This window comes from Caretta caretta, chromosome 4, assembly GCF_965140235.1.
Source record: "Caretta caretta isolate rCarCar2 chromosome 4, rCarCar1.hap1, whole genome shotgun sequence".
Taxonomy (NCBI): Eukaryota; Metazoa; Chordata; order Testudines; family Cheloniidae; genus Caretta; species Caretta caretta.
The window spans coordinates 124,622,290-124,766,468 of NC_134209.1; the positions used below are offsets into that span (position 1 = coordinate 124,622,290).

Below are 144,179 nucleotides of genomic sequence, written 5' to 3' on the forward strand. Positions count from 1 at the left end.
GCTATTACCAGCAGGAGACCGGGGGGAGGGGCTGGGGGGGGAACCTTTTGTAGTGATAATCAAGGTGGGCCATTTCCAGCAGTTGACAAGAACGAGTGAGGAACAGTGGGAGGAGGGGGGAAATGACACATCCACTCCCAGTCTTTATTCAAGCCTCAGTTAATTGTATCCAGTTTGCAAATTAATTCCAATTCAGCAGTCTCTCCTTGGAGTCTGTTTTTGAAGTTTTTTTGTTGAAGAATTGCCACTTTTAGGTCTGTAATCGAGTGACCAAAGAGATTGAAGTGTTCTCCGACTGGTTTTTGAATGTTATAATTCTTGATGTCTGATTTGTGTCCATTGATCCTTTTACGTAGAGACTGTCCAGTTTGGCCAATGTACATGGCAGAGGGGCATTGCTGGCACATGATGGCATATATCACATTGGTAGATGTGCAGGTGAACGAGCCTCTGATAGTGTGGCTGATGTGATTAGGCCCTATGATGGTGTCCCCTGAATAGATATGTGGACACAGTTGGCAATGGGCTCTGTTGCAAGGATAGGTTCCTGGGTTAGTGGTTCTGTTGTGTGGTGTGTGGTTGCTGGTGAGTATTTGCTTCAGGTTGGGGGGCTGTCTGTAAGCAAGGACTGGCCTGTCTCCCAAGATCTGTGAGAGTGATGGGTCATCCTTCAGGATAGGTTGTAGATTCTTGATGATGCGTTGGAGAGGTTTTAGTTGGGGGCTGAAGGTGATGGCTAGTGGCGTTCTGTTATTTTCTTTGTTGGGCCTGTCCTGTAGTAGGTAACTTCTGGGTACTCTTCTGGCTCTGTCAATCTGTTTCTTCACTTCCGCAAGGTGGGTATTGTAGTTGTAAGAATGCTTGTTAGAGATCTTGTAGGTGCTAGTCTCTGTCTGAGGGGTTGGAGCAAATGCGGTAGTTAGTCTCTAAGGTGCCACAAGTCCTCCTTTTCTTTTTGCGGATACAGACTAACACAGCTGCTACTCTGAAACCTGTCATTATGCAAGGCACTGCATTCAGCTGTATGGAGTGGAAATCTGTCAACTTCATGAAAAAACTCGTACAGATACAGACAGACATCATCTTCCTTTCCAAATGCAAATGGATGGACATAATACCAAAAGGACTGAAGGTAAAAAATCCATTACAATCTACATACCACACAGACTATGCTGTCAGCTTGTGCCACACACTCTCAAAGAAACCACCTGATCAACATCATCTACAGCAAACAGGGAAAGATTAAGAATGAGCTCTCAAAACTGGATACTCTCATAAAAAAACCTTCCACAGAAACTTCCTCGTGACTGGACTTTACAAAAACTAGACAAGCCATTTAGAACACACACTTTGCTTCTCTACAAAAGAAAAAGGACACTAAACTATCTAAACTACTACATGCTACAAGGGGCCACAACAGTGGTTCCCTTAACCCACCCAGCAATATTGTCAATCTATCCAACTATACTCTTAGCCCAGCAGAAGAATCTGTCCTATCTCGGGGCCTCTCCTTCTGCCCCTCCACCCTCACGAACATGATACAGTTCTGTGGTGACCTAGAATCCTATTTTCGACGTCTCCGACTAAAGGAATATTTCCAACACACCTCTGAACAACATACTAACCCACAGAGACCTTCCTACCAACACTACAAAAAGAAGGATTCCGGGTAGACTCCTCCTGAAGGTCAAAACAACAGACTGGACTTCTACATAGAGTGCTTCCGCCGACATGCATGGGCTGAAATTGTGGAAAAGCAGCATCACTTGTCCCATAACCTCAGCCATGCAGAACACAATGCCATCCACAGCCTCAGAAACAACTCTGGTATCATAATCAAAAAGGTTGACAAAGGAGGTGCTGTCGTCATCATGAATAGGTCGAAGTATGAACAAGAGGCTGCTAGGCAGCTCTCCAACACCACTTTCTACAAGCCATTACCTTCTGATCCCACTGAGGGTTACCAAAAGAAACTACAGCATTTGCTCAAGAAACTTCCTGAAAAAGCACAAGAACAAATCCACACAGACACACCCCTGGAACTCCGACCAGGGGTATTCTATCTGCTACCCAAGATCCATAAATCTGGAAATCCTGGGCGCCCCATCATCTCAGGCATTGGCACCCTGACAGCAGGATTGTCTGGCTATGTAGACTCCCTCCTCAGGCTCTATGCTACCAGCATTCCCAGCTACCTTCGAGACACCACTGACTTCCTGAGGAAACTACAATCCATTGGTGATCTTCCTGAAAACACCATCCTAGCCTCTATGGATGTAGAAGCCCTCTACACCAACATTCCACACAAAGATGGACTACAAGCCGTCAGAAACAGTATCCCCAATAATGTCATGGCAAACCTGGTGGCTGAACTTTGTGACTTTGTCCTCACCCATAACTATTTCACATTTGGGGACAATGTATACCTTCAAATCAGCGGCACTGCTATGGGTACCCACATGGCCCCACAGTATGCCAACATTTTTACGGCTGACTTAGAACAACACTTCCTCAGCTCTCGTCCCCGAATGCCCCTACTCTACTTGAGCTACACTGATGACATCTTCATCATCTGGACCCATGGAAAAGAAGCCCTTGAGGAATTCCACCATGATTCAACAATTTCCATCCCACCATCAACCTCAGCCTGGACCAGTCCACACAAGAGATCCACTTCCTGGACACTACGGTGCTAATAAGCGATGGTCACATAAACACCACCCTATACCGGAAACCTACTGACCGCTATGTCTACCTACATGCCTCCAGCTTTCATCCAGACCACACCGCACAATCCATTGTCTACAGCCAAGCTCTATGATACAGCCGCATTCACTCCAATGCCTCAGACAGAGACAAACATCTACAAGATCTCTATCAAGTGTTCTTACAACTAAAATACCCACCTTCCGGACATGAAGAAACAGATTGACAGAGCCAGAAGAGTACCCAGAAGTTACCTACTACAGGACAGGCCCAACAAAGAAAATAACAGAACGCCACTAGCCATCACCTTCAGCCCCCAACTAAAACCTCTCCAACGCATCATCAAGAATCTACAACCTATCCTGAAGGACGACCCATCACTCTCACAGATCTTGGGAGACAGGCCAGTCCTTGCTTACAGACAGCCCCCCAACCTGAAGCAAATACTCACCAGCAACCACACACCACACAACAGAACCACTAACCCAGGAACCTATCCTTGCAACAGAGCCCATTGCCAACTGTGTCCACATATCTATTCAGGGGACACCATCATAGGGTCTAATCACATCAGCCACACTATCAGAGGCTCGTTCACCTGCACATCTACCAATGTGATATATGCCATCATGTGCCAGCAATGCCCCTCTGCCATGTACATTGGCCAAACTGGACAGTCTCTACGTAAAAGGATCAATGGACACAAATCAGACATCAAGAATTATAACATTCAAAAACCAGTCGGAGAACACTTCAATCTCTTTGGTCACTCGATTACAGACCTAAAAGTGGCAATTCTTCAACAAAAAAACTTCAAAAACAGACTCCAAGGAGAGACTGCTGAATTGGAATTAATTTGCAAACTGGATACAATTAATTGAGGCTTGAATAAAGACTGGGAGTGGATGTGTCATTTCCCCCCTCCTCCCACTGTTCCTCAGACGTTCTTGTCAACTGCTGGAAATGGCCCATCTTGATTATCACTATAAAAGGTTCCCCCTCCACCTCCGCTCTCCTGCTGGTAATAGCTCACCTTACCTGATCACTCTCATTACAGTGTGTATGGTAACACCCATTGTTTCATGTTCTCTGTGTATATAAATCTTGCCACTGTATTTTCCACTGAATGCATCCGATGAAGTGAGCTGTAGCTCACGAAAGCTTATGCTCAAATAAATTGGTTAGTCTCTAAGGTGCCACAAGTACTCCTTTTCTTTTTGCGGATACAGACTAACATGGCTGTTACTCTGAAACTCATCCAGCCTTGATTCCTTCTCCACTTCTATACTGCAAATGCACAGCTTCCCTAACCCTCAAATTCCATCTCCATGGCACCTTATTCTCAGACGCCCTCCTCACCCAAGTCCAAATACGCAAACACTCCTGCACACCTTACTCTAAGAAGCAGAAGAGAAATGTTGCTAGAAAGCTGCTTCCCTGCCTTCTAGTACTGCCAACTCCCACAATTTTATTGAGTCTTGCAACATTTGTTTTTCCATGAAATCCCAGCTCCTGGAGTCATGCAATTACATGCAACACTGCTTCTGCTTTAAAAAGAGTTTAAAGTCTTCATCATTGCAGAGAAAAGCTTGAAAGTGTGAATGCCAGTAGGCAAATAAATGAACAGGAACAAAGATAAATTTAAAATCCTGTTTCAGGGGCCTGACTCAGGATGTTGGAATGGGTGGGGCTGGTACTTCCATGCACGAGCCATTCTCCTCAAAACAAAAAAACAAAAACATTCTGCACTCTATACCCCCTGCAGCTGGAATGAATTTATGATCCTGGATTGCTTCCACTCTGCCCCCTATGTCACTTCCTGTTCAGAAAGCAATATGACTCTGACATCACCTGGAGCCTATTTAACCTACTCGCTGCTTTACAAATGAAGAGGTTTTTATTTTGTTTCTGCCTCATATCTTTACCCCACTCTGTTAACCCCTTCCTAAAAAGTAATTCCTCAAGAAAGCAAGTTTGTAGGCATAGCAAGCAAAAACAAACCACCATCACCACCACAACTTTGGTAAGTTAAATGCCATGTATAGGGGGCTAGCATCATACTGACATTGATGATATGCCCTTCCTTCTCACCCACCACTTGTCACTACAGAGGTGACTCACACTGGAGCTTTCTTAGCTGCCAACTGTGTATGGAGAATGCAGTAAAGCTGGTCAAGAAGTGACCAGAAATGGTTTTCCAAAAAAAAAAAAACAAGCACAAAAGGTAGAGGAAAGAGAGAGGGAAGAAAAGAGAGGAAGTCAGAAAAATTGAAACAAATGTTCAGCTTGTTTATGGAAAAAAAAACCCAAAAAGTTTCCATGAATAATTGCAAAATGTTTTTAACTTCAAGTTTTCAGAAAATGTACTTAGTAGCCCTAGAGCACAGCAATTCTACCCAATTCTTCCCGGAGTATAACAATCTCTGTTGGAAGAGTGATGGCATACTGAGAACATGGACATTCAAGAAGTCTGCCTTGATTCATGCCCCACCCCTTGCCAGCTTTAGTGGGCTGCACTAAGTGTAAATCAAAGCAGAGTTTGGCCCATAACTTCTGCTTTAGGCTGAGTGTGTCCTACTTAAGTAGCATTTCACTTTGCCAGTATTTAATAAAGAATGTGGATATAAGAAGAGTCTTCATTTTGTGTATCAATTCCTTTGCTTTCATGTACCCTAGCAGCACTATTTTATGTCATCCTTAAGATTTCATTTATGCAAGAATGAAATTTAATGGCAGAACATGTAGGATGGGGTCCACAAAGGGGCTTAGCAATGCTGAGCATCACAGGACCCAACCTTCAGGCACCTAGGGAAGGAAGAAAAAGAAATCACACAAACACTGGGAACCACAAAGTTGAAGCCTTTGATGAGTTAAGCGTGCAAATTACACCAGGTACAAACAACAGGTTCTTTACTCCAGCGGTTACATAAAGATTCTTGTTCAGGATGAGATTGGTAAATACACAATCTTTTAAAATATGGTCTTCCATTTTAGCTACGGCAAAGAAAGGACAGTTTGTATTTTCCCCAATGGTGGCAACATTTTGCATGTATATATGCATTTATTTATTTAGTACAGACAAATAATTGAAATAGTCAAAAAATATAATAAAGCAGGACAGATATAGCATTATGCGTACTTACAATCTCATGGAGTCAATCAGAAATAAAGATGGAAAGAAAAGTATATGGAGGGTGCCCTATGCAGGTTTGATGGTACTAAAACTTCCACCATTTGTCATCTGTAGTGTCCCAAATAGGAGTTGGATTTACACCCTATTTTATACTTCATATCTCCTTTTCCTGAACACCCACACATCTGGTAATCATATTCAGATTGTTTTCCAGCCTTCAAGCCATGTATGGTAGTCCAGGAAACCATAGTTACGATTTCTTATAGGACTGAGTTAGACGCTCCACACACAACATCAGCAGGTGTGGGAGGCAGCCACCTTATAACTTTTAGCCCAGTGGTCAGAGCACTCACCAGGATGTGGAAAACCCAGGTAAAATTCCTCCATCCCTGATAGAGTGGGAGAAAGAATAATGAAAGAGTACAGAGACTGAACCTTAGGGGCTTCAACAGGAGAGACTGAGGGAGCTGCATATCTGACTATCCCATAGCCCAGTGGTTAGAGGATTCTCTTGAGAGGTAGAAGACCCTGTTCAAATCCTTCTCCCCCTCTGGCAGAGTGGGGAGTTGAGCTTGGGTCTCCCACCTCTCAAGTGAGTGCTCTAACCACTGGGCTAAAAGTATAAGGTAGGCACCACCAGTACCTTCTCTAGCTGGATTTTGAATGGGACCAGCTTGCGTAGGCAGTCTTTGAACCTGCCTCCTGGATTGGCCTCCACGTGTGACTTAGTGGCTGAATGCCTGTCTTTCCCTGGTTTGTGACTCATTCTAGGCTTAGGTAGGATATAAGCATCTGGACACCAAGAGGGAGAGAGCAGTGCACAAGCTCAGAGGCAGAAGCTTAAGTGCCCAGGAAACTTTTACCTTGAAGGCTTAGATGCCAAGTAAGTTTAGGTGCCTCTAGAATTCGGTGGGAGATTTGTGAAATGTAGTAGAGCCAAATCTGGGATTTAAGTACCTTCATGGATCCCAACCATAATCTGTGCTCTCTCTGAAGAACAAGCTTCCACTAGGTTTTTACCACCCCTTTTCCCCCACACATACAAATAGTAAAAAACAACATGTACGTTCCCCCATCTAAAAGACTTGCTTTCTGTTTTGAAGAATCTAAAACAAAGGAAGAAATCTAAAATAATGTCTACGAGAGAGAGCGGGGACTCCCTGGAACAGTCTGCATCTGAAGTGAAACAAAGCGATGGCACCTGCCACCTGCTTCTACAGCAGGCTGATTACTATGTTTATGAAGAGGTATACACTGGATTTGTCAATGATGTACACCCAACTCCCTTCAACTCCATTGACAAACCCAGCCACATTACACAGAACTCTTTTTGGTTAGAAATACAATGATTTTAAGAAACTTTATGGGTCGAAGTCAGTTATTTTAGTTAGGGCAACACTTTATTTTATTTTACTCCCTGATGCAAAAGACACCTTCTGACTGGGGCACCAGGAATGCTAAAAAAAGTAAGCTTGGTTGTGCCACTTATTCACTTTTTGAGCATGGGAAAGTTAAACATCTATACAATGGGAGGTCTAGTTCCATCTGCAATGGTGATGAACATCAAAGTACTAGAAGGTGCAAAGAAGAGAGTCTTTAAAGAAAAAAAATCCTAGTCTCTAAGCAACGCTTTCACTAAGCAAATCTTTAAAACATGGTCTTTCATTTTAAATATGGCAAAGAAAGGACAGTTTGTTTTCCCCAATGGTGGCAATATTTTGCATGTATACATGTGGATGGAGAGGTGATGTTGAATTTACCTAGTTCAAATGTGACCAAAATACTTGCCAATATTAAATTTTCTAGCTTTAGCCAGTTAATCCTCCCAGCGAAATGGCCAAAATTAGTTACTGGAGATAAAAAAAACCTGAATATTTTTGAGAGAGACATTTAAAACAAAGCTTTTTGACTAGCCACTTTGAAGTACTCTAGTGTGTAGCCTCCATCAAACTAGAGTGTTCGTGACAAGGGTTGCTCTGCTTAATTTCAGTGTGAGAACCAGGATCTCTCAGTAATTTTAGTTTTGGTCTAGGAATCACTTTAAAAGTGCTTGAAAAGTATTAGAAGTGTCAGCACTGAGGCCCTTACATGCTGGCTGGAATAAAAGCTTTCCTTTCACTGCTCTGAAACCTGTTGTCCAGTCACCACTTTGATTTGTGCCAAGTAACAGCTTGCCAAAGGTTTGCTTTTGAGAAACACTTAGGAAAGCCAGTCTCTCACTGACTCAAATTGCATTTGTCTTTCCTATGAAAAAAAGTAATTATCCAAACTTCACCTTTCACGTAGGACCTATTTGACAGTGCCAGGCAACGGGGAAAAAATAAAGATACCGTACTTAAACCAATAAAGGCACCAGTAAGAACTTGGGTAGGGAGATGGTAAGAAACAGAGTCTTGAGGCCAGGAAGTGTGTTTCAAGCATGATTTATTAAACAATTAAAAACTTGCTTTTTCCTTTATCCAGGAATGAACATACAATCCCCAGATTTTGGGCATCTCCCAGGGAGCTTCACCTATCAAGGCAGCCACAACACTGTGGGACCTTTGGAGAGTCGGGGTTTTGAGTCTTGAGCCATCTGATCATACCCACATAATCAAAAGCAGTCTCTACCTAAACTACTTTCAGGTTTCTTTAATGCCTTTAATGCCAGCTGACGCACCACATACGCTGTAATAATAAAGCACACACACAAGGACGTTTAGAAATGCCTAACAGCAGGAAAAAGGGTGGACTAGAGTCTGTTTCCTGCATGACAAAGGCCTCTGCTGGAAAGGACCTTAAACATAGGCAGGGGAGCAAAGGGTTGTGTTTCAAATTAAATAAGGACTTTTCTTCTAGGATGAGCCTCCATAAAGAGAAGCAAGTTTACTGCCAGAGGAAAAAGTAAATGTGAAGTGATTGCATATTCATTCAGCAAGTTAACTGGACACTGAAGGACTACACATGCTGCTAGGCCACAGAGAATTATGCCCACAAAGTAACCCCAGCAGAACCACTGCTAAGATGGATGGTGCCAGGTACAGATATTCTGCCACACAGACTGGAAGGTAAATTTGGGATGATTTCTCTGAGACAGTTTTTGGTTTGTGTGACCAGTCATAGCTCCATTAGAGATAGAACAGTTTATACCAGCCAAAGATCTGCCCCTCTATCTCCAACAGACTTTATCCCTACTCTGGGTTCTAAATTATTCCTGACATGACATCTCCCTAGCACTCAAAGTAATTCTGAAGAGCACATTGTCTTTGGTTTTTTGAATGGATCAAATTGCAGCATTTTTTTTAGGTATATTCCCCACAGGGAATCTGAGTCCCTTGTCCGTTTCCACTTCAGCCCCATACTTCACCTTGCCTAGTCCCAGGGCTTAAATTCTCAGAGATTATTTTCTGGAGCTCCCATACCCCCACCAATCACGGTTCTGGGCTTCAGCTGTGATGAAAAGCTGTGAAATACTTCAGGTAATTATGAGTCATATCACTGGATATACACACTACAGTACAGACTCTAGTGTAAAGTACATGCCATAGTGCAAATGTATATACATAGTATATACTTATGAAGTCACAGCAATTGATATATAGACAGCAGTGCACCATTACAAACGGAGAACCTGAGACTGATTTCAATGGAACTCGAACTAGTGTTCAGTTTCTTTCCAGGAATCTCCTATTTCCAGCATTGCATCTTTCTTTCTCTCATAGATAAAGATGTCTGGTTGGCCCCAGATGACTGATAAGCCACGTTCAGACTGTCTTTAGGAGTAAGCTTCTACAGCAGGTGTCAAGGTTCCTCCCCCACTCTGAACTCTAGGGTACAGATGTGGGGACCTGCATGAAAAAAACCCCTAAGCTTATCTTTACCAGCTTAGGTCAAAACTTCCCCAAGGTACAAAATATTACACCCGTTATCCTTGGAATGGCCGCTACCACCACCAAACTAATACTGGTTACTGGGGAAGAGCTGTTTGGACGCGTCTTTCCCCCCAAAATACTTCCCAAAACCTTGCACCCCACTTCCTGGACAAGGTTTGGTAAAAAGCCTCACCAATTTGCCTAGGTGACTACAGACCCAGACCCTTGGATCTTAAGAACAATGAACAATCCTCCCAACACTTGCACCCCCCCTCTCCTGGGAAATGTTGGATAAAAAGCCTCACCAATTTGCATAGGTGACCACAGACCAAAACCCTTGGATCTGAGAACAATGAAAAAGCATTCAGTTTTTTACAAGAAGACTTTTAATAAAAAATAGAAGTAAATAGAAATAAAGAAATCCCCCCTGTAAAATCAGGATGGTAGATATCTTACAGGGTAATTAGATTCCAAAACATAGAGAACCCCTCTAGGCAAAACCTTAAGTTACAAAAAAGATACACAGACAGAAATAGTTATTCTATTCAGCACAATGCTTTTCTCAGCCATTTAAAGAAATCATAATCTAACACATACCTAGCTAGATTACTTACTAAAAGTTCTAAGCCTCCATTCCTGTTCTGTCCCTGGCCAAGACGACTACAGACAGACACAGACCCTTTGTTCCTCTCCCTCCTCCCAGCTTTTGAAAGTATCTTGTCTCCTCATTGGTCATTTTGGTCAGGTGCCAGCGAGGTTACCTTTAGCTTCTTAACCCTTTACAGGTGAGAGGAGCTTTCCCCTGGCCAGGAGGGATTTCAAAGGGGTTTACCCTTCCCTTTATATTTATGACAGCAGGTTTCAGAGTAACAGCCGTGTTAGTCTGTATTCGCAAAAAGAAAAGGAGTACTAGTGGCACCTTAGAGACTAACCAATTTATTTGAGCATGAGCTTTCGTGAGCTACATCCGATGAAGTGAGCTGTAGCTCACGAAAGCTCATGCTCAAATAAATTGGTTAGTCTCTAAGGTGCCACAAGTACTCCTTTCCTTCTACAGCAGTAGACTACTGTGTTTGATAAAACAGATTTGACAAGCATGGAACACTTAGCAAGTTACAAGCAGTGTGGGATAGTGTATAATTCATGGCACAGTCTCACATTCAGCTGTTGAAATAATTAGAGTATGGACGGTTGGTTGCAGTAGTTTCAGATCACTGAGCGCAACTGATCCTTGATTGCTCTTAAATTCCTAAATTCCATTAACAGATTCTTGTGGTCAAACCTCTAGTTTTCTTCATAGTATGTCCATTGGAATACGCCACAAATACTTCAGGTTGGACAAACGTAGCATAATCTTGTGTTTGAATGGTCTACCATTCTGCATTGTTCTTGGTTTTTGCAATCTAACCCATGGAATGGCAGTGTTTTGTCTTCAATGGCCTATCTAAGGAACTGCCCTAAGTTTCCTCTTCTTGTATTAATAATCATGGTAACAATTCATAGTCTTGAGGAAGATTGAGATTTTGCCTTTGTAGTTGCAAAGAGAGCTCAAAAGGGGCAGATCCACAGCTGGTGTGTCATAGCTCTGTGGTGAGATGAAATTTGCACCAGCTGAAAAATCTATTCCTAATTCACAACTCCCAAATTGCAATCAAAGCATCAGTAGTCAATTCTAAGTCAATTTACAAACTGTGACAGATTGCAACTGCATGCGGTATCTTCTGGCACCATGCTGTATTACATTTATGAATGTTCTATGTATCATTGTGGGCTAGGAATTGTATTCAGCTCCATGAGGGCAGGGCTACCACAGCTCCTCCAGGAACTAAAATGGGGAGAGGGGGTGATTACTGCAGACCCTGAGATAGTAAACAGTTCCAGAGAAGTATCACCCCTGGGATGGTTTGCATACACTGGTTCGAAGAGGTACCAGAGGTCCAAAACAAAACAAAGTTGGAAAAGACTGAGGGCCTTTCGTTTTTGATTAAAAACAGCCATGACCTTTATAATCCTTGAATAAATGTTCTCAGCTTATGAAGGCTGGCTGGTCACTGTCATAGTCCTTGGAGAGAAACTAAGGAGTAGGGGGCTGGACGTCCGTCAGGCCTGCTTGTGATAATCACAGTAAAGAAGAGGGGGATGCAGCCTAAAACTCAGAGTCAGAAGGGAGTGGGACTGGGCGTCTGCACAGAGAAAGAACAGCTAGAGCCTGAGACTCGAGAGAGTGTTCCTTGAGGAAAATCGTGGAGGGGGATTAAGGGTGCAGTTACCCCAAATTTATGACAGAGAATCCTCTCCCCAATCCCAGTTATACTACCGTAGTTAAAGGATCAGATGCTATCATGAAGTGTTGCTAGCCAACAGCATAGTTCTTGTGCAGCACTTTCACAGCCCATAGGCTAGCAGCAGCTAGCTGAGTTGCACATGTTTTGACAAGTGGTGAAGGTCAAGTTTCAGTGCCATCCCTTATATTTTGTACAGATTTTTGATCCACTATACATGCTGTGAAGTTTGTCAACAAAAATTTGGAAGTGGGTTACCCGCATTACCTTTCACAGTTTTACCAATCACTAATTCTAACCAGGGATTCAGGCACTGCACTATAGTAGGGTATTTTCTCATCAAAATCACAGCCACATCTGTATTTTTTTAAATTAAGGAAGACCCTTATAAACAACAGGACATCGAGTTCTTAGTTAGTAAATCACCCAGTATTTCCTAGCATGGTATTGATGCAGACAACTGTTTTCATAGCACTATTAGAGCTTCCTGATATGAGGTCTGAAATGAAGTCTGGCTACTGCAGTTCCATACAGATCAAACACAGAACTTTTATCGTAGATGCTTTCTAGCGAATGCCAAACAGATTCTTTCAAACTGATGCCCTTCACTTTCACCCTCAGATATTATAGCTTGTATAGCAGAAAGTGTTGGTACATTTATATAGTCTAACTGAACCATCCTTCCCCTCCCCACCTATTCAGCTGCTGCAAAAAACACATCCAAACAGAAAATCTGAAAGCCTGACAAGTTTAGTCTGGAATTTAAAGGTATTTAGGCACCTAAAGATGTAGGCAGGCACCTAATGGGATTTTCAAGCACACCTAAGCACCTCTAAAAATCTGGCTCCTTGTGTACAGTTCTAGATAGCCTAAGACTGGTTATGTCATGAAGGGAAACTAGAACCAAGATTTGACTGCTTGGATTTTTTGGCCTGCTTCAACATCTTCGGTGGCAGCCCTGTGACTGCCCTTTTAATGATTGTTGCTGCTGCAGCAAAGGGAAGTTTCCAACTTTTGTAGCCGACCAGGATCTCTATTCATTACATCCCACATTTTGTGTAGCTGTACAATTATACTCAGGTCCCTTTTCACTCACTTTGAGCTAGACATTCTTTATATTTTTATAAGCACATATCTAAGCTTACGTTCATCCTTCCCTTTGCTGGCTAGGATAGGAGCCCCAGCCAAGGGAGAACAATAGCCCCACCACCACCCCCAGTCTCCTGGCCAAGTCTACCATTTTCTTCTAGAACCACCATTTTACATAGTTCAGCATGAACTGCTCATTAAAACTATTCTAGTTCACTTTCCCTCCAACTAATTTTTCTACTACATTTAATTTTGTTTTCAATTTGAATTTCCTCCTGGATCATCCTTCTCTTTTTGCTTCAGAAGTACACTCCTTTTTCTGATTCTACATCTCTTAACACCTCAACTAAGTGCCTTTGCTCCACTGGTTCAGGCCAATACAATTTGATTGCCTAATGTGAACAAGGCCCACTGAGATTTCAGACAAGTTAACCTGTTTTAACCTGACCCATTCCATTCTAATACATATTAAAACCACTTTTAATTTGTATTGCTACTATCTTAGGTTATAAAAGTTAGAATTTTAGAAGTCCAATATAATATTTTGTTGGTTTTAAGATTAGACTAATCACTTCCATTTTCTTCTATAGTCTCATTTGCTTGCTTTACATTACATTAGCAAGATGCTGCAATGCTTCCTTTCCAAGCACAGCACAGAAGCAGAATGCTTTTAAAAATAAAGTTTAAGAATTTTCTGGAAACATTTATTTTATGCTGTTTTACAGCTATCTGGCAATTTGCATGGAGCTTTACAGGGCTGGCCTTACCATGAGGCGAACTGAGGTGGCCGCCTCAGGTGCCAGACTGTGGGTGGGTGGGGGGGACACCCCTAGGATCCAGAGTGTAGAAAATTGTGTCTGCTGCTGGTGCATATGTCTTCTTTCTGCTCTAGATGCACAGAGATGGTGGAGTGCTGTGCTGGAGAAAGGAGGGCACAAGAGACATAACAGGCAGGCAGGAGAAAAGGTAAGAGGGAATAACAGAAAGCAGCAGGAGCTGCAGGGAGAGAGGAGGAGCCTCTTATGGACCTCTCTAGCACCCCCAGAAGCCTGGACTGATTAACACCAGCTTCTCAGGGAGCTTCCTGTTTCCTGCTGCTTCCCCGAACTCACTTGAGGGGAATAGGCAGTCAACTGAAGTAGTAGGAGCCAGTTAAGCCCTTAAGACGCTGATATCTTTCCTTGCTCAGGCTCTGCTACCAGCCTGCTTATTTGTCCCCTTCAACTGAGTGTTGAGAGCCACTATAGCTGGCACAGAACAGCAGTCATGAGTGAGTAACCCTTCTGCCCGTCAGAGTTGGCAGCAACAAGGGCCGGGTTCAATATCTAGGGGATTCATTCCAATAACACAATGCAAACCGGCTCGAGCTCGAGCCCCCACCCAGTGACCTGGGACAAATATATACCACCCCTGCTGGGCGCCTACAAAAGGCAATACTTCCCCTCTCGCAAGCACAGAGTCTGAGTGTAGCAAAAAGCCTTTTAATAACAGAGAGAAACAATGTGGCATTATGTTGGGGAAACACCACCAACAGGATTCGTAACACAACCCATGAGCAAAAAACCCACCCCAAGCAAATTGGGGCATGCCCTTTCCCTTTGGTTCTTGAGTCCAGCAACCCCAAGCCACCCAAAGTCCCAAAAGTCCAATGACCCAAAAGTCTCTGTCCCTGGTCAGGGCAGCCCCAGAGTTCGAAAGTTTATCTGCAGAGCTTTACCTCCCAACCTGGGTGGAGATTGGGGGGAGGGGTGGGGGAGAGAGGTAAGGGGTACCTCACATGATCTGAAGCTGACCGCCCCACAGCTCCATAGGCCTTCGCTCCACCAGCCGCCCCACTAACTGCTTCGCTCGGCATCCCACAAACTGCTCCACCAGCCGGTCCATGAACTGCTCCGCTCCACGTCCCACAAGCAGCTCCTGCCATCCTATGAACTGCTCCACCAGCCTGTCCACAAGGCACTCCAGCTGTCCCACAAACTGCTCCCCCACTTCAGGCTCCCCCACTACTTAACACAAGGCTCAGTAATTTCAGCTCTTAGTCAGTTCAGCTCTTTGGTGAATTCAGCTTTTAGTAGGGGAGCCTCAGTGCTGGTGCACCATTAGCCCAAAGTGAGCTCAGTAGCCTGTAACGAGACTCCTAATAGAATCAAAATTAGCTCTGATATTCCACAGTGGAGAGAGGAGGAAGTGCAATTAGCATATAAGGCCCTCACCCAGGGGCCCATGCCACCAAGTATTAATACTTGCCCCCAGCCTCTCTCAATTCACAGAGTTTTGGAACCCATGACCCTTGCCTAGCGAGTGCTACTTAGTTGATGGCGAGTCCCTCCATCATAACAAAAGGCCAAGTACAGTTCCAAGCACAGTTCCCATAACCAGGGTAATAACAATTTATTCTTCCTGCCCCAATAACAGAGACACTGGGGATCCCACAGCAGCCAAAGTGACCATTTGGGCAGCTATGGCCTCATTCTAGGCAGGGTGGGTGTGCCTATGCAAATGAGATCGGCCCCTAAAGTTCCTGACACTGCTTACAAGTGAAAGAAGAAAAAGCCCCTCTGGGGCAGCATTCAGAAAAAGAAAGCAAGCAAAGGAAGCTTTTCTATCGAAGCAGGAAGGAGCTCTCCTGAGATACATAGACACAAATGTTCACGGTGAGCCTTCTGGCCCCAGTGAGGATGTGAGTGGTGAGGAGATGCCTGATCTTCCAGTTAGTCAGAATGCAGGTGACCTGGCAGCTACTGAAGCATCCATATCTCCATCTCAAATGGATGTAACCATGCACATTCCTGAAGAAAAGTGTAGATCAGAGAAGAGTGTGGTGGAGGCACAAGAAACAGCTGTTGCCTAGTTTAGTTCCTTAAGTCTAGATGATCCAGGACTATGCACCCCCTTGAGCAGTAGCCTGAGGGACTTCCTTGTATTGCACGAGCCATAGCAAGTGAAAAACTTCATGTTCCCCAAAGAGAATGAAAATAGAAGTTTCCATCCAACACATTACTGGCATGAAATCCCCAATGGTGACAAAGTGGAGAGACCATAGCTTATGTACTCAAAAACCCAGAATGCTGTATACTGTTTCTGTTGCAAACTCTTTCAGTCTAATGTTCCAGCCACATTGGGTTCTACAGAAACAAAGGACTAGAAAAACCTGGCTAGAAATCTGGCATGCCATGAGAAGGCAGCAAATCACCAGAGAGCATTCCATAGGTGGAAAGAGCTTGAGATGAGACTAAGGTTAAAGGGCACCATAGATGATCAGCATCAAGAGAAGATTGCATCAGAGTCTCTTTACTGGCAAAATGTTCTGAAAAGGCTCATTGCCATTGTGAGAATGCTTGCGACCCAAAACCTAGCACTGTGTGGCACTTCCGATCAGCTGTATGTGCCAAACAATGGAAACTTCCTTAAAATTGTTGAGCTGATGGCTGAATTTGATGCTGTACTCCAGAAGCATCTAAGAAGAGTCACCACCCAAGAAATGTATGCACACCACTACCTTGGAAAAACAATTCAAAATGGGATCATACAGTTACTGGCAACAAAAGTCAAACAGAAGATTGTGGCAGATCTGAAGTCAGCAAAATTACTCTGTTATTCTGGACTGCACACCTGACATCAGCCATATGGAACAAATGACTTTAAATGGTGCATTTTGCAACAGAACCTAGTGAAAATGTCCCTGCAACGGTGACTGTCAGAGCATTTTCTAGAATTTATTGACATTGATAATACTACAGGAGCTGGTATGACAAATGTGCTTCTTAAAAAGCTGGAAGATACGGGAATTGCAATAGCTGACATGAGAGGTCAGGGCTATAATAATGGAGCAGAGAGGAATGCAGACACTGATCCGAGAGTTAAACCCTCAAGTTTTTTTTGTCCCATGCAGTTCTTGTTCATTGAACTTGGTGGTCAGTGATGCAGCATCAGCTTCTAGTGAGGCTGATGAATTTTGTAATGTATTTTTCTCTGCATATTGATGGCAAATTTTGAAGCAACATCTGGGAACATCCTCTCTGACACAAACCACTGAGTGCCACACAATGGGAAAGTTGAGTGGAGGCGATAAAGCCTATCAAACACCAAATTGGGAAGATAGCATTATCCTCCATAATGGCAACTATAACTTCAAATTTCTGTGTGGCTTAGTGTTGTGGCATGACATACTTTTTGAAATAAATGTTGTAAGCAAGAGACTCCAAGGTGCTGACCTTGATATGTCTGGAGCAATGGAACAACTGGACAAAGCAAAGTCATACCTACAGTCTTACCGATCAGATGAGGGATTTCAAAACGTTCTGAAGAGTGCACAGAAGTTGGCAGAGGAACTTCACACTGAAGCTATTTTCTCACCCATTCAAGAATACAAGAGTCACCAAAGAAGACGACATTTTGATTACGAGGCATGGGATGATACCATAAGAGACCCCAAACAACAATTCAAAGTTGAATTCTTTAACCAGGTGCTAGATTGTGCAATACAGTCAGTTGAAGAACGTTTCATGCAGCTCAAGGAACACAGCAGTATATTTGGAATGTTGTATGATATTCCAAAACTCCTCACTATACCTGAAGAAGACCTACACCAGCAATGCAGGGAACTAGAGACAGTGTTGACATATGATGACATGTGCGATATTGATGCGAGTGATTTAGGTGATGAACTGAAAGCCCTTTCAAGATACATTTCAGCAGGATCAACTCCAAAGGCTGTTCTGGAATATATGTGCACAAATAAGATGACCACCCTCAGCTTTTGTTGCTCTGTGCATACTTCTAACATTTCCTGTAACAGTTGCCAGTGGAGAATGCAGCTTCTCCAAGCTGAAGTTAATAAAAACACATCTACGCTCCACAGTGACACAGGAGAGGCTGGTTGGCCTTGCAACCATCACAGTAGAGCATGAGCTGGCTCAGACTATGGACCTTCAGCAGGAAGCAGTTCAAATCTTTGCAACCAAGAAGGCACAGAAAGCACCACTTTGATTATTCAAACAGATAAAAATGCCAGTGTTTACTATGCAGACAAGAAAAGTTACTTTCAAACACCTGAACAGCAAATGTAAGTGTTACTTAAAATTTTTGAACAAGGCATTTTAAGTTGTTAGTTCTCCTTTCTTGGGGTAGGTAGCAGAGCAATACCATGAGAGGAGTAGAACAGGAAGAAGGTAGAATTGAGATCTTTCAAAGTTTTGGCCCAAGTGAGGGGGCATGGGGGCATCATTTGAGCTCCCCACCTCAATTGCCAAAATGTTGTGGGCCAGCCCTGAGCTTGTACTTCAGTTAGAGCCAGCTGAACAGTAATGAGGCAGCAGGTCCTCAAGTAAGTCCCAAAAGTTTAGAGAGCTATTTTAAGGGTTAAGAAGAGGGCTACAACCTGATTCTGTTTCATCATAGTTACATTTATTTGATAAGATTAGAATATCAGAAGCCTGCAAGAGTATTAGTGGGTCCATTAAGTACCAGGGCATAGGGGCTGATTCTATGGGTGCTCTGGGGCTCAAGCACCCACAGAAAAAAAAATAGTGGGTGTGCAGCACTCATCAGCCACAGCTATTCAGAGGTGCCACAGATCAGCTGTTTGGCAGCTGGGGGAGGCACTTGCGGGAGGGTGGAGAGCTGGGGGCTTTAAGGGGAGGGGTTGGAACGAGGGTGGGAAGAAGCAGAGTGAGAGTGGGGCCTCAGGGCAGGACAGGGGTGGAGGACACCCCGGGAGGAAACAAAAGCCAGTGTGTATGTACCAGGGAGTAAAGAGAGCAATCAGGGAAAATAAGGACATTGCAAAGAAGCAAAACGGATTTTCTTTCCTTCACCTCAGAGGAAGCCAGAAATAACTACAACAGACCTAATCTTTTCAGGTAAGAAGATGAGACATTGTTAGAGACTGCGGTGTCAGAAGTGGTGTTGGAACAAATTCACACATTAAACATCAATAAGTCACAGGACGGGATATGTTCATCCTAGAGCTCTGATAGAACTTAAATGAAATGACTGAACTAACAAACAAATAAAAAAGGCAGTCTATGAAGTCAGCTAATACACTAGGGGCTTTTAGGGTAGCAAGTGTTGTGCAGTAGGGCCTAGGCTGACCAAGACTGAACATAGCCTGGAATTACACACCCACTATTTCAAAGGAGAGACAGCAGAAATATTTAGAAATATGATGAAAGCAATTAGAGGTAACAAAGAGACTTCCATATGGGGAAAGAAAGGGAGAGAGAGAAGAGGTTGGGACTCCAGTTTAGGGAAGAAATAAGGGAGGAGAGACATGACAAATAAATTATACATAAAAAGACTAGATCCAACCCTCCTCTTTATTCTCTTAGGATAGAAGAACAGAGGGGCATTCAATGACATTGAAAGGAAACATATGTAAAACTAAGTGCACTGTGATATTAAATACTCAATTAGTACTCAGAACTAATTGTCACAAGATCACTGAAGCAAAAAGCTTAGCAGGATTTTTTTTTTTTTTTTTAGAGACACAAATGGATAGAAAACATCTAGTTATATTTGTTAGGATAAATATTTAAGTGAGAGGAAAGCCCTTATGCTTCAGAGTACAAGCTAATACAACTCAATGGGGTCAGGAGAAAATTTAGCAGCAGGTAATGCCACAATTGTCTATTTCAGGGGTTCTTTCTGAAGCTACTGGGAACCAGAGTATAAGACTAAGTGATTCAGTGGCCAGATCCAGCACAACAATTCCTGATTTCCAGATCTAGGGACACGAGTACCAGTGTATGTAGGTAACAAGCTTTAACTCATGGTGTGATCTGTGAGGGAATGACAGTGACCCATGAGCCTACGGGGAAAGAGTAGCCATTGGGAGCCTGGTTCAGGTGGTGTGATTGTAGCCCCCACTATGCATGTGAAGGTGAGACCCCAGCTGGTGCTGCTCCCTCTAATTGACCCCCCACTCCTCATTTGGTGGTGGGAGCTACCTTTCCCACCCATTCCCACTGCTGCCAAGTTTTGTTCAGGTCCATGTGCAAGCTTTCTCCCATCCCTCCTGTAGCCAGCCACAACAGGGAGGCAATAATAAAAAAGGGAGGGTGGAGGGTTACCATGCTCTGCCCCTGAGATCTGACATAGCCCCTCCCATCACATCAGTTATTACCCTCTGTCGTCTGTCATGCACACCCCATTCCCTTTTGGGATGGGGCTCAAGTTGTTACAGGCCCACAGTCAAGTCTGTGCAACCCGGCTAGGTCTTGGAGTGACATGGCCTTACAGCCAAAGTCAATCTACTCACCCTCTCTGTCAGGGCAGGGTGATCCAACAATCAGAGTCCCTATCGCAATCCTCCCAATCAGGGCTGTGCAGCCTGCTGGCCACAGCCAGGAGAGCTGGTGAGGCAGGCCACCACCCCAGGGTGGGCAGCTGCGAGGATAGGGGGACCCAGGCCCTCCCTCTCCACCAGGTCCCAACCTAGGGCCTTGGTGGTGGCAGGGTTGCCCTTCAACAGCTCAGCCAGGATCCAGCCAAAACACACCAAGCTAGTGTCCGGTTCTCCAACTGACTCCCTGGGTTACTTTCTACCTGCTTCTCTGCAGCTTGTGGACTCATGGTTCCCCTAGCCCCTTCTCCCTCTGTGGCATCCAGAACCTGTGGATCATGGGTCACTGCTGTCTGGCAGTCCTTCAGCAGGTGCCTGCAACACACCACCTTCCTCTCCAGCAGTCAGCCCAGACTCCCTCTTGTGCCACTCCCTCTTATACTGGTGCTTCACTTCGAGTATGCCCTGTAGGTGTGTGGGCATGGCTTCCTCAGCCCACAATGAGGACCTAAGCCCTGCAGTCCCAGTGTGGGGTATGCATGCCCTGTCACACACTCCCTGAGCAGCCAGCAGCAGCTTCCCACTCCTGCTGCAATAGGTCAAGATTTCTGTCCAGCCCCAACTTCTGCAATCATGGAACTCAACCCAGGAGTTTCTAGTCCTCATGGTCACAGAGAAAAGTTTGAGAGGGAAGCATGCAGACTCCAAGATTCTAGAGTGAGCCCTGCCTCCTGCCAGAATCCCCAGCCACCCCCAAGCAGTAGGTAACCTCCCATACCCCGCACCCACCCCACACACACATGTTTATTAGTCTTGTGCTGGGGTTAGGGGGTGTAAAGTTACTAACTTCTACCAGTAACTAATTATGATGGTAGCAGTTACTGATTGATGTTATTGACATGAACTGTGACTGTATAGACCATTGTTGCAACCACTATTATATATTTGCAGCAAATATTGTACAAAGGTTGTTGTGTCAGGTGTTATGATTTGCTGGTTATGAGTATGCTATCTTTATGTGCGTATCATTTTGTAGTTGACGTTATGAATATTGGTTATGTACTTGTATCTCAATGTGTTTTGATTCTAAGTAGCCGCAGTGAAGCATTTGGTCAGCTTCTTGAGAAAGGACTATTCTCAGTAAGTGCCCAATCAAGAAACACTTAACTGACAATGAACTTTGGGAGACGCCAATCCACATCTGAGCTTTCCTGGAATGTTCAAACTAACAGGTAAACAATGGTGTCGGCCTGCAAACTGAGTCATGCATAGACATGTGACTTGCCTATGGGACTCCAAACTCCATCTTGCTGCTGTGATTTTCCACAGTAAGAACAAAGGGGTATCCTTCTACAGGGCAGAGACTATAAAAGGCCCTGGAAACCATACCATTTTGTCTTCAATCCTGCTTCTGACCTCTGTAGGAACCTTGCTGCAAACTGAAGCTCTGAACAAAGGACTGAATGACCCATCCCAGCTGTGAATGAACTCCAGAGACTTGATTGGAACCTGTAGTTTATTCCATCACTGCTACAAGCCTGAACCAAGAACTTTGCCATTACTGTATGGAATTGATGAGAGTTAGAATTGGTTAAATGGAATCTATATTGCTTTCTTTTTATGAATAAACCTTTAGATTTTAGATTCTAAAGGATTGGCAACTGTGTGATTTGTGGGTAAGATCTAACATATATTGACCTGGGTCTGTGGCTTGGTCCTTTTGGATTGGAAGAACCTTTTCTTTTACTGGGGTATTGGTTTTCGTAACCAGTCATCCCCATAATGAATGGCACTGGTAGTGATACTGGGAAACTGGGGTGTCTAAGAGAATTGCTTGTGTGACCTATGGTCACCCAGTGGGGTGAGACTGAAGTCATCTCTGTTTGGCTGGGTTGGTGTGCCTCAGAGGTGGAGAACCACCAGCCTGGGGCTGTGGCTGCCTTACGCTAAACAATTTGTCCTCAATTGACACTCTCAGTTGTGTCCTGCCAAAGGCAGCATTGTTACAATGGCATAGTTGGCAGGATCCACAGAATCAGGTCAGTTAAACTTTGGATCAGAACCTCCCACTATCCACGTTTGAATTTTGGTATTGAGAGTTTTGTTGGTTAAAGATCCGTGACCATGAGCCAGAAAGCATCAGCAGAAGCAATGAAACTGCAAGCCCTGAGAGGCAGCCTGCAATATGAACATAATCAAAAACTGGAAGAAATGCAAATGAGAGAGAAGCAAGTCTTGGCCCAGTTGGAAAAAGAAGCTGCTGAAAGAGAGAAAGAAACCAAAGAAAGAATGGCTGAATTGGAAAGAGAAGCTGCTGAAAGACTGAAGGAGACTGATGAGGGGGGGAGGAAAGGGCTCGTAGAAGGCAAATGGAACGACTGGGTGCAGAGGAGAGGCTTGCCAGACTTAAACTCCAAGTCAAAAAAGCAATGGAAGAACTGCAGAAACTGTATCATCTTGAAACTCCAGTTTATAACTATGTTGGTATGTTGTATTACTCTGAGCAGTTTTCTGTGTTTGACCCATTATGCTATGACCAGGTGAAGGGGACTCTAACCTGGTGGGAAATAGCTGTTTGTCTGTGCAAGAAAGCAGTTTGTCTGTGAATGAAGTGTCTGAATGTCTGTCTAATGTCTCAGAAGTGAATCTGGAATTAGATCAAGCACAGAAAGAACTCATTGGTCAGGAAAATCTTTCGCAGGAGCAGATTAAAATGGATGGTCAGGTTAAAGCCCTAGCTGAGGAAGAAAAGAGTAGATTTTTGATGGGAGAGGAGGACAAGGAAATTTTGGAGGCGCCTAGGCAGCCTTGTGAGCTGATGGCTTTGTCTAGTCAGCAGTTTGGGAAGGCAAGGATAGTGGAAGATGAGTACCCTATACCTTACTTGTTACCTGTGTGGAGAATTGTGACAGTGAAGGAAATGTGCCTGTGTCTGTTAGGGGTAATGACTTGCCCATGGCGGGAGCTACCCCAGTCTTTAAGAAGTTGTCTGTGAACAGCCCTGTGTGCTGGGACAAGGAAAATGAGATCCCAAACTGTGTGTCTATAAAAAGGGAAGGTTTCTCCAGCTCTTCTTTGTCTGTGGAGCAGATAAAAGGTGCCTTTCAGCCTGTGGGGGCTGAGGGTAATGCAGTTGTCTCAGAGTTGGTTCTGGATTCAACTAAAGCCCTGGAAGGGAATGGTCCTAAGTTTATGTATACTAGGAAGAATGTCACTGTAACTAGGTTGCATCCAGTTAGTGTCCTAGCAAAATCCCAGAGACCAGACAATTCTGGAGATTGTATTTTGCCTATTGCTAATATGTGGCTGGAAAAGGGTGTAGCAACTCTGTCTAATCAGGGTGATATCCCAGCTAGGGAACAAGGAGAGCATAAAAGTGATTTGATTATGTTACCTACTGTAAACAAAGGGCGCTGATCCTTGCGTCACTGTAAACTTCATTACTGGAATCTGTATTGCATAATGGGGCTTTGTGACCTTGCATATACATGATGTAGAGGGAGACTGATATTGAGGGAATTTGTCAGACTTATTCATGTGTGCTGGAGCGTCAGTTTGGAAACTTGTAACAAGGAGGAAATAATTCCTACCTATTGAGCCTAGTTGCAGGTTGCCAGTGACTGTAAGGAAAGTTGCAGAGGGAAAGAAAGTACCTCTAACCTTTGGTCTAGTGAGTCTATGAGCTTGCCTGAAAGGAGATTGTGTAAAAATCGTCCTGTTGGGACAGAAATGATTCAGAATGTAAGTGAGACCCAGAAAGAGTCTACTTTTGCTCAGAAAAGTGTTCCTTTAGAGAGAGCCCTGGGTGAAGAGGGTAAGGGCAGAATTTCTGTGAGGGGTGAATTGTTGCTTCGAGAAGCTCCTAGGCTAGGAAAAGAAATCCTCATGGTAATCTGTGCAAGCAATTTGCTGCAACTAAAGGGTATGGAAGTGATTTAATCAAGGAAGTTTCAGTTCCTAACAACCAGAAATTTTCTGTTGTGAATGGATCCACTGACTTTCCTTTAGAAAGATCCAGTGTGGATAGCTTTGAAAATGTCTTGGATGAAGTAAAAGCTGTTAAGAAAGTTGAACAGCCATATAACCAAATAGCTGTGTGTGACCAGTTTGTTTGGAAGACAAGGTTGTTGAGAAAGAAATGTCTCCATGCTAATTCTTTGAGTGAGCAGTCTGTGCTTCAGGGTCCGAGAACAGATTTGGCTACTGGTGTTGCAGAGCAGAACAGCTGTGCAGTTAATCACTTGAGAATGCATGGGAGGGCAAGTATACTCTCAGCTCTAGACACATTGAATATGACTTGTAGTCTCTCAGTGGACTTAATATCCAATTCCATGTGGAAGCTGAGGTTAGTAATGGAAGAACCACAGAACTTTAAGTCTAACTTGCTGGTAAAAATGAATGGTATCTCTTTAAGACAGAGTCCAGCCTTGGAATTGGTAGCAATGAAGGGTCTAAAAACTAGTAAACAGGCTCCTGTCTGTGTTAATGCAAACTACATGGCTAATAGGGAGAAGAAAGACTTAGTCTCTAAAGTGCCACAAGTACTCCTTTTCTTTTTGCGGATACAGACTACCACGGCTGCTACTCTGAAACTTGCTAATAGCTGTTAGCAAAGAGAGCACACCCAATCAGCCAGTGGATTCTGTTAAGCAAGAGAAATCAGGGTTTAGTCCTACAGGACAAGGAGAAAAAAAGAGAACTTAATTTTGCAAAGGGAACCCTAAAATGCCGAAACACCAATGGTATTGAGCCAAAGGTGTGGCATGACAAAAATTATTGTAAATGGACACTTGCAATTGGTTTGCTGTTATTGCTCATGGTAATTTTTGTAACTAATGCATTGCTAATACCAAGAATTATAAAAATATACAATGTGCCTAATCTTTTGGAAAATCCCTTGAACATGTTAAGAGTCATACACAAGAACACACTTTATGTTAAAAGGCTTTGTAATGCTGATGTTGCACAGTTAGTGCCTGTAAACAGTCTTGGAACTTTTCACAGGAGAAAAGACATTCCAGACCTAATGTGCTGTATGAAAAGGGAAACGGAGGCACACTACCATATTGCTTTCATCGCTAAATGCCAAGATTCCTATACTATAGACAACATTAATATCTACTAGTCTTGATATTAATTGCATTCCAAACATTTGCCAGAGCCTGTATGGATAAAGTATTCTTTAGCTCTTGGCAAGATCACATGAGACATACAGGAACCATGCTGCAAGAGAAGTTCCAACCCACTATTGTTCTAACCAAGTTTTGCCTTGAGTTTGTAAAGAGATTCAGTCATGTTATTGAACATAACTTTGATAAACCATTTCTGTTCTACACTGGTACGGCTTCTAACCCAATACTAATGTAGAAAGACAGAACCAAGGATGGGGAGCTCTTGGGATGCAGTCAATGATGTTTGTCTCATCCCTTGCTGCATCAATTTTGCGTTGGGGGTTTGACGTTATTGACATGAACGGTGACCGTATAGATCATTGTTGCAACCACTGTTATATATTTTCAGCAAATATTGTACAAAGGTTGTTGTGTGAGATGTCTATGAAAAGGTTATGATTTGCTGGTTATGATTATGCTATCTTTATGTGTGTATCATAACTGAAGTAATGAATATTGATTATGTACTTTTATCTCAACGTGTTTTGATTCTAAGTAGCCGCAGTGAAGCATTTGGTCAGCTTCTTGAGAAAGGACTATTCTCAGTAAGTGCCAAAACACTTAACTGACAATGAACTTTGGGAGACGCCAATCCACATCTGAGCTTTCCTGGGAATGTTCAAACTAACGTGTAAACAATGGCGTCGGCCTGCAAACTGAGTCATGCATGGACCTGTGACTTGCCCATGTGACTCCAAACTCCATCTTGCTGCTGTGATTTTCCACAGTAAGAACAAAGGCATATCCTTCCACAGGGCAGAGACTATAAAAGGCCCTGGAAACCCTGTCATTTTGTCTTCAGTCCTGCTTCTGACCTCTGTAGGAACCTTGATGCAAACTGAAGCTCTGAACAAAGGACTGAATGACCCATCCCAACAGTGGATGTAAACCTTTAGATTCTAAAGGATTGGCAACAATGTGATTTGTGGGTAAGATCTGACTTATATATTGGTCTGGGGTTAGTCCTTTTGGATTGGGAGAACCTTTTTTTTTTTTTTACTGGGGTATTGGTTTTCATAACCAGTCATCCCCATAACGAATGGCACTGGTGATGATACTGGGAAACTGGAGTGTCTAAGGGAATTGCTTGTGTGACTTATGGTCACCCAGTGGAGTGAGACCAAAGTCATCTCTGTTTGGCTGGATTGGTGTGCCTTAGAGGTGGAGAACCACCAGCCTGGGGCTGTGACTGCCCTGCTCTAAGCAATTTGTCGTCAGCTGACACTCTCAGTTGTGTCCTGCCAAAGGCAGCATCATTACAGTGACATGTAGGTGTTTTTGCCGCCCTGTCACAATTTGCTGCTTCTGCCTCTCCTATCCTCTGGTTCAGGAGTAGCAAATTTGTCACAGATGGGGGTATGCTTGTCACAATGTACTCCTCTCCCATCTCCTGATCCAGGTGGCAGCAAGTTATGATGGTTGAGTGTGCCCCATCACAGTTTCCTGCCATTGTAAAATCTCTATTTTAAATCTGGACACAAATAACAAAATATGTCTTTGTAATTTGGAAAAGCGTTCTTATGACATTCTGGGGTGCAATCCAGACCAACGAGGTGCTGTGTCACCCCTGCCCTGCAACCTGAAATGCCCCACAATGCCTTGCTGCTGTAGCTCCCAACCTAAGCTCCTCGCAAACAGCATGCAGCTTACACCCTGAGTGTCTGTGTATCATCACAGCAACTCTGACCCCAGCAGTCTGTTAACAAACACCAGCCACATTCTGGCTTCCAGCAGCCTCTTAAACACCAGCCACACTTCCAGTCCCAGATTTTCCCCAAAAAAACATGTGTTCTTCACTATCCAGCCATTTTAGGTCTGTGGCCTCTGTAAATTTGCTACTTTATAATGGAGTTATCCCACAGTCCAGTTTAACCACAACACTAGGTTAGTTTTGATTTTAAACTACAAAGAGAGATTTTAAGTGAATACAACCCTAAGGCATTAAAGTCAGAAATGGTTTCAAGAGAAACAAAGATAAAACGCTTCCTACTGCTAAAACTTAAACTACATTTAGCTCAAGGTGAAGTCCCTTACCACATTCCCAGTAACCCTGCTGACTAAATGCTCAGGCCACAATCTGCTCCAAAAGTCCAATGGTTGTTTCTTTTGTCTTCTTAGGTGAAAGAGAGAGAGATGCATAGGGAAAGAAAACTTGGGTTGTTTTTGCCCCTCACTTTTATAGTTGTCACCTTTTGAAATGTATTTTCCTGAGGGATACCCCTAAATAAAATTCATTCCCACTGTGAAGATGGAGACAAGAATTCTCATGATGAAAGAGGTTCCATGCTGGGTTTGTCTACGTTACAAGTTATGTCAGAATACCTTATGTTGCTTAGGGGTGTTGTCAAGGTTCCTTCCCCACTTTGAACTTTAGGGTACAGATGTGGGGACCTGCATGAAAGACCCCCTAAGCTTATTCTTACCAGCTTAAGTTAAAACTTCCCCAAGATACAAACTTTGCTTTGTCCTTGAACCCTATGCTGCCACCACCAAGCGTGTTAAACAAAGAACAGGGAAAGAGCCCACTTGGAGACATCTTCCCCCAAAATATTCCCCCAAGCCCTACACCCCCTTTCCTGGGGAAGGCTTGATAAAAATCCTCACCAGATTGTACAGGTGAACACAGACCCAAACCCTTGAATCTTAAGAACAATGAAAAAAATCAGGTTCTTAAAAGAAGAATTTTAATTAAAGAAAAAAAGGTAAAAGAATCACCTCTGTAAAATCAGGGTGGTAAATGCCTTACAGGGTAATCAGATTCAGAACACAGAGAATCCCTCTAGGCAAAACCTTAAGTTACAAAAAGCAGAATATACATTCCATTCAGCACAGCTATTTTACCAGCCATTAAACAAAAGAAATCTAATGCATTTCTAGCTAGATTGCTTACTAACTTTTTACAGGAGTTCTGAGCTGCATTCCTGATCTGTTCCTGGCAAAAGCATCACACAGACAGACAGACCCTTTGTCCCCTGCCCACCCCTTCCAGCTTTGAAAGTATCTTGTTTCCTCATTGGTCATTTTGGTCAGGTGCCAGTGAAGTTATCTTAGCTTCTTAACCCTTTACAGGTGAAAGGGTTTTGCCTCTGGCCAGGAGGGATTTTATAGCACTGTATACAGGAAGGTGGTTACCCTTCCCTTTATTTTTATGACAGGTGTAAATAAGCCACCCCCTTGACCAACATAATTTACGCTGACCTAAGCACTGGTGTGGACAGCACTCTGGTGGAGGAGGTTTTATTATACCAATGGGAGAGCTCTCTCATTGGCATAGTGCAGGGGTGGCCAAACTGCAGCTCATGAGCCACATGTGGCTCTTTTACAGTTAAAGTGTGGCTTGTGGAGCCCACCACACACACACACCCCAATTCTCTGTCTACCAAACTTGGGTGGGAGCTCAGGGCTTCTGCCCTGCAACAGGGTGATGAGGCTACAGGCTTCTACCAGAGACAATTGGTGCCTGCTGGGGGGGACGGGACAATTTAAAGGTTCAGAACTGCTTGGGTCAAGCCCCACCTCTTACCCTCAATGGCCTCTCCCTGCAGCTCCCTGTTTTAGCTCTGCAAGGAGAGGCAGTAGCAAAAGCAACAGCTCATCCTGCAGCTCTTAGCTGTATGCTGCTGCCTCTCCCCACAGCCGCAGCTCCCAGCTTGCCAGGCCTGGCAGCACCATGTGACCGAGCAGGGCCAGCAAACCCTGGCAAAAGTCTGGGGTGGGGGCACCTGACCCCATGTACTTCCCCCCATGTGTCACCTCTGGGAGGAGGGTCTAGGGGCTGCCAGGGTACAGGGATGAAGCCCCAAGTCCCAGCAGGTGTGCCCCTGCTCTCAAACTTTTGAAGATTGTCATATGTGGCTCAGACAGTCAGTAAATTTGGCCATCCCTGGCATAGAGCATCTTCACCAAATGCGCTACTGCAGTGCAGCTGCATGAGTGCAGCTGGGCCTCCATAGCACTTCCAGTGTAGATTAGCCCACTGTTGTTTGCTAAAATGCAGCTCAATCTGTTCCTACCCACCTTCCTTGCCAAAGAATGGCCACTGGACAGGTGATTGCCCATTAACTTTGATGACATCGGGCTAGAGACACCAGCTTGTCCTTTGTCTTTGAAAAACTGGTTTACCCAGACTTCTCTGATAAATACATTTCAGATCTAATTTTGGCTTATGTTCATAACTTTACATATAATGTTGCTACACACATTTCACCATGATAATATTGACCAGCTGTAGCATTCATGCAAGGTTCATGCACTTGGCAACATTCAGGGCACACCCGGAGTGTTGTGTAGGAGCAGTGCACACACGGCTCCTCTCAAGGGCATGAACCTTGGAATCTCGCCCAGATGACATGAACCGTGGGAAGCCTCCCAGGACTGGGCTCAAGGCCCAAGAGCAAGGAATGCGGTAGATAGAAACTGGTAAATAAGAATATTATACAAAGCCAGTGTATTCCTTTTATCTGTTGGAGTATGTAATGCGCGGGGGGAGAGAAAGAATAAAGGAGAGGGTGGAAAGCTGACAGGAGACCAGCCCGTTGGCAGACCAGCCTGCTTGCTTGCTTAAAGCTTTGTGCTGTCTTGTATTTGAACCGCAACAACTGGCGCCCAAACGTGGGGCCCTCAACACTCACCTCGCCCGGCAAGGGTTTCAGATGCATCACTCATCTGCTTCATGGATCCCGGTGAGTATTTTTCGTTGTGGTAAGTATGGGAAGCTCCCTCTCTGCTTTGCAAGTGCAACACCGCAATGAGCTACAGTATTTGCTGCGTAAGGCTCAGCATGATTGCCCCACTCGAGAACTCACTCTCCTGCTACAGGAGGTGAGTGCTCAATGCCCGTGGTACCCTGAAGCCGGAACCCTTAAGCTAGCGGACTGGGAGCGGTTGGGCCAGACATTGCACAAAGAGCCTCGGGCGCCCGTGCAGGCTCTACATGCCTGGCACCTCTGCCGCGACGCGATACAGCGTGTCGCCTCGGAAAGGCCCTCCCTTGCGCCAATAGAGAGGCTGGTGATCTTGCCACTCCCGTCCACTCCTGCAGCCATCCCCCCTCCTGGCGATGCGACACAGCGTGTCGCCTCGGAAAGACCCTCTCCCGTGCCAATAGAGGGGCTGCCGATCTCTCCACCCCTGTCCACTCCTGCAGCCATCCCTCCCCCTGCTTCGCCCCCAGCGCCTCAATTACCACTGCCTCCCCCTGTCTTCCCCACCGGAGCCGGTGTGTGATCACCATCCCCCCGTGGGGCCCCATGCTCCGGGGCCCCCTGGGGGGTTGCCGCGTCTGCTCAGGGGCTTTCGCTGGTGCAACGAATGGTTCACGCAGCGAGGACTCGCCCAGATCTTACAGCAGAGGAATTAGCTGATCTGGTCTCAGTTTGCCTGGTGACCTGGCAGGATGATGGCCAGGGCAACCAGCTTGCAAACTGGGTCAGTTTGCCTTACTCGGTGATCAGAGACGTAAAGAAAGCGATTCGCGAGTTCAGCCTGACTAGCACGTATGTATGTGGTCTCATTGAAGGGCTAGGTACTGGGTACACCCTGGTCCCGGAAGACTGGAAAGCGCTGTTGCGCATGATGCTGACGTCCAGTCAGTATGTTATTTGGCTTAGTGAGTATCGGCAGATGGTGGAACACCAAGCCCAAGTATATAGAGAGCAAGGTGTCATTTATGAGCACTTGGCAGGGGAGGGCCAGTTTGCTACCGTTCAGAAGCAGTCTCAACTCCCTCAGGCCGTCTTCCCCATTATTTCCGCCTGCGCCCAGCATGCTTTCCGGAAGGTCCCGGATTCAGGCATGCCTACCAAAAGCTTTGTCAGTATCTGTCAGGGTGCATCAGAATCCTTTATGGATTTTACTAACAGATTGCAGGAGGCTATCCTCCGACAGGTGGATAACCCTGCGGCAGCTCAGGAGATTCTGTTAAAAATGGCGGTTGAAAATGCGAACGAGGATTGCCGCCGTGCTCTCCAGGCGGCACAAGCCGCTGGCGTTCTAGAGCTGTTGGACATGCTGCGGGTGTGCCAAAACATCGGCACACAAGCACATAAAGCTGGGGTTCTGGCCTCCGCCCTGCGGAAAAGCAGGAAGGAGGGGAAGCGTTGTTATCGCTGTGGTAAGGAGGGTCACTTTCAGCGGGAGTGCTGCTCATCGACAGCGCCCGCCCGCCCCTCAAAGAAGTGCCCCAAGTGTCGGAAGGGCTATCACTGGGCTCATCAGTGTCGTAGCGGGTCGGGAAACTGCACGACGGGTCCCCCCCGAACCCAGGACCAAACAGGGGTGTTCCCCACTCAGACACGTGTTCCTTTGCCTTACAATCCATAGACTCCATGAGGACGACGACTGCCGGAAGTGCAGGGCTTGATTTGATTATGCAGGAGGACGCTGATTTTCAGTTGCCGGGGGAGGTTTGCGCCATACCTACACAGGTGACGGGACCTCTCCCTGCCGGATTTGTGGGTCTGGTTCTCCCTTGCTCACACGCTGGGAAACAGGGTTTTTTTGTTATCCCAGGGGTCACTGATGCCGATTACACCGGCGTTAAGGTTCAGGTGTGGACCCATCTTCCGCAGTCGCTCCCGCGTGGACGGGCAATTGCACAATTGATTTTAGTCCCCTATCAGGTGCCAGCTGCAGAGGATCGAGCCCGGGGTGGAGGCTGCTTTGGATCGACACTGTCTCAGTCGCCACCTCAGGACACGTCCTCTTCACTTGTTGCTCTAACAATGTCGCTCCGCCCCTTGAAACCTCAGTTAACACTTCTTTTAAATAATTTTCCTTTTACAGGGCTGGTGGACACTGGAGCTGACGTTACGGTGATTCGTGATCAGGACTGGCCGGTCAGTTGGCCAACAGTTCCTTCTAAAGAGTTGTGGGGGATCGGGGGTAGCAAACCCGGGTGCCAAAGTTTGTCTTGGGTCACGATCTCTAAACCAGGAGGCCGTGCCCTTGCTACAATCCGCCCTTTTGTGCTCCCTGTCCACCTCAATATTTGGGGCCGTGACTTACTTGTAAAGCTGGACACCACCCTCGATATTAATATATAATGGCCCAAAACCCTCCCCCACCCACCTTGCCCTCCACATTACCATTGGTTTGGCAATCCTTAGAGCCCGTATGGATTGACCAGTGGCCCCTCCCCCTAGAAAAGCTGAAAGCGCTTCATTCGCTTGTGCAACAACATTTGCATGCACAGCGCTTGGAGAGCTTCACTAGTCCTTGGAACTGGCTGCTGTTATTTTGGCCTTTCAACTTTTTGCTGATTGTCCCTCTAATTTAATTGTGGACACCCATTATGTTTATCAGGTAATTGATCATTTACCCCTTGCCCTCATTACCCCTCAGGTCGATGCGGACCTTCTTCGCCTGTTTTTGTCCTTACAGTATCTCATCACCACTCATAATTTCCCTTATTTTGTTGCTCATATTCGCAGTCATACCCCTCTGCCTGGGCTACTCACTGAAGGCAATGCGCGCACTGATCACGCGTTACGTGGTCAGGTAAATTCCCTTTTTTCTGACCCCATCAAAAGCCATTTCTTTTTTCATCAGTCTGCCTCTGTTCTGGCCCGACAGTTTCACATTCCTGCTGATCATGCACGTTCTATTGTTCGTTCCTGCCCCCACTGTGCCGCTGCTGCCCCTACCTTTTCTTATGCCATTAACCCCAGAGGTACCTCAGCGAATCAGCTGTGGCAAATGGATGTCACTCACATGCCACAATTCCGCCCCTATTTGTTTTTACATGTTTCCATTGATACCTATTCGGGATTCCTCTGGGTGACCCCACAGCGTGGGGAAGCCACTCCCATAGTTAGTCACCATTTGCTAGCCTGTTTTGCTGTTATGGGTCGCCCGAGCCAGATAAAAATGGATAATGCCCCAGCCTATTGCTCCACAGCCCTCTCCACCTTTTGTGCCCAATGGGACGTCCATCTCAAACACGGGATCCCTTATAATTCCACAGGCCAAGCCATTGTTGAACGTGCAAATCGCATGCTAAAAACTTTGCTTGACAAACAATTAAAACAAGGGGTGCTGCGTCTCCGAACCTTAGGAGACATTCAGCAACAATTGCATGTCCTTTTGTTTACTTTAAATAATTTAACACTGAATACAGATCAGCAGACCCCCGCAGATTGGCATTTTCATAAGTCCGAGGTACTGGAAAGACCGCGTGTCTATTACCGTCAGCTGCCTGACCCGCAATGGTTGGGCCCAGTACCTTTAATTACTTGGGGGCGGGGATATGCTGCTGTGTCTCTCCCTGCAGGACTGTTGTGGGTTCCGGCCTGGTGTGTGCGACCGGCACTGAAACAGCATGGTGTGGCACCGGGGGCTATCTAACCCCATACCGGAGTTTCAGCTGACCTTGGAGGAGAACGCGGTGCCTCCCGGGTCGACAATGGCAGGACAGAGACGGAGGAGACATAGCGTCCCAAGCCAGCCCATGACATGGGGAGCAGTGAAAGCATTGGTCGCCGTGGCTCAACGAAGACTGGCAGCAAACCAACAGCCAGAGACTCCTGAGACTCCGTTTGTGGCCATTCTCGCCCAAATCACTGCTAATTCTGTATTGATTGTGTGCCTTATGTGCCTGCTATTTCCTGTAGGGGTTGACTCGGGAGCGCCTCCTCCGTTACGCGCCTGAATGACATATAACCTATGGGAAAGATTGGCCTCAATAGCAAATGTTACCCACTTCTGTTTATCTGATTTTGTAGCAGCTGAAGAATTGTTAGGTACGTGCCTTATTCCAGTATGTTGTCAACCTGAAGAAATAGGGAATGAGATGATGCTCGCTGCTTATGTGAACCTCTCTTCCCAGTACTCTAGCATGGCTAATTGGGGCCCGGCCAATTACACTTTACCTTCTTGGGCTTATTTTTTGCTGTTGCTGTGTGCAATGTATTTCCTTTTTGTTAAGGCTTTGTCGAGACCCGCCCTGGCAGGCTCCACGAGTTATGACCTTGTTTGTCCGGGAGTTAATTGGCTTGCAAAAGCAAATTGATGGCTACCACGAGATGGCCGAGCACAAATAAACAAAAAAGGAGGGGATGTAGCATTCATGCAAGGTTCATGCACTTGGCAACATTCAGGGCACACCCGGAGTGTTGTGTAGGAGCAGTGCACACACGGCTCCTCTCAAGGGCATGAACCTTGGAATCTCACCCAGATGACATGAACCGTGGGAAGCCTCCCAGGACTGGGCTCAAGGCCCAAGAGCAAGGAATGCGGTAGATAGAAATTGGTAAATAAGAATGTTAAACAAAGACAGTGTATTCCTTTTATCTGTTGGAGAATGTAATGCGCGGGGGGGAGAGAAAGAATAAAGGAGAGGGTGGAAAGCTGACAGGACCAGTCCGTTGGCAGACCAGCCTGTTTGCTTGCTTAAAGCTCTGTGCTGTCTTGTATTAGAACCGCAACAGTTTCTTTTCATTGCAGATTAAGCCATAAATGTTTGTTTACTGTGGAAACTAATGTACACACAAACACTGAAACTAGTGTAAAGCATTGTAAACAGTATTTGAAATACTTAGGAATACATTTTAAACACAAGCTATTAGGCAGGACATCTACCTTTCTTTCCTATCCAGACTTCACCTCTCTTGTCACTGTTACACATATTGATCAAATTTTCAAAACAAAATTTTTACCTCTTTACTGTGGCACAAACATATGAGCATGTTTACCTCTGATCTTATTCCAGATACATTTTCTGAGGCCTTTTCCTCACTGCTAAAACCAAAGTGCTTTGTCCTCCCTGGGCTTTTAGTTCAGAATAGCTCCTGAACCTTAATTATCCCAAGTGAAACAAAGCAAAACAAAAATTCACCTTTTGTAGCAATGAGGAAAAGGTCTAAGAACTAGATTTACAAAGGGAGTTAGGCACTCCACCACTCAGTATCTCAATGCCTAGCTTTTAGGCACCAAGAAAGTCACAGGAACACCACTATGATTCACAAATCCTGAGTTAGGTGCCTCAGCTCCCTGTACATGAATGGAGAGAGAGAGAGGCACCTCCGAGTGGGATCCACAAAAGCCAGCACCATGGGCGGAGAGCTACCTAAGCCAGCCAATGGGATATATTGACCAGAGGGGCAGGTGAAATCTCTAAGGTTAAAAGATCCATCCCATCACAGAATTCGGCACCTAAGTCATCACTGCAGGTAAGCTTCCTTTTGGAGGCAGGTGTCTAAGCTGTTTCATGAGAAAATGAGACAGGCATCTGCCTAACTCCACACAAAACAACCAAAGGAGCAGGAACCACATTGGTTAAACTACTCACCTAGGATGTGGGAAACCCTTTTTCAATTTTTTTACCCCCTCTGCCTCAGGGAAAATTGAACCTACAACTCCTATATCCCAAGCAAGTGCTCTAACTACTGGACTAGAAGTTAAGGTGGAAGAGGACACCACAGCCTCCTTCTCCAGCCAGATTTTGAATGGAACCCAATCCAGTAGACAGTCTCTGAACCTGCTATGAGATAGGGTCCTATACACAAGATAAACATTGCTCCCCCGCATCTTCCCTGTTTTGCAAGTTGCTCTGCAGTTTAGGTGGGATATAGGCAACCAGATGCTTAGAGTAAGGTAGCAGAGCGCATGCTCAGAGGCAGAAATTTACATAAGAACAGCCATACTGGATCAGACTAATGGTCTATCTAGCCCAGGATCCTGTCTTCTGACAGTGGCCAATGCCAGGTGCTTCAGAGGGAATGAACAGAACAAGCAATCATCGAGCAATCCATCTCCTGTCATCCGCTCCTACCTTCTGGCAATCAGAGGTTAAGGACATAGCATCGCTGACCATCTTGGCTAATAGCCATTGATGGACCTATCCTCCATGAACTTACCTAGTTCTTTTTTGCATTTTGAGTTTTGGCCTTTACAACATCCCCTGGCAATGAGTTCCACAGGTTGACTGTGCAGTGTGTGAAGAAGTACTTCCTTTTGTTTTAAACTTGCTATCTATTACTTAGATGCCATTAGCAAATCATAAATTGACCATAGCAAATCAGAAACAAGGGTCGAACAAAGTTCAGGAGGATGACTCAAAACACCTGTAGGGAGGGGGAAGGAGGAGGAGTAGTTATTATGTAAGGGTAAAGCTGATTGGCTGAATGAGTTGCCACGCTCGCAGGGAGCAGGCAATTTGAAAGGCCAACCAATCAGACAAGGTCAGAGAACTGAATAAAAGGAGACAGCTGGCAAGCTAGAAGGTGTGTGGTAAGAGATGAGAGTGATTGAGAAGATGATGACTGCAGGGGGGGACATGATAGAGCAGAAGGACCTAAAGATGAGTTGGGGGATTGAGAAAAGGAATGTAAGTCTGAGGTTTGCTTATTTGAAAACCACTTATGTGTATACCTGTCAATAAAGCTGGATATCTGCTACTGAGTGAGAACTGCCCCACCCTATCCTGTAAGCAGCTGGCCACTGCTTGCAGAATGGTTTTGTTAATTGTTTCATGTTTGTTTAATGCTATATTATGCTGTTATATGCATACATATTGGGTACTTGTATGCTACATTGTAACATGTCTAAGGTTATTGTATTATAGGCATTATGCATAGGTATGAAGCATTCAAGTGTGTACCAATTTTGCAACAGTGTATTTGTCTTAACACTTAAATGCATGACTTTTTTTAAATTGCCTACAATACATTGTAACTTTCTCTTTATACTATATCTAGTAAAGCAAGAAAAGGAAACCACTTAACTTTCTTTTAATAAATAAGACTGTTTGTTTGAAGCATTGCTGTTTGTGTACCTATTCTTGATCGGAGGGCTGTATCTGTGTCCTTTCAAGGGTTAGCTATGCTGGGAAGTCCTCTGCAGGTCAGAGACAAATTTCCTGGCAATTCCCTTAGGGCAGGTCACTACCTTTCTCCCCATTTGGGCAGAATAAATCCTCAAATCTATTTAGAATTCTAGGCAGACCAATATTAAAGTACCTTGGGCCCAAAATTTAGGGTAACATGTCCACTGAGGATAGGCCAAGAAAGAATGGGCTTAATTTGCAGCAAGGGAGAAAAGGTTAGATATTAAGAAAGACTTTCAAATCGTAACAGTAGTTGAGTTCTGGAATAGGCTTCTAAGGAAGGTTGTAGAATCACCCTCAATTAAGGTGGTTATGTTTTTGGTTTCCTCACCCCCAAGAACAGGTTGGACAAAAACCTGGCAGGGATGGTCTAGGTTTACTTTAGTCTTGTCTCAGTGCAGTGGGCTGGACTTGATGACTTTTCAAGGTTCCTCTTCCAGCCATACTTTTCTGATTCTATAAAGTTGCCAGAATATGTAGTGTATATATGCATAGCTTCTGCAGATTTTTGTTAAGAATATCAACATTCTCACTTTCAAAACATTTCTCAGCTTTGTCCACAAAGCTATCCGCTAGCAGACATGTACATGTGCTTGTATTAATAAGCCACTGCTGTCAAAGGGCTTTTCCCACCCCTCAAACACTGATTTTTCTCAGCTTATAGCTGAGAAAATCAGGAGTGACCTACTGTGACATATCATCTGGGGTACAATATAGACATAGTGAGTAGCTATGCCACCCTGCCCTCTAATGTGGGGTGCCCTTTACGCTGCTTGGCTGCTGTAGCCTCCAGTCAGGACTGTTCACAAAACAAGCACCAACATGTAAGTCACTCAGCTTGGTTTGTGTGTATCTGCAGCCTACCAGTCACCCCTAGTCTCTTACCAGCCTGAATTACACTACAGGGTGACTCCAGCACACTCCCAGTTCCAGATTTCCCCCCAGAAATATATCCTTCCCTAGCCCTCTCCTGAACAATACAAGCTTATTAAAAAAAATCAATTAACAAATGATTACACATCTATCTTGTTACCCGAAATGGAGCTTCCCACATACTTCATTCTAAACAAATTTATTAATAAAGTGTGCTTAATCTAACTACACAAAGACACTAAGTACAAGTAATGAGGCATAAAAGTCAGAAATGATTACAAGAAAAAAGTAACTTGCCTAATTTAAACTAAATTCAAAGCAGTTTTTCTCACCACATGCTCAACAGTCTTACTGGCCAAACTTCTTAGGTCAGGACCTCTTCTTCTATTTAATGACTGCTTCCTTTGTTCCTTCTGGTGCCATGAATCAATGGATAGAAAGAGCAAGGAGGAGGGTGTATGCTGGGGTATCTACCCCTTCTTTTTCTAGTCCGGTCTTCCGTTGGAGAACCATTTCAAGCTGGGAGCATGGTGGCTACATGAACAGAAACTCCATGCTGTTTCTTTGCTAAGTAGATTTTTCACCCTTGTCCCCTTTCCTGCCAAAGAATAGTCACTTAGCAAGTAATTGCCTGATGACCTTGTTTATACCAGGCTGAGGTGTCAGCTTGCCCTTGGTCTCTGCGAAATTGGTTTGTCCACTTTCCAGACATGGAACATATTTTAGTAACACCACCTAATGGAATCTTATAACCTTACATACAGTTTTCAGAGTAACAGCCGTGTTAGTCTGTATTCACAAAAAGAAAAGGAGTACTTGTGGCACCTTAGAGACTAACCAATTTATTTGAGCATGAGCTTTCGTGAGCTACAGCTCACTTCATCGGATGCATACCGTGGAAACTGCAGAAGACATTATATACACAGAGACCATGAAACAATACCTCCTCCCACCCCACTCTCCTGCTGGTAATAGTTATCTAAAGTGATCAAGTTGGGCCATTTCCAGCACAAATCCAGGTTTTCTCACCCTCCCCCCCCCACCACCCACAAACTCACTCTCCTGCTGGTAATAGCCCATCCAAAGTGACCACTCTCTTACATACAGTGTTGCCACACATTTTACCAGGACAGTAATGACCAGCACATTAGGAGTTTTGAAATGATACCTCACAAGCATACCTTGTACAAAGATTATTACAATAGTGTGAATATAGGGGTACAGTCTCACACTTCTCAAGTGGCTTGCCTACACTAAAAACATCCTATACAGCTTCAGAAACAATACAGAGCACATCTAGTAACTGCCACCATAGGCACCAACTCAGTGGGTGCTCTGGGGCTGGAGCACCAATGGGGAAAAAATGGTGGGTGCTGAGCATCCACTGGTAGGCCCCCTATCAGCACCTCCCCCAGCACCTCCTGCCTGCCAGCAAGCCCTGCTGATCAGCACCTTCCATGCCTTCTGCCCGTCATGATCAGTTGTTTTGTAGTGTTCAGGAGGCTCTGGGGGGAAAGGGGAGGAGTGAGGACATTGTGTGCTCAGGGGAGGGGATGGAAAGAGGTGGGGCATGGGCAGAGCCAGGGCTGGGGCAGAGCCAGGGGTCAGGCACCCCCCAGCACATTGGTAAGTCAACGCCTGTGACTGCCACACCCTATTTATGGATCTTTCTGGACCAGGTGATCAGTCCTACACTCTGCAGATGCACAGAGACACAACATCACAATGTTTTAGGCTGCAACAAAAATAATTTCAGCTTACCTATCAGACTGTCTTCACAACTTTGTGGCTATCACAATAATGGATTAATTAATATTACCATCATAATGTAAGAAAGGTGTAAACACAACAAATAGCCACTTTACTTCTGAATGAAGGCATCCATACAGGGGGTTAAGATGCTGTTGTAACCCACACACCTCCTAGGTGTGGTGTTCCCCTATATATATATAAGAGAGATGGCTTTTTGCTCATGCAGTAGCGGCTCATGCACTAAGCTCCAGAGCTCCCAGGTTCGATCCCACCCAACAACCACTTAACTTCACACCTTTACTGTCACACAATCTAGATCAGGGATCTCAAACTCAAATCACCATGAGGGCAATATGAGGACTAGTACATTGGCCCGAGGGCCGCATCACTGAAACCTTTTCATACAATGATACAAAAGTTTTGTCAAAAATGAAGAGTAATATAGTATGCTATTAAAAGTCAATGTATTCACTTTTTAAAAACTGTAATGCAAAGAGGGGTTTTAATAAAATATAAACACCTGCAATTATTCCTTATGTGGTCAGTAATAGTGATGATGATCTACACTAACAGTCTATCAACATAGCTAATGGCAGGAACTTTTTGAAGTAACTATTCATACAAAATACATTGCCACTTTTAACAAACATTCTTCCTAACTACTCACAGCAAAGAATCATACATGCTGAACTTCATACCTCAGACTGCTCGTCTAATCCATGAGGCCCTGCCCTGCCCAGTCTCTTCCCACCCCCTCCCTGCCCCTATTCCAACCCCTTCCCCAAATCCTCATCCCAGCCCCACCTCTTCTCTGCCTCTCCCCAGAGCGCACCGCATCCCTGATCCTCCCTCCTCCCCCCTAGAAAGTCCTAAGCACAGCCAAACAGCTGTTTGGCAGCAGGAAGCACTAGGAGGTAGGCAGAGGAGTGGGGAAGCGGCACACTCAGGGGAGAGGGGTTGGAGGGGGGCAGAGGGTGAGGTTAGCTTGGCTGCTGGTGGAGTCGGCACCTATGGCGGGCCGCAGGAAATAACTCCATGGGCCGCATGCACCCCGCGGGCCACGTATTTAAGACCCCTGATAATCTCTCAATAAGGGAAGAGAATAGGGGGAGGATATCTTAACTCATTTAGTATAAAATGCTTTTAAATGATTTTCCATGACACCTGTACAAATGGAGGTCTGCAGATATTAAGGCTATGTCTACACTAGCACTTACTGCAGATTAATTTATGTTGCTCAGGGGTATGAAAAAGCCATCCCCCGAGAGACACAAGTTACAACAACCTAAGTGCTGGTGTAAACAGTACTATGTTGGTGGGAGAGCTTGTCCTGCTGACATAGCTACCGCCACTCAAGGGGCTGGAGTAGTTAAGCCAATGGGAGAGCTTTCTCCTGTCGGCTTAGAGCAGTTACATTACAGAGATTATAGCAGTGCAGCTGCATTGCTGCAGTTCCCCCGCTGTAAACTGTCTAGCGTAACCGTAGCCTCAGACACAAATCTCTCTAAAGGCACAGGAGCAGCGTTAGCCACACAATCAGCATCAGAGATGTCAAGCAATGAATAATAATGGTTCATTTAACATCTCAGTCATCAGTATAGTCTGTATCCTCAGTTCTAAGAAAACGAGAGTTTTTTCCATGGGGTAACAAACATGCAGTGGCTATCCCACTGTAAAAACATGGTAGAGACAAGACACTTTAGTTTCACCAAAAGGCAAACTAGGTGAGGTCTGCACCAGATCTCCCGTGCCCACCCATCCAACCAATGCAAAGGAGGAACAGGATAATTCATTTTTAAAAAAAATCCTTGATTTTGGCAGCACAGCGCAATAAACTTGTCAAAATGAAGAACATCACTAAAATATATCATATCAACATATGAAGCATACATAAAAGGCTATGAAATTAAAATACGCATACACAATTCAGTAGAAATGTTAACATTTATGTATGTAACCAATGAAGCAACAAAAGAGTGAAGTGTGCACTTCAGTGTTTGCAGGATGGCAAATTACTTACAGAAATAAGGGTTTTTAATAAGTTTTATTTTACAAAAAATCACATCTTACTGGAAGTCCAACACAGCTCTGAATGTTACTGGAATGTACAACTGTTTTAGGTATATGGATTCTTTGGGAGAGGTAACAGAAAAAGTACGAAGCTAGTGCGCCCTAAAGGCTCAGAAACAAAAAGGCAAAATAAAGAACCTAAAATGTATTTATTTATTTTAATTTTGTGATTTTGGGGTGCATAACTCATGATTTTTTAATACTTGTGGTTGTATACTTATATTTAGAAAAAATTACAACAGAAATTTACATTTGAGAAGGATTTCACAGAAGATAGTATAGTGCCTTCTCGGCCAGATTTTTAAAGGTATTTAGGTGACTAGTGGGACTTCCAAAAGCATTGAGACACTTTCAACCTTTAAAAATCTGACCTGCAGCGACTGTTTGCAAATCAAATTCTACACATAAGTGGTAACGTGACAAAGGAGGAGGGTGCCGGATAACAAGACAAAATAATGGTTGACAAAAGCAATCCTGACTGGTGGATTAAAGGAAACTTAAATTTGACATCAACCCCGGAAATCAGTCAGCTTTGATGTGGTATAATCCCAAAGGATAAACTGGTGTATTAAAAAAAATAAAATTAAAAACTAATGTCACGATACAAACAGGAAGTGCTACATTAGAAACACTGAGCTGTGATTGCTGAACCTACTAGCAACTATGAATATTTAAAAATGATTATTACTCCTAAAATATCATCTAAACGGCACAATGACATTCATCTGCCACGGATTAATGAAGGTGAAGGATGAAGTGCTAAGAGTAATAAAAATAACATTTTAAAAAGTAAAGAATTTAACAGGTGGGAAACTTGACTTCCAGGTGATCACAAGAAAAAGGGCAGGCCAGTTCAGGGAGTGAGAACTGCAGCTCAGCCACATTTTGTGAAGTGCGATGAGGCTTTGTACAGACACAGAACCTGACAAGGGGTGCGTTTAAACACTGACCGGTCTCGTTTTCGGAGGGAGGGAGGGTAGTAGGATATGCCACTGAATCCCGTCTCCCTGAGCCGCTCAGTAGAGGACATCAGAGAGGGCAGAGCTGCCTGGGCCAGGCATGGGGATGCGCTGTGCTTTGGAGAAGAGGGCCCTGGGGGGCGGGAGCTAAGACATACTGTCCTGCGATGGGGGGGGATGAGGGGGAAGCCCCTCTGCCCCGCCTGGACCCCGTTCTCAACCCCAGCTCCGAACCCCCCCCCATCCCGGATGGTGCCCCTCAGCCCTTCCCCTGCCTCCAGGGGCCTGGCCAGCCGGGGCCACCACTTCGGGTCCCTCCCCAGATCCTGCCCCTGCCCCCGCCCCCAGAGACCTGCCTCTTCAGGTTCCGGCGAGCGCCAATACCCAGCTCAGGGCAGCGGCTTCAGCGGCTGTTACTGAGCATGCTCACTTCACATGCGCATGCTCAGAACCGGCCGGCCGGCCGGCCGTCCCCCCCCCTCCTCTCCTCTCTTCTCTCTCTCTCTCTCTCCGGTGCTTGCGGTCAGGAAATCTGGGCGACCCGCGTCGCGGCAGGCAGAGGCGGGGCAAGGATCGGAAGCGCCGCTCGCTCCGCCGGCTGGTCGAGGCGGCGCTGCTGGGCGCAGCAATGGGGCCGCGCCAGGGGAGGCCGGAGCCGGAGAGCTCGGCTCGGATGTTCCCGCCGTGGGAGCAGGGGCAACGGCCGCTCCTCCCCGTGGTCCTGTTAAAGGGCTGGTAGCAGCGCCCCTTTCACGGTGCGAATCAGCCCTTCCCCGCAGCCGAGGCGCCGCTCCCGCTCGCTGCACCTCCCTGCTCGTTGTCTCTCGCTTCCTCCCTCCGTTCCCTTTCACTTCCGGGGTCAGAGTTGCCGCGGCTGCTACTCGGTAACCAGCTTTTGCCTGGAGCCCGGGCAGCGGAGCCGGCAGCCGCCCGCGCTCTCTGAAGGCCCTCCTCCCGCCATGGCCAGTAACCCGCAGCCCCAGCCCCCTCCGCCGCCGCCCCCTCCGCCGCCCCCACAGCAGCAGCCGCCGCTGCCCGGGGCCTCTGGAGGGGGCGGCGCGGTGGAGCCGGAGCTGGTGTCCGTGATCGTTAATCACCTGAAGAGCCAGGGGCTGTTCGACCAGTTCCGCCGCGACTGCCTGGCCGACGTGGACACCAAGGTAGGGGGCGGAGGACGGGCAGGTCCGAGGAGGGAGTGAGGGACACAGACCTGCCCCGGCTCTGCGGGAACATCCCCCTCCGCTGGCTGGGCTGGTGCCGCCGCGGCTGGGGGCTGGCTCTCTCGCCGAGATGCGCAGCAGGGTCCTCCCTGGTGAGCGGCGAGTGTTGCCGGAGGCGAGGCAGGGCTGCCCAGGGCACGGCGCCGGCGGGTGCTCGCAGCGTTGCGGAGACTCCTGCCTGGCTAGAGGGTCCGGGGAATATCGCTCCCCATGGGCAGGGGGCACATCGCAGCAACACATCAGCGCTTTGTCTCTCGCACTAGACCCCTGACATCCTCGTTAGCGACAGATCCGTGGCGGTTCCTTGTTCTACCTGCCTAAGGAATGAGCTCTCCAGTGTGCTCCCCTTAAAATCAGTTGTCAGTGACTGACTTCGGCAAGATCGTGTCATTTGTTTAGAGAGGCCAGCCAGTGGTCAGTGGTTTTAGAAGAACATGCTGTTTATGTAGATTATAAACATGCCTCCAATATGGGTCATAAAACTGTTTTAGGTAAATAGGTTTTGGTAAATGGTCTTTTCCCATCAGAGGATGGCAGGCTGTGTCCTGGTATTTGTATTGACTCAGCAGTTAAGATCTAGGGTTTTTTAAGTTTCTCAGCTCTTGTCATTAGGAAAATGAGTTTCAAGCAGCATTTTTAATATCTGATCTCACTTTTTTTTTGCCCTTTTAGCCTGCCTATCAAAACCTAAGACAACGTGTTGACAACTTTGTTTCCAACCACCTAGCAACTCATACCTGGAGTCCTCATCTCAACAAGAATCAGCTGAGAAATAATATTAGGCAGCAGGTTCTCAAGTAAGTCACAAGTTGAGTTAATATTCTGCTGTTTTAAAAGATATTCATCCCCTAAATGAATGGAAACCTAAATAGACAAAGAAGTTCCAAAACTTCTATGAAGAGAGAATATGTGAAAAACTTTTTCACTGGGACGGTGGTGAAACACTGGAATGCGTTATTTAGGGAGGTGGTGGAATCTCCTTAGAAGTTTTTAAGGTCAGGCTTGACAAAGCCCTGGCTGGGATGATTTAATTGGGGATCGATCCTGCTTTGAGCAGGGGGTTGGACTAGATGACCTCCTGAGGTCCCTTCCAGCCCTGATATTCTATGATTCTATGTGATATGTTGTAATATCCTCAAATGTAGGGATTCTAGCACTACTGCTACCTCATAAGTGGGTGATTCAGCAAATTACTAGTTGTCATTAGGTTTTGTGGGTTAAATTCTGGATTATTAATAGGATTGTGAATATGATAATCCACGTATGTTAAAGCACAAGTAAGTTACTTAAAGTCCTGTTCACAAAACAAGAATCCTTGAACAGCCATGATTTCTGTAGACAGCTAAAAAGTTTTGTAAGACTGCTGGTAAACGATCATACCAAAATAACTTAGAATAAGCATTTACAGTGCCACAATTTTTGTCATAAACGCATTTACCTCATTGTCCTCGGCCTGGTGTTGCCAGATACACTAATATGAGAAGCAGCCTAATGTTGCTCCAAATTAACATGTGTAGATTAGGGATGTCTTCCTGTCAACTTTAGTGACAGATGAGAAACTTGAGAACAAAAGTACTGGCTGTGTGAATAGTGAGCCTTTGCCACCTGTTGTACAAGTTAGTTGTAGGAATCAGCCTTAAGGATAGGGCAAAGACAAGTGTTTTGTAGTTAAGACTTGATAACACCGTAAATGGAAACAGGGTGTCAAGTCAAGTGTAGCCATAAACAACCTATGCAGTTTCTAGAGTATGATGAACAAAAGGTAGGCCATTAGGAAGCTAACTGGTTCAACACTTAACCTTTCCATTATATACAGGTAAGTTAATTATCTGAACTCCACTGTTTAGTAGCTGTCACCTAATGCCATACTGAGAAATCCTGGCATTGGAATTATAAAGACAATTGATATAATGCTGCCGACACATTCCAGGCTGCCCCTTCTGCATGGAATACCCTCCTCAGACTGATTCATAAAGATAAATACCCTCTTATCTAAGTCCCTCCCCAAAACCCACTATTACTGCAGTGCTTACAAGAAGTTAGCTAGTAATGGCATGGTAAAAGGGCTGCTGGTATAGTTTTTATTACTATCTTTCATATGCTTTCAAAATTTTTTTTTGGATAGGAACGGTTTATTCCTATGTGTGTTGATAGAACGTTTTGAGTACTACCTAGACACAAGTCCGCTATGGGTGTTCCTGAAGCAAGTGAAAACAATTACTTTCTGAGAACTTAGTGCTTTATTGGAAGTTGTGTATGTGGAAGGAACACCCTTTAGATAAACCAGATCTGTTTAAGGTAGCTTGTGGAAATAAATTTCCATATATTTAAGTATTACAATTATTTTGTTTCAGGTCTGGAATGTTGGAGTCTGGAATTGACAGAATTATTTCTCAGGTTGTGGATCCAAAGATCAACCACACATTCAGACCTCAGGTGGAAAAAGCTGTTCATGAGTTTTTAGCCACATTAAATCACAAAGAGGAAGCAAGCCCCAGTACAGCCCCTAGTGAGGAAAAAGCAGATGCTTCCATCACACTACAAGGTATTTTGCCGTTACTCTATGTTGTCTGTTTTCTACCTGGTTTTTGCCTCTTGGCAAGTGGTATTATTGATCATCCCTAGTTCTGCTGTTAACACTAAATATTTGAAGTGTCAGCAAGATGAGCTCTGTGAGAGACAACAGCCCAGGATAATGATTTGTTGCTGCTGTGAGGGGTGGGAAGGAGAGACGAACACTTATCACAATTTCGCCTCTACTTGAAGTTGCCAGGAAATCAGTCTGTCCTAGAAGTTACAGTCTCAAAGTTAAATACTGACTTTCACACCAGGATCAAGTAGGATCTAGGCTATAAAAGATGAGTAGCCAATTATGTACAAGAGATGTAACTGTCTTAATGCAGTTCTTTTGTTTGGAAAGATTTTGGGCATTTAGGCTGTCCTTAAGATACATATGCAGAAGGGACAGAATTAAGGTATTGTAATAGTCTAATTATTCAGTTTTTCCCTTAACAGATTTCTGAGATTCAAGTTTCATTTGAAAAGTCCTTCCCCTTCAAAAATAATAACCAGTCAATGTAGAAATACATATTTCCTTTTAACAAATGTTATAGAAATCTTGGTTAGCTAAAATGTTTTCTTTCTTTTCTCATTCTTTAAGGTGTTTCTACTACTGCTCCTAGTACTAATGTAGCTAGTGATGCCATGTCCATTTTGGAAACAATAACTTCTCTTAACCAGGAAGCAAGTGCTGCCAGGGCTTCAACAGAAAATACAAATTCCAAGAACAGTGACAGAACTTCAAAAAGACTCTCATCTCAACAGAGTGTTGATGGTAGCACAGAGAGAGAGCGAAACTCAGAAGACTTCCCAGACCAAGAGAAACCCATTTGTGATCCTTCAGAAGGGAGTGAAGCAGTTGCAAAGTGTGAAGATTTAAGTGAACTCCCCTGTCCAAGTGAAGAAATCAAAAATTCAACAAAAGATGTTAACAATTTAATTCATCCAAGCAAAGAAATTCTACAGGAAAGTGATGACCAGAAAAGTAAATTGACAGATAAAGGTGACAGGAAACCAGAGACCACTGAGAAAGGGGAAAGAAAAAAAGAGAAAAAAGAAAAGAATGACAAGAAGTTTGACCATTCAAAGAAGAATGATGATGCCCTAAAACCAAAAGAAGAGAAGCAAGTGAAAGAGAGAGAGTCAGAATCAGTAAAACAGTTGGCTACTGAAAAAAGCAGCAGTAAACACAAGATAACAGAAGGTGTAAAAGAAGGTATAGAAAAGGCAACTTAAAAAGTATTGTGGGATGGAGGGACATTTTGGGTTTTTGTGGAGTTTTTCAAAAGTGGATTTAGAAAGTGAAAAGATGTTGGGCCAACAATATTGGTAACTGTAGTCCTGTTTAACAAGCCATGTAACAGTATAAAGTCAACAGTAATGCTAGCATTCCCCCTCAAAGGCCAGAACCCTCCTCTGAAAAGGTGGACTTGTAACAGAAGCCTAAATCTTGCTTGCCGTACGCACACAACGTGAATAGCTCCATTGTAGTCAGTGGGGTTATACTTGTGGTTAAAGAAAACTTTTGTCTATAATTCAGACTGTGTTCAGAGATCATGTATCGCCTCTGTGTATCAGAGTTTTTAAAATAACAATAGACTTTTCTTAGGAAATGAGCTAAACACATTGGTTTGATAAGTTGCATGATATAACTTTTTTGTTTCTTTTTTTTAAAGAACTTATTTTGGAGGATTCAGACGTGGATGTACTCAGTGATATTACTGTTAGCTCTGTCCATACTAGTGACCTCTCTTCCTTTGAAGAAGAAAGTGAAGAGGAAGCTGTGGTTTCCGATAGCACTGAAGAAGGAGAGATCACATCAGATGGTAAAAATAATATAAAAAGAATACATTTGTTAGTAATATCCTGGCTGATGTATTTCCTGCCATTTGAATACATAATACCTTACAAAGTGATTATTTTGAAGTATATTTTATCATATATGTGTAGTGTGATAATAGAGAGAGAATATTTCTTTTGGGGGTGGAATTCATAGCATTTCTGCTGTTAGTAAATAATAATAAAAATAGATAATTTGGCATTTTAAAATAAAAAGTATTTATGTAGTCCAGTACTTTAAAATTATTTTATTTGTGTGTATTATTTCAGGCTGTAGTGGTGACGCTTCATAAAAATGCCTTCTGCTTTTTGTGCTGTTTTTAATTTTTTTTCTTTTATGTGAAGTTAATGTAAATGTACATCTGCACTGCATTCTTTTTTCAGCAGCATGGGGAGTGCATATATGGGTTGCTCCCCTTAGTATGGATGTAAATAGCAGTGTAGATGGTGAGGCACAGCTTAGGCTAATTGAGTAGAGCAGTGGTTCCCAAACTTGTTCCACCGCTTGTGCGGGAAAAGCCCCTGGCAGCCAGGCCGGTTTGTCTACCTGCCGCGTCCGCAGGTTCGGCCAATCGCAGCTCCCAGTGGCCGCGGTTCGCTGCTCCAGGCCAATGGGAGCCGCTGGAAGCGGCGCGGGCCGAGAGACGTACTGGCTGCTGCTTGGCCCGCGCCGCTTCCAGCTGCTCCCATTGGCCTGGAGCAGCGAACCGCGGCCACTGGGAGCTGCGATTGGCCGAACCTTCGGACGCGGCAGGTAGACAAACCGGCCTGGCCTGCCAGGGGCTTTTCCCGCACAAGCGGTGGAACAAGTTTGGGAACCTCTGGAGTAGAGACATGCCTGAAGGGTGTGGGTATGTACCCGAGTACATATCTTAGAAGACTGTCTAAGTGCTCAAGTCCGGGTCTCCCTTATCTACACTGTTTGTTGTTTTTAGCAGTGTAGTGTCCTGCTATCTCCCTGCTGCCAGAGCCTTTCCCTGCTTTAGGAAAAGATTTTGGCAGGGGAAGGCAGCAAGGAATGACTCTGCCAGAACCCCACTGCTGGAGCTTTTCCTTGCTTCAGTGAAAGGCTCTGGGAGCTGTTGAAGCCTTTCCCTGATGCCTCCCCCCGGTAGAGCCTTTCACTGGCATGTAACTACATACCACTGTGTGGACTCAGCCTGCTTTTCACTGCAGCGTGTAGCTGCACATACATTATGTGGCACTGCCAGTGCTGTGTATTGTAGACTTAGCCTTAGACTGATATTCTGACTTGAACCCAGGTGTAGTGTAAGCGGAGCATTTGGGGATCAGGGAGTTGTTACAGCCCTAGGATTTCAGGAATTCCCAAAGGCTATGTGATTTTGGTGGAAAAGATAGTGGTAGGTCCAGATTTAGGATTAGTGGATGTGGGGGGGGTCCTCATTTGTTGTCTTTTTCCTTTCTGTCCTCTCCTAGTCCTGGGCATCTCTCAAATTCTTTGATACGTTGAGGCTTTAGGGAATATGGAGGCTTCTGTAGTCAACAGAATTTTCTCCTGGGTAGGATTGACTGCTTTGGAACCAGGAACCATTTCAGTAGTCTTCTGTAAGCCTGTCATCACTGTAAAATTTCACTGTGCCCAGAAATGAGTGGGAAGAATTGAGTTAACTAACATGACGTTGACTGCTCAGTTACTGACAATGTAAACAATGACAAATTGTGTTTGGTATTGACAGTTATGGCTACATTTTGTAATGTATTTCAGGGATGCAGCTCTGTTGCATTGATAAAGCCCAAACATACTGTATGTATGGTTACTGAATAAACCTGACAAAACAAAATGATAGATTTGCTTGTGTTATTTCAATCAGAATAATACCTCAGCATTTACTGATCCATAGATGAATTTAGGTCGCTTGTATAGTTCCTATACAGAAAAAATCTGTGATTTCTAAGTCCGCAAATATTGTGCTGATTTTTTGGTATGTGAACAATGTTTGATTTTTACAGACGAGGCTTTACCAATGCAGTGTATCTGCATCCCAAAAATACACATGGGGATTGTCTTAGTTACAAAATTTAGCCATAGCTGATGTAATGCTGTACACAATTTGTCATGGCTAAAATGATATATAAAATGTCTTTAACTATGTTAAATGACTCCTTTGTAGTATCACAATGGAATGAATTTTTAAATCTAATTTCTTCTCGCAGTTTGTTTATATTTTGCGTTTTCATCTGGACAATGAGAATGGATTGATCACTTCTCATACTTTAGTAACATTTGGCTGTAAACATTGAATTGGAATCTCTTTGAAACCATTTTTTTTAACAGAAACATTTCTGTTGGTCTTAGATTTTATGGAAGTTCGTTTTTACAACACTTAAATTTTACCATAACAATGTCACTTTAATTTATGTCCACTTTTTTACTGATTAGATGAAGAAGAGAAGAACAATCAGAGTAAAACAAAGCCTCAGACTAATGAGATTTGTGATGGAAAAGCCAAACCTGTGCGTCACGCATACGTTCACAAGCCTTTTCTGTACTCCAAGTACTACAGTGATTCCGATGATGAACGGACTGTAGAGCAACACCGTCAGTCTATTGTAAGTTTTAATACATTCACTATTAACATTCTAACTCCATCTGATTGTTTTCTCAATACAAAAATTATTCCCTTTATTTAGTTGTTTTTTCCTGGAAGCCACTGATACTTCTATAGACTGTCTCCAGCACCATGTGATCTGTCAACATTTCATGGCAGTGATCCATTGACAGTCATTTGAGAACTACTGGCTTACCGAACTATCCAGGTCCTACTGTTTTACAACCATCTCTGGCTGATAATGTCAGATGAAGCACTGAGTGTGCGTGGTGTCTTCCCAACATCTCAGCAAAGGATGGGTTCTTTCTTGGTTAACAGTAATTTGGAGAAGAATGAAGTGAAAGAGACTGCACAGATGTGGGAATCTGGGGCTAGCAAGCTGAGTGTACTCTGCCAGTTGAGGGAAGGGGAAAGAGAAGAAATCCCATATCTAGCTACCACCACCTATCAAGGTGGATTGCACATTTCTTTAATATAACAAGAACTGGTACCTGTTTGGCCCCAACCATCTTCCTCGCTCCTCTTCCATGTAATGCGGTTAGTACAGCCATTCAGCTGCAGTAATTCCTGCTGTCTCTGACTAGCATGAGGGGGAAGAGATGTTCAGGTGTACATGTTGGCCTGGTTGGAGGGCTGGGATCTTCTTTTTATGTTTTGGACATATACTTGAAGCAAGTCTCATAGTCTTTGTGCCTGTTTCTTCACCTGTAGAATGGGGTAACACCTTTCCATCTCAACCAGCAAATCTACTGAGTTTCTCATCCACTCCCATCCCCTAACCTTTCCAGGATAGATTGGCTTGCTGGAGTTTCATTTTATGCAGCTTGCCTGGGTTTGTGCACCACAATACCGCTGGGTTAAACTGGGCTCTAGGTGTGGCCATGTAATTCTTATGTACAACAGAGTTGAGGGACGAAAGAAAACAAGTGTAAAGCTCTTTGAAAGTGGAGGTAGCCTTGTCTTGTGGACTGAAATTGGGGTTGGGAACCAGGAACATCCTAATTCTAATGCTGGCTCTGACATGGGCTCATAACATCCGTGCCTGCCCATTCTCCATCTGTAGAATGGGGATAAAACCTTACAGGCTCGGGAAGGGGTTAACATAATCTCATAGAAGGATTTTATGAGGTTTACTTTTAATTAAAGTTTGTACAGCGCTTTGTAAACTATAAACAGCCTATTTGAGTACTTATTGATTGATTATTTTTGCTCTTCTGCAGAATTCAGCGTTTCAGTATAAGTGTAGAAATTTACTGGTATAACATTTTTTGATTTTTTTTAACATAACTTTCATCATTCTTCATTTGATTTAAAGATACAAATAAATCACCTTTTTCATTGTTTTTCTGTCTTCAGGCCAGAGAAAAAGAAGAGAGACTCTTAAGGAGGCAGATTAATAGAGAGAGACTTGAAGAGAAGCGTAAACAGAAAGCTGCAGAGAAAACAAAGTCTCTGAAAAGTGGGAGTCAGGGTGCTGAAGGTGATGTTAAAATTACAAGTTAGACTTGGGTGTTTTAACCAAATAAGGTGAAATTCTAGTTCCATTGAAATCATTGGGAGTTTTGCAGTTGACTTCAATATGGCCAGAATTTCACTCATTATAACTAAATACTGTAGTAACTAAAATATTGTGAAAAATTCCATTTGTAACTTTTTCATGTCCACAGTGACGTTCCTGAAATCTAACAAAAAACAGGATTAGTAATTCCCAAACTGTTTACTATGTCCCTTACAAAAATAATAAAAAGACATGCTTCTCAAACACTGTAACTGTTTGTTGTATATTTTAGGTAAAAGTGGCCTGAACTTGGAAGAGTCTTCGACAAAAGATTTTGAACTGAAAGTTACCGGTACCAGCATTAAGGATGTTCTTAAAGAACAAAAGTTTTTAGAAAAAAAGGTAGCCCTGAGCAGGAAAAGAAAAAGAGATTCCAGGTATTCCTTATATTTGTTTTTAAAGAAATTTGATTAATACGTACTCACTTTTGCTTATAAAAAAACTTCTCTTCACTTTTGCAGTCACCACATACTCGTTATAACAATTTCCCCTTAAAGCATGCAAAAATATTTGTGGGAAGCAAGCTTTATTGGAGAAAATAATGATTGATTTTTTTTTTTTAAAGATCTTTATTTTAATTTAACATGGGTTTTCCCATTTATCTACTATACTCCTAGTTTACTGTATTGATAACACCCTGGCAGCCAGCTCCTGCTATGTTACAATATAATTAAAGTGTGTATTCTGAATGCATCTGATCACCTTTCTCTTATGTGCACTTAAGTGTGCATTTTTGTGATCCTCCTAATGTCAGACTTCCAGTCCCCAGCTCACCACCTCTCTCTCTTGGTTTCTCTCTCCAGTCCTAGGTGCCTCTGAGCACCGTGGGTGTGGGTAGAGTGAAGTATGCTGAAGTGAATTAATGGCCTTCCGCTGTCAATTCAATTGATAATGCAACCAAACTAATTCATTGCCTGATTGTGAAAGGTTAAAGAAATATACATAAACTTTCAATTTAAAACTTTCAATGAAAATAAAAGTGTGGGTGTAATTGAGGTTGAGAGATTCACCACTTGATAATCATGAAGTGGAGATTGAAGCCTGAGATTTGTACTTTAATTCTTTCCCCTTGGTCTTTTGCCTTACTAATTGTTTTAATATAACTTATTTGTCTATTAATATAGTCATAGAACTATAGAAATGTAGGACTGGAAGAGACCTTAAGAGGTCATCTAGTCCAGTGGTTCTCAACCAGGGGGCCACGAGCAGGTTTCAGGGGAGCCACCAAGCAGGGCCAGTATTCAATTTTCTGGGGCCCAGGGCAGAAAGCTGAACCCCAAACCCATGGGGCTGCAACCTGGGACCCTGAGCCCCACCACCCAGGGCTGAAGCCTGAGCAACTTAGCTTCGTGGGTACCGGGAAGTTGCCTTGATTGCTACCCTCTAATGCTGGCCCTGGCTTTTATATGCCGAAAAACAATGGCAGAGGTGGGCCATGGAGTTTTTATGGTATGTTGGAGGGGGCCTCAGAGAGAAAAAGGTTGATCTAGTTTAGCCCCCTGTGCCAAGACAGGACCAAGGATTCTTAGACCATCCCTTATGAGTGTTTGTCTAAAACCTCCAATGATGAGGATTCCACAACCTCTCATAGAAGCCCGTTCTAAAGCATAACTACCCTTATAGTTATAAAGTTTTTCCTGATATCTAACCTAAATCTCCCTTGCTGCAGATTAAGCCCACTACTTCTTGTCCTATTTTCAGTGGATGTGAAGACCAGTTGATCACAGTTCTCTTTATAACAGCTCTTAACACATTTGAAGACTATTAGCAGTTCCCTCCTCAGCTGTCTTTTCTCAAGCCTAAACATGCCCAGTTATTTTAACTCTTCCTCATGGGTAAAGTTTTCTAAATCTTTTATTGTTTTTGTTGCTCTCCTATGAACTCTCTAATCTGTCCACATCTTTCTTTAAGTTTAGCACCCAGAACTGAACACAGTATTCCAGCTGAGGCCTCACCAGTACCAAGCAGAGTGGGACAACTACCTCCTGTGTCTTACATATAACCCTCCTGTTTTAAACACCCCAGAATTATATTAGCCCTTTTCGCAACTGCATTGCATTGTTGGTTTATATTCAATTTGTGCTCCACTATAACCCCCAGATCCTTTGCAACAAAACCACACCTAGCAAGTTTATTCCCCATTTTGTAGTTGTGCATTGGAATTCTTTCCTTCTTAAGTGTCTTTATTGAATTTCACCTTGTTGGTTTCAGACTAATTCTCCAACTTGTCAGGGTTGTTGTGAATTCTAATCCTGTCCTGTAAAGTGCTAGCAATCCCTTTCAGCTTGATTTCATCCACAGATTTTATAAGATTCCCTCCGCTCCACTATCCAGATAATTAAAATTTTAATAGTACTAAATCCAAGACAGACCCTTTTGGGATCCCACTCGGTGTGTCCTCCCAGTTTGACAGAAAACCACTGAAAATACTCTTGAGTACACTTGAGTCTTTCAACCAGTTGTGCACCTGCAGTACGCTAATTTCATCTAGACCACATTTTCCTAGTTTGCTTATGAAAATGCGACTGTCAGAAGCCTTGCTAAAACCAAGATATATCATGTCCACAGCTCCCCCCCAGCTCTCCCCCATCCACTAGGCCAGTAACCCTGTCACAGAACAAATTAGGTCAGTTTGGCATGGTTATTTCTTGACTAATCTGTGTTGGCTATTACTTATTACCCTATCCTCTAGGTGTTTACAAATTGATTGTTTTATAATTTGTTCCAGTATCTTTCCAGGTATTGAAGTTAGGCTGGCAAATATATAGTTCCCCGAGTCCTCTTTTGTCCTCATTTTTTAAGATAGGTACTTATGTTTTCCCTTCTCCTATTCCCAGGGACTTCACCCATCCTCCATGAATTCTAAAAGGTAATTGCTAAGGATTCTGAGATTGGTTCAGCTAGTTCCTTAAGGTGTATTTCATCAGCCCCTGCTGACTGAAATACTGACTCACAACCTCCGGGATAGCTCAGTGGTTTGAGCATTGGCCTGCTAAACCCAGGGTTGTGAGTTCAATCCTGAGGGGGCCATTTAGGGATCTGGGGCAAAAATTGGGGATTGGGCCTGCTTTGAGCAGGGGGTTGTACTAGATGACCTCCTGAGGTCCCTTCCAATCCTGATATTCTATGACTTGAATGCATTTAACTTATCTAAATATTCTTTAACATGTTCTTTCCCTATTTTGGCTTGCATTCCTCCCCCCCAATATATGGTGCAGTGCAAACTGGAATGTGTTATGCATCCTTGCAAAGAGTATCAGGACAGTCTCCAGACTTGCCTTGATTTTTAAGTCTTGAGACATACATAAGAAGCCAAGTTTGTGGAAGATCAATTCAGTATTTTAAAAATTCTTTTCTGTAGAAAGCAGTAGAGTAAGGATACAGAGAGGACATTTGTTTTCGCCTGTGCTGTGGTTCTCTTTGCTCATCTGAGTTACAGGGGACACGTAGTCATACTTAACAGTACTAATACTTGTGTAGTACTTTACATTTCAAAGCACTGCACAGACATTAATTAATCTTCACAGCACATCTGTGAAGTAGGTAAGTATTGTCCACATTTTGCATATGGAGAAATAGAAGCTTACTGTGTTAAATGACTTGCCCAAGGTTATGCAGCAAGTTCTTGTTAGATGCCTTGGTGTGCAAATGTCTATTTTCTCTTAGTTCAAAACTGATAGACTAAATTGTTACGACATTTTTCTAATGCTTTGACTGACTATTTTAGGTATGTTGAAGATAGTTGGCAAAAGAAATATGAGCATCCTGAAGAAGATTCCAAAGAAACACAAAAGACAAATGAGGTTTGTGTCATAGATCAGCTAGTAAACTTTATTTTAAATTTCATATCAAAACATTTGTTTTACTATACAGAAATTATCAAATGTCTCTATTCTGTTCATTTTTAATTGGAAAAATGATTATCTGTATATACTAAACTTCCCTACTACTAGATTAATCTTTATGAATTATTTTTCCCTCTAATTCTTTCTCTTGGTTTAATTTTCTAGCCTTGTTGTTTTAGTAATGCTGCTTCTTGGCTTTTTAGAACAGCTAGTGTAGAAAAGCTTTGTAGTGTTACAATAGGTAGGAGTTAGGTAGGTTATATTATCTCTGTATTTGACATTGATGGAATACTGTGTCCAGCTCTTGCATTCATACTTCAAGAAAGACATTGAAAAATTGGAGAGGGTTCAAAGAAGAGCTGTGAGAATTATAAAAGATTTGGTAAGCGTGCCTTATAGGAGAAACTCAAGAACTTCAATTTGTTTAGCTTATCAAAGAGAGGGTTAAGAGGTGATTTTTTTGATCAGTTTATGGGTGGGGAACAGAAATTTGATAACAGGGCTCTTCTTCTAGCAGACACAAATACAGTAAAAGCTGTGTTCTCTTTACCAACTGGAAAGCTCTCTAAACCAGCATTTCTGATCTTCAATAGGGTTGCCGGGTGTCCGGTTTTCGATCGGAATACCTGGTCAAAAAGGGACCCTGGCAGTTTCTATCAGCACCGCGGACCGGGCTATTAAAAGTCCAGTTGGGGCGGGGCCGGCAGGCTCCCTGTACGGCTCTGAATGGCTGCCCAGAAGTGGCGACATGTCCCTGCTGCTCCCAGGTGGAGGAACAGCCATGGGGGCTCTGTGCGCTGCCCCCGTCCCAAGTGCTGGCTCCGCAGCTCTCACTGGCCACGAATTGTGGCCAAAGGTTGCTGCAGGGGCTGCGCACAGAATTACCTGGCCGCGCCTCCACCTAGGAGCAGCAGAGACATGCTACTACTTCTAGGGAGCCACCCGAGGTGAGCGCTGCCTGGATCCAGCATCCCAAAACCCCTCCCACACCGCAACCCCCTGCCCCGCGCCCCCTCCTTCACCTAAACTCCCTCCCAGAGCCCGCACCCCCTCCCACCGCCCAGCCCTGAGCCCCCTCCCATGCCCAAATTTTCTCCCTTTTAGTTAACTAGAATTTTTGACTTCCCAGCACCCCCATTCCGCCAACATGTTGGATAACAGCGCTTTTACTGTAACAAGATTTACAGTAAATTGAAGCTTGACAAAATCAGACTGGAAATGAGGTACAGTTTTTAATAGTGAGAGAGATTAACTGTTGGAACAATTTACCAAAGGTTGTGAGATTCTTCATCACTAGAAATTTTTAAATCAAGATTGGATTTATTTTAAAGATAAGCTCTAGTTCAAACTGGAATTAATTCAGGGATGCCTGCTAATTCTGATTATTATTTCATATTTTTACCTATTGGGAGGGGGAAATTAATTTGGGGTTCTTACAAGGAATATTGTGTAACTAATTATTTCAAAGATCTAAATTAAGGTGATAAATGATTCCTCAGTATAGTAAATGTACTGATGATTTTGTTGTTGTTGTGGTTTTAGACCTGTGAAAAAATCCCTTCAAAGGAGCTGAAGCATAATCATGGAAAAAGCGAAGTGACTAAGCCTGTTAGAAGAGTTTCAGAGTCAGTACATTCAACTGAGGAAAGCAAAAATGATCCTAAAATGGAAAGAGAACATAAAAGAAAAACATCTACCTCTCTTCAGATAGAAGGAACGCAGCAGGACACAGAAACAAAGGATCCCAAAAAGCAGCTGGACAGAGCTGAGATTAATACTGATGAACTGCAGAGGCAGAAATATGCCTTTAAAAATGAAAAACATCTTAAAAAAGATGATACAGAAATTCAAAATTTGAGAAGTGTTCCCAAGAAAGAACTGAAATCATTTAAAGATAGAACTCTTTCAGAAGATAAATTGTTAGTAAAACATAAATATAAAGGAGACAGTGTACATAAAATAAGTGATGATATTGACCTTCATTCTTTTGAGAGAAGCTTGAAAGGTGAGGATAGTGTTCAAAAACATAATCAACAAACAAAGGTTCCATCAGATGATAAATTTGAAAAAAAAAGTAAACACAGAAGTGAAAGGAAAATATCAACGACTAGCAAAGATGGAAAAAATGTTTCTGAATACACGTTAAAAAATGAAGAAATGTTGCGTAAAGAAAATAACAAAAAAGACAGACACATTTCAATAGAAAAGTCAAGAGTGGAATACAAGTCCAAAAGGTCATCAAGTGATTCTAGGCCACAGAAGGATTCTCAGGGTAATTCTAAGCAACTTGTTTCTTCATCACAGAGAAGGAGTGAAAGCTATTCAGAAGATAAAAATGAAATAGAATCAACTAATTCAGATAGTAATTTAAGGCAAGAAGATAGACGAAGATCGAAGAGTTTCTTAGAAGACAAGTTTTTGTTAAAGTCTAAATCTAAGAGTCACAGTAAACAATCCAAACCAATTGAAACAGAATTACAAGAAAGTTTTACAAAACACGAGACTGTTCAGAAACCAGACAGAGATAAGAACATGGAAGAGAATGACACAGATAAACAATGCAAATCCAAGAACGAAGATAAAGTTTTTGAAGAAAGCATTGTTGATTTTGAGCTAGAAAGTGGGATGCATTCAATTTATAGTTCACAAAAAGACTTTAGCCACAGAGTTAAGTTACAAGCAGGAGAAAAGATATCTGTAAAAGAGAAAAATAAGAGTGATAAAGATTTAAGTTATTCTAAACTAGAAAGAAAGCTGTCAGTAGAAGGTCACAAAAGCAGAAACTTAAAGCACAGCAATAAGGAAATGAAGAAGAAGGAAGAGAGTAACAAATTGGAGGACAAAGATATTAAAGAAATGGACGGTAGCCATGAAAAGGTGCAAGGGATTATGATTATGGATAAAAAGTCAAGTAAGAAATTGTCTTGTGAAAATAAAAAAGGAAGCTTGTCAGCCCATGAAATGACAATGGAAGAGGAAAAATTAGCAACTGATATATTTGTAACCAGTCATATTCCGTCCACGCAAAAACCAATCAGGACAAGTGATGACTCATTACATTCTGAACAAGGAGAAGAGCCAATGGAAGTTGATTCAGAACAGACATATGCAAAGGTACATGAAGCATCTAAAATTGAAGAAAAAAGCAGTAGTAATTCACTACTAGACATGGACTCTGAAAATACTGCAAAAGAAAATACGAACCTACAGAGTTCAAAAAATGAATTAAGAAACAGGTTGGCAGATTTCGAAGCATGTGTATCAGAGTTTCCAGCTGACAGAAATTCTGAACAAACCATTGAACATGAAAAAAATCCTGTTAAAGGAGTAGATGCACTAGATACTGTGTCCAAACAAGCTTCTGAGGAGCAAGGACCCATTAAACAGGGGGCATATCAAATGAACATTGTGTATGAAACAAGTGGTAGAATTTTACTTAATGCTCCTATTAAGGAGCAGACTTCAGAAGATGCCAGAAAACCAAAAAATTTAAACAATAATGTCAATCCCATTGAAGAAAGTGTTTCTTTAGCAATTAATTCATCCAGACAAGATGCTTCCCATAAAAAGTCCATGGATATATGTATGTCAGACTTCACAGACTCTTTGCCTAATGTAGCTAAAGAGGAATCTCATACTTTAGATAAGATTTGTTTAAATAAAGACTCCTTTATTTTAGACAAAAATGAAACACAAACTGCAAACATGAAACAACAGGGTAGCCCTGTGCTAGGTTGTGTTATGAAAGAAGGTGAGGTCACCATGATAGACACTGAAAAAAAAGATGGTGAGACTCCTCTAGTTGGTGAAGAAGCAGGAGGAGAGAACATGGGTGATGTAAGTATACAAGAAGGTTATGATCAAGTGACTATGGTAGATAGTGTGCAAGGAAGAAATGCATATAATGTAACTGGTGGAATAGAAGGCTTGATGACTGACCAAGCTGCAGATCATGGAGGTATAAGCATGAAAAAATCTGTCTTAATGAACCTGGGGAAAAAAGAAAATGATGAAAACTTAAATATAGGCCCTGCTGCAAAGGAAGAAAAGGGTACCATGGTGGACGTGGTCAAAAAGAGTGATGGACACAATATGGGTGACGTTGTAGAATCTTCTTTGTTGCTAGTGCCAATGAATGTTATAAGAGTTCCAGAAGAAATAATTAAAGACTCTTTTATAGTTAGTGGAGCAGAAGAAGGTGATGGGCTAATAACTGACACTGAAGATAAAAATGAAAACAATGTAGTGGGCACCAGTGCAGGAAGTGTTGATCACATATACAACCGGCTAGAAACAACTGAGGCCATTGCAATAGGAACTAGCTCAGAGAAAATGACTGCGAGCACTGTAATGTCCACCAGTAGAGGAGACGGGAAAGGTGAGGGTGCTGTAATACATTCTGAAAAGGAAAGTGATGCCACAACTACTTGCTCAGAAAAAGGAAGTGAGGTTACTTTAATCTGCACAAGCATAGAAGCAGATGAAGGTTTCACGACAAGCATATGGGCGAAAAGTAATGAAGGTGTCGGTTTCAGCACAGAAGCAGATGGTGAGTGTACTGTTGCAGCAGCTGAAGAAGGTGGCGGTGTTGTCACTGGAGGATTTGCAGAAACGGAAAGTTTTCTGACTAGTACAAAGGAAGGAGAAAGTGGTGAGTGCAGCATGATTTATACAGAAGAAAATGGTAGAGATTCAGTCAATGCAGGCAGAATGGAAATTGAGAATAACGTGAACGGTGCTGGGACAGAAGAAAAAGATGACGCTGTAACTAGTGCAGGCTCAGAAGAGAAGTGCAAGACTTCAACTTGCAGACGTACAGGCAAATTTGAAGGTTCTATTACCTGTATAGGTGAACCTGAAAGTGACGGTGCTGTAACCAGTGCAGGCACAGAAGCAGGTGAAGGATCCATGAGCAGCAACAATTCAGATGAATGCCAGAGCAACGTAACTGGTGCTGGCCAGTTAAAAGACAGTGAGGGTGCTGTGACTTGTACAGGTGCAGAAGAAAGAGGTCTTGGCTTCATAATTGGCTCAGTGACTGGTGTAGATGCACAAGAAGACAGTGCTGTAACTGGTGCAGGTGTCGAAATGGTCATGAACAACAACACCATGACAGGAACAAGTGCTGACAAAGGTGAAGATCCTGTAAATGGTGAAAGTACAGTGACCAGCACAGGCATAACAGCAGAAGATGATGCTGAGACTGCAGCAGTCTGCACAGGACTGGAAGATAGCAATGAAGGTTTTGCAGTTGGCTTAGATATAGAAAAATGTGGAAGTGCAATGGACAGTACAGGAGCAAAAGAAGAAGCTACTATCGCTATGATCAGCATAGGGCCGTGTGACGATGAAGGCTTTGTGACTAGCACAGGTGCAAAAGAAGAGGATGAAGAAGGTGAGGGTATTGTGACCAGTACAGGAAGAGGAAATGAAGAAATAGAGCATTCTTCAACTTGTGCAGGAATAGAAGGTGAAAGTGCACTCATTTGTATAGGGTCAGAAGAAGGTGAAAGCTCCATTATCTGCATCGTTGCAGAACAAGTAGAAGCTGAGTCAGGTATGGCTGCCACAAATATAAATAAAGATGGGGTTGACAGCAATACTGGTGCAAAGAAAGAAGCTAATAGTGGCATAATCTGCGAAAGTGCAAAGGGGATAGTTGAGAGCAGCGTGACAAGTGCAAGTGTAGCAGATGAAGACGCTTTGACCCCAAATACAGAAAAAGATGAGGATGCCATGATGTCTATAGATGTTGAAGAGTATGAGGGTCTGATGACTAGTGCAGTGACAGAGAAAGATAAGGGTCAGTCTGCTGCCGCAGCTGAAGAAAAGAATGACAACAGTGCCAATGGAAATCATGGCAGAGAATGTGAGGGTCCCATAACCAGTGCAGTCACAAAGAAAGATGAGAGTCCTGCTGCTTCTACTGATGAAGAAAAAGCTAAAGGTGACGTGATCTCTACCAGTACCGTAGAAGAAGGTGATGCTCCTATGCCATGTTCAGCCACGGAAATTGAAGAAGGTTCCCTCACTGTTGCAAGAACAGATGAAAATGAAAGCACTGTGACCTTAATAGAGAAGGAAGAATTTGAGGCTCCCATGCCTAGTACAGCCACAGAATTCAAAGAGAATACATACACTGCCAGCAGTAAACAAGCAAAAGATGAGTGTACAATGATTTCCACCAGTATTGTGGAAGAATTTGAAGCTCCCATGCCCAGTGCAGCTATGGAATATAACAGTCAGGTCACTGCTGCAAGAACAGAAGAAGTGAATGAGAGTACTGTGTTTTGTATAGATATGGAGATATATGAGGTTGCCATGCCCAGTGCATCCAGTGCTAGAGATGATGATGAAAATCATCCAACTGCAAGTGGCAAAGAAGAAAAAGATGAGTGTGCTATGATTTCCACAAGTATAATGGAAGAACAAGTGATCCTCATGTCCAGTGAAGCCTCAGAGGATAGGATTCAGCATGTTGCTGCAGGCACAGAAACAAAAACTGACACTGCCATGATCTCCACAAGTAGGGAATATTTTGAGGCTCCTGTGCCCAGTGCAGCCACACAAGATGAGGATCAACTCAGTGCTTCAGGAACAGAAGGAAGACTGGAGGCTGCCATGATCACCAGAAGTGGGACAGAAGAATGTGCGATAGTCCTGATCAGTGCAGCCACACAAGCTGAAAGTCAACTCATTGCAGCAGAAACAGAAGAAAAAGATGAGGGTTCCATGATCTCCCCAAATGCAGCAGAAGAATGTAAGGTTGTTGAGACCAGTGCAGCGAGAGATGAGCAGCGTGAGCTAACTGCTCTAAACACAGAAGGAAAAAGTGGTGGTTCTGTGATTTTTGTTAGAAAGGTGGTAGAATGTGAGGCTCCAATGCTGAGAGTTGCCAGCAGCAATGAAGATCAACACATTGCTTCAAGTATAGAAGATAAAGAGGAAGGTGCTGTGATCACTCTCAGTACTATGGAAGAATGTGACAGTCTTTTCACCTTCTCAGTCATAGAAGAAAGTCAGCTCGTTGCAGCAAACACAGAAGTAAAAGATGAAAATGATGTCATCTTTAATAGTACCAAAGAAGTTGAATGCATCCTGTCATCTGCAGACCCAGAAAAAAGTGATAGTTCTTTGCCTGTGGGTGGTAGAGAAGGAGATGAATGCATATTTAGGGGAGAAGAGGAGATTCATGAGGATGCTGTGATGGGAGAATCAGCAGTAGGTAGGATCACAGTAGACACTGAAGTTGCAGAAACAGCTGAGACTACAGTGAACTTCATAAGTGTAGATGAAGCCCTCTGTATGGAGATTAGTACAGAGTCTACAGTCATTGTTGGCCCTTCTACAGAGATGGATGCAAGTGATGAAAGAGCTGAAGAGTATATTCCATATGTGGAAGTTACATCAGAACCTTGTATTCCTTCAGAAGAAGCAAAAAGGAATGATGATTTTAAAAACATAGATTATAATGTTAACAGTAGCTTATTAGAAAATGACTTTTCTGAAGCAAGGACTTCACCTCCTAGAGCACAAACGCTTCCACTAGTTTCTAAATATGAAAGCAAATTGACTGTAAATACCAAGCAGGGTGAAATAACTGTAGAAGCAAAACTGGGAGAAAAGAGTGACTTCCCCGTGTCTCATATGGATAAACAATTTGAGAATGATGGCAAAAGGAACACCGTGGAAGTAGATGATTCTTTTCAACAAAATACAAGCATCAATTCAGGTAAGGTTTTCTCTTTCTCTTCCCTTCCCCACCCCCTCTGATTTATAAACTGTATGCACCTAACATACTTTTGCAGTTCCTGAATCTACATATGTAGGGGAAATTCTGTTGAAACGCCCTATAATGGTCTGTCTGCCTCTCACATTAAGTAATGTCTCTTTCCTGTCTGCTGACTTACACAGTCACAGAGGCTCACAATACAACCGCTCAAATATTACCTTTCAATATGGGATTACAGATGTTATGAATGAGATTAATGCATGCAGCAACTGACAAGCATTCAATAAAGTCTCAACACATTCTTATAATTCATACTTTTAACAATGGTAACACACATCTGATTCCAGCTATGTATTTGTCAGTGGTCAGTTGAGACATTGCGACCTTGACATGAACTGTCACCTGGTCTACCAGCATCACAATTACTTCATTGCAGACCCAGAAGAAATTGGGCTGTAAAAGAAAGAAAGCTCTCAGATATACTGTATCTTCATTAATAGTAAAGGAAACAGAAAATACTGGTCAAGTAATTTTTTTATAAATGCTTTCTTCTTCTCTGTCAGGTTTTCTCACTAATGAAGATAGAAGAAAAACATTAAACATTGTAAGACAAATTTAGTTTCCAGAAAATATGCCAAATTGACAAACCTGAAGACTGAAGTTCACTATGTATAGAATAGGGACAAGCATGGGCCATGACAATGCAAACTTCCACTCACTGCCCTGCAGATCTTCCTCAACCCTGTCTCCTCTGGGGAATACTGGGTAGTTCAATCTTCCTATTCAATTTTTGTTCTCCTCTGAAACAGCCTACATTGATGCCATTTGTACTCATTTTATTTGGTGGACTGTAACCAGTGAGTCATTTCACATAGATCATCAAGCAGCCTTCAGGTGGTAATGACTTTTGGTTAATAAGATTTTCAAAAAAGGAGTGCCTGAAGACTTCAGAATCCATATTTAAATATCTAATTAATTGACCTGATTTTCAGAGGTGTGGAGACCCTGTGGCTCTTATTTAAAGAGTGTGTCGGAGGGGAGAATCTTCAGGATATTACAAAAAGACAATCATTGCATAAATTGGAGCTATTGAATGGTAAACCTCTCTGAAAATCTGGTCATTTATTTGGGTGCCTAATTGTGGACTCAAACTCTTAACTTTAGGCATCCTTTTTTTTTTTTTTTTAAATAAAACCTTGATTTACATCCCTTAGTGCATCTCCTGAGCTATCTAGTGACTCATACAGTTTTAATGTTCTATTTAGATTTTTACATAATGAAGTCTGTTGATATTACTAACAGTATATTTAAAATAAAATGTTCAATATCTTCCATAATTTTCAAAATCAAGCAGAGAGAAACCTGGGATCCAGTGTTCTCCACCCCCAACTCTACCATCAAAATGTAAAAAAGTGGATGGGAGAGTGAACTGTATTTTGTGGGGGACAGATTATTTTCAAAATGATTAATTCATTTCATCACTGGGGTAGCTACATCAAATACATCAAGTTTATATGATGTTCCTGGGGAACAGCAGTCCTATTGCAGTTCTATACAAATTAATAAAATAATTGTTAATCTACTTATATTTCATCAGGCAAGAAAGAAACTTTACCAATCTTAACTGAAGATCTGGAACTGAAAACGAACTTGAAAACTGAAGAGGTATTTCTGGTATTTTGTAGCGATAACGTTCTCTCCTGTGTAGTTGTCCACAATCTTAAATTGAAATTTTCTTTTTTATATTTATTACTATTTACATAGAATGTGTGTGCAACTAAAACTGAATTTGAATCTTGCAAGCTTTTAAAGGGACATTCTCCAGATATTTAGCTGCAGCTTTTCAAATGACTCGTATTTAAATTGCACACATGCACCTTCCAGATTATTCAGCAGTAGAATCTGTTGCCTGTCCCAATGACGTACTTCCCCCTTTTAAATGGCTACATAATGTCTCAATCTGTGTTTGGTTGTTTTTTTTTTAAGGGTTGGAGTCCTATTGTGAATATGCTTATTATGATAAATAGTTCTCCTGAAAATACTTATGCATACATAAATTTTATGATCCTTAATATCCATTAGTTAAGTATTTTGAAATGAACAGATGCTACTGATGTTCATTTTCTCTTCTCCACCTTTTTGCGCTGAGCTGCAAAATCACTTGTTTTAAGAGAAATCCAGGGAAGACTGGAAAAATTGACTGACTGTCTAAGGAAGATATTTTTTACTGCCACAACAGCTACATACTCTGGTGATAGCTACTTTAGTGGTGTATCTTCATCTATAAGTTTTTCTAATCTAGATTTATACTAAAGTACCTTCAGAGAACTTCACTTACAGGGAGAATAATCCCTAGAAACTGTATCTGGAGTTCAAGTGATTTCTCTTGAGATCTGTACATTACAATAATCCATTATTTCTGTGGCAGATTTAACAGTTAAGTAGAATTTATGGTGCTGTGCTTTTGGGTGATATAATACTGCTAATCCCCACTACTAAACTAATATGCTGTATCAATATTTGATTGAAAAGCTGTTTAAAATCTTGTAATTCAAAGATCCCTTGACTGCTTTGCTAAGGCTATACGGTGATACCTGTTACTATGGATACGAGACAGTTTTTTCCCCATAGACCTGAAGTATTTTGTTTCCGTTGTATTCTGGTTTTAGCCACAAAAGTCTAGAAGTCCAACAAGGCAAGAACTGCATGAGGAGCCCCATATTGAAGAGCGTCTAAAAGGTAGATTTATTTTGTTGTGGCTTAGTACGCCTGTTTGGTCAGTAGTGCAACCACTCTTGAAATATTTTGTCCAGTTCTCAGGTCCACAATTCAAGGAGGATATTGACAAATAGGAGCGGCTTGAGAGAAGAATCACGAGAATGAGTAAAGGATTGGAAAACATGCCTTAGTGATATACTGTCTGTTTAGCTTAACAAAAAGAAGATTAAGAAGGTGACTTGGTTACAGTCTGTTGATACCTAGATTGGGAACAAAAATTTGTTAATGAGCCCTTCAGTCTAGCAGACAAAAGTGTTTGTGGGAATGGTTGGAGCTGAAGCTAGATAAATTCAGACTAGAAATAAGGTGTAAATTTGTAACGTTTAAGATAATTAGCCTTTGGAACAATTTACTAGGGATTGTGGTAGAGTCTTCATCTCTGGCAATTTTTAGAAAAAACACTCCATCTTAGAATCATAGAATATCAGGGTTGGAAGGGACCTCAGGAGGTCATCTAGTCCAACCCCCTGCTCAAAGCAGGACCAATCCCCACTTAAATCATCCCAGCCAGGGCTTTGTCAAGCCTGACCTTAAAAACTTCTAAGGAAGGAGATTCTACCACCTCCCTAGGTAACGCATTCCAGTGTTTCACCACCCTCCTAGTGAAAAAGTTTTTCCTAATATCCAACCTAAACCTCCCCCACTGCAACTTGAGACCATTACTCCTTGTCCTGTCCTCTTCTACCACTGAGACTAGTCTAGAACCATCCTCTCTGGAACCACCTCTCAGGTAGTTGAAAGCAGCTATCAAATCCCCCCCTCATTCTTCTCTTCTGTAGACTAAACAATCCCAGTTCCCTCAGCCTCTCCTCATAAGTCATGTGTTCCAGACCCCTAATCATTTTTGTTGCCCTTCGCTGGACTCTCTCCAGTTTATCCACATCCTTGTAGTGTGGGGCCCAAAACTGGACACAGTACTCCAGATGAGGCCTCACCAATGTCAAATAGAGGGAAACGATCACGTCCCTCGATCTGCTGGCTATGCCCCTACTTATACATCCCAAAATGCCATTGGCCTTCTTGGCAACAAGGGCACGCTGCTGACTCATATCCAGCTTCTCATCCACTGTCACCCATAGGTCCTTTTCCGCAGAACTGCTGCCTAGCCATTCGGTCCCTAGTCTGTAGCTGTGCATTGGGTTCTTCCGTCCTAAGTGCACGACCCTGCACTTATCCTTATTGAACCTCATCAGATTTCTTTTGGCCCAATCCTCCAATTTGTCTAGGTCCCTCTGTATCCTATCCCTGCCCTCCAGCTTATATACCACTCCTCCTAGTTTAGTATCATCCGCAAATTTGCTGAGGGTGCAATCCACACCATCCTCCAGATCATTTATGAAGATATTGAACAAAACCGTCCCCAGGACTGACCCCTGGGGTATTCCACTGGACACCGGCTGCCAACTAGACATGGAGCCATTGATCACTACCCGTTGAGCCCTACAATCTAGCCAGCTTTCTACCCACCTTATAGTGCATTCATCCAGCCCATACTTCTTTAACTTGCTGACAAGAATACTGTGGGAGACCGTGTCAAAAGCTTTGCTAAAGTCAAGAAACAATACATCCACTGCTTTCCCTTCATCCACAGAACCAGTAATCTCATCATAGAAGGCGATTAGATTAGTCAGGCATGACCTTCCCTTGGTGAATCCATGCTGACTGTTCCTGATCACTTTCCTCTCATGTAAGTGCTTCAGGATTGATTCTTTGAGGACATGCTCCATGATTTTTCCGGGGACTGAGGTGAGGCTGACTGGCCTGTAGTTCCCAGGATCTTCCTTCTTCCCTTTTTTAAAGATTGGCACCACATTAGCCTTTTTCCAGTCATCCGGGACTTCCCCCGTTTACCACGCGTTTTCAAAGATAATGGCCAATGGCTCTGCAATCACAGCCGCCAATTCCTTTAGCACTCTCGGATGCAACTCGTCCGGCCCCGTGGACTTGTGCACGTCCAGCTTTTCTAAATGGTCCCTAACCACCTCTTTCTCCACAGAGGGCTGGCCATCTATTCCCCATGTTGTGATGCCCAGCGCAGCAGTCTGGGAGCTGTCCTTGTTAGTGAAGACAGAGGCAAAAAAAGCATTGAGTACATTAGCTTTTTCCACATCCTCTGTCACTAGGTTGCCTCCCTCATTCAGTAAGGGGCCCACACTTTCCTTGGCTTTCTTCTTGTTGCCAATATATCTGAAGAAATCCTTCTTGTTACTCTTGACATCTCTTGCTAGCTGCAGCTCCAGGTGCGATTTGGCCCTCCTGATTTCATTCCTACATGCCCGAGCAATATTTTTATACTCTTCCCTGGTCATATATCCAACCTTCCACTTCTTGTAAGCTTCTTTTTTATGTTTAAGATCCGCTAGGATTTCACCGTTAAGCCAAGCTGGTCGCCTGCCATATTTACTATTCTTTCGACTCATCGGGATGGTTTGTCCCTGTAACCTCAACAGGGATTCCTTGAAATACAGCCAGCTCTCCTGGACTCCTTTCCCCTTCATGTTAGTCCCCCAGGGGATCCTACCCATCCGTTCCCTGAGGGAGTCGAAGTCTGCTTTCCTGAAGTCCAGGGTCCGTATCCTGCTGCTTACCTTTCTTCCCTGTGTCAGGATCCTGAACTCAACCAGCTCATGGTCACTGCCTCCCAAATTCCCATCCACTTTTGCTTCCCCTACTAATTCTTCCCAGTTTGTGAGCAGCAAGTCAAGAAAAGCTCCCCCCTAGTTGGCTCCTCTAGCACTTGCACCAGGAAATTGTCCCCTATGCTTTCCAAAAACTTCCTGGATTGTCTATGCACCGCTGTATTGCTCTCCCAGCAGATATCAGGAAAATTTAAAGTCACCCATGAGAACCAGGGCGTGCCATCTAGTAGCTTCTGCGAGTTGCCGGAAGAAAGCCTCATCTACCTCATCCGCCTGGTCCGGTGGTCTATCGCAGACTCCCACCACTATATCACTCTTGTTGCTCACACTTCTAAACTTAATCCAGAGACACTCAGGTTTTTCTGCAGTTTCATACCGGAGCTCTGAGCAGTCATACTGCTCCCTTACATACAGTGCTACTCCCCTACCTTTTCTGCCCTGCCTGTCCTTCCTGAACAGTTCATAACCATCCATGACAGTACTCCAGTCATGTGAGTTATCCCACCAAGTCTCTGTTATTCCAATCACGTCATAATTCCTTGACATCACCAGGACCTCCAGTTCTCCCTGCTTGTTTCCAAGGCTTTGTGCATTCGTATATAAGCACTTGAGATAACCTGCTGATCGCCCCTCATTCTCAATATGAGGCAGGAGCCCTCCCCTCACAGACGTTCCTGCCTGTGCTTCCTCCCGGTATCCCGCTTTCCCACTTACCTCAGGGCTTTGGTCTCCCTCCCCCGGTGAACCTAGTTTAAAGCCCTCCTCACTAGGTTAGCCAGCCTGCTCGCAAAGATGCTCTTCCCTCTCTTCGTAAGATGGAGCCCGTCTCTGCCCAGCACTCTCCTTCATGGAACACCATCCCATGGTCAAAGAATCCAAAGCCTTCTCTCCGACACCACCTGCGTAGCCATTCGTTGACTTCCACGATTCGACGGTCCCTACCCAGGCCTTTTCCTTCCACGGGGAGGATGGACGAGAACACCACTTGCGCCTCAAACTCCTTTATCCTTCTTCCCAGAGCCACGTAGTCCGCAGTGATCCGCTCAAGGTCATTCTTGGCAGTATCATTGGTGCCCACGTGGAGAAGCAGGATGGGGTAGCGATCCGAGGGCTTGATGAGTCTCGGCAGTCTCTCCGTCACATCGTGAATCTTAGCCCCTGGCAAGCAGCAGACTTCTCGGTTTTCCCAGTCAGGGCAGCAGATAGATGACTCAGTCCCCCGGAGGAGAGAGTCCCCGACCACCACCACCCGCCTCCTTCTCTTGGGAGTGGTGGTCGTGGAACCCCCAATCTCAGGACAGTGCATCTCATGCCTTCCAACCAGCGGAGTCTCCTTCTGCTTTCTCCCCCCAGACATATCATCTGGTCCACTCTCTGCAATGGTACCTGTGGAGAGAGCATGAAAGTGGTTAGTTACCTGTGTCTGCGTTGCTGGAACCCAGACATTCCCCCTTCTTCTTCTTAATTTAAAAGATCTGTGCTCTACTTCAAATAGGAATTCATTCAGAGAAGTCCTATGGCCTGTGTTCTGCAGCTGGACAAACTAGATTATAAGAGTGGTCATTCCTGTCCTTAGTTATGCGTCTCTACGTTTTTATGATGACTGGTTTACATTTTCATATTTGTGAATTTAAGTACTATCTATTAATTCCTACACAGATGAAACGTTTTAATTGAGACTATGCATAGAGAGCTTGAACCAAAGGCCACTGAAACCCATTTGAAGTCTTTCCATTGATTTTTTTTTTTTTTTTTTTTTTGCATCAGTCAGAGAAACTAGTCAACCTAAAACTGCCTTATGTCAATCATCTTGACCCATTGTTTTAGAAATAATACCCAAGGAAAAGCAGTTTAAGTTAATAAATAAATTTTAAAAAATCAGTAATATCACAGGGGGTTAAAGACCCCAAGCTCTGCCCTGTGGTGAAGTCAGGTGATCAAGGATCACATGACACTGCAGAACCTCCTATAAGCGTCACTCCTGTTCACTTACTGGAAGACACATGTGAGGAGCAGGAAGGCTCTGGTGATAGAGCAAGGATTGTGGCAAGCTAGGGAAGCTTGCCAGAATTTAGGCATAGGCCCTAGAAGGAAGACACTGGAGGAACCTGCACAGCTTGGTTTGGGAAGAATTGCAGTCTCTTGAAGCATGGCTGCAAAGAATCCTGCTGACCAGGTGAGGAACGATTTGAACCTGGAAGGGCCAAGAAAACTTGCTTTTATTATGTAACTAGAATGGTTCAATAAAGCAGACCCCAAGAGGAGAAGTTAATGGAAACTTCTGGGTGTGAATTAACTGAAATGTGAAGGAGGGAAACTGAGCCTGGGGTGACTGTATTGCCATATCGTTTGGTGGCCAGCTCTGAGCCACACTTTTCAGTGGAATAGAATAAATACATTGGGTTGGGGGTTGGAAACATGCTATTGTAACATGACAAAAGTGGCTTATCCTATTCATTTGTACTGAATGGAAATAGCCTTTCTAAAAGGTTAAATCAGGGCATCAAAGTACATCAGTAATACACTAGAAATTTGCTTCATAAATCTTCAGACTTCTATTAATGCTTCTATTAATTGCTTGAGACAACCATCTCAGAGGTGGTTTTTCTCTCTCTCATTTCCACCCCCTTATTTCCCATGTTGGCCTCTACGGAAGATTTCTAATTGCATGCAGGTTACAAACTGTTAATGTTCTCAAAATGTTGTCAGTATTCAGGTAAAATACAGCGACCTTCCCAAAGGGATGTAGGACTAAACTTAGAATGTCCTTGTTTTTAGTGTTTTAACAAGTCCTTTGCAGAGATGGTACTAGTAATTGCATTTCTATTTTGGCTGAGTCACAGTGTCTTGTTAGTACTGGCTTCAGAGGAAGATTTCATGTGTCTTCCCTACTAGCCAGAAGATACCAAGTTCATATCCATTTGCCATAGTTTGAAGAGCATTCATAAGTTGAATGATGGGAAAACTGTATTTTCTCAAGTTAAAGGCTGAGTTATTTTTAGGACTATGTGACTTGTTAGAAATCTCTTCCACTGCAAATGTTTCTGCACTCACTTAATTCCTTCTCCAAGTATTATTTTCAAATATTTATTGCAGTTGTTTTGTTATGCCTATAAGGCTGAAAAAGAACAGTACTACCTAGAATGTTTTTATATTTTTCCTGTCTTTTTGTTGGGGTTTGTGCTCCAGGTAGTTTTGTAAGGACATTTGCCACATGACTTAGAAACGGAGATCATCTTCAATTATTGCAACAACTAGATAACAAGACTAAGTTGAATTACAAAAGATAACAGGGATAATAGTGTGCATGGCACTGTCCAAGGAAATTAAAGACACAGTCCCTTCCTCTAATAGTTTAGAGTTGAAGGCCTAGAGTCAGTGAAGTGTTATGGCTAGGTATACAGTTACCCCCTCCCATGTTGATTTTGAAGCCAGCTGGACCCGTAGGTAGGATTAGAACTTAGGTGAGTTAGGAGAGGTTAGACTAGATAACCTTTGCGGTCCTTTCTAACCCTATGATTCTATACTTCTATGTGAGGTAGGGAAGGATAACTTGACAAGGGGAGCAGAGAGGTACGTTTACCTAAAATAGAATATGGGGGTTTAAGTCGATTCTAAATATAGGTAAGTAGGTAGATATAGACTTTAATATCTATCTGCTTCCATGGTGTTGAGTAACATGGCAGAGCCTTTAAGCCCTCAGCTAACCTACTTCTATAGCTGAATTTTTTTCTGCTTCTATTTGTGTTCTTCCACCACTTACCAAAAAAAAAAAAAAAAAAAAGCCCTTCCTCAAAAACAGAATAAAAGTAGCCATAATTATTAACATGATTCAGGCCTAAGGATCTAGGATCTCTGCAGGGGCATACCCACTACGCCTATGTGGATCCCCATCAAAGTCAGTGAGACTCCTCATAGGACAGAAGTCTGCCTCCTTGGAACTCATTACAAGGGTTAGAAGGAAATTAGAAATCCAGGTCCCTTCCTTGTATGCAACACACTTTTTTTTTTTAATTACCAGTACTTATTTTGAAAAATCATCATCAGGCCTCACGTGACATTTGATTTGTCCAGGAAGAGTTTTTTATCTGCTGATCCTAAATTCTTAAAAATTGTTTATTTTGAAAATAAAATGATCAAAGGAGAAATGGAACACTTCACAAGTGTGTATGAAAGTCTGATTATGTGGTGCTGGTTAATATAAAAAAATGTGCAATCGTGGTATTGAAGGTTTTGACCAGTGCTTCATAGAGACCATCATGTCTACTACTTAGATGGCAAGGTCACAGTGTACACTGGTTTCAGAGTAACAGCCGTGTTAGTCTGTATTCGCAAAAAGAAAAGGAGTACTTGTGGCACCTTAGCGACTAACCAATTTATTTGAGCATGAGCTTTCGTGAGCTACAGCTCACTTCATCGGATGCATACCGTGGAAACTGCAGCAGACTTTATATACACACAGAGAATATATCACCAGCAGGAGAGTGAATTTGTGTGGGGGGGTGGAGGGTGAGAAAACCTGGATTTGTGCTGGAAATGGCCCAACCTGATGATCACTTTAGATAAGCTATTACCAGCAGGACAGTGGGGTGGGAGGAGGTATTGTTTCAGCCCATCCAAAGTGACAACTCTTTACACAATGTGCATGATAATCAAGTTGGGCCATTTCCTGCACAAATCCAGGTTCTCTCACCCCCTCACCCCCCTCCCAAAAACCACACACACAAACTCACTATCCTGCTGGTAATAGCTCATCCAAAGTGACCACTCTCCCTACAATGTGCATGATAATCAAGGTGGGCCATTTCCAGCACAAATCCAGGTTTTCTCACACACACACACCCCCACCCCCATACACACACAAACTCACTCTCCTGCTGGTAATAGCTCATCCAAACTGACCACTCTCCAAGTTTAAATCCAAGTTAAACCAGAACATCGGGGGGGGGGGGTAGGAAAAAACAAGGGGAAATAGGCTACCTTGCATAATGACTTAGCCACTCCCAGTCTCTATTTAAGCCTAAATTAATAGTATCCAATTTGCAAATGAATTGTGTACACTGGGTGATTGCCACTCATGCAGTGTTTAAATTTTGTGTAGACCTGTAAGGTTCTAAATTACAAGATTTGCAAATTCCTACTGACATGAGATTAGGTATAAATGGAATTATAGATTTAGTCTTCAGGGGATCAAATTTACCCAGACAGCTTTAAGGATGTAAAAACTTTTGCTTCATAAATGCATATAAGGAAATAGGCATTGCTCAAATATGCATTTACACAAAGGTTTTTAAACCGTGAATATTGGCTGCAGGGTATTATCTTCAGAGGACCAATTTTTCTTTCGGTGTTTTTCGGGTTTTTGTTAGAATAAATGGACACAAATCAGATGTCAAGAATTATAACATTCATAAACCAGTCGGAGAACACTTCAATCTCTCTGGTCACGCAATTACAGACATGAAGGTCGCTATCTTAAAACAAAAAAACTTCAAATCCAGACTCCAGCGAGAAACTGCTGAATTGGAATTCATTTGCAAATTGGATACTATTAATTTAGGCTTAAATAGAGACTGGGAGTGGCTAAGTCATTATGCAAGGTAGCCTATTTCCCCTTGTTTTTTCCTACACCCCCCCTCCCCTCCCCCCCCCCAGGCGTTCTGGTTAAACTTGGATTTATGCTGGAAATGACCCACCTTGATTATCATACACATTGTAAAGAGTGTGGTCACTTTAGATAAGCTATTACCAGCAGGAGAGTGGGGTGGGAGGAGGTATTGTTTCATGGGCTCTGTGTATATAATGTCTTCTGCAGTTTCCACAGTATGCATCCGATGAAGTGAGCTGTAGCTCACGAAAGCTTATGCTCAAATAAATTGGTTAGTCTCTAAGGTGCCACAAGTACTCCTTTTCTTTTTGGGTTTTTGTTTGTTTGTTTTTACTGGTCTCAGGCTACCACGCTAATTTGTCCTTTGAGATTGCTGTACTTTTTAACATGCACTTCAAAACACTTAGTTACTCAGTCATCCAGACACACAGTACTTAGTTTAAAATGTGTGGACTGAACTGGCTAAAGTAGTCTTTCATAATGTAAAATGTTTCACAAAAGAATCCCTTTGTTGTGTAAATCATGTTAGATATGACACATATGCAAGATTTTAATGCTTTGTTGTTCTGGGTAGAGTTTTTTTTTAAATAATCTCTTTGCTGTGTTTGGTATAGTTCAACATACGTAAAAGGAAGTTGTTTAAAAGACAAATGTGTATTCTGTCACTGTTGAGTATGAACAGCAGACACAGTAGTTTAGTAGTCCAAGATTCCAAGGAATGTAAACATATCATTGCTGTATGAGTGGCTAGGATCTAACTCTTCAATTGACAGTGCTTTTAAAAATTGAAAAATACCATTTTGCAATCTAAGGGTGTAACCGTATAAAGTTTGACTATGTGGAATACTTTTAAACAGATTAACAGTGTTGCCACCACAGATCATTTAAATTATGCTGGATACTGGCTCTTGTATCCTAAATGTAGGATAGGAAACTTAAATTGCGTGGAATGCTCTTAGTTGTTTTAAACTTTTAATATGAAAATATGAAGTCGGTGCTTCAGGGACCAGATTTTCAAAAGTGCTCAGCACCTACAGATGGTAACAGCTTTCAAAAAGATTTCAGCTCTCATTTACACATCTGTACAAAATGGCCAGATTTTAAAAAATGCTCTAGACCCCAGCCGCTCCTATAGTTCCCTGTCAGGAAGCAGAGGGTCAGTGACTTGTACAAGAGCACAGAGTGAGCTTTATCTGATCCAGAATTAGCACACCAGCCTTTCTGGCTTCTAGTCTTGTGCTCTGATTTCTAAACTATGCTTTTCTCTCTTTAGTATATTACAGAAGTGACACACTTGGATCTTGGTACTGGAATCATGTAAGCTTAGGTTCCCCTACTGAGCCTGATGCGCAGCATGTGTTATGTACTATCCCATGATCCAGCATCCAGCTTTATGATTTTAAATATATGGCGTGAAATCCTGATCCCATTGAAGTAAATAGCATTGCACCCATTGATTTCAAAAGAGCCAGGATTTCATCCATTAATATCTAAATTATATGTAGCCATAAAACACTAATGATTTTAAACTACCTTACCCTTTAGAAATCAAAATTATATTTTTCATTTTTTTAAAAAAAAAACATTGCATGAGATAGTACATGAACTTCACATATTCTGGAACCTTTTTGGATATATCATGAGGCGACACGAAGCTTCTGCTGGACTTTTTGATTTCCATAAAATCGGTATTCTGTTTTATTTTAACAGATTTGCCCCTGAAGAATGCTGCTTTGAAGAAAGACCCTATAGATGTAAGATCTTGTTACGTTTGCTTTGTTTTACGTTTTGGATTTACATTGAGCAGTCTCTGAAGGGAAATAAGAGAGACGGGGTGCCTTTTATTGGACCAGTTTCAATAATACTTTTTATTGGACCAGTTTCAACAGAAGTTCAACCTCACGCATCTTGTCTTTCTAATATCCTGGGACGACAAAATTGCATACCGCAATGTAAAGGGAAATGTTATTTCTAGTATATACAAGGTCTGTGTATAATTAAGTTATGCAGCTATGCAAATTGATGCATAATTGCTATTTTTCAATTTGCCACATAATTGTGCTTAGAGTACCTCAGCTCTCCCTTTCTTACCTTCACCATCCAGAGCTTGGTTCTTATCTCTGAACCTGTGCTCTCAACCTGATAGGTGTTGAGAGCATTGCAGATGCAAGCACACTGAACTTTTCAGGAAAGAGGTTTTGTTACATTACTTTGCAACAGTCTGTGGCCATTTCAGGACCAGTGTTGACAGATTGAAATGAGAAGCTTCATTAAATCTCCTCAGCAGGGGGAACAGAGAGGAAAAATGGGGATGATAATTGAAACTTTAAGAAGGCCGGGCTTTCTGATAATACTATGTGTTGTGATCATACAAGGATTTGTAGGTTGATAAATATAATAGGGTGTAGTTGAAAACATTGCAGATGTAAAATGTCATAGGGTATTAAAGGCATGTACTTTATAACACAAAGTTGCTAATCCAGATGACAAAGTAATTTATTAAAGTATAAAAATTAATAATCTATAATGTACTTAAAAATGTTAGAATCACTAAGCATTTACCTGTCTGAGCTATTACTAGAGAATGGTTCTTTCTGTAAGAATTATTTCCCAGTCCTGTATTATTATGGTGATTTACTGCATTTCTGGTCATCCTAAAACTGCTATTTATAAATTTAGTATCTGCACCTGCAGCTGTGTGCTCTCCCATTAATGCCGATTAGTATGTAGTCCATTCTATTACATCCTTTTCAAAACCTATAAAAATATGTTTTAATTGAAGCTTGAAGGAAAGCTCTCATTAAAAATATGGTAAGTAGAAATTCTGGAAATACTAATAGTTATTACAGAGCTAGACTGGTCTTCTTCCATCATGTTGCTGTTCTATGTTAGTGTAGGTATTAGAGCTCTGAGAACAAACTTGTTTGTGTTCATTCAGTTCTTTCCTTCTACGGCATATTCTATTTTGAGAGTAGCAATTGGGGAAAACTTTCTCTTCTTTCAGCCTTCATAACTTCAATGAATAAAATAAGTGTATTAACTTTGCAATTGTGATTTACGCTTAGGTGGAAAACTCTGACACACAAAGAGTTGAAGAGTGTAGCTACAGAGAAAGGAAATCTAAATCTCCAGTAACCACAGATAAAGAAACAGGTAAGTAAGTATATTCTTACGTATACTGTACACCAGAGCTGGTTAAAAAAACACTGACGGAACCATTTTCAGTTGGAAAGTGTAGTTCCGTGAAAATTGAAAAGTGTCAATTTTGCCAAAATTTCCTTTCAAAGTAAAAATGAGCGGGAGGGAGTGTTTCAGCCTTTCTGGGACAAACATTTTTCCTTTCGAAATGACTTTTTGCTTAATATTTTTTTTTATTTTGTATTCTATATTATTTCAGTCAAAGTTGAAATAAAAGTTTCAATTGACCAAAAACAATTTTTTCCTGGAATTTTCTTTCATGGAGGATTTCAGTGTTTTCAGGTTTTGTTCTTAATTAGAACAAAAACAAATTTTCAAAATCTTGCTCAAAATGGAATTTCCATTCTCCACACAGCTCTATTGTATACACATGCAGCTAAACAAAAAGGGAAGTTCCATGCTAAATGTGTTTGTGAAATATATTTCTCTTGCTTATTGTTTCACCATGGAATTACTTAAACCATGACTTAATTTTTAATTTTTGACTTTGGGATATACCAGCAAAGGGTAATTGTATGATGCTGTTTGGGACCAATAGTTCAGACTAATATACACTGTTTATTTCTTTATAACTTTCAGCTCTCAGTTGCATGAGAGTGGCTCAAAAATCACTGTCCTACCCTCATTTTTCTCTTCAGAGATATTACTGAATTATCTGATCAGATAGGTATTTCAGTTGTTTTTACTATTGGACATTTTGAATCCAAAAAAGTTAGGCCTAAATTTTCAGGAAGTTTCATCATGCAGTTACCATAATTGTATACTGAAGTTGGGTAATTCTTTGCATTCACAGAACTTTTATGCATGCAAATCCCCCAAAATAAAGCAGGAACAGCACAACAGCAGTGTACTGCTGTAAGCGAAGAAGATTTTACAAATCTCTTTTCATTCCCATATATTGCATTGAACCGTTTTCTTATAATTGGCCCACAGGTGATTAGAATTCCCTGCACACCCAGATATCTCAATGTTAATCACCTCCCTGCCCCCTTTTTTGTTTAGCTCCCTCCCACGATGCCATAGGTGGTACTAGTGACCATTAAACTTTGGTCAGAGAAATCAAACTCGACTTCACATCCCTTCAAAGCCCTATTGAAGGCAAAGCTGTTATTGAGTTATCCAGTGTAACTTCTACAGTACAATGGCAGTCTGTAATGAAAAAAATCTCTCACACCAGAGTATTGTACAACTGTTAATTTTGTGGTCAAACTACGGTCAAACATACTTTTTTGGCATAAGAATTATTCTTTACATACTCTTGCTTTTTTACATAATATAAGGGAAGAACATATAGGTGAAATACTGAACACAAGAAAAAAAAAAACCTTACCTTTCCTCTAGATTTTCCTTACTGCTAGAATAGGGAGACAAAAATAAGTCTAAATGTACCCTTTATTTTCCTTCTTGTGTGTGAATGTTAGTGATCATAAAAGGCACCTCTCTGATATCCCCACAGAGTGAAGTCCTCTGTATATTCACAGAACAGGTATAGTAAACGCAGCTACAGTGCCTTAGAACCCTGATTTGGAGGGATTATCATTAGCAGGATAGTTCAGTCTCAGTGCCCAATCACTAGACCTGTCCCCTGGGACTGCCAACAGATGTACTGCGTCCACTGGGAATTGGACTGAGGAAAATCAATCACAGTGTAACTTCAGAATGAAGATTTAAATACTTAATTCTGTTCTACTCAGTCCAGCTCCAGGCAAGATGCAACATACAGTGCATAAATGCTCTTCATCACTACACTTTTCTCTGAGCATTTTATATCCAATATATGCAGTGTATACTAATAACTTGATCATTTATATATTTATACCTTTGTGTTTCAGCACAGGAAACTTCAAATACCATAGACATGACAGCAGCAGCAAAAATCCAGATTGAAGTAAAAGATCAAGAGGTAAGCATGCTTATTATATTCACCTTTTACAGACTGAAGCAAAACATACATAATCATTTTACTTCAAGACCTTGGGTTTCCTGACCCAGCATTCTAAATGGAACATGAAGTTGGTACATATACAGATACTTTTGAACTACCAGTGCCTGGGAACAGGATTGCCTCTTCTGTTCTCTCATGTGGCAAATCTGACATACTCCCACTTTTTAATTACAGATAGAAATACCTGATCAGGAAAAAGTAAGCAGCATGCCAGGAATGGAAAAAAACCAATCGCCTACTCGAGAGGGTGAATCAGGTAGCTAAAACAACTGTAGACACACTCATATTTATCTTCATAAATCTTGAGGGCTTTTTATACTTGTGTGTTCAAATTTGTGTCTATAACCTGTGGCTCATGGGCCAGTTTGGTAACTTAATGACAGTGCTCTGCACAGCCATGCATAAGGCTCAGGTCTGATTTCCAGTCCTAGTCTCTACCTTCAAAGGTTGATTTGGTTCCAAGAAATTTGTGGGAGTACCTGGCACTGATCACTGATGAACTCTCTCATTAGGGAGTAGCACAGGCAGATTAGAGACACCTGATCCCTGCAGGAGCAGAGACCTCCAGCCAGGACTTTGTTTTGTCCAGCCAGGACTGGAGCCTTCCCTTCACATTGCCTCTGCAGGAATTGGGTGTCACTGGTCCTGAGGCAGCGCAGGGAGCCCTCTGCAGCTGCGTTATGGTCCCCCACACTCCCATGACAGCAGGGCTACAGGGGGCTCCCTGTGCTGCTGCAGAAGCCATTCATCAGCATGTAGCATCCCCTGGAGCTGGGGGCTCCTCTTTCTCACAGCTGTTTGGATAATAGGGTTTCAGATAAACAGGAGAATAATGTATATTTTTATTTATTTATTTATTTATTTATTTTTATTTATTGAGACTGCCTTCTTGTTCTCCAATATCTCCATTTTTCATTTAAACAAAAAAGTCAAATAAAGCCCTTATGGTTGAGAAAATAACCTTGAAAACATGCACGTGACCCATGCAGTACTGTCTGCTTGAGTTTGCAGAGAGTCAAAAACAATTACTCAGACAAGTGGGCATCGCTCCTGTTCATCTCCATGGACTGTTAACTCAGATGTTAAATGTCAACATCGTTACGTATTTCACTGATGTTAAAAGCAGTTGAGAAAGCAGAGGGATGTATTAGGAAGACCTGCATAATCTGTTGAGTGGCATTTCTTTTTGGTGTTACGAGTGGATGGCGCATAGGGGAGTACCACTGCCTCTTTGTCCCCAATCTGATCAGTGGAGCTGAAAGGCCAGAGTGGAGGAACAGAGCCAGAGTGCATCCTCATCAAATAGCAGCCACTCCCATAGAATCCAGCAAGGAATCCCCATTTCCATCAAGGGAGAGCCGAGTCCAGCAGTACCCATAGATATAGGTGCATCGTACTGAGAGGGAACCAACTCCTGCAAGCCTCAGGATCCCAGCAGAATAAACACAATCATATTTTGAACATCACAAAATCTACTGCGAGTGGTGTCTCATTTTGGCATCTGAAGTAGGTGGAGCTTAGCTCGTTGGTAAAGCTTGAGAGAATATCACTATTTTTTTTTCCCAGTTCAAGCCCCGATGGACAGGGCATAGGGGCTTGATCTGGGAGGTGAAGTTGGGGGGAGACAAAGAGGGAATAGGCACTCCACTCTAATAATATCCCCCCAAATGTTTCACCTGTTCAGTCAGAGCATCTACTGTCAGAATCTATATGGGAATATCCATCTAAGAACTGTGATCTGCCCTGGGTAATATTGATTAAGCCCTGCCTCAATTACCACTGAAGAGTTTTACAAAAAGAAGATATTGCACCTCTTAACCATAATTATTTTATATACGCTACATATTAATGACATTAGAAGAGTAAAAATATGTGAATGATATTGGACTAATGGAAATTTTCACTTCCTCTCTTGATGACACTAAACTGGGAGGAGAGGTAGATAGGATACAGAGGGACCTAGACAAATTAGAGGATCGGGCCAAAATAAATCTGATGAGGTTCAACAAAGACAAGTGTAGAGTCCTGCACTTAGGACAGAAGAATCCCATGCACTGCTACAGACTAGGAACCGAATGGCTACACAGCAGTTCTGCAGAAAAAGACCTAGGGGTTACAGTGGACGAGAAGCTGGATATGAATCGACAGTATGCCCTTGTTGCCAAGAAGGCCAATGGCATTTTGGGATGTATAAGTAGGGGCATTGCCAGCAGATTGGGGGACGTGATCGTTCCCCTCTATTCGACATTGGTGAGGCCTCATCTGGAGTACTGTGTGCAGTTATGGGCCCCACACTACAAGAAGGATGTAGAAAAATTGGAAAGTGACCAGTGGAGGGCAACAAAAATGATTAGGGGACTGGAACACATGACTTATGAGGAGAGGCTGAGGGAACTGGGATTGTTTAGTCTGCAGAAGAGAAGAATGAGGGGGGATTTGATAGCTGCTTTCAACTACCTGAAAGGGTTCCAAAGAGGATGGATCTAGACTGTTCTCAGTGGTAGCAGATGACAGAACAAGGAGTAATGGTCTCAAGTTGCAGTGGGGGAGGTTTAGGTTGGATATTAGGAAAAAACTTTTTCACTAGGAGGGTGGTGAAGCACTGGAATGCATTACGTAGGGAGGTGGTGGAATCTCCTTCCTTTGAGGTTTTTAAGGTCAGGCTTGACAAAGCCCTGGCTGGGATGATTTAGTTGGGGATTGGTCCTGCTATGAGCAGGGGGTTGGGCTAGATGACTTCCTGAAGTCCCTTCCAACCCTGATATTCTGTGATTCTATGATGACTGCTTTTCTTCTATTGCTCCAGAGAATAAATGAATTTGTCAACATGATTCATTATAAATATATTTGAATGCAAACATATGGCATGTAAAATAGTTTTGCTGTTTAATCTGGTTGGAGTGCAGTTGAGGTCCATGTTTAATTTAGTGTGCCACATCTATGAAATTGAGGTTGTTTTTTATGCTTTTTAAAAAAAACTGAAGTAATATGGAACTGAAAGTCTCTTCATTGTTTCATGTATTTGCTCCTTCAAAGAGAAGGGCTTGATTTTTTTTATTTCCCCCCTTCCCCCCCCCCCCCCCCCCCGATTTACATTTTTGTAAATCAGGGACAACTTGGCTGACATCAGTGGAATTACACTGATGCAAAACGGGTGTAAAGAAGAAGAGGATCAGGCTCTCATAAGCATAGACAGGAGCATTTCAGTTAAACATTTAAACTGTTTTGCAGATGATTATCCAGTTACTCAAGATTTGAGAAAAGGAAACAAACAGAGTCAGTGCTCCAAAATAAAAGATAACAAGGTATTTTTATCCATTTTCACTGTTTTAGTCAAAAAGATATTGAGAGAATTTGATGTCTGATGCTGTAAATATGTGTTTGATTTTTGGAGGGGAGTGGTTTTCATAATTACAGTAATTGTAAATGCTTACAATAATATTTTAACGGTTAAATTTTACCATGTAAAGATTCAAACTGTTCAAGCCTCAATTTTGAACTCTTCCAAAATTTTGAGGCTGCTAAGTGTCACGCATCAGATGTGACATTCACACATTTGGCAGCTCTTCGCACCTTCCTTCATTTCAATATAATCTGCCTGCAGCAGAATCTTGTACATCTGGCTGGTCAGCAGGCATACAACCTCAGTTCCCTCTCAACCATTGCAGGCAGCTGCTGCTACCAAAGATTCTGCTTCCCCTCTCTCTGCTCCTCTTGTTGGTGCCCTGCCAACTTGGGTCTCTGGAATTGGGGGAAGGGGAAGAAAAGGAGGAGGCTGGTGCTATATATTGCAGGCAGAGACATGAGGAAATGAGGGAGAAGGGGCAGAATGGAGGAATACTGAAAGGGAGGAACAAAAAGGTGGGTTAGAATGGGGAGTAGGGACAGAGATTGGGCAGGAGCTGAAAATGAGCAGGATTTAAAGGCTGAAAGAGGATTGGGACATAATTGTGGGGTGACTGGAGAGGGACAGCTTGGTGAAGCCTATTTCAGGTTCACTGCCCCCTAAAATCTTCTTCCTATACAACACTCCTAGGCTGTGCCAGCCTCTTCTACAGGCCCACCCACAGTCCAGGCTATCTCAGCTTATCCCCCTGAAGAAAACACCCCTTCTAAACTCTCCTTCCAACATCCCATTTTCTATTGGTTGCCCCAGTCCCCTGCTTTTGAGGTTTAATGGGAATAGGCTCCTGTCTCCCTTGCATGTATGCCTATGAAGGACCCTGAAGGGGAAACCACTAGCTATTTTTCATCATCAAGAAATGTCACACACACAGCTGAACACCACCTGGTTACTGTGAAATTTGTATAATCAGTAGGGAAAATACCAGGTTATTTTTTCTTTCCCGTGCATCTGATAGAAAAATAGCCATTATCTGAGTGTGTCTGAGTATATTCTGTGTGACCAGATTGCCCCACTACTTGGTACCAGCATTCAACTGATGCTCTGTGTTTGGTAAGAAAAAAAAAAAGATAGCGTGTACAGCAGAGGTCCCACAGTAGTACGTCTTCTATTGACCTTTCATTAATCTGCAAATATTAAGACAAAATTGGAGGGATAAAATGCTCTATAGAGGAATGAGCCCATGAGATTTTGTTTGTTCTCTCCCCCATTGACTTTAGTACTAAAGTTTTAATAGGGAATTAAATAGCCATGAAGAATAAAAATAGTATTTTACATTCATATTTTTTAAGAGTAGCTGGCAGTGACCTTATAGTTGTAATAAAATACCTCTTTTTATTATTATTTTTTCAAAATAATTAAGGACGTGACCTCTGGAGATACAGCTGAGGTATCCAAAGAAATCATTAGGAAACACATACCTCTTTCAAGTGCTGTGGAAGAAAAAGGTAATGTAAATATAAATTCAGGGCAATTTACTGAAACTGTACACAGTTAATTTTTTTAATTAGAATATGTCTCTGAGAATGAGAATCTTTATTTCATAATTAAATATTTGCTTATCTTCTCCATTAATAGAGTTGTCTATAAAAATGTTAAGTGTAGCAGCCATTGAAAAACACATGGTTGGCTTCTGAAACTCCCAAAGAGTTGTTTTGGGGCCCCTGGAAGACCTGTCCAGAGAAGGTGCACAGGAATGTAAGCCAGCCACTGCTTCTGCTCCATTGCATGACCTGGAGTCAGAAAATGGGCAGTTTGCCAGAGAGATGGGAGGGTCAGGGCACTTCACTAGTGAGGCTCTGTGTAAATCTGGCCATAAATTAAAGCTGCCTTTCCTTGACAGAACCACAACCTGCTCTCCCAGAGAGGAACTCCCCTTTCCAATACAGCTGCCTGTAGGAGTAAAGTGTATAAATTGCATTGACTGTGGGTGACTTAGCCCTATTAATTAATTTATACACTGTACTAAAAAAAATGATATAGTGTCCTATGAATTAATGTTGGCTTTGACTTCCTCATCTACCTTCCTTTGCATAGTGTCTATACACTAACAAGGGATTGATCTGTTTAATGGCTTCAATTCTCAATACCAACAAACCTGCTGACAAATCTGAGTTTGTTTTGCAATTAACCACCTATTCAGCTCACCTCCCTACTTTCTGGTTGGTGGGTGTGGGGAAAAAATTAGTAGTAGTATCAATAAATGAGTTGACTTTGGGGTTCTTGTTATAATAATATGGGTCACCCTCTCAAACATTGTAATTCCATTACTTTAAAATCCAAAATCCTGTACAGTAACTCCCACTTGTCTAATGAAGCAGCCTAAACAACATAATACAGCAAAAATTGTAAGACAAATACTATCTGATGTATTAATAATATTTTTACTGACGTTTAATTTATAGTACCCCCAGGCATATAAAGTAGTTTTGAGACAGTACAGAGACTGTGGCCAGTACTTTTTGTTTCTAAAGCAAAGATACGCAGTGAAGTTGTGTCTTTGACTTTGTATTTTGTGCAGATGAGTTAACCAGCAAGCAGGATACTTGTGAAAAAGCAAAGCAGAGTCTGGAGTCTAATTTAAGTTCTGTAGAGGCAAGTAGTCTTATCCATCTTAATTCATTGCCATTTGAAAGTTTAGCATTAAAACAAAATTACATTTTGTCTTTTACTTTCTGACTGCAGCAATAAAAATAATATTGACTTCACCACAGCCATAGAAGAAAACAATGATTTGATCACCTGGAGCATCGTAGAGTGACTGACTAAATAGCCACACCATAATGTCCAGTCCAGAATATAAGCCATAAGTAGTGCTGTCATCACCTAGAGTAAAAAATGCAGGAGAGAAGTCATATGACTTGTAAGGTTTTTTGGGGGTTTTTTTGAAGAGAGTAATCTAAAGAGAGACATGGTATGTGCTGGTGCTGTATGTGTAACAAATTGCATTTAGCATGCAACCTTGACCACTTCATTTGCATTCCTCCAAATTAATCCATCTCTACCAAGATTACTCCCAAAAGGCAAAACAGCCACGGGTGTTTTATTTGTTTTTTGGTTTTTTTAAACATAATCTGGCAGAACATTTTTCTTTACTTCCCAGACCCCAGCCTCACAAAGGCTGGATTTCTCCCTCCAAACTACAGTGGCCTGAAATATACACAAAAGTAAATTCTGGACCAGTGACAGGTTTGAGATCTGATATCTCATGACTCTTCAGAACTATAAATCACAGTAATTGTTGCTATTTACTGTTAAAAGCCAAGAACTGTCCCTTTCCAATGGTATAAAGACTCTATTTCTAGCCAGGTGTCAGGGCACAATATCTTGACATATTGATATATGGAAAAGCTATTGTAGGCAATTTTAAGAAGTTTAAATATATTTGTATTTTTCCCCTTCAGAGAGATGTATAGTTGAATTTATGTTTGTTAAGGCAGCAGCCTGGCTTTACAAACCGAGGGGTGTGAAAAATAGTACTTGTCTGCAAAGTATGTGGCTGAGAAATGTAAGTTAATTTACTGTATGTGAAAGGTGCATTGATTGACTGACTGTCCTGGAGACTGCAATCACTACCTAGACACAGCACAGGTAGTGACAGTGCAAATTTACCCTACAACACTCCTATTGTATCAAAACCCAAAATCGGAAGAAGCATCTCTATACCTGTGTCTACGCTATGAGTTAGAGGTGGGATTCCGAACTCGTGTGCACACATTTGTGCTAGCCTGGGAAAAGCGAAAGTGAGTATAAATAGTGTGGCCACAGTAGTAGCAAGACAGCTATTTATATTTGCCCTAGCTCTTATCAGACTAGTGCAAGTATGCATACACAAGCTGAGTAGCACACCTCTAGCTCGTAGTATAGATGTAGCCTAAGAGTACATCTACATTGCAGCTGGAGATGTGAATTGCAGCTTGTGTAGACACATCTATGCTGTCTGTACTCTAGCTAACTTGCTAAGAGGAAAAATGAGGAAACTGCAGCGCGGGCATAAGTGTGGGCTGCATGAGCAAATACGGACCCAGAAATGTCAAGTGGGCTTGTGAAGCTTGCACTGCAGCATCCTCTTTCTTTTCCTTTTAGTGAGGTAGCTACGGGTACATCTGCACAGGCTCCATTCAAACCCTCAGCTGCAAGGGTACCATGCATACCCTAGAGCTGAGAGGGAAGTAGGTTTCCTTGCTCATTCACAGCTTGATCCAAAGTCCACTGAAATCAGAGGAAAGACCATCTTCGGCTTTGGATCTGGTCCTCAGTCTTTGGTCTCTCTCCTGGAACTAGCAGCGAGGTGCCAGTTGTGGTGGTGGTTTTTGGGATCTGGCCATCTGTCCAGTAAAAATTAGACTGACCTGCACTAACTTATTTCACAGAGGCTACAATACAGCAATCAGATGATGATTTTTGTTACTTACAACCTGGGCTAGATTCAAGCCAATGACCTAGAGGTAAAAGATTGCATTCTTTACCAAAGCTTTGAAATATGTAGACCCCAACTAGTGCTGAAGTGTAAGTTACATCGGCAGCGATTCTTACTCAAGACATTTGTCTTTAAATAATAGAAAAAAAAATCTTATTTTGATCATCTGAATGGCTCAGCTGTTTGCAGACTTTTTTGGCTATTATGATTTGAAGGCCGTTCTGTATGTCATTGGAAAGATACTTTGTACTAGAAAAGGTCTCAGATTTCTCTTGAAACCATGATAGTATGGTCATTCTTAATATTGAATGAATACCTGCACTACTTTAAAACCTGATGTTACAGTAACTAAAGCCTGCTTCTCCCCCCCCACTTTTTTTTTTTTTTTTAGGAAAATCAACCTGTAATAGTTAAGCGGAAAAGAGGAAGGCCTCGTAAATACCCTGTTGAAGCAGTACAGAGTAGTAAGTACTATGCGATATCTTCATGGAAAATGTGAAAACGTTAATGATTTTTCTGAATCTACTTTTTTTTTCTCCGTCAGGAGTGGATTCAGAAGCTGACACGAACACTGGGAATGTGAGTGTCTGAATATTTTATTTGGATTTACACATTTTGGTCATTTTAAAACTAATTTTTTTATGTAACTTACCATGTAAAAAACAAATCAATAAATATATAAACTAGAAATTATTGGTTGAGGGTATGGTCCTGAAAATATAATCCAATATAGTAGTTGATTTCTGTGAGCAAAAAGGTATTCTAACCAATTGACCGCAGTAGTAGTGTCCAGCAGTTTAGCAGTGCTTTTTTTGAATCCAGCATTGTCGATGTAAATTCTCTTTCAAAAATTGTAGCAGCAATGAAAATATCAAACTTTTTACAGATAATTTTACACACCGACTCAAATACTGATTGCAGACATTTGTATGCTGTTATTACCTATGGTGGGGTTATTTTGGTCTAAGTATAAGGAAAGGGGGAGAAGACTTAGACAGTTTTACCCCCTTTCCCACCCTATTAGTTCCAGCAGTGAGCTCAACGTATATAAGTATTAAGTGCCTAATACGTAGGAGAGATGATCCAGTAAAAAAACTGGTTGTATGATCCCTGTATTTTGTCAGGAGTTTCAACATTTGTTTGTATTTAAGGCCGTTCTGTATGTCATTGGAAAGATACTTTGTACTAGAAAAGGTCTCAGATTTCTCTTGAAACCATGATAGTATGGTCATTCTTAATATTGAATGAATACCTGCGCTACTTTAAAACCTGATGTTACAGTAACTAAAGCCAGTTTGTATTTAAGCTAATAGGCCTAGTCAGAAGACAGATATATGTAAATAGTAAATTAATAGCTCCCTAGGTAACCCTCTAACTTCGAAGAGTCTTTGCTGTCAATTTTATGAATATTCTAACCCGTACAACAGCTGCTAAAGAAGATACCTGTTCTGTTGAAAGCATTTTTGCTCAGTACAGTCCAGTCAAATTATAGTGTGGTGTGATGTTGAATCAGAACTTTTACTCCAAGTGTAGCTGATTGGAAATTTTCTGACTCGGAATTTCCCAAAGGTAAATGCCAAGTCACCAAATCTGAAATGGTCCACAGGAGTCAGGCAGCCTGAGGAGCCAGTTGGCCCGGGAGCCATGTGAAACCCAAATCCCAATCTTCCTGGCTTCTTAGCAGTCCGACAAGCAGGCTGCTGAAGAGGCTGAGAACCCCAGCTCCTGAGCTTTGAGGCTGCCTGCTCAGCCAAGGTTTCTGGGCTCCCAAATGCCCTTCAGCCTGCCTGGCGGAATTGTATCAAAGCAATTTTTCAATAAAGCCCTTTTTGGATTTGTTTTGCTGAGCATCTTTCATTGTTTTGTTTTCGTTCCGAATCAGAATGAAAACAAATTTGGAAATCCTCCATGAAACAGAATTACTGTTCTTCATCTAGCTCTAATCCCACTCAACATTTGTTATTAGCTGACAATTTCTAACAGCCCCTTTATAAGGGAATGTCCTGCATCTTTGTGTAGTGACTCACATTGGCAGATTTATCAATCAACATAGATTGGGTCCAGAAGGAGCTGGGTCTACCCTCCACCAGAAAGTGTGTCCCTATAACGTGAAGCCTTAATGGTTGGAGATAAGAAAGGGGAGATTGCTTCTGATCCATTAATGCTACTGGGGATAAATGCACACTTCAAAGGGAACTTTAGACTCCTTATTGCAGACTCTTAAATCCAGTGGTGAAAGCAACTGTTTTTGTATTCTTAGCATAGCAGATTGTAGTTATGCAGTTTTTCCTCTATCCAGAGTGAACGCTAATTTGTGGCTGTAGTGATTTTGTGAGTTTCTTTAGTAGTGTAGATTTACATAAAATTACTGTACTACACCTTCCTTTCCTACATATCATTATATATTAAATTGCCTTGACTGTGCAAAGTTAGTTTTCAGAAATGTGTGTAATCTTGGTTGTTTTCAGTAAGCAGTAGCATTCCAAGGTGTGAAATGCATGTTTCAATAATTGACGTAAATTGATTTGTCCATGAACTAAGCTCACAAAAAATTGTTCCAAACTCTGTTGTCCAGTCATGCATAGAATAAATGCAGACCAGTGTCACTACAAGAAATTAGATATAAAATATTCTGAATGTCAGTCAGACTTTTCTGTTGTTTCCGGTTTTGGAAACATGTTTTTATATCAATGGAAGTAAATCTTAGTGCTTGCTAATCCATTGCTAGGTTTATCTAGTTCTATTTTAAGAAATGTTTGGGGCTTTTTTAATTTTAGGTTCAATTGTCTCCAACTCTTGCTACTAGAGGAAAGTTTTCTCAAACAGGTAAGCAAATAAATCATCCATCTACCTTAACAGATCAGCAGGAAAGAGAAGGGGGGGACCTATAAAAGCTTACCTTCCAAAAAGTTCTAAAGTGTCCTTCCTGAGCTTTGCCTCTGCATTCAACCGTCTCTCCTCTCTGTAGAAACTAAGTAAATGAATTGGTAGAAACATGATGTCCATCCCTAATACGAGTTTTAGATAGAACAGAAAGATAGCAACTAGGTTATTCTCTTTTGATCCTGGTAGGACTTATTTCAACAGTGCTGCTCCTGGCGTTAAGTAAGAAATAATACACAACAGAAGATGTTGTTATGCTATATGTACATACACTGTGTTGGGGGGCACAGGGCAGAACTTCACAGAAGCAGTGGCTACTATAGTAAAACTGACTCTCAACTGCTAGTTTCCATTTTTGCTTCCATCTCTTTCCATGAATCAGATACCAAAATTGCAAATATTAAGGTAAGGAGGTTAAAATATAAATAGAAAAATATGTACTTACCCTATCTTTGCTCAACTAACTTCACTTTCTATGGAAATGGGATCAAAAGATGGGTACAGATAGACCAAGGGAGGTATACAAATCAACATTGGGATGGTATTGGTCAGTATGATAGGCTGTTGTCTCAGCACACTAGGAGCCTGACCACTATCTAGTTTTTTGTAGGCTTCAGAGCCAAGAATTTTTTTTATGAAGTGATTTTTGTTTTACTTCCCATGGCCCAAGTAGTATTTTCAAACATGTATAACTATTAAATAAAAATGGGTTTGTTTTTTGTTTCCAAACCTAACCAAGGCATTACACTTCAGTGAGGCTAGTTCCATGCTATGTTTGAAACATCAAAGTCTGGCTTAAAAATAGCTATCTTATGGGGGTTCATTGTGGGGAGAAACTTAGTGTTCAGAATAGGAAATAGGGTTTGGGGGCTTTTCTGTACAACAAAAGAAAGAGAAACACAGTTGATTCAAATTTCCCTTAACCCTCCCAAAAATAATCTTCTTTGGGGAAAACTTTAAGCATGGAAAATGTCTCAAGAATTTTTCAGAAATTTATGAGCACATGATACTGGATTTATAACTGAAACTGTTTTGCACAAATTACTATAGTGGTTGTTACTGGATCAAGATTTTTTGGGGATTATTACACAGGTTCAGGGTAGAACTTGTTTATATACTTTTATTGAAGCTTTATAGCAAAGCTATAGTATCCATACTATATGGACTAGATGACCTCTCGAGGTCCCTTCCAGTCCTATGATTCTACCATTCTATATTTTAAAGAGAGGTTATATGTCTTGTGGGGTACTTTTTAACACATCTGTGTTTTTGTAAGAGATTTTACGAAATGTTAATGTATTCATAGTTTAACATAGCAAAATGAATGAACTCTGTTCACATTTTATTATTCATTCATTAGAAGTTTTATTTTGCATGAAATACTTTCCTTAATGGAAGGACTAATCTCATACATTTTTACCTGCATAATTATATTTAATATAGGTATGTATGTGAATGTTAATAGTTTTCATTCACAATTCGAGCTTTTTCATTAATTTTATTAACTTAACTCCAACACACTTAAATGTGTGTTTTATTATACGTTTCTGCTCATACGATCTGATAATTTGGATAGTTAGATGTCCTTTCTACATATGCTATGACAAATAAGCAGATGGACTAATAGGATGATCAAGCTTTGTCCAACCAAACTGGCAGAGTCGAGGCTTGGGAGTGGGATTTTCTCATGCCTTGCAGACAGCAAAGAGAGCTAGTAGTTCTGTAGAGGGGGAAAGAAAGACAAGAATTTGCTTTTGTTATGAGCCTCCTTCTTCTTTCTGTTATGAGGGATTTCTATCTGCACCATTATTCAGATGATGCCAAAATTATCAGCCAGGAATGGAGTAGACTTTGTTCCAACACAGAGCTGGGCAGGCCAAAGTTAGAGGTTGTAAGCACCCACTACAGTGACAGCAGATATATAGTTTCCCTTTCAGGCCTGGGAGCTGCTTCTTAGGACAGTTTGCATGATGGAGATTGTATATGCATTTTTGAAACATGCACCACAGTCCTTCAGAAGTATTAAATGAAGGATCCAGTCTACCTTTACATGAATAGTCCCTTTTGATTAATGCAAGAGTTGCAGTCAGACCCTAAAACTCTGTCCTTTTCTGTTGCTGCCATCCTCCTCTGTTAGATTGCAATTGAAATATTTAAATAACTTTGCTTTTTTCATTAAAGTGGAATGGCATTTACTACTGATTTTAAATCAATAACTGCAGTAAATACAGTGTCATGTGACCTAAAAGTCTTAATTTTAAAGACCTGAATATTTTTAATGAATAGATCATCTCTTTTCAAAAACAAAAAAACCTGTCTTTTGTTTGCAGTTGGTTGGCATCCCTGCTGGAAAGAGCGCTTTTAAATGTGTTTCTGACTACTTTGGTGATGTTTATACAAAGCCAACAAACTGAGTTTGGAAACTTTTTTTTAAAAAGATTAGTAAAGGGATTTGAAGTTCAGTTTTACATTTAGGTAGAGTTCTTACAGTGTTTCTTCTTTTTAGCTAAAGACACGTCTAATAAGAAAGAAACAGCAAATGTAAGTTCAAGCATTTTTACTGAAAGCCTCTAAGCAGTATACTGAAAAATGGCCCGCTTTCTCACATTTCATTAGTCCTGTTTGCTTTCATTTCATTACCTCAGGAGGGTGAGGCAGGGAAAGCAGAGATGATTGTGCGTCGAAGAGGAAGAAAGCCCAGATGTTCTGTGATTCCATCAGAGGAAACTGGTAAGACATGAAATTGTGCTGCTCTTAACAGACTAAAGAGTTTATTGTGCTTAGGTGTACATAAAATTGTAACAAGATCAACTTTATTATGTTTTCCTTTCATTGGGGAAAAAATCATTGGGTTACAGCTAGTGTAAATATTATGTAAATTGATGTAATCTCCTGTCAGAATTGGTACATCCCAGATGCTTCTATAAACCCCGATGAATTTTGTATGAATTCTGGCTGTGAACTGCAAAAGTAAACTATTGAGAATGTGTGTTTTGAGAGATTAAGTCAAACAAGTGTGAATTAAGTGTTGAAGGATGAAGGAAACGGAAAATTACTTATTCTACTACAAGTCCCATTTTAAATGCCTTTTCTAAACTAAGTGTCTTTTGAAGGGCCTTTCATGAAATTATAACACATGTAAAATTTTTCATGGACAGAAATACTGGAGCCGGAAAGAAAATGTCGGAAGTTGGCATCTGCTGCTGAAGAGGAAACAAAAGAACAGGAGGAAGATGAAGATGATGATGAAGATGATGATGATGATGAAGATGATGAAACGCATTCTGGAGCCACAACTAGATCAGCCACGAGATTAGAGGCTCAAAAGTAATATTCAGCTAGCTAGTATTTTTAAAAGACATTGCCTCCAATGTTCTATGACACACACAGTTAACTAACCTCTCTTTTTAAAAATAAGAGTCTGATATTGAAAAATCTGTCAGCCCTACAAAACAGGACAGTAACATTAGTGTTAAAAATCCCAGCTCCTCAACAGGTTGACCTACAAAGTGCAACTCCAAGGTTGCCTCTATTCTACACAACCTATGTCACCATTGCTATGCCAGCATCGCCCCCAGCATAGACACAGCCTACACTGACTGTTTTTTCTGTTGCTGTAGTAACATCGCCTCCCCAAACACCATTAGTTATGTTAACAGAAGCACTCTTCCATCCACATAGTTGCATGTACACTGGCAATTCACACCCTGACCAATGTAGCTATGCCAATATAATTTTTCCATGTAGACCAAGCACAAAGCAATGGCTTTCTTTGCAGTTGAACTCTTAGTATTTTGTGCCATCCTCCACTCACTCTGGAAATTGACATGCTTTTCACTTCTCACAGGAATGAAACTGGCAGGGAGAATGATGGGAGTGGTAAAGCATGTTTACCAGTAACTGGAACAAAGATGATGTTGGGTTGCATGTATTAAGAGCTGAGATTTTAATATTTTAAAGTTTATCTTTTCAGCTCAACACTTAAAGTTGTGTGTGCGTGGTGTGGGGACTTATCCCTTATAAATATTGTACCTCATGTCATCATAACGTAAGCTCTGGTATCATCTCTAGCCCTTGTAGATGACCTGAAGTTGACATTAGTTTAGTCCTCTCAAATTTTCATGGTATCTAGTGACCTTTTGCTTAATGAAGTCGGAGACTCTGAATCACAGTGCCTGGCTTTTTTCTGTCATGTGCTGTCATATTACTCAATGGTAGTCAAGTTAAGAAAATGCAATAGAGGAGAGAATATTAGTTCCTATCAGATATAACTACTATCTAAAAACTACATGTTCAACCACCATAAGATGTAAAGCCCTACCCCTTTTAGAGGAGAGCAGCTAGACATGTGCTGATTCACATGCATAATGGCTGCATCCCATCTGTTTGTTACATCTTGGATTTCTGATAAGGAATTGGTTCTAGCAATGAGTGAGCTGTTGCCTTTTGGACTGGCACCCATGCAGTATGTGTCCCTGAGACGTTTAGTGGTCATAGAAGGATCTGTTCTTGCCAACATTAGGGTGCTGCAGTTAATAAGTTCATAGATCTAAAATCCCCTTTTATCCTTGTGTAATAATGTAGTGTATAGGTATACTGATAAACATGGCTCATCTAAAAGCTTTAATTCACCCTGAAAAAAGTGAATCATGAAGTGAAAAAAGGACATCATGGAGGTGACAAGAAGAATTTACCTGAGTCAGCAAATTTCTGCAAGGACCATGCTATGGATGTTGAACTTGATGGCTACGATAGTGGTCATAATACCACACACACCCCAGTGTATTCTTAAACTAGCTGCTTCCAAGATGCTGTGTGTTGTGGCAGTGCAAAGAAAATTTTCAGTATGGAAAGGCCTGCCAAACTACTCCAATCCAAATTGTAGTAACCCTGTTCTTGGGATAAGGAGTCCAAATAAAGGGAATGGTACTTGGTCTCTCCAGAAGTCCAACTTTATATAAAAGTCCTGCAGATGCGGTCATGTCCAAAATTGGAGTATTCCAAAAGGTAGTTCTGATTCAAGCAGACAATTACAGTCTATTATTACATCAGCAAACTCGGATGGACAGTCTCTCTTCTCAAGAATCAAGAAGACCTGAAGATTCCTAAAAGACACTTATTTGTATCAGGCATGTAAGAACTAATTCCAGGCCCTTCTTCATAGCCCTCCTGATAGGGATTTCTCCCAAGTTTGGAGCCAAGAGAATCTGGGTGATCTAGCAGGCAAACAAGAGGCCTCTAACTCCGTTCCATGCCATTTTTCTTTTGTACTTCGAGAACATGAGAAGAAAAGGAGACAGCACCACAATTGTCAACTGCCATTTCTCTTCTAAGAATTATAGGAAAAAATGAGGACACAGCACCAATCTGCAGTGCTAAAGCAAGAAGTTTTCATTCTAGTGACCCCTTGAGATGAGAGAGAAATCTTATTTCTTGATGCCAAAAGTTAAATGGTACCAAGAGTACTGCCCGAGAGACCAACCTCAGTCTCTGTCAGTGCTGATGGATGATCTGGTGCATTCTAGGGGCTGTTCTCAGTGCAGTGAAACAAAAGTTCATTTCTAGTCTTTCTTATGTTGATGCTGAGCATAGGATCCCATGGAACCATAGAATCAGATGTCAGGATCTTCTGAGTTAGTCAAGCCCAATCTTGGTTCCATTTTCAGTGACAACGTACTTTGACACCACCATCTTCATTGGGATTCTAGTAATCACTATCTTGGCTTCATTTCTGAGGACATCTAATTTTTACCTTTAGGGGACTCAACTGGTGCTCAGACCACACCTTTAACAGCGGTATTCTCTGGCCCTCAAGATCTTGTATGCAGAACAAAAGAACAGTCATACAATTGTTTGTCTGTGAATCCCCCAAGAGGAGTTATCTAGACTGCCAACATCAACACACCCAAGACCAGATACTTGCTTGTAACTAAGATTCTTCAGGTGTTTGCTCGTGTCCATTCCACATTAGGTGTGTGCACACTGTGTCCACCATTGCCAGAGATTTTCCCTCAGTGGTATCCGTTGGGCCAGCTCCAGTGCCTTCTGGAGCCACGTGCTCATGCACTGGTATAAGGGGCACCACCGGCCACTCATCTTCTTCTCAGTTTTCCTTCTTACCGCCCATGACATTGCTGGAACTATCTCTCTTGCTTCAGCAAGGCTTCTTCCCTGGGGATTTTGGTCTCTGATTCCTAGTTGTTGTTTTAAACATAGCTTTAGTGTATATAGAAATTGTAGTTTAGAGGTAGTGTAAATAGCGTAGCTAGGGACTAACTATCATCGAGGGGCTTTGTTCGTCCTATTGGCAGGGTATGCCCCAGTCCCCAGGCTTCAAACCTTGTGCCTCCTGCAGCAAACCTATGCCCATGAGCGACCCACACTCAAGTTCTTTGAAGTGCTTGGGAGAAACTCACATGAGGGAAAAGTGCCAGATTTGTCAGGACTTTAGACCCCGCACTAAAAAGGACAGAGAAATAAGACTCAAGGTTATCCTAATGGAAGCTACTCTCAGACCAGCCTCAGAGCAAAGCTGCTCCGATTCTGCACAGAGTACTTTGGCTTCTATGCGAAGCGCTCTGCTGGCACTGTGCTCTTCCACACACCGTTCACCATCTCCCAGTGCAAAGGAAGAAGCACAAAAAGCAGCGCACTGACAGCGGGTGCTCGCCAGTGCGTGCTCGCCAGTGCAGAAAAAGGACAAGCATGGGGAAGGCAGCACAGTGCGACCTGCGCCATGGTCACCGAAGGAGAACTCTTCGTCTGAGTTGGAAGGGGAACCCCATGTACAGCCTAAGGGCTTGTCTACACTACCCGCCGGATCGGCGGGCAGTGATTGATCCAGCAGGGATTGATTTATCGCGTCTAGTATAGACGCAGTAAATCGACCACTGAGCGCTCTCCCAGACTCCGGTACTGCATCAGAACGAGCAGCACAAGCAGAGTCGACAGGAGAGCGTCAGCTGCTGACTTACCGCAGTGAAGACACCGCAATAAGTAGATATAAATATATTGACTTCAGCTACTCTGTTCAAGTAGCTGAAGTTGCGTATCTTAGATTGACGCCCACGGGGTAGTGTAGACAAGCCCTAAGAGTCACCCCCCCATACCCTGTGCATAATTTAATATTAAAGATAAGCACAACAAGAATAAAGGACAAATCTCAATTCTGGGTTTCTTAAGATGTATTCTTCTTTACTCCCAAACTTGCAGATGTCATTTCGCATTGACAGTATTGAGCCACTTGTGGCAAATGCCATATAGTTTAATTTCCTGTACTTATTACATATGCATGCTGAATATGATTTGATTATTTTGCTGTATTCATTCATCATTTTTTATAGAAAGTTTTCTGTTAACGTTTCAGAAAGCAGCCAAGCAAACCAACCACCCGTGCTGCTTCTAAAGGAAACAGCCCAAGTCCAGTTTCTCCTAAAAAACAGCAAAATTCAGCAGCGAAAAAGAGGTCGCCTAGTGAAGCAAAAGTTAGCAAGTCTCCTCCATTGGCACAGTAAGTATGAAAATGGAGGCATCTTTTACTGTTTGTTTTGGATGTCATTAAATGGATCCTTTTTTCTGCATCTATAATTTACTACAGCACTGAACTGCAAAGCAAAAAGAAAAGTGGTTTTTGCCTTTCTCTGATATCCCAAAACTGTTTCAAAGGACTCTTCCCCATTTTTTTTCCTGTGTATTCTTTTACATTTGAAATATCAGGTCTTTACTTCCCATTCTGTGCTGGAGGATCTTGGAAAGTACTTAAGAGAGCCTGAGCAACAATGTCACACAAGGCTTTAATCTGAGCTGCAATTCTTTCTGGAATGGAGAAGATGCTGGGGCCAGGACAACTGCAATTTAGGTTTCAGTAGCATGTGACGTAATCAGGTTCTCCAAAGATATTCCCTCTTTCTGTCTGACGAACTTAGGAAGGGAGCCTTTGAGATTCCTAATATTTCAAGTTTTAAAAAATAGCACTGGAAGGGGAGGGAAGGAAAGCATTTTTTCCCTTTTTAAGTTTGAGGCTATCTCTATGTATGATACGGGAGCAATAAAGGGCACAAATAATTATTTACCTCTACAGAAACCCGCTACGGTATTGTTTACCTCTACAGTATTCCTCCATCCAATGTGTGGCATTGGGAGCACGTACGCTGCTTAAATAACTTGCAGCAATAGTGGCAAGCACATATTGGATACTGACAGTTAGAGGCTGCATTTCAGTTTATATTAAGTACTTTGTGATGGCCAGTAGTTCAGACTGTGGTCATGTGTGGTTAGGGCTAGGGCATGATTGGCCTACACATGCATGCACAAAGGGGAGTGGGTAAGGTGCCTTCCCATTATGCCCTTTTCTGCACAAGAGACACGAGTCAGTTGCTGTTCTTTTACTGTCTTGAGTGAAGGAACTTGAACCCTGCTTATGTCCTCCTGGGGCACAAGCCAGCCCCCCCCCCCCCGCCAAACAATGGGGAAGAGGTGGTGGAACCATGTCCCTTTCTATCTTCTCTGCAGCAGCCAATAGAACTGGCTGGCTATTGAGGGTGAGTATATGTAGCATCCTTCTAAGGTCTGGTGAAGTGGGGTATACTCCCCCTACATGCTGTGCAACTGAGGGAGGTGGTGTACACTGGGGAATTGAGACAGTATCTCCTGGCATTTCCCCTTGGGATGGAGGAATGTGACTCTAAGTGTGCCTAAAACCCCTTTGAAAATATAAACTATTATAAAAATTCTAAGCATAATTAATAATTGTTACAACTTCTAGGTTAAAGATGCAGGCTAGCAAGCGTAAAAGGGAAGCCAGCCCACCAGCGGTACGCAGAAAAGGGCAGCCTAAAGTGGACGAAACGCCATTAAAGAAAACAAAGCGATAATTGTTACCATCTGATAATATTCATGGAAAAGTTGAAAGAAAAGAGAGTGGTCTCTGCTTCTGTGTTTTTGTTTTGTTGTGTAAAAGCAAAGGGATTTGCATGTGCTCATTTCTGAGCTCTAAGTTAATAGATGCAGAACTTAAGTTACATTTTAAACAATTTTATAAACTATTGTTTATACAGAATATTATACAGATTAAAAAAATAAGTTTACTTTGTATCTGAAAGGAAAACAAAGTAATTACAGATTTTAACACTGACTCAGAAAGTTGGGATTTCCCAATGTGACATGCTAATGCAGATGCTTCCACTCCACCAGGCACCAAGGGCCTACTAATATTCTTTGTATATAAACTTGTAAAAATAGGTTGTATTTTACTCTGTGTATGAATCTAATCAATGATGAACACTTTATTTATTGTATGGAGGGGACTGGTCTGTAAACTTTAGTATATACCTTAGGTTTTATTAATGATTATTTTAAATTCTATGCAGCCATCAGTAGGAGTCTTTTTTTCAGGGCTGTCTAAAACCCGAAGTTCTCTGAAATATGCTCAGACAATTGGTAAAGTATTCTCTCGCATGTATTAAAGTAGATTAGCATAATAAAGGGGACTCTCTCCCTTTTCTGTTCACATTCATAACTATGTATAAAATAGGGAGTGTCATCTTTCCAGATTAACTTTCCATCTCTGAATTTTTGTACCAACCTCAAAGTAGTCAATAGTACTAGCTTAGGTTTACTCAGACCATTTCAGCCAAAGCTACTCTGAAGTACAACGAACTGCTATGTTTTATTTCACAACTTAACTGTTCTTTCAGTGTTTGTCTTTCAATGAGGAGGGACCCATAGAAGTGATATTTAACTTCAAATAACTATGGAGCTTCAGCATTTTATGTTACATTTTATACACAGGTATTAAAAAAGTAGAACTTGGTGGTATTGCCAGAATCTTTTTTTAATGTATATTAATACTCCCGTAAGAGCAAATGTTCAAGTTAAGTTTTACAGTTAAGCTTTTCTTAAGATCAAATTTGTCTCTTGCAATGATATGATGAGTTGCCAAATAATCTGAGATTATTTTAAAATGTTTTGTTCATATTCTTGTTTTATAATTAAAATTAGCATTCTGTTTTGTTTTTTTACTCGTTATTGTAAGGCGCATATTTGTCAGATATTCTACTTGATTTCTTACTGAGATTTTATATATAAATTATAAAATGTTTCCCAAAACCTGAGTTGCAATATTTGTTATATCTTTAAATTCCTTACTTGTGTCACTGTATTTGTTTGTATTGTATTTACAATTGACTTGGATGGACTTACTCACATGAGTAATGGTTTGCATAATCAGTCCCTTTTTATAAAGCCCCTGTATCACGCCATCTAGGTATCATATATTTACTACAAAAATAATTTGGACAGCTCATTAAGTGAATCCATGTCCTGAAATTAAAGAACTCCTCCAGTGAACTGATTATGTTATTCAGACTTACCAAATATCCTTAAACTTTTTAAGGTCTGTCTTAGGCCCCAGTTCAGCAAAGCATCGAAGCACATGCTTAAGTTGTACTGAAGCCAATGAGACTTAAACACCTGTTGAAAGTTAAGCACATGCTTAAGTGCTTTGCTGACTAGAGACTGACTGAGTGACTGACTGACGAATGAGGGCCGTAGTGCCTTAAAGACTGATGCAGTGATGCTCTGGCACAGCAACAGAGGAAGCAAGCTCCAAAGGCAAGACAACCCTCTGCCAGTTCTGGCAAGACAAATTCCTAGTGGGGCTGAAGGGAATTTGCTGTGGAAGATCGTAATACAAATAAAAAGCTTCTAAATTCATACTTAGAACCCCGAATTGCCCTCAGTTTAGAACACTCAGGCCTTGCCTTCATTAGCAGTTTTAACAATCCCTACGTTCCAAAGGGTTGTCAATAAAAGATCGCTTGAAGCTGCCATTTCAACAATCCCATGTGAGCTGGTGGAGTAGTAGCGGGTGAAACCTGCTGTCTCTGCACAGCAGGATCCAACACAGGAGGAAGCAGCATAGATCACGTAGGTGATGCACAAAGCATCTAGAACGAAGCTCGTTGCTGCCACTGCAGTGTTTGAGAAAGCAGAACCTCCTCAGTTGCCGCGTTTCATGCCAGCAGCTTCTCCGGTAAGAACATATTTTCTTAGTGTGTGGGTTATTTTAAATAGCCTGTGAGATCCACTCCCATATGAAGATGTACACTTAATCCCATGTGGTGTGTGTTCAGAATTTTGTTTGACCAGTCTGAATGCCCCCATGCTCTCCTGACTTCCCTCAGAATTTCCCATAAATGTAATAAGAAGCTAGCCCGGAAGGCAAATGCCTCAAGCATCTAAGCTGGTCATGACTGTATCAACAAGTGCCCACTTGGGTGTGGGTGTCCACATAAAGACTTGTACTTTTCAGACCACTAATACTTCAATAAGCTTTACACTCTTGCTACATTGATCTCCATCACTGAGGTCTGCATTAAGAAAAGACAACTTTACTCCCAAGCCATCTCATCTGTCCTTTGTTTCTGGAAGCAAACTGCTGGGCTCTCTACTTTCTCCAGACCACTTCATTAGTCACAGTCTTGAGTCCAGGACATATTGTATGGCCTGTTGTCTTCCTTCCAACACATGGCTTCGGCTGCATTGACTTCAGTGGAGTAATACCCACTTATACCAGCAGGAGTGAATTTGGCTGGTAGCTTTTAATTCTCTTCCTATCAGAGAGTATGTCTCCACTTTGGGTTTTTTCAATGCACATGTCTTTAAGTGAACAGACTGGGTCAGACCAATGGTCCATCTATCCTATCTTTTGGCAGTGGCTGCTGCCAGATGCTTCAGTGGGAGTGAACGGAGGAGGGCTATTTATTGATCCATCCCGTCATCCAATCCTAGCTTCTAGCAGTCAGAGGTTTAAGTATGGGGTTGCATCCCTGACATCTTGGCTAATAGCCATTGATGGAGCTCTCCTCCATGAACTTTATCTAATTCTTTTTTGAACCAAGTTATACTCTTGGCCTTCACAACATCCCGTGGCAATGATTTCCATGGGTTGACTGTGTGTTGAGTAAAGAAGTACTTCCATATGTTTGTTTTAAACCTACTGCCTAGTAATTTCATTAGGTGACTCCCCCCCACCACCACCACCATCTAGTTCTTGTATTACATGAAAGGGTAAATAACTCTTTCTTCACATCACTGATGATTTTATAGACTATCTTCTCTCTTAAATCTTCCTTTCCAAGCTGAACGTCCCAGTCTTTTTAATCTCTCCTCATATGGAAGCTCTTCTACATCCCTAATCATTTTTGTTGTCCTCTGCACCTTTTCCAATTCTGATATCTCTTTTGAAATGGGACAAACAGAACTGCTTAGTAGTCAAGGTGTGGGCATGCCATGGATTTATACAGTACATTGTGATATTTCGTCATCTTATCTATCCCTTTGCTAATGGTTCCTAACGCTGTTAGCTTTTTTGACTGCTGCTACACATTGAGCAGATGTTTTCAGAGAACTATCCAGGAGGACTCCAAGATCTTTCTGGAGCGGTAACAGCTAATTTAGACCATTTTCTGTGTATAATTGGGATAATGTTTTCCAGTGCGCATTACTTTGCATTAATCAAGATTGAATTTTATCTGATATTTTGTTGCTCAGTTGCCCAGTTTTGAGCCATCCCTTTGTAACTTTTTGCAGTCTGCTTTGGCCTTAGCTATCGTGAGCATTTTATATTATCTGCAAACTTTTTCATAAGTGATCTGGAAAAAGTGGTAAATGTTGAACAGTACAGGTGCCAGTACAGATCCTTGGGGAACCTCGCTATTTACCTCTCTCCATTGTGAAAGCTGACTATTCCTATCCTTTGTTTCCTGTCTTTTAACCAGCTACTGATCCATGAGAGAACCTTCCCTCTTATCCCATGTCTCCTTACTTTGCTTAAGAGCCTTTGATGAGGGACCTTGTCAAAGGCTTTCTGAAAATCTAAGTGCATCATTATCCCTTGACTCTCCCTTGTGCACAATTGTTGGCTTTCCTGAAGCATTCTAATTAGGGCTGTCAAGTGATTTAAAAAATGAATTGCACTGTTAATAGTAGAATACCATTTATTTAAATATTTTTTGATTTCTACATTTTCAAATACATTGATTTCAATTACAACTCAGAATACAAAGTCTACAGTGCTCACTTTATATTTGTTTGATTTCAAATATTTGCACTGTAAAAAAAAATAGTATTTTCAATTCACCTAATAGAAGTACTGTAATGCAATCTCTTTAGCATGAAAGTTGAACTTACAAATGTCAAATTTATAATAAAAATAACTGCAAAAAAATAACTGCATTCAAAACCAAAACAATGTAAGACTTTAAAGCAGGGGTGGGCAAACTACAGCCCGCAAGCTGGGGATTGCCCCCTGTGGTGCCACAGGCCCCACGCTGCTCTCAGAAGCAGCCGGCACCATGTCCCTGGGGCCCAGGGGGCAGAGGGCTCCATGCGTTGCCCTCGCCTCCAGGCACCACGTGCCCCTCCTAGCTCCTATTGCCTGGGAACAGGGAACTGCAGCCAATGGGAGTTTCAGGGGAGGTACCTGGAGGTGTGGCAAGGGAAGCGCACAGAGCCCTGTCTCCCCCCACCCCAGGGGCCATGCACCCCAACTCCCTGCCCTAAGCCCCCTGCCACACCTTGCACCCCTCCTGCACCCCAACTTCCTGCCCTGAGCTTCTTCCTGCACTCCACACCCCAACCCCCTTCCCTAAGCCCCCTCATGCACCCCTCCTCTGCCCCCATCCCTTGCCCTGAGCCTGTTCCTGCACACCGCACCCCACCCTCCTGCCCTGGCCCTGCATACAGTTTCCCCACCCAGATGTGGCCCTCAGCCCAAAAAGTTTGCCCACCCCTGCTTTAGAGCCTACAAGTCCACTCAGTCCTACTTCAGCCAATCGCTCAGACAAACAAGCCCGGTTATATCTGCAGGAGAAAATGCTGTCCGTTTCTTGTTTACAATGGCACCTGAAAGTGAGAACGGGCATTCGCATGGCACTGTTGTAACCAGCATCACAAGATATTTACATGCCAGATGAGCTAGATTCATATGTCTTCATGCTTCAACCACACTTCCAGAGGACATGCATCCGTGCTGATGACTGGTTCTGCTCAGTAACAATCCAAAGCAGCGTGGACCGATGCATGTTCATTTTCATCATCTAAGTCAGATACCACCAGCCGAAGGTTGATTTTCTTTTTGGTGGTTCGGGTTCTGTAGTTTCCTCATCAGAGTTTTGCTCTTTTCAGATTTTGGAAGGCACTTCAGATTCTTAAACCTTGGGGTGAGTGCTGTAGCTATTTTTAGAAATCTCACATTGGTACCTTCATTGCATTTTGTCAAATCTGTAGTGAGTGTTCGTAAATCAAATGTGCTGGGTCATCATCCAAGACTGGTATAACATGAAAGATATGGCAGAATGTGGGTAAAATGGAGCAGGGGACATACAATTCTCCCCCAAGGAGTTTAGTCACAAATTTAATTATTACTTTTTTCACGATCATCATCAGCATGGAAGCATGTCTCTGGAATGGTAGCTGAAACATGAAGGGGTATATGAATGTTTACCATATCTGGCACATAAATACCTTGCAACGCCGGCTAGAAAAGTGCCATGCAAACGCCTGTTCTCACTTTCAGGTGACATTGTAAACAAGAATCAGGCGGCAGCATCTCCCATAAATGTAAACAAATGTGTTTGTCTTAGCAATTGGCTGAACAAGAAGTAGGACTGAGTGGACTTGTAAGCTCTGAAGTTTTACATTTGTTTTGTTTTTGAGTGCAGTTACGTAACAAAAAAAATCTACATTTGTAAGGTACACTTTCACAATAAAGAGATTGCACTACAGTACTTGTATGAGGTGAATTGAAAAATACTATTTGTTGTATTTATCATTTTTACAATGCAAATATTTGTAATAAAGAAAGTAAGCACTGTACACTTTGTATTCTGTGTTGTAATAGAAATCAATATATTTGAAAATGTAGAAAAACATCCAAAAATATTTAATACATTTCAGTTGGTATTCTATTGTTTAACAGTGTGATTAATTATGATTGATTTTTTTTTTTAGTTAATTGCATGAGTTAACTGTGATTAATCATCAACCCTAATTCTAATAGACTGGTGAGGCAAGATTTCCCTTTACAAAAGCCTTGTTGATTCCTCCCCATCATATCTGATGATGTGATGATTCTGTTCTGTAGCTTCAACATAGACATAGTTTGACTGCTGTATTAGGGGGCACATGTTGAAACCTGTTTCACTGGCTGTCCCCCCACCTGGAGTGGTACCTGGACTGCTGGTGCCTGGGGGTGTGGGGGGAGAGGGAGGATGGGCAGGCTTAACGGGGGAGCCCCTGCTGCTCCTGCAGTGACCTGAGCGTGGGAGTTGTGGCACTCTGGCGCCTCCTGGTGCTGCTATGGCAGCCTTCCTGCTGGAGCTCGCCACTATCCCCTGCCCCTATTGAGCTCCCAGGTGTTCCCTGCCCCTATCCCCTTCTCTTCCCCTGCCATATCCCATCCCCTACCCCCCCACCCCACCTACTTCCACCATTTCCTGCCCCTCTTTCCCTGCCCCCCCCCCATCATGGGCATTCACCATTGTACAGGAAACAGGACGGTGGCCATGCAGGGCGCCACTAGACGGTGACAACAACAGGCACTGGGACCTGGTGGGAGGTGCCATCCAGCTGCAGAGGCCACCATCAGCAGGAGAAGCAGCCCTGTCCTGACAGGGCCAGGGACCGAATGAGACGGAAATGTGCTGGGGGGGAGGCGCAGGATGGAAAGGACAGAGCCCTCCACCCCTCCGACAGGCTGGGCAGAGCAGCTCAGCTCAGCACTAGCAGAAATCAGGGGGTAGGGGTGGACATTGACCTGTGACCTCAAGTGCATCCTGCCCTACCTTTCCTCTGTTTGGGGGCAGGGGGAACAATGCCCCACTGCACCTATGAGCTGCACCCATGAGCTTCAACCAATTGCCCGGTACTGAAATTAGATCCTGTAATTGCCAGGATCACCTTTGGAATTTTTCTTAAAAATTGGTGTCACATTAGCTCTCCACCAGTCATCTCATAGAGAGGCTGATTTAAGCAATAGATTACATACTACACACAGTAGTTCTACAATTTCATATTTGAGTTCCTTCAGAACTCTTGGGTGAATACCATCTGGTCCTGGTGACTTCTTATGGTTTAATTTAGAGTTTTTGGAACAAAGTGCCTTTACTGACATCTCAATCTGGGACAGTTCCTCAGATTTGTCCCCTAAAAAGAATGGCTCAGGTTTGGGAATCTCCCTCAATCCTCTGCAGTGTGAATACTAATGAAAAGAATTCATTTAGCTTCTCTGCAACAGCCTTTTCTTCCTTGAGTGCTCCTGTAGCACCTTGATCATTCAGTGGCCTCACTGACTGTTTGGCAGGCTTCCTGCTTCTGATGGACTTAAAAAAAATTGCTGTTTAGTTTGTGTTTCTTCTGCTAATTGCTCTTCACATTCTTTTTTGGACAGAGCCTAATTATACTTTTACACTTGACTTACCAGAATTTATGTTCCTTTATATTTTCCTCAGCAGGATTTAGCTTCCAGTTTTTAAAAGATGTCTTTTTTGTCTTTAACTGCGTCTTTTACTCTGTTAGGCCATGGTGGCATTTTTTCTTTGGTGGTCTTATTGCTTTTTTAAATTATTATTTGGGGTATGCATGGTGTTTTTAAAACATTTCCATGCAGTTTGCAGCATTTCATTCTTGTGACTGTTCCTTTTCATTTCCATTTAACTACCCTCTTCATTTTTGTGTAGTTCTGCTTTTGGAAGTTCGATGCTACCGCGATGGGTTTACGTGGTATTTTCCCCCCTACACGGGTGTTAAATTTAATTACATTGTGATTGCTATTATCGAACGGCTCTGCTATATTCACCCCTTGGACCAAATCCTGAGCTCCACTTCAGACTTAATCAAGAATTGCCTCTCCCCTTGTGGGTTCCAGGACTAGCTGTTCCAAGAAGCAGTCATTAATGGTGTCAAGAAATTTTATTTCTGCATCCCATCCTGAGGTGACATGTAATCACAGTAAGTGCTTATGCAGCTTCCATACTTCTGCTCTGTGCATCCATGCTAAGCTCTCCACCAATTTCTTTAGCATTGTTTTAGGGGGTGGACTTATTTTAATTGATTCTACACAGGCTACAGAGGCATTTCAGACAACTGCTGTAATGACAACCCCTCAGGCCTGTTTACTGTTCTTCAGCTATTCTGGCAGCTTGTACTTTAAATTCACAGGAAACATCCCTATCAGCTAGCCTGAGTTTCTGCAGCTCCTTGAAGTCTTAGGGCTTGCTTCCTCTGAGGAGTCCTAGGGTGTCCTTGTACCATCTGTTCACTTGACACTCCATCCACTCCTATAACATTCTGATTTTTTCCCAGTTCTAGCCACACACAGATTCACCCTTGAAACAACTTAACTAAAGGAGGAGATGGATTTCCCATCACTTTAAGTCTTTAAATCAAAATTAGGGGTAACATTTTCAAAAGCTTTTAAGTGATTTTGGAGCCTAAGTCCCTTTTTAAAAAGTGATTTAGACACTTAGGAGCCAATGAGTCTTGGCTTTAGAAAAATTTACCTTAGATGGCTTTCTAAAAGATAAGCTCCAGCTCAGTTCACATTGGCAACCCTTGATTAGGGGGTCAAATATTTTGTGATCCCCTTACAGTTACCCTTCAAGGTCAAGAATTTTCTGTCAGCATCTCAAAACACCCACACATTATATAGACTTTTATCCTTGTTACTATAAATGTAAGAGTAAGGATGGGGGCCGGGGTTCAGGGAGCAAGATTTCCTTTGCTTTACATTGTAATACACATTTTAAACAGCTCATAACCTACCAGTTGAGTAACATTGCTCTAGCTCCATCAGAGGTTATGGGCTTGATGCAGGAATTACTGGGTGAAATAATCTCTGATCTCCTGCATAGCTCCTATGTTATGCAGGAGATCAGACATCATCATCATCATCATAATGGTCCTTACCGGCCTGAACAGAATTTTAGATTTTTAAACATCTAGCAAATCCCAGTCCCTGCCCAAGGAGCTTACAATCTACAAGACAAGCTGTAATAGGCAGATATGACAAACAAATGCCCGAGTGGGGATTGGGAGAGACAGGATAACAAAAACAATAGATAGGATGTATATATTCTTAGCCAGTCTGGGGCAGGGATTGTAACTCACCCCCAGGCTTGCTATCATCAGACTGCATGCATATGCACTTTCTGTGATTACACATGCAGTTGTCATCCTCCAAATTTGGCTCTTCCAGGTGAGCTGAAATACTTCATTTTAAAAAAATACATAAATCAAAAAATCTGTTAGAGAGCCCAAATCTCCAACCTGTGTAACCCTTCTGCCTGGTACAGTCGACAGCAGTATCTAGGGGTTCCTCTTAGCAGTACAAAGCAGCACCAGCTCCAGCCAACACCACCCTGGGCACCTCTAAGAGACAGTACTTCCCCACTCACAAGCACCAAGTCTGTGTATTACCAAAGGGAAAGGAACCAGCATGAATTTGGGAAAACACCACTAGCACGATTCAAAGTCACGGAACCGTCAGCAAACACCCAATCCACAGAAAACTGGGCCATGTCCTTTGCCTCAGTTTCCCACTTTGCAGTGTGAAAGTCCAGCGAACAAATAGCCCTTTCACACACCACTTCCCTTTCCCACACCCCACTCGCAGCTGGTTGGCCTTGATCAGCGCAGACCCAGAGTTTAGAGGTGTGTTCTGAGGGGTTCACACCCCACCCCGAAAAGGGGCAGGGAGCAACAAGCAACGAGGCTCCCCTGCTGCCACTATCTCTGCTGCCCCTGGCCTCTTGCTGGTGCTGTTATCTCGGTCGCCACTGGCTGCCCAGTGCCACCTTTGCTGCTTCTGCAATACTGTGTTCTGAGGTTCCTCCATTTAGTCCAGCTATCAGTGATTTCACTGGGTAGTGGAACTTCTCTGACGCTCCCTCTTCACTGTAACACTGTCCCCACACCACGTCGAACCCTTAGCTCACAGACCTGCTCATCAGCGAATTTAGCTCGAGTAATCACAGAAAGGAAACAAGGGGGCTCAGTTAAGTCTCATCAGTTCTATCTTTAAACACAGGAAAGGGAAGGGTTAAATAGTAGTTCTTCAGACACACTCCACAGCTTCTGAAAGAAACATCTCCGCCCACCTTACTTTCACCAGGATTTGGCTTCCCTACCCCCAGCTCAGCAAGTGCAATTCCATTTAGGGTGACCCCCTCAATCAGGGCATGGCAAGTACAATTCTGCTCCCCTTTACTCGTACAATAAGGATAACAAATTTCATTACCTCTGCCCTCAGTACTAAAGAGGATTATAACCCAAACCCAGCCAAAACTGAACATTTTGGAAAGGCAGTTCCGTCTGCTGGACACCTGGGTAGAGCAGGTGGGCCCCTGCAAATACTGTCTGCTCCTCTTTCCCCCAGTTCATCACTAGAAGTCAGGGGAGAGCGCATTCAGAGCTGCTTACACATACATAACAAGTCAATACATTTTTCAATAGGGCACTGTATGGCTTTTTACCAGCCTTGAGTCAGGTTCAGAGCTGTGTGCTCCCCTTGTAAAAGCTGATGACATCACTAGAGTCCTGAGGGGCTGGGGCTTCTAATACACTAAGGAACAGCATTTATACATGACTCCAGCTAAACCAAGTCCAAAGTGCAGTTCTTACCTGGTACAGCCCAGCCGTAGGAATGGGGGCCAAACTGAATTAGAACCACATTTTAAGATGTTTTAACACTTGGTTTTAACACAGTTTGGCCCCTTCCACACTGGCTGGCCACACCATGGGAGGAACTGGTTTAGCTTGAACCATAGTAAATTCAATTTCTAAAAACACTGTGCAGGCCAGCTTATCACAGCGAGGGCTCATCATCAATCAGTGCGTGGAGCTGCAGCCCTCCTCTTGCTTTAGGTGTTAGGGATCTAACCAAGCATAGCAGGGGAATGGCAAATGTATTGCTTTTACTGCCGGTTGAGTAACGTAACTCTTTAATGATGGTTCAGTGCTGAAAGACCAGCATCTATTTTTCTAGATTTTTATTGTGACGGTCACATACATTATGCAATAATTTCTCTTTAAATGTCAAAGTTTATTAAAGTGAATGAAGAAGAAGAAATACAGGAAAGGGAAAATGGGTAACAATCACAGTCATAATAATCTGTCACCATTTCTAGTGAGTAAACTTAAACTTAAAGAACAAAATTAAATACTTGTTTCTTGTTCAAAGCCCAAAGCAAGAAGAGATCTGGAATGTGGTTTTCTTTTGAGACAATGATAGTCTCACTCTATTCTTTTAATATAAACAAAAGCTGAGAATTGCTTTATAACGGGTTTAACTCTATTCTGCAAGGATTCCTCAGACTAAGGAAACAGGTAATGTAAGGCCATCTTTAAAAAAAAAAATCCATTGAACTAGTGATAAAAATTCTTTCAACTGAATTTGAACTTAGCACTCTCTTCTGCCCCAAGTCTTGTATACGTATGAAACACACTTTACTAAGGCTGAATCAAAGTAAAGCGAGGATCTTGCATTCCTGGATACTGTGGAGAAGAGCCAGTGTTGCAATGGAGAGGCAAGGACCTACAGAGAAAGCAGAAGAGAGGGGCCTCTGAGGGTGGTCCAGCAGTGGTGGCTCACCACAACCGTCAGGGCCTAGATAAGGGATTTGTAAACACTACCACTTCATGCTTTTTAATCTGGTAGGCCCGGTTGCCTCCCTGTTTGGCCTGCCTCATGCACTTTTTCCTGCTTCTTGTGCTTCAATTTATTGTGGTCTTCTAGGGTTGTCTAAGATCCCATTCCATAATATTTAACTTGGTAGCACACTACAGAAAAATTCATATACAAGGGGAAACAGAGGAAAGCCAGGGCCAGTCCTCATCCCCACAAATCCTCAGTTCCTGTGCCTGCTAGACCCACTGATCGCCAGCATTGGCCCCCCAGATAAATTTGTAGAAATAAGTTATATTGGCAATGGGTGCCCTGACAGCCAGGATATAGACCCACCAGTCAATGGGATCTGTGGTTAATCTACCACTGTTTGGACGTGTTCTGAAATGTAAAGGGACTCATAGGCACTGACTCCATGGGTGCTCCGGGGCTGGAGCACTCACGGGGAAAAATTTGTGGGTGCTCTGCACCCACCGGCAGCGAAGCTCAGGAACGTGGCATGCTCAGGGGAGGAGGCAGGGAAGAGGCGGGGCTGGGGCGGGGATTTGTTGAAGGAGTCGGAATAGGGGCAGGGAAGGGGCGGAGACTTTGGGAAAGGGCTTGGAATGGGAGCGGGGCCTCATGGAAGGGGTGGAGTGAGGACGGGGCTGGGGGCAGAAGGGGGTTAAGCACCCAGGGGAAAAAGAGGGGAAGTCGGCACCTATGAAGGGACTCCAGAGAATTTCTCTGTAGTCCTGGAGACCAGTTTGAAGCTGATCTTGGCAGCCCTGCTCAAGACAGCTGGAATCCCTGACATGGTAGGAAGTGAAGGCATCAAGGACTGGTTGAACTGGAGATGTGAATCTTCCCGGGCACTAAGTGAAGTGGATTGAAATAGTCAAATAAAAATGTTACATTCCAATCCAGAGCAATTAAACGGGAAGTTACAGGCTGGGTGGTTTAAGCAGTGTTCTTTAATGCTTGCTCTTATGCTGAAGTGAAGGAACACGATTATTTGAAAAGAGACTGATGTTACTTACCTTACAGGAAGAGTTTATGAAGGTTCCAAACTGATCCAACCGTATGTGTGTGTGTGTGCACAAGCCTGGATCCTTTAACCACAAATGTCCAGTGGGACTTCATCTGTGCCCTGCACCTCCTTGTATCCCCTAAAGCAAGAGTATAAAGCACAGAGCCACACTAATCACCACTCAGTTCCTTCACTAGTGCAGAAAATCCAGGAAAGGACTCCATGTAGGTGAGGAAGGAAGGCTGGTCTGGGAGCCAGGTGGACAAAGGCATTTCGCAGACCTCCAGTTACTATGAAGTAAGTAGCCTCTCTTTCTCCTTTGAGAACTTGTTTGCCTATACTCTGCATTAACTCCTCATTGGTAACAGAACACTGGACATTTCATGTTCACATTGGTAGCAAACAAGTCTGACGAAGGAACTCCCCATTTTAGGAATACTTGCATAAGAATGTAACACAAGAATGGTCATACTGGGATGGGCCAATGGTCCAGCTAGCCCAGTATCCTGTCTTAGACAGCAGCCAGTGCCAGATGCTTCACAGAAAATGAAGAGAACAGGGCAATTTCAAGTGATCCATCCCCAGTTGTCCAGTCTCAGCTTCTAGCAATTGGAGGTTTAGGGAGACCCAGAGCTTGGGGGTTGCATTTATGATCATCTTGACTAATAGCCATTGAGGAACCTATCCTCCATGAACTTATCTAGTTTTTTTTAACACAGTTATCTTTTGGACTTCACAACATCTCCTGGCAATAAGTTCCACAGGTTAACTGTGCATTGTGTGAAAAAGTACTTCCTTATGTTTGGTTTAAACCTCCTGCCTAGTAATTTCATCAGGTGACCCCTGGTTCTTGTGATGTGTAAAAGATTAAATAGCACTTCCCTGTTCACTTTCTCCACACCAGTCATGATTTTATAGACCTCTACCATGTCCCCACTCTTAGTTGTCTCTTTTCTAAGATGACCAGTCCCAGTCTTTTTAATCTCTCCTTGTAAGGAAGCTGTTCCATACCCTTCATCATTTTTGTTGCCCTTCTCTGCACGTTTTCAATTCTAATATATCTTTTTTGAGATGAGGTGATCAGAACTGCACACCGTATTCAAGGCATGGGTATAGCATGGATTTATACAGTGGCATTATATTTTCTGTCTTCTTATCTCTTTCCTAATGGTTCCTACCATTCTGTAAGCTTTTTTGACTGCCATTGTACTGCCACTGAGTGGATGTTTTCAGAGCATTATCCATGACAGCTCCAAGATCTCTTGCTCTAGCTAATTTAAATCCTATCATTTTGTATGTACAGTTAGGATTATGTTTTCCAAGGTGCATTACTTTGTACTTATCTAAGCTGAATTTCATTAGCCATTGTGTTGTTTAGTCACCCCATTTTGTGAGACTTGTTTGTAACTCTTCAGTGTCAGTTTTGGAATTAACTATCTTGAGTAATTTTGTATCATCATCTGTAAATATTGCCACCTCATTGTTCAGGTCATTTATGAGTATGTTGAACAGAACAGGTCCCAGTACAGAAGACTGGGGAATCCCACTATTTATCTCTGTCCACTGGGAAAACTGACCATTTATTCTGGCCCTTTGTTTCCTACCTTTTCACCAGTTGATGTAAAGACCCCATTATTGAACCCAGGCCCACTGGCAGCATCCTTAGATGCTGTGCCACAGTTATACACTGCTGCCCCGACCAACAGCCCTAGTGCTAAAGGCCTACAGATCCACAGCAGTGACACTCCAGCCCCTGACTGGGTAGACAGGCAGCACGGCATTGAGTACCTGGACTATAAAAAGGCCCCAACTGGAAGAGGAAACTGTATGAGCAACAAACCATTGCCTGCTGCCTAGACCACCTTGCCTTGTCACTTTGCTACATTGACACCATGCTGCCTCCCTTGACCCTGCCTTGTTTCCCTGCTGCCATGTCTGACCTCGCCTCCCCAACCCACTGACCCAGCCCTTTGGATTGGATCTTCCAGCTGCTGACCCCCGCAAGAACACTGACTTTTGCCCTGGGCTGCCTCTGAGATAGACTGATCTGTCAGCAACCCGACCGCCCAGGCACACTTGACTACATGCTTTAGACTGTCTTCTAGCCCATCGGGCATTACAGTTACTGATCCATGAGAGAAGCTTCCCACTTATCCTATGACTGCCTACTTTACTTAAGAGCCTTTGGTGAGAGACCTTATCAATGGCTTTCTGAAAGTCCAAGTACACTGTATCTATTGGATCATCCTTGTCCACATGCTTGTGGACACCCTCTGAGAATTCCAATAGATTGGTGAGGTATGATTTCCCTTTACAAAAGCTATGTTGACTCTTTCCGCAACATATCATGTTCACCTACTTGTCTGATAATTTTATTCTTTACTACAGTTTCAACCAACTTGCCTGGTACTGAAGTTAATCTTACTAGCCTGCAAATGTTATCTCTGAAACCATTTTTAAAAGTTGACGTCACATTAGCTATCCTCCAGTCATCTGGTACAGAGGCTGATTTAAGCAAGGGGTTATATACTGCAGTTAGTAACATAAGAACAGCCATACTGGGTCAGACTAAAGGTCCATCTAGCCCACTATCCTGTTTTCCAACAGTGGCCAATGCCAGGTGCCCCAGAGGGAATGAACAGAACAGGTTATCATCAAGTCATTCATCCCCTGTCACCCAATCTCAGCTTCTAGTAGTCCTGCAATTTCACATTTGAGTTCTTTCAGAACTCTTGGGTGAATACCATCTGGTCCTGGTGACTTCTTATAGTTTAATTTATCATTTTTTTTCCAAAGCCTATCTTCCCCCCACCCCCACCACACACACACACACACTGATACCTTGATCTGGGACAATTCCTCAGATTTGTCACCTAAAAGGAATGGCTCAGGTGTGGGAATCTCCCTCAAATTCTCTGCAGTAAAGATCAGTGTTGTGATAAATAAAGGGGGTTGCTCCCTTTTATGGACACCCAGCCAGCCAGTTAGCTACAAAATCCCTGTTAATAGCTATTCGCTAATTGCTTTACCTGTAAAGGGTTAAACAAGCCCTAGGTAAAACAAAGGGAGTGGGCACCTGACCAAAAGAGCTAATGGGAGGGTTAGAACTTTTTTTAATTGGGGAAAATACTTTCCCTTTCTCTGTTTGTTGTTGTTGTTCTCCAGACAGAGGGGACAGAGCAGGACAGGGCTGGAGTTATGCTTTAAAAGCTTTAAAACCAGGTATGAAAAAGCATCAAATCATACCTCAAACCTACTTATCTGAAACCCCAGATATGTAAGTAAATCAGGGAATATCTAGGAAGACGTGATTAGGGTTATTTCTTATTGGCTTGTGGACTCCTCTGTGCTAACCCCAGATTTTTTTTTTTTTTTTTTTGCTTGTAACCTTTAAGCTGAACCTCAAGAGAGCTATCTTGATGCTTAATTTTTGTAATTGTTTTTAAGATCTAGCAAAAAGCCTACGTTCCAGATATATTTTCTTTCTTTTTGTTTTTAGTAAAATTTACCTTTTTAAAGAACAGGAGTGGTTTTTTTGTGTCCTAAGAGGTTTGTGCAGATGTTGTTTAATTAGCTGGTGGCAACAGCTGATTTCCTTTGTTTTTCTCCCTCAGCTCTTCCCTGGAGGGGGCAGGGAAAGGACTTGAGGGTACCCCACAGGAAGGGATTCCCAAGTGCGCCTTTCTGGATTCTCTAAAAAAGGGGGGTTATTTGCACTTGGGTGGTGGCAGCATCTATCCATCCAAGGTCAGAGAAAAACTGTAACCTTGGGAGTTTAATACCAGCCTGGAGTGGCCAGTATTGATTTTTAGAATCCTTGCGGGCCTCCACCTTCTGCACTCAAAGTGCCAGCGTGCGGATTCAGCCTTGACAAATGTAAATAATTCATTTAGCTTCTCCTCAATGGCCTTGTCTTCCTTGAGTGCTCCCGTAGCACCTCAATCATTCAGTGGCCCCACTGACTGTTTGGCAGGCTGCCTGCTTCTGATGGACTTAAAAAAAAATTGCTGTTTAGTTTTTGTGTCCTTAGCTAGCTGCTCTTTCATTATTTTATTTTTTTGCCTGCCTGATCATACTTTTACAATTGACTTGCCAAAGTTTATACTTTTCATTTTCCTAGCTAGGATTAAACTTCCAGTTTTTTTGAAGGATGCCTCTTTGCCTCTAACTGCCTCTTTTACTCTATTATTTAACCAGGGTGGCATTTTTGGTCCTCTAACTGTTTTTTTTCTTGTAGTTTGGGTATACATTTAGTCTAAGCCTTTATTATAGTGTTTTTAAATGATATCCATGCAGTTTGCAGGCATTTCACTCTTGGGACTATTCCTTTTCATTTCCATTTAACTACCCTCCTCATTTTTTCATTTTTGTGTAGTTCCCCGTTTTGAAGTTAATGCTACTGTGGTGGGTTTCTTTGGCATTTTTCACTCTACGGGGATGTTAAATTTAATTACATTATTGTTGCTATTACTGTATCTAGATTTCTAATAATTAAATCCCCCATTACTATTACCTAGTTCTTCCTAGAAACTGGGATTCATGCCCCAGGAGCAAGTATTCTCAGTGTGAGAGGATACAATGACATCACCTGGAAGGAGGGTCCCAACTACAGGATTGTTTCCCTTTGCTCCAGCTTGATCTTCTCCTTCCCTGAGACTTTCATCCTCCTCAACAGCACAAAGGCTGTCTGACTGGAGGTGAGACTGCTCTATTGGGTCCCTGAAAGTCTCCGTGTACCTCTCTATCTCCCTTAGGTCCGCCAGTTCAGTGACTTTGGTCTCAAGAGCCCATATGGTCTCTCTCTGAAGGCCATGAGTTGTTCACTACAATTACCTGCTTGGTAGGCAGGTGATAGAAGTACTGCATTCAGCACAATAAACTGGATAACCCCTTGTCAAGGTTCCTTCCCCACTCTGAATGCTAGGGTACAGATGTGGGGACCTGCATGAAAACCTCCTAAGCTTACTTTTACCAGCTTAGGTTAAAACTTCCCCAAGGTACAAACTATTTTACCTTTTCCCCTTGGACTTTAGCTGCCACCACCAAACGTCTAACCAGGTTTATTTTATTAGGAAAGAGCCTGTCTGGAAATGTCTTTCCCCCCAAAACCCTCACCAAAACCTTGCACCCCCCTTCCTGGGAAATGTTTGATAAAAATCCTCACCAATTTGCATAGGTGACCACAGACCCAAACCCTTGGATCTTAAGAACAATGAAAAAAGCATTCAGTTTCTTAAAAGAAGAATTTTAACAGAAGAAAAAGTAAAAAAGAATCACCTCTAAAATCAGGATGGTAAATACCTTACAGGGTAATTAGATTCAAAACATAGAGAATCCCTCTAGGCAAAACCTTAAGTTACAAAAAGACACAAAAACAGGAATATCCATTCCATTCAGCACAGCTTATTTTCTCAGCCATTTAAAGAAATCATAATCTAACACATATCTAACTGGATTACTTACTAAATTCTAAGACTCCATTCCTGTTCTGTCCCTGGCAAAAGCATCACACAGACAGACCCAGACCCTTTGTTTCTCCCCCCGTCCAGCTTTGAAAGTATCTTGTCTCCTCATTGATCATTGTGGCCAGGTGCCAGCGAGGTTATCCTAGCTTCTTAACCCTTTACAGGTGAAAGGGTTTTTCCTCTGGCCAGGAAGGATTTTAAAGGTGTTTACCCTTCCCTTTATATTTATGACACCCCTACTCTGCGGCTGGACTACTGCCTGCATTATTTTTACTCTTGAAGGGTTTTTTGTGTGTTTGTTTGCTTGTTTTGGGGGAAGGGGTGTTATTGGCCTAAGTTTTTAGAGTATGTTTGTTATATGTATCTGCCTCTCATACTCCCCTTTTAAACTGCCTTGCAAAACTCCCCTGTTTGCTGCTCCTGTTCGCTACCTCCTCTGGTCACGTAGGAGCTGGCTTTTTAAAAATCTATTTTCCCTGAGTTAATCTTGCTTGTCAAGAGATTCTTAAGGTTTTAGAGATCAAAGGATAGCAGGCTAGAGCCTCATTAGTAAGATCTCAGAGTATGTCTACACAGCAAAGAAAAACCCGGAGGTGAAGAACGCGTAACACACTGTAACCAGATCCTGGATCTTTTGGATAATTTCTTGCAATCAGTATGCACTTACAAGGGGTAGCCACTGGTGGATCTTGGACTCTTTTGTTGTTGTTATTGTCTGTGTATTTATTACTGAATATAAATATTAAAGATGATGCAAAACTGAATCTGAGGTGATTGCAAGACTGACCAGAATACTTAGCATCTTTCATACAAAAATCTGAAATCCCCTTACAAACATTAATTAAACTTCATAACACCTTGTGAGATAGGCAAGTCCAGTATTAATTTACTTGTTTTACTTACAGGTAAAATAAGGTAAAGACCAGTTAAATTATTATGCCATGGGAAAAACTCCCGTCGGCTTTAATTACATAACTAACTGTCATAGGAGAAAGACGTATTCTCCTTCAGAATATAGAAGACGAATATAAAAGAAAGATGAAGGTGAGCCATTAATTGATTGTAGCAATAGAAACAAAGAGGAAAGAAGACTGACTTCAGTGGGAGTTTTGCCTAACTAAAGACTGTAGCATCATCAAACTAACAAGAACATTTTTGATAGCATAAGAGCCTTGCATAGGACAAATGAATTTCCTTTAATGCAGTGGGGATACATTAAAATTTGAAAGCCTTAATAAATGATATGGAGGAGGTGTTGCCCAGTGGGTACAGTAGATACTGGAAGCCATTCCATTCTTGACGGTCACATACTTGATGTATGACTTTGGACAAGTCTTTTAATAGCATTGGCCTGCTAAAACCAGGGTTGTGAGTTCAATCCTTGAAGGGGCCATTTAGGGATCAGGGGGCAATAATTGGGGATTGGTTCTGCTTTGAGCAGGGGGTTGGACTAGATGACCTCCTGAGGTCCCTTCCAACCCTGAGATTCTATGATTCTAATCTGTCAGTACCTCAGTTGCTCTACTGTTAAAATGGGAATAATTATACTAACCCTTCTTTAAAGCATCTTGAGACCTACAGATGGAAAGTTAAGTCCAAAAGCAAAGTCTTGTAATATATAATTTCATAAAAGGGCTATAAAGCTTAATTACTATTTACAAGGGGCTCCCAGATCTTCGGATAAGCATGCTATGTTGTTATTATTAACAATTATAGCCAAACTTCTGAAAGATTTACAGAGTGTAACAGAGAAATATATCAGAAGATACATCAATTCATTCCAGTGCTAGGGGCAATACGTGAGGGGAAAAGGCTGACTAGAATGAGAGTTTTGCCTGAACATGTAATGCAGAATTGGGCCCTTAGTGAGTCAATATCTCATTGAGTTTCAGTAACACTGTATAAGTAGTGGAAGTAAACATGCATCTCTATTTTTTCCTGGGAGTTATTCAGATAATTTTAACGAAGTATTTTCTTTGTCTCCTTTTCATGGGCAGGGGGAAGGGTGCATTAAGGGAGATTAACTGTGAAGCCATTTGCAAAGTGCTGACATTGTGGGTTTTTTCAGTATTTTGCATGCCAGAATTCCACTTTTTACTCCAAAGATGAGGTTACAACATGAGTTTTAGTTTGTTTCCAGGAGCAGCGGCTATGAGCATTTAAATGGGGCCAGATAGAGTCACCCTGCAACTACCAGCAAGATTCAGACATTACTTTCAGTTTGGTTGTAAACTTCTATAGGAATGTTTGCATTTGTGTCTTTCAGTCTTAAAGGAACATAGCCTTTTCTCCATATAAGGAAAATGAGAAGAGAAGCAGATTACAGTCCTACTATTAAAACCTACTAACGCTAATTTGGTAAGTATATTCTCAGCGGTTGATAAGTTTAAAATTTCAAATTTTTAATATTAAATTTGTGTTTCAAGTTTAATATTAAAAAGGAAAATACTTGCTTTGTTTAAATGTAATTCTAAAAATCATTAGAATCTTTCTATTAATATTAAGGAGCCTTTCCTGCAACCATTGAAGTAAATAAAACATGCCACTGACAACAATGGCAGGAGCATAGGGTTCTTGCTTTTTTAAAAGCAATTTGAGCATGTTGGTACTGCAACCATTAATCATGCAAGAAGACCCACTAATACACAAGTAAGAAATCTTTGTTGTAACTTACTTAAATAATATACATACTACAATCACCATGCATTTCAATGTGAGATTCATCTGGAAACATGATTTTCTTATAAAATGTAATCCTATCCTATTCAGAAGAGGCTGACCTGATGGTTTCTTGTGAAATTAGTTTTCTGTCCAGAACCCTTTACTGCAGAACCTTAAAGGAACACAGTCATAATAAAAATTATGTACTACTAGGTCAGTGGCTCTCAACCTTTCCAGTCTCCTCTACCCCTTTCAGGACTCTGATTTGTCTTGTGTACCCCCAAGTTTCACCTCACTTAAGAACAACTTGCTTACAAAATCAGACATAAAAATACAAAAGTGTCATAGCCCACTATTACTGAAAAATTGCTTACGTTCTCATTTTTACTATTAATTATAACAATAAATCAATTGGAATATAAATATTGTACTTACATTTCAGTGTATAGTTTATAGAGCAGTATAAGCAAGTCACTGTCGTATGAAATTTTAGTTTCTACGGACTTTGCTAGTGCTTTTTACGTAGCCTTTTGTAAAACTAGACAAATGTCTAGGTGAGTTGATGTACCTCCTGGAAGGCCTCTATGTACCCCTAAGGATTTGTGTATCCCTTGATGAGAATCACTGTACTAGATCATCCCCTCCACTCAGGTTTCAGAGTAACAGCCATGTTAGTCTGTATTCGCAAAAAGAAAAGGAGTACTTGTGGCATCTTAGAGACTAACCCTCCACTCAGAGTCAGAAGTGGCCTTTCTTCCCCAAGCCCCATGGAAGACCTTCCATGAGGCTCAGTAGGGATCCATACATATACAATCAGAAGGCGGTAAACTGGGAGTAGGGTTTGGGAGACAGCTGCTCTTCAGGGGAAATCTCACCTCAAATTAACGATCCCTGGGCAGAATTACTTAGGGACTGTCCCCCTCCATGCTTTGGGACCACCACGGATGAAGGGAGAGTACTTGGCAGCACATCTCAGTTGCAACTGTGCTTCCATACGGACTGGGAAAGGAAGCCAGTGGAGAAGCACAAGCATTCACTGAGGATGTTCCTGGCCTCTGGAATTCCTGAGATCTGCATGGGTCTTGGGAAACCCACTGGGTTTGGGGGAACAAATCCCCAACCAGTTCCCCAGGTGGCCAAACCATACCCCCCCAAAGGAGCAATGCCAGGGAAACTCTACAAGGTTTCCTGTCCCTATACAGTTTATTTCCACGTAAAGGATGATGTAGGTCCATTGTAAAACATTATCTGTGAGACTCATAGCACCTTACCGTTTTTAAACAGAATAATGTTAAACATCTAATTTGCTTTTCCTCCATTTATGCAATCTATTTGTGTATGTATTTATTTCCTTTGCATTTCACTTACCTTGGACAGCGAAAACAAGCAGGTCATTTCCGTTTGGGTTTCCAATGCCTCAGGGGATTATTTGTTTAAAAAGAAAAAAAAAGATTTACATTTTAAAGCCATTTACACAACTGTATTAATAGGAAGGACCCCAGGCTAAAAGAAGTAGGCCCTGTGCAAGTATGTAGTAAAAGACATTTAAGGCAGCAGCTGAAAATGGGCTAGGGGCCTGGACATGAACCTATACACAGGTTTCTGATTAGTGGGTAAAGACTTTTAGCTACTCAGTGGATTCCAGACTGCTTCCCATGCTATGTAATAATTATGAGTAGTATTATTTTCCCCATTCCACTATGGGTGCTTTCATGTGACCCTCTCTAACGCAGGGCTAGTTAGTGCTCCTCAAATGCAGGCATGTTGGATAAATCCGGCTCACTTTACGCAAGTATCCCCATCGAAGTTAAGGAATGCTTAAGTGATGAAGGTGAGAAACAATTGACCAGATAGTTTTATGCCTTACTTATGTCACATTTCAGGAAGTATGCACTTTGATCATTCTCCAGCTCATACCATTTTGTCTCCCCGAGATGGCTTGTAGGCCATCATTCTGAGTCTGAGCCTACTTTCTCTTCTGTCCTAGAGGAAAGACTCCCAGCTTAAGAAAGGAGCAATTCATCTGAAATAAGGACACTTCTAACTACTCAGTAGGCAGTTTCAAGGAAAAATACCTGGTTTCTCCCAGGTCTCTGATATAACTCAAGTTTGGGACCCAGCAGATTACACTAGTTCATTCTGAGCCCTATCCTGTTACCTTTACTCACACTGGTCATCTTTACTCTCTCACACCAGTTTCTATTGAATTTATCATCTAAATTTTCCAAAACTTGTTTTTAAAACTTACATTAAAAATATATCAGCACTGCATCAACTAACAGGCACGTCCTTCAGAGCATAGATTTTGTTGCCGAATGCTAGAGCTGCTGCGGTGTTCCTAAACTATTTTTCTGTTTAATTAATAATCAGGATCCAGATTGTTTTCAGACGAGTTACTTAAGGGAGCAGCAACACAGCCATGAGAGAGTGAGGTACTGATACAGAACTGCCTCTAGGTGGCGCACACCGTCTATTTGTAGTTGTAGACCTGTCTACAATTGTGTTTTTACGGTTCCTAATATTTAAGATCTACTATCCGAAAGCTATTTTTCCTCATATTTCTTGACGTGATCTGAGAAGACAGAGAACAAAAACTGTAGGGAAAAAATAGACGATCGTTTCGCTGAAATTAATATGTAAAAGTTTCTGATATAGGAGATAAAGAGATGGAGCCGTAAAAATTAAGCCCAAATAGAAGAATACAAAATAATTTCATGTGAAGAACTAACAGGCAGATCTAAAGCATCACACTTTTAAAATAGATATATAATATACACAAAGATTTGCTCTCTGCAAGTCAGCTGTATAAAATGGCAACTCAAACAAAATACTTGTTTTCTATTTTTAACGGGAAATCAAGTCCTATAAAACACTTACTGATGGATTGAGGGAGATGTGGAAATTGTCACTTCCGGGACATTCGTATGTTACACTCTGACCTATCAATTAAACAACATTGTAAATCTTTCTTTATTGCGTACCTTTCTTCTACAGAGGAGATTTATATATATATTCCTCTTTCTCTCTCAGATATGATCAGAGAGTAATTATTCGTAAGAGTCCTGGTCTTTTGGTGAATAATTCGATCGTGCGGTTGTAAATGGTGAGTTCAGGTTACTACTGGAAGCAATTTATCTCTGCAAAACAATAAGACAATTTGTAAAGGAAAGCAGCAAATATGGTTAGATCTACAAGATTGTTTCTGTGCAGAATGCATGGCTCTAGGAGGGGGAAAAAACATGTTATTTCTCGGTATCCAGAGGCATTTCACTGGACCATTAAAAAAACCTGACTTTTTAAAAAACGATTTTAGCAAACTATTAAGTCAGCCCTGCATCTGATTAGAAGGCTCGGGGCTGTTGATAATTAGAAGAGATTATTTGTAACGAATCATGACAAATTTGTGGAGGGGGAAAATGGCCTTTTGCAAGTCAGAATACAAGCGATTTCTGGCACAGCCTTTCCAATCAGCTGCAGTGAATTTGTATTGCAGACAAGCGATCCTCTCTCTTCCTTCCCTCGCCAGCCGGATTAACTCTGCGTCTCCCTAATTTTGCTCTGGTGGGATGTCTGGTGCGGGGCAGGGGTACGCAGGGCTGTCTGGGAGACCCCCAAGTACAGACTCTCGCCCTGGGAATGCTCGGCTCTGAGTTCGGGCAGCGCGGAAGCCGGCAGCCTGGCGTTTGGGCCCCGGTGGCACTTGCGCTTACAGGTCACAAATTAGCCTCTGGATGGCAGAGCAAACAAGCCGAGCGGCTCCGCGGCGCTGGGCGTCCTGCTGCCCGCTGGCTGGCCAAGCGACGGGCGGCGGCGGAGCTGCGCCTGCCGCTCAGCCCAGCGAGGAGCCCGGACCACCCAGTCGGTCCCGCCGCCGCCAGGCCTGGAGCAACCGGCCTGGCCCGGCCTCAGGCTCCCCGTATACTCCGTCTTCCTTCCCCCTGTTCCCCGGCGCTCGCTGCCCGACCTCCTCGCCCAGGGACTGTCCTCGGGGCCGGGAGAGGGCACCGCCAGCGCAGGCGGGGCTCCGTGGGGGCAGCCTGGCGAAGAAGAATCGCAGCCCTTGCGAGCTAACCCCCCGGGGGGGGAGGTCCAGCCGTGTAGACTCGAACGAAGGCGCGTAAATCGGAGCGGCGGCTCTAGCGACGCCCGGAGCCTGGCCTGGGAGCTCCGCCGTGCCGCCTCGCTCCGCACGCGGGCCCCCCGAAAGTGCCGGCCCTGCGCCCCGCGCGCGCCAGGAAACGCAGGGCCCCAGCACGCCGCTCTGCGCCCCGAAAGCGCACTCCCCCTCCCCGTCCAGGTCACCTACGCCAAGTGCCTGCATCTGTGACTCAGGGTGTGCCTCAAAACCCCCGGCGTGTGGGTGTCTCTCTCTCTTACACCCACGCGCATTTCTGCTTCCACGAATCCACCCCACACTCCCAGCCGCTGTTAATCGGTCCTGTTACCCCTAAAGCTGCTCCTTGCACGGCTAGTATAAACACACCGCACAGCACTTGCTTGCATGTTTACGGATAGTCACCTAAAGGTGTCGAGGGCTGCATATTTCACACACACACTCCCTCATATACTTCCTATATGTCTGTTACACTCCGCATTTCCCCCACCCCCATTTTCCTTCGCATATCTCTTGAGCATACCCATGCACCTAGACACTACGTGCCAGAACTGATAACTAGCCAGGAGTTCATGGGAAACACAAGAAGAAGAAGAAGAAGAAGAAGAAGGAGCCCAAATAATATTTAAACTGGCTTTATTTGTTCCCAAGCTTTAATCATACCCACATTCGTCATATCAAAGACGCTTTTGGGTTTCTTTCCTGCGCAGGGCACACCAGGTATTTTTTGCCGGAAATACTGAAGTTTTAGGAAATATTTTGATGGAGAATCGTTCATAATCAATCGGTTTCTTGGTCGAGTGTAAAATGACGCTGCTGCAGACAACAAAATAAAAAATGCGGAAGGTTTAGATGGGTTTATAAAAGAGGCGAGTAAAATCGTGTGTGTTTATTTCAAGTTAAAAACCGCCAGTTCGGTAACGAAAAATCTTGATATGATCTTTCTCATTGTATTGGCCCTCATCACCAAGCCCAAAACTCAGAGCTGTAGCACTGAGATTATAGTTTTCATTTACTTTTTTAATACTCCAGTCGGGATTTTTCGATATTTTATTAGAGCAACAATGTTTTTAAAGGCGAAAATAAAACATGATACTAGAGACACATTTGTTGTATATGTTTAAATGAGTAACATTTAGAAAATAAGTGTTGGTTTCATAGTTTCCAAAATGTTCCTGTTATTTAGAGTTATTTTATTTCCGTCAAATAGCGATTTAGAAGTAAGAACAGCTTTTAATCGCAGTAACAAAAAAAAAAGACTTTAAAAGTCCCATTAGATTAAGATAATCATTAATATAAAACCATCAAATTGTAAATAACTAAAATATAAAAAAAACAACACCCCGCCTTGGAAAATTGTTGAAGAAATTTTGACTGATCCCTATAAAGCAAGCAGCCCAAAGTCTGAAAGTTTTTCTCCACAATATAAAGCTAAATAGCATACGCAGCTTTAATTCAAGGGCAGTTTTACAGTCCCTAACAGACTATGAAATAAATAATGTTAAAGACTCTTCCTAGAGAGCCGCATTTCAAAGGTTTCCTAATTTGGAACACTGTTTACGTTTCCATTGACTGTTTCAACTTTTAATTAAACCATATTTTAAAAGCGGGTCACTACATCGATTTCCTAATTTAACCAACACCTAGGAGGAGGGGAAAGCCCCCCGAAACTCTGAGAACTACTGATTCGGATTAAGTACATGGTTTTTCACAAGGAACCGGAGCATTTGTTTGGGGTGAAACCATAATATAGAAAGTCAGAGGACCGCGTACATTATAAATGGAAAACCGAGGCAATCCTTTGAGCCATCACGGGTTTAGAATGAAACGTTGAAGGGCTAATATAGTTCTGTAAACCCCTTAGGTTAGGGTACAGAAGGTCTATTCGTAGCGGGTAGATCGCGCTAGGCTTGAAGGGCGTCCGTGATACGGACAAGCAGCCCCCGCCCCAGAGAGGAAGGGGTTAACTAGCCCACGTCCGACTCCCTTCAACTCGCCCAGTTCTGTCTGAAGATCAACAGCTTCCAGCTGTGGCGCGCCAATCAACTCCCACCCCGCGCGGAGCGCTGCCCAATGGGAAGGCTCGGGGTCGGGGCTGTCACTCATAGGTGAGGAATGACACCGGGGCTGGGAGAAAAAGGAGCAGGAAAGAGCAAAGGAACAGATAGAGGCAGGAAAAAGTCCAGCGCCGCGCGGGACCCCGCTGCTGCCGCCGGGGAGAAGGAGCTAGGGAGGCTCAGGGGCAGCCCCCAGGCCAGGCAGCCATCCAGGCTCTTATGGGAGGGCTGCATGGGAACGGCGTATTAAAGCGTCCCCAGCCCCGCACCGCCGCTCGCTCTCTCCGGGCCGGGGAGCAGGGGCTGCAGCCGGGGGCGGCGATGAAGTCTCCCAGTTGAAGGAGCGGGATCCGGGCGGAGACTGGATCTGGCGCCGGGGCCAGGGCGGGCGCTGGTGCACCAGGGCGCTTCGGCAGCAGCCCTCGCTTCTGTGTCTCTTTCCCCGCTCCCCCGCGCGGCCCCCCGGGGCAGATGGCTGTCCGCAGCGGTAACGCCTTGACGCCTTTCTCCATCCAGGCCATCCTCAACAAGAAGGAGGAGCGCGCTCAGCACTTGGCGGGGCGGCCGCCGCCGGCCACCCCCACCACGCCGGCTTGCTGCTGGAGGCTGTTCGGCGAGAGGGCGGGCGCGGCGGACGAGGCTTTGCTGCCGGCCCGGGCCTGCCCCCGGGCTGCTACGGCGGCGGCGGCGGCGGCCGGGAGGACGATGGGAGCCCCGGCGGGCTGGGATTCGGACTCGGCCCTCAGCGACGACCACGAGGGCGAGAGGCGCTCGGAGGAGGAGAGCACCGGGGTGCCGCAGGGGCCGCCCGGCAACAGCGCCCGCTCCAGAGAGGCCCCTGGTCGGGGGCGGCCTGCGCGGGAGGCTCAGCCCAGGGATCAGGAGGAAGAGCCCCCGGGCCTCAGTGACAGCGAGATGTCGGCCAGCGTTTCAGGTACGCTTGTGGGGGGAGAGGCCAGGGGCCGAGGAGGACCCCCCAGTGGCAGGCGGGTGGAGCCCTGATGCCTCCCCGCCCCAGTGCCGGCCGCTGAGCGCCATGTGCCTTAGAGAGCGGGGACTCCCGCTCCCCTGGGGTTTGCGATCAGCCCTCTGAGACCCTGGACACCCGTTTCCCTGTGTGCCCAGGTGCCCCGGACACTGGCGATGCCCAGCACCCTGATGCTTGGCCCAGACCTCTCTGCGCCCACCAGTCCCCAGCTCCTGATGGTGGCCCAGCCCTGGCGTGGCAGGGTCTGTGATTACTGCCGGGCCCGTCCCCAAGGGCGAAGGAGAATCGGTCTGTCCAGAGCTCTCCCAAAGCGGGCGCTGGCTAGTGGTTGTAGCTCGGGCATCTCACAAGGAAGGAGAATCAGAATAGAGATTTTTTGGGGGGAGGGGGGCAGAAGGACTCAGAGAAAGCCCGTAATAGAGAGGGACAGAGCCTGGGGGTGAATGGGACAGCTACATAGATCAGTCACAATAACCAGCCACCGGCCACCAGCTTTGTAATCTGGAACTGCTGGTCAGACAAGTTGTTACAAAGATTCACCTGACTGGACGTTGGAAGAAGTTTCCTTTGTGCTAAAGGAAATAGAACCTCACCGCGCCTTGCATTTGGGGGCAAGCTCCCTGCTGGCGGCTGGAGGCCTCCCTGTGAGAAGTGAACTGTTTTCTAGCTGCCCTTTTACTCCCACAGGCCTTGGGTCAGAGGCGCTTCCCCCCCCCCCCCAGGGATTTATTTATGTTTTAAAAGAATGGGTCAGGCAATTGACGACAAAAAATAAGGATGGCAAAGGAGGGAGCCATCCCCTTGGCCCCCGAGTGCCAGACAAGTCCCGATGACAGAGGTGGGAGGGGCAGAACAGTGCAATGAAAGGAGAGAAATGCAAAACCACAGGGGAAAGCAAGCCTGCTCTCTCTGATGTGCTCCCAAAAGATAAGCCATCCCACAAATACTCCCTAATTACTGATCACTAGCTGCCCTGCAAGCGCTTGTTCCTTATGAACGAGACGTGTGCACAGCCGAGTGTGTGTGAAAGGGCCTAGGAGCCCCTGGAGCTCTGCCTCAGTGAGGGTGGGAGGAGCTGTGCCAGCCTGTGACACCCCCCCCCCAGCCCCGAGCGAGGGCTATCTGAGCGGGGCTGTGGCACATCCTAACATGTTCCCCGGCTAGGGGGTGCCGTGGTCCCCTAAGATACCCCTGGTCTGGGGGATGCAGCTTGGCCCTGTTTCTGGCTGCGTCTTCTGCCACCCTCCCTGCGGGGATGAAATGAGACCTATAAAGCAAGCGGTCCAAAGTCTTGAACTGTGCCTGCATAAGGAGGGGTGCAGTGCGGCCTACCCCTGAGCTGTGCCTGGCTGGGTTTGGGGGTGCATTGGTGCCTCAACCCCGAGCCGTGCCTCGCTGGGTTTGTGTGACCTTCCCCGTGAACCTGGCCTGCTGGGGGCCTAGGCCTGCCCTCTGAGCGGTGCCTAGGAGGCCGCACTGCGGGGGTGACGATCTCCCCTCGCCCCACTGTCCCTGGGTTTGGGTCGCTGACCTGCTCTGCCGCAGCCTGCCCTGTCTCTGATCTCGGCTGTTGCTCTCCCCCGCAGATCGCAGCCCGCCGGAGGAGGAGGACGGAGGCAGCAAGTGCGAGAAGCTGCTGGCCGGGGAGGAGGAGCAGGCGGCCCCCAAGCCGCGGAAGAAGCGCTCCCGGGCGGCCTTTTCCCACGCGCAGGTCTTCGAGCTGGAGCGCCGCTTCAACCACCAGCGCTACCTCTCGGGCCCGGAGCGAGCCGACCTGGCCGCCTCGCTCAAGCTCACCGAGACCCAGGTGAAGATCTGGTTCCAGAACCGCCGCTACAAGACCAAGCGGCGCCAGATGGCCGCGGACCTGCTGGCCTCGGCCCCGGCCGCCAAGAAAGTGGCGGTGAAAGTGCTGGTGCGGGACGATCAGAGACAGTATCACCCGGGGGAGATGCTGAGGCCGCCCTCGCTGCTGTCCCTGCAGCCTTCCTACTACTACCCCTACTACTGCCTGCCCGGGTGGGCCCTGTCCACCTGCACCGCAGCCGCGGGGACTCCATGAGACTGACCAGCCTCAGCCCTCTCCGATCCAAAGCAACCCCGAGCCCCAGCTGCAGGACTGTATGCACCGGACAGTATTTATTATTATTATTATTTTTATTTTATTTGATTATTTTTATTATTGTTATTTGGGTAATTTCCCCCTCCCCCTCCTTTCCACGTTGTGACTTTTGCAAACTCCCCCTCCCCCCACCCCCCCAAGCCGAGGACTCTTCTAATTCGGCACGACTCGTTCATGGTATCCATGTTGTCACTCTATTCCGTGTAGACTTGCTTGTTTGTTTTTGTTTTGCTGATATTGTTGCTCCGGATTGATAGAGACCCGAATCTGGTGTGAGAGAAAGGAAAAAGAAACCTAGATCAGAACAGGAGATCAAGGACTCCCCCCATGGACTGAAAGGAAGATTATTTTTCTGTTTGTTGGTCTTCCAAATCGTTGCAAACCGTGTGTGCCTTGTATGGTGCTGAATGTAAGGAACCTCTTTCAAATCCCCCCTTCTCTTGTTGCCCGTGTTATTCCTGTTCTTCATGGTCCATGGCAAAGGACAGATGTGTCACAAAAGGGTGAGCCCTGTATCAAAAAGCCAGACCTCTTTTCTCCCTCGGATCTTTCCTTGGTGGGGGTTGGGGGAGGGAGAAGTAACGCGTTTTTAGCACTTTCCAGTTGTACTAAAGTTATTATTTTTATATTCAATGTGAATATTTCTAGTCAGGCTTTTTAAAAATGGAGTTAATGGGGAAAATTAGTACCATTCAGTGCCTTTTCTTTTTCTGTCTTTAAATTCGTCAGCAAACCTATCCTGTGGGTTTGTGATCTACTTCAGTAATATAACAGTCTCTTTCTTACAAGGTAATTCGTGGCTTTTTCCTCTTTTACTGGCACTGTGCACTCAACTAGATTATTTACTTTAAATGAATTGTGAATGTTTGTAAGCTATCCGCTGTACTTTTTTAATTTATAAACTTTAGTTTAACACATAGTTACGTCCATCGTGTCCTTTCTGCGTTTTACATAGAATTCTAAATACGCACAGATATTGTTCGTTTAGAAAGTATCTTCTCTCCTCTCCCACACTGCAGTACTGTCGTCCCTTATTGTTCCACTACACAATGTTTCATTTCCCTAGCGGAAGACAGTTTAGATCAATACATTTTGGAGTGAATCTGCGGACCATTGACGTTAGAGGTATTGACATATATCTGATCCAATATATTCAGAACGGCAATAGGTCTCCTTTCCTTCTGAGAAAGAGGTTTGAATATTTTATACTCTGTCTAGTTAACTTACATTTAGGATGCAGTGAAGTCAGAATACTCGCTATAATTATAGGCTAAAATATAAATTCCGAAATATTTGATTGGACGAGTACAATTCGATTTTTACACTGTACACCCCTGAAAGTGCAGTTTATCCAGAGGGTACGCTTTGCTTTAGAAAGGTCTTGAGGAGTAAGGGTTTTTGTGCACTGGATCGATTAACAATCCACAATCCGCTCTGGAGGAATGTGCGTGGGTGGGCAGCTTTCCTTTCTTTTATTTTTGATTATTATTTTGAAGGCTTTTTATTATGATTATTTATTATTGTATTGAGCAAGTCGTCGGCAGCCTATTTAATAATTTCAACCCACAAAATGGCAAAATCATTATTCCACTGTCTCATTCCTGTCTGCTGTGCTTACCTAATAATCCCATCACGCTGTGCATAGCCGGGGTCGACGCTTAAAGTTGCACAACTGGATCGGGTAGGCGGAGAATCGCCTTCCAAACTTCCAGTTCTTAATTAAACTACGAAATCCGTATAAAAATGAAATAGCCGCTTGGGGCAGCCTCCCTCCTTTGAACTGATCCCCTAAAAGTTCCTGAAGCAAATCTATAAACGATTACAAAATGCTGTGGCAGCATGATCCTACTGGTGTTTTATTTCCTCTGGAATTGTACACCAGGGGAAAATACTGGGGGAGAATTTGAGGCTTCGTGAGTTGTGTGTGTGCCGATGACTGTGTACTTTCCAGCTGAGGCTCACGGCTTTTTCGAGTATCACGCGTAAATTATGTCTAAAAATTCCGTTCAAATTCCTATTCGTGTCCGGGACCGAATTCAAGAGATTTAGGCTTTCTTGTTTCGTGCAGTGAAGTCCTTTTCAGGGTGGAGACGCTTGGACACGGGCACATGATAATGGGCGACGGCTGCCAAGATCTCATCACTTTTCCCTGCCCTCTTTTGTTACACTACTTTCCCTTCCAGGCTGATGACAGGGACTTTCGTATGATTCTCACACAAAAGAATCGCTCGAAAGAACCGAAGTAGCGAAACCGATTTTGTAAGCAGACCTGAACGCAATTTAGTATATTTATACCTCTGGACGTGTGCGTGACTTGAGCCATGTCCCAATGCTTTCTCCTCCCCCCCTGAATCCCTAACGCTACTTTGCTAACGAACCCTTTTTTTCTTGGTGGTTATTATACTCCACAAAGGCTCCACAATTAAGCGTCTGATATTGGGTTTATGTGCTCCCATCTATGGAATATGCCCCACCCACGGAATATACATAGGTCTGCATACTCTGAGATTCATCTTCCTCCTTTAAATTATTCAGGGAAGGCCAACCTCTCCTTTCCCTCTGCATGGCCGTGAACAGCTGGAATTCTCTAGCAGCGATTTCCTCGGTGGGAGGAGAGACCTGGAAATCCACCGCCCACCCCCAGCGGCTCCCCTGCGCTGAGGTATCTTTCGTAACCCCAGGGAGTAGTTTGCCTTGGCAAGTGGAGTTGGGGAGAGTTTTGTTCTTCCTTGTAAATATCAGTTTTCACGCGATCTAAAAGTTTGTACGTTTCCCGTGGTCAATGTACAAATATTACTCCTGCAAGGAAAATGTTCAGAAACTCCAGCAGGGTCTGGCGGAGGGGAGGAGGGGGAGCGAATTGGGAACGAGGAGGTGGGGGTTGTTTTATTTCGATTATGTTGCGGGGGAGGGAAATGGAACGCAATTCCTTAGGCCTAAAGTATTTTCTCAGGCGAAGCTCCCATGAAAATGAATGGGACTTTTGGGTTACAAGTTCGAGGCCCTTCTCTGCCCCTTTAAAGTTCCCGATAACCCATGGATCCTCTCAACACACGTTTTAACTTTTTTTTCCCGATTTTCTTTTCATGGTTGCAGCTTCTGCACGCAGGAAGGCGCAGGATCTTCTCTTCCTAACGCTAACTCAGACCGTCTCAACTGGTGTAAATTGTCAGAGCGCCATTGGCTTCAAAGGAGTGATGATCATTTGCACCAGAGGAGGATCTGGCCCAAGCTCTTGGGTAGCGATTTGAAGGATGCGTTTGGGTTTCTAAGGTTTTTTGTAGTATATTGGGTTTTGGAGGGAGGGATACCTTAATGGTTTGAGCATTGGCCTGCTAAACCCAGGGTTTGAGTTCAATCCTTGAGGGGGCCATTTAGGGATGGTGCAAAAATTGGGGATTGGGCCTGCTTTGAGCAGGGGGTTGGAGTAGATGACCTCCTGAGGTCCCTTCCAACCCGAATATTCTATGATTCTGTGGGTTATGCTGAAGCTTTCTTTTGATTATAATTTAACGTGTTTTTATGGATTTTTTTTTAATCCATATAGTGCTGTAGGAAAACGTAAAATGAAAGGAAAGTGTAGATTATGCGTCTCTGTAGCCATAACATTACACAGGGCTTTGCTTTTTGGGAGCTGTAACTATGCACATGTATGATAAAGAATCAAACTAGTTGTCTTTGAATTCATAACGCATAGTTTATGGTGCTTTTTACTAGAGGTAAACAATATCGAGGATGATCTATATGAAATTATTCTGACGTTTTGGCTTTTTTTTTTTTTTAACATCCAGCTATCGAATATTAAAAGACTAAAATTTCCTTCTCTTGTCTTTGATAAAACCTGTTTGAGAAACAGTACATGTGTTTTAAACCAGAAGAAAATGAAACTGATCATTCTTAAAATAAACCCCCCGCTTTTTAAAGTAATGATTTACACTTTACAATGTAGAAATAATTATCTGTTTTTTATTTTCCCTTGAAGGGAAAAATCCGCTGTAAATTCAGCGTAACTTCACTGAAGTAAATAGAATTATTCTGGATTTACACCGGTGTAACAGAGTAGGATATTGACTCTAAAAATCAGCGCTTCATCTCAAAACATGCATTTCTTGTGGTCAGCAACATTTCAGTGATTAAAACCCGCTTAAATTTATCTGAAAGAGGTGTCCTGGTTGAGATTTTTATATCAAAAGCGGGAAACCTTGCAAATCAGTCCAATAATTAGTGTGAATAAATATCCACCCACTCCTTGGCAGAAACGGTTTTTAAATATTAAAAAAAAATAGTCAATTAGTAAAACGAGAAGCTCCAACTAAAGAGAAGAGAATCCAAATTGTTGTATGATCTAATACTGTATTTATCTTTGTGTATCTTTCTATATATATACATCCACATACATGAAAGGATATGTTTCCCTGTGTCCATAGAGATGCAGAAGCAATCAAAACAGAGATCAGTCTAGCCTAAAATGTCATAAGAAAAAAATACTGACAATTAAATCTCTCTGTTCAAAGGAGACTCTGGTTTCAACCACATTGTGTCCGGTTCTTCCACGTCGTTGTTACTCTGACCTCGACACGGTCCCGTTCCCCCCAGCCTCGCCCATCTCAGCGACACTGGGCCTCTGCTTAATGGAGCGTTGAAAACCCAGTGGACAAGAGATCGCACCTGCCCTTGTTCCAAGGGAATCCACGTGAACTGTGATAAGGAATTTTTTTGGGAGCAAAGGTGATGAAAAGGTTAATGGGGGTAACGTGGCCTCTGCAGCTCTATTGACGGGCGAACGGCTAAATACAAGGAGGGAATTTCTGTGGGCTGGGAAGTGCTTTTGCAGGCAAGGAACAAACAACGTACTGGGATCAGGTTTTCATTTCAGCTCAGAGGGGACTAGGGGGAGACACACACGTACGTGTGTGTGTTTGCTAGCAAGGGACAATAAAAAGGGGACTTTCATTTCACTTCTCGCTTCCCTTAAGAAGCCTGCAGCTTGGAAATCACCGTTATATTTCTCATTCAAACGCACTCCCTAAAGTCAGGGTATCTCACCACTATTGCACCGCAAGTACAAAGGCTAGCTGGAGTAAACATCCGCATTTCGAAGCTCGGTTAACGAAATAAAGATGCTTCAGAGACTGTACCTGCAGACTACACGTCTGTATTAATCCGCCCCGTCTCATGTTTACTGGAATGGGAAAGTTGCCTGATTGAGGACTGTAGGACCGCTGGGTCGCTACGATTCCAGAAACGGATGCCATAGGGGGCTGGCAATTTGCAGCGTCTTCTGAGGGAGATGTCATTTATTTGCAGCCGTTGCATAAAATTGTAGATAAACAATAAGAGAAAAGGAGTACTTGTGGCACCTTAGAGACTAACCAATTTATTTGAGCATGAGCTTTCGTGAGCTACAGCTCACTTAATTGTTGAACAGGCACAAAAGAGGCTATTTGAGCACAGAAATCCACAGATGCTGGGGGATCTGCGGAATTTAGCGTAGACAAGCTAAAATGTCATGTTAAAAAAAAATCACCCTAATTGCAAAGGATGCGGTTGTTAACAATTGTGGAGGTAAGAACCATTTGTGGCTTTAAAGCAACTTACAAGCAACAGGCCATTCTCTTATCAGTGATAGTCCTCCGGATACAGGATAGGCTTGGGTGTGGAACCAACCTGCAGTAACAGCCCGAAGGGACATGGGTTGTTAGACCCTGGAAGAGGTAAGGCAATGTATAAATACCAAGTCTTATTATTAACACAATTAACCATTTCACTTCTGATTTGCATATCAGAAATATCCACCAGCTATAGTGATCAAGTTCACCTCGCCTTACTTTTGTTTTTAATGAAATTACATTCATTAAGGGAAACGTCTTATACAAATGTATCTATTGTACTAGCTGGGAGCACGTATAAACATTTTTAAAACATCACTTTAAAAAAGCCCAACGCCCGTTCCAGCTGCGGCTCATCTCCCTCAGGCACCCGGAAGCCTGAGTAAACAGGGATGAACTGCGCCTTGTGCTCTGATGCTCACCGAAAAGGGTACGTGGTGGGACCGGTGGGGGACAGCTAATAACGGAGGCAAAGACTCTCCACCTCATGGAGCGGCCAGCCTGCATAATTCAAACTGGGGACTGTCAACCACGGGCTCCCAACCGAACTCAATTGTGGAGATGAAGCATGGCAGGAGAATTGGTCTCCAAGATCAACTTGGCCAGGACCTTGATTGGCACTTGGAAGTAAATGGGTAGCCTGTGAAGCACAGGTGTGATATTTTCCAAAGCAAGCGCCACGAAGTAGAGGGGTAGCTGCATTCTGCACTCGCCGACGCTTTCACTTGCTTTGCCAGGGCACGATTAGAGGCGCTAAAGTAAGACCAAGAACCATGGGCTCCCCAGAAAGAGGCAGGTTACTCTTGTGAGGCTCAGCAAGGAAAGGGGGCAATCTGCTAGCTAAGCACAGAAGTTCACCTCGCCTTCTGTTTACTGTTGCTGAAACAATCACTTCTGTTTACTGATGCTGTGACTGAACTTAGGTGTGGGTAAGATCCAAAAGGAAACGGCAAATGCACGATCTGGGTGAGGGAGCAGTAGGAGGTAGGCAGATGCATCCACGCCTACGCACCAGCACCTTGTCCATCCGGTCCGAATTTAACTTCCATCGATTTGCTTTCATCCATGTTTCCATGGCCAGGTGACGGGAGAAAGCAAAGAAACCTCACCGATTTTGGGAAGAGAGAGCGAGAGAGATCTAATCAGCTGGCGGCCGATATTGCAGCTCACAATGCTTCATTACGTCCCCCCAGCACAGCAGCCTCAGGTGTGCATGAAGCTGGCTCTAGTCCTCTGACAGAGAGTGCCCTCAGGGCAGAGGCACGGTTGCCCACGGTGAGGCGGAGTATAGACCCGGTACCATCTGGGATGTCTGCGAGGAACGAATCCAGCTAGGGGCTGGTAATTGTCTTCAGGCCTATCAGAGTTCACGGGGGGAGTCCTGTAAGGTCTGTGATGCCAGAAAGGGCTAGTGATTTCAGATCTAAACCGATCAGCCTGGGCACCTAAACTTAGCCCATATCCTGGAGGAAATTAGTGACCAGGATTCTCTACTACTCCCACGCCTGAAGTCCGATTGAAGGCGGCTAACTAACCCTAACTGTGCAGCCAAAATCAGGGCTGCTTAGCTAGAACCTCCCCTATCCCTTCCCCCACCAAAAGAGGGCTAGATCTCTTCAAGATCTCTTCCTATTTCTTCCTTGCAATGATGCCTCACAGGGGTAGGACTCTATGTATGTCATCAATTATCTTAACATAGGCAGAGATTAGAAAGCGATATAATTTTTTTAGTCACCGTGGGCTTCCATGAAGATACAAGCCCCTTCCTCGTCTGGGTGGCAGACTGGATGTATTTTCCTCGGGAGCCCACCAAAAATGGCTGTGGCTTGCCTTGTCACAGAGGACAGCTGCAGAATGATGTAGGACTAGCCCTGGCTTCTTCCCACGGGGTGAGCTCGATTCCACCTCTTACTTTCCCGGCCAGTGAAGTACTTGGCCTGGGAATAGCTGGGGTCTCTCGTACGGCTGTGCAATGTGTTAATCACAACTTCCTCTGCTCGGCCAGGGGAGAGTCTTACGATTATTGAAACCGTCTAGCCGCTGGCTACTATCCCTAAAAACCAAGGGCGAAGTGATATTTACAAAGTTGTAGGTTACAGATGACTGGACTCCCAGGCGCGGGTTGTGGCCGTGAGGCCAGTTCTCGCTGGGGTTCTTGCATGACTCTCCTTATCTCCTATCCTGAGGTCTGCTATTAAATATACACACACGTGTAGGGCCTGGGGAAAGAGCTTCTCCTCTTCGCCAGCGAGAGCTCAGATTTGGGAGGGGGGAAGGGATCCCCAGCCGATTTCTCCAGCCGTCCCCGTTCCTGCTGCTAAAATAATAAACTGCAAGCTGACGCCGATCCATGAGCTGGTACCTGCCGTTGTAGAGCGCCCTTGTATTTTCAACTTGTAAGGGCTGTAAGCGGCTGTCTTATACTCCGTGTGGACACTGTGTCACACGTCCTAGGGCAAGCTCTTGCCTGATGCCCCTCTGGTCAGACAAAGAATACGTTATTAATGAAAATGTATAATCGGGGCAAGGTTTGCAGAGCCAAACCAGGAAATGAAAACACGCCCGGCACTCCAGTCCTGTCGGTGAAACAAGGGCTTTGACGCTGAAATCGTTACACTGGCCCCTTTTCATGGGCGGCTGATTGCAAAACAAAATGGCGACGTCTCCTTTAGGAATCATATGAATAACTAATGGTAATAATGCCAATAACGGGGGTCTCTTCGGACACGAAATCTGAGCTAGGGACCGGTAAAGAGGCTGAAGAAGCAAACAGAAGTCTGACTTTCAGACCCCTGTGTCCGGCTAGAGTAGCCCCGGGAGCTGGACAATCCCGATGCAAATTTGACGAATAGCAATGCAGGGTGGTAACTGCAATATAAATAAGACGTGACAAAGACACTAATAATGAGCACTAACTAATGGGGTGGGGAAGCTATATTTTAAGCTGTTTGCTTTTTTCTTTTTTTGGAGGGCACGGATCATTGCTTTTTAAAAATTGATCTGTCGGGGAAATAAGCCGTCAGTGCGGCAAAGGAAATAAGAGTTAGTCAATCTCTAGGCGATCTATAGTTCGGGAATCTTTACACGTTTGTAGCAGAACCTCAGCCAACCCGTGTCTTTAGTTCCGTTTTCACAACTGATGTTTGTTTCTCTGTTTTTTGTTTGTTTGTTTGTTTGTTTGAATCGTGACTCGCACACGTTGGGCCGGCCCATCAAGCACATTTGCGATCCCCCAAAGAATAAGCACTCCTCCCACACCAACGTACAGTAGCTGTTCCCATTCTAAAGGGAATCCTTTCTCTTGGCTTAGATAATACTAAACGTTTGTACCTTCCCTGTACCTTGACTCACATTTTAACTACGGGAGGGAACCGATTTGCGCCGCAAAGGACTCCATCAATAACTAGGGATGAAATGCTTTGACAAGAACTAGTATGACTTGTGGCTTGTTGAGGGAACAACCCAGATTTGAGAACTAAAAGAATAAAAACGAAAAAGTAAATATTTGTCTGTTGGATGGTCACTGCCTGGAAGCTCATATTTTAAATGGAGCAGCGACTTGGTTTCCTAATCCTGATGTTGAACTAGGTCCCCTTCATTAGTGGCTGCACAAGATAACTCGCAGAAATAACCGTTATAAGGGCGCTAGACACATAAAATAGTGGATGAGCCTTTCAACGGATTCCTGGGGGAATTGATCGTGACTGCAGATTTTTTAGCAAATGCAAATATGGAGCAGTTCAGAAGATCGTCTCATTTCGATTTCGAAATGTTCAGGGAAATATTCCGTATGTTACTTTTCCTTCTGTGCAGATGTAATAAACGTTCTTTTTCGAACTGACTGGCCCTTCTTTTTTATGGGGTTGCAGAGTGTACAGTACTAGAAAACGAAAGAGACAAAGATTCATTTTAGCTATTACAAAATTTCACAGAATCAAGGGTGATTTATAGTCCCAACTTAAACTAAGAACAGCAAAATGGAAACAGCTGGAGCTTTATATGGACATTGAAAAAATTCCCAAAAACTCGAGATGAAGAAAACTTGCCCTGATTTTCCTGTTATAAACATACTAATATTTGTGTGTCATACCCCTCGGAGGGTGTATTTACATCATTCACTTAGATTAGCATCTGAACTCTCTCTCAGCCATGCGATTTGTGCATACAACGAACGGCAAGTGTTCTTTTTTTCTGGTTTGTTCTCGCCCTAAAAAAAAAAAAAACCAAAAACCAAAAACCGACTGATTTCCATCGTGCAAACTGAAGATCGTGCCATTGATTTGATTTAAATGTGGACGTCTGCTTAAAAATCCATGGCAGAGTACGGATGGCCTATAAATTCAAAAATATGTCTATACCTTTTATGCTTCCAAAACATACTTAAAGATCAGGTTAATTGTAGTGCGATCAAGCGAAGGTATTTCTAAAATTCAAGGAGGAGAGGGAGAGAAAAAAATACGGCAATCTTACCTAAATAATAACAGGATTAAAATCAATAAATGCATCCCATGGTAAGGGCACATCACTCTACCTTTTTAAAAAATAGATTAGTTCTCTTTCTAAAAGAGGCAATAATGGTTGTCGCTATTTTAGGCATATTTTCTAATAAACGGGAGATCCTGCTGAGTTTCAAACATTTTTCAGTATTCTCGCGCAGAGGCAATGAGGGGTGGGTGTGGGTGTGAGAGAGAGGCGGGTGTCTGGCTGCAATGCAGAGACAGAATTGCCATTCTAAATGCACTGATATTGCCATTAGCCACAGGAAGGAGAGCGGCTATGAGCTCAGGCGGGTCCGGGGGAGGACTCAAGAGACTGGTTCTGTCAAAGACTCCAGCATCAACAGGTGGTGGAGATGTGTCCCTGAAGGTGACAGCTTCCAGAGTATCCGTCAGCCATTCAGGGCACGAGACCTTGTCTGTCTCCTTCCCTTCCTCTCTGTGGAAAACCACTGGAAGGTGAAACCCAGTGTGTAGCCACACTGGCTATACAACGTGAATTGTTTTCCGGATACAGCTCAGTATCCTCCTTCTTTCCCCTTCCAGTACCAGCTGCTCTGCGGTGTACAAGGTCCTCTCGCTTTAGCAGGACCAGCCCAGCCCAGCCCACCCCTCCAGGTGAATTATACCCAGCAAGCAGAGGCTGCGGGGTGGGACTTTGTCCTGCACGGGGAGGGCAGGGGACCCATCGCTGCGGGATTTCTGCGGTTGGGATGACAGGGCAGGGGCTGGATAGCGAACAACTAACGGGGCACGTGGGGATCCAGAGGAGCCAGGCCCCCGGCCGGCTGCCCTTCGGCTGCGGGGTTGGGGCTGGACGAGCTGCGGGGGCTCGGCTGGGCTGATCGCCCCTCCGCAGCTCGCTGGGAAGCAAAGCCGGCCCCCTCCCGGCCCTGGGCCTGCGGAATGCCAGGCCTGTATATTTGCAGTTTGATTTCGCACGTCAAGGATAATTTCTTTATACAACTTAATGGACGCGGCTTGACATCCATAATGAGCGCTAATCATTCAAATTATTTTCGCTAGCGCCCAGACATGTTCCAGTTGTTGTGACAGATCACGTTTCGCCTCTAATGACGGACAATTACCATTTCTAATTCTCCGCCTTTTGACACCTAAATCCACCCGCCATATGTGGCTGAAACACAGCGGGATAATGGGGCCATTTCAGCAGGCCGCTCAGCTGCAAGCGGACCCCTCGGTCCCCCCAGCTCGAGGGGGAGGGATGCCCGTCCAGCCCCCCTTCCCTGCACCTGGGAAATCAGCTTTTACACCCCCAGACTGATCAGCTTCCCAGCAGCTAGGTCTGAGCGCGCTGTTTGCGTGGCACTGAAATGCGCTCAACCAGCTGCTCTGAGCCGGTGCTGTGCCCCATGCATGTGTCTGTCTGTGTGAGAGGGAGATGAGCCAGCCAGCCCCCCCTGCGCAAACGTGCGAAACACCCAGAAATACCTTTGGAAACGCATCCCTGGCGAGCACATTGTCCCCTGCCATTCTGCGGCTGTTCAGACTTAAGTGGAGTCGACCCAAGATAATTAGCTCTCGGCAGAATTCTCGGAGCTGCTTTGTTTTGCTTGGGTCCCATTCAAGTCGCAGCGATAAGTGAAGACTGATGGTGCCCTGTGTGTAGCAAAAGGCCTCTGGGAGCAGAGCAATCCCCCTTTATTGTACAGCCACCACCACCGAAGATAAAGGCGTCTGGCGAGCAAACCTTGGAATGATCGCCCGCCCGCGCCTCACCTTACGGCTCCCGGCAGATCCCAAAAGCAACAGACCCCGGGTGGAGGCTCTGCTCTGTTTGCTGCCTGATGGACAGGGCTCCATTTACTTCTGCCCTGATGATAATCTTGGCGAAAGCCCAGGCTAGGGAGGCAGCTCGATCCGAAATTCGTTCGGATCCTTATTTGCTGACTGCATCGTTCTGCTCTAGAGAACACGTCATGCCCGCGTATTTACGCAACGTGGAGGAGAGAGAGATGCCAAAACCGGAGTCAAACAGCTTGTCTTTCTGCTGATTAGCAATAAGGATTAGCGGATGCGGATTGTCGTTTACTGTGTGAAACAGCACAATAGCGAAATGAAGGACAGGGCGCTACATTCTGTCATTCACTATCGATTTTCTGTTGTTTCACCTATTAAGCAGGCATCCGTGATTTGTTATTTATTATTTCATTATATTTGTATTGCAGTAGGCCTAGCAGCTCCAGCCATGGAACAGGAGCCCCATTGGACTAGGCCCCTGTACAAACACAGAACAAAAACATGGCCATTGCCTCTGGCAGGTAGCAATCAAAGTAAACGGCCAACAAACACACAAATAAAACCACGCCACCGAGATGAACAGAACACTGGTCCTGTTCCCAGTGAGATCAGTCCCGAAAGTTAATGAGAGCAGAATCAGGTCCCTACCTTAGGATTTATGGATCAGTCTATACAGATTAGCAAACTGAAAACCACAGCAATATGGTATGTTATAATTACACGGATCTCTCACTCAGTGAAAAGTTATAGCTCCTAGACACCTTCCTACAGATTGTAAAATATAAATAGGACCGGATCCTGCTCCCAGTTAAGTCAATGTGAGTTTTGCCTGAATGAAGAGCGTAGGGTATTGCCCAAGGTTACTATTTGGCTATTTTTAATGTGTTTTCCTGGAGTATGGGATTTCATTGTACAGTTTCTAAACCCCCAAATGCCCATGTGGATATACTGCATTTATTATCCAAGATGTTAATGTCAGTAAGTGCGAAGATCTCCAAAATGCCTAGATCTCCACTTTAAAAGCTGCGTAGAAAATAAATCGCACCCAATGCATTTATATTTTTAAAAGAAAAGGAGTACCTGTGGCACCTTAGAGACTAACAAATTTATTTGAGCATAAGCTTTCCTTCACTTCATCGGATGCAGTCTCTAAGGTGCCACAAGTACGCCTTTACTTTTTGCGAATACAGACTAACAGGGCTGCTACTCTGAAACCTACCATTTTTAAAAGTGTCTCTCAAGTTTAGGGGGCCTAGAAAGCATTAACGTTTAAGAACCTCCGTGGACCCTTTCCACTGACAGGAATCATTTGAAAGTGTATGTCCCAGTCCTTCCTGTTAAAACCGTTGAGACGGCAATCAGGTAGGGGGATAATACTGCCACCAGGCCAAATCCTGCAGTCCGGTCTCCGGAAAATGTTTCGATTCAAGTCAGTCCTATATAAAAAATAGCACAAGGCCTACCTGTACAGAAAGAATAAGGACAGGGGCCAAAATAGACATATGTGTGAGTGGGTTTCTATACACACAGATGCATTTGGAAAAGGAGCCTCGCACGGCCACAGCACTGCTGGGAGCTGGGGGGGGGGGGGGGGGGGAGAAGGGGAGGGGAAGGAGGGTGTTCATTAAAGGATCTCAGTTCATTGCAGTTGCTTCCGGGCCCGTAGCTCTTAATGAACGGGATCTTATTCGAGCTATTGGGAGAAGGCCCAGAAAGGGAAGCTTAAGTTGCTGCTACAGCCGTTTTGCCAAGTGTTTACTCGGGATCGACTTTGACATTTGCTCCTTGCGGTCTCTCCTCATTGCACCTCCTGGCCGGAAACCTGTTAAACAACCCAAGTATTTTCAGGTTCCTCGGAAAGTAACCGAGGGCGTTACAGAAAGTGGAGAGAAGAGACAGTGAGGGAAAGAGACTATGTCCATGTGGCTGTAACAGCGGCGATGGATTAGAATCCCCCCTGCTCGGGCAGCAGAGAAACTCAAAGGTATCTAAAAAGAAAAGCGACTTGCTCCCAAGCACCAGCTACCG

The 144,179-nt window shown here is 43.3% G+C and overlaps 2 protein-coding genes across 4 annotated transcripts; both read left to right on the plus strand.

Moving 5' to 3' along the window:
* Nucleotides 1-43,493: 43,493 nt before the first annotated feature.
* BOD1L1 (biorientation of chromosomes in cell division 1 like 1) lies at nucleotides 43,494-101,205 on the plus strand. Of its 3 annotated transcripts, none has more exons than XM_048848841.2 (27): nucleotides 43,496-44,149; nucleotides 44,882-45,006; nucleotides 46,564-46,754; nucleotides 47,370-47,984; nucleotides 48,445-48,594; nucleotides 51,009-51,178; nucleotides 52,534-52,657; nucleotides 52,968-53,112; nucleotides 56,463-56,538; nucleotides 58,123-64,312; nucleotides 65,910-65,977; nucleotides 66,982-67,051; nucleotides 77,048-77,091; nucleotides 78,403-78,490; nucleotides 80,368-80,438; nucleotides 80,655-80,736; nucleotides 83,712-83,785; nucleotides 85,247-85,331; nucleotides 86,405-86,478; nucleotides 88,695-88,767; nucleotides 88,848-88,882; nucleotides 91,081-91,129; nucleotides 93,693-93,727; nucleotides 93,832-93,916; nucleotides 94,345-94,513; nucleotides 98,553-98,696; nucleotides 99,951-101,205. In XM_048848841.2, the coding sequence occupies exons 1-27, from the start codon at nucleotides 43,949-43,951 to the stop codon at nucleotides 100,057-100,059; spliced, it is 9,342 nt and encodes a 3,113-aa protein (XP_048704798.2). In that variant the 5' UTR covers nucleotides 43,496-43,948; the 3' UTR covers nucleotides 100,060-101,205. The 3 variants fall into 3 exon arrangements, 2 of the variants coding, with proteins under 2 accessions (XP_048704798.2, XP_074984129.1); XM_075128028.1 differs by having other exon boundaries at nucleotides 43,497-43,744; XR_007356490.2 differs by lacking the exons at nucleotides 86,405-86,478; nucleotides 93,693-93,727; nucleotides 93,832-93,916; ... (1 more) ...; nucleotides 98,553-98,696; nucleotides 99,951-101,205 and having other exon boundaries at nucleotides 43,494-44,149; nucleotides 91,081-91,133.
* Nucleotides 101,206-127,299: 26,094 nt separating this feature from the next.
* NKX3-2 (NK3 homeobox 2) lies at nucleotides 127,300-130,283 on the plus strand. The gene is made up of 2 exons (XM_048848851.2): nucleotides 127,300-128,109; nucleotides 129,750-130,283. The coding sequence occupies exons 1-2, from the start codon at nucleotides 127,647-127,649 to the stop codon at nucleotides 130,223-130,225; spliced, it is 939 nt and encodes a 312-aa protein (XP_048704808.1). The 5' UTR covers nucleotides 127,300-127,646; the 3' UTR covers nucleotides 130,226-130,283.
* The last annotated feature ends 13,896 nt before the right edge of the window (nucleotides 130,284-144,179 follow it).

Coding starts and splice junctions, on each gene's coding strand:
- NKX3-2 (XM_048848851.2), top strand. CDS start 127,647: ATGGCTGTCCGCAGCGGTAACGCCTTGACGCCTTTCTCCATCCAGGCC. Junction 128,110..129,749: donor GATGTCGGCCAGCGTTTCAG/GTACGCTTGTGG, acceptor TCTCCCCCGCAG/ATCGCAGCCCGCCGGAGGAG.
- BOD1L1 (XM_048848841.2), top strand. CDS start 43,949: ATGGCCAGTAACCCGCAGCCCCAGCCCCCTCCGCCGCCGCCCCCTCCG. Junction 91,130..93,692: donor AGGAAAGTTTTCTCAAACAG/GTAAGCAAATAA, acceptor TCTTCTTTTTAG/CTAAAGACACGTCTAATAAG. Junction 93,728..93,831: donor ATAAGAAAGAAACAGCAAAT/GTAAGTTCAAGC, acceptor TCATTACCTCAG/GAGGGTGAGGCAGGGAAAGC.